The sequence below is a fragment of the Nycticebus coucang genome, chromosome 2, assembly GCF_027406575.1.
Source record: "Nycticebus coucang isolate mNycCou1 chromosome 2, mNycCou1.pri, whole genome shotgun sequence".
Taxonomy (NCBI): domain Eukaryota; kingdom Metazoa; phylum Chordata; class Mammalia; order Primates; family Lorisidae; genus Nycticebus; species Nycticebus coucang.
The window spans coordinates 67,086,434-67,230,612 of NC_069781.1; positions in this window are offsets into that span (position 1 = coordinate 67,086,434).

The window sequence follows — 144,179 nt, forward strand, 5'->3', positions numbered from 1 at the left end:
ATGTGATACACACCATGACCCGCCATCTTCTCCTTCCTTGCCTTTCTCTGCTCTCCCCTTTCCCCAACCCCCACCATGTACTAGGTTATTAATTGTCCTCATATCAGAATTGAGTACATGAGATTCTTGCTTCTCCATTCTTGTGATGCTTTAGTAAGAATTATGTGTTCCACTTCCATCCAGGTTAATACAAACGATATAAAGTTTCAATCTTTTTTAGTGGTTAAATAATATTCCATGGTATACATATACCACAGCTTGTTAATCCATTCCTGGGTTGGTGTGAATTTAGGCTATTATTACATTTTGGTGATTGTAAATTGAGCTGCGATAAACAGTCTAGTGCAAGTGTCCTTATGGTAAAAGATTTTTTTTCCTTTGGGGTATATGCCCAGTAATGAGATTGCAGGATCAAAAGGGAGGTCTAGTTTGAGTTCTTTGAGGATTCTCTATACTTCCTTCCAAAAAGATTGTATTAGTTTGAAGTCCCACCAGTAGTGTCCTACTTTTTCACCAGTAGTGTAAAAGTCCCACCTCCCTTCTTTCCACATCCACATCAATATTTGCCATTTAGAGATTTTGTGATGTGGTCTATTCTTGTTGGGGTTAGATAATATCTCAGAGTGGTTTTGATTTGTATTTCTCTAATAATTAGGGATTATGAGCACTTTTTCATGTGTTTGTCATTTTTCTGTCATCTTCTTTTTTTTTTATTGTTGGGGATTCACTGAGGGTACAATAAACCAGGTTACATTGATTGCAATTGTTAGGCAAAGTCCATCTTGCAATCATGTCTTGCCCCCATAAAGTGTGACACACACCAAAGCCCCACCCCACTCCCTCCATCCCTCTTTCTGCTTTTCCTCCCCCCCCATAACCTTAATTGTCATGAATTGTCCTCATATCAAAATTGAGTACATAGGATTCATGCTTCTCCATTCTTATGATGCTTTACTAAGAATAATGTCTTCCACTTCCATCCAGGTTAATACAAAGGATGTAAAGTATCCATTTTTTTTAATAGCTGAATAGTATTCCATGGTATACATATACCACAGCTTGTTAATCCATTCCTGGGTTGGTGGGCATTTAGGCTGTTTCCACATTTTGGCGATTGTAAATTGAGCTGCAATAAACAGTCTAGTACAAGTGTCCTTATGATAAAAGGATTTTTTTCCTTCTGGGTAGATGCCCAGTAATGGGATTGCAGGATCAAATGGGAGGTCTAGCTTGAGTGCTTTGAGGTTTCTCCATACTTCCTTCCAGAAAGGTTGTACTAGTTTGCAGTCCCACCAGCAGTGTAAAAGTGTTCCCTTCTCTCCACATCCACGCCAGCATCTGCAGTTTTGAGATTTTGTGATGTGGGCCATTCTCACTGGGGTTAGATGATATCTCAGGGTTGTTTTGATTTGCATTTCTCTAATATATAGAGATGATGAACATTTTTTCATGTGTTTGTTAGCCATTCGTCTGTCATCTTTAGAGAAAGTTCTATTCATGTCTCTTGCCCATTGATATATGGGATTGTTGGCTTTTTTCATGTGGATTAATTTGAGTTCTCTGTAGATCCTATTTATCAAGCTTTTGTCTGATTGAAAATATGCAAATATCCTTTCCCATTGTGTAGGTTGTCTCTTTGCTTTGGTTATTGTCTCCTTAGCTGTACAGAAGCTTTTCAGTTTAATGAAGTCCCATTTGTTTATTTTTGTTGTTATTGCAATTGCCAGACTCTCTTCACATCTCTTGCCCATTGACACAAGGGATTATTGGCTTTTTTCAGATGGTTCATTTGAGTTCTCTGTAGATTCTAGTTATCAAACTTTTGTCTGATTCCAATATGCCTATATCTTTTTCCACTGCGTAGGTTGTTCATTTGCTTTGGTTGTTGTCTCTTAGCTGTACAAAAGCTTTTCAGTTAAATTAAGTCCCATTTGTTTATCATTGTTGTTGCAATTGCCACTGAGGTCTTCTTCATAAAGTCTTTCTCCAGGCTGATATCGTCAAGTGTTTTTACCATGCTTTCTTTGAGGGTTTTTATCATTTCGTGCCTTAAATTTAGGCCTTTAAGTCATGTTGAATCAATTTTTGTGAGTGGAGAAAGGTGTGGGTCCAGTTTAAGTCTTTTATATGTGGATATCCAGTTCTCCCATCACCATGAATTGAATGGGATTCTTTACCCTGGTGTATGTTCATGTTTGGTTTATCAAAGTTTAGGTGGTTATAAGATGTTAGTTTCATTTCCTGGTTTTCTATTCTACTCCAGTTGTCTATGTCTCTATTCTTATGCCAGTACTGTGCTACTTTGACCACTATGGCTTTGTAGTATAGCCTAAAGTCTGATAGAGTGATACCCCCAGCATTTTTGTTATTACTAAGAACTGCCTTAGCTATATGAGTTTGTTTTTGGTTCCATACAAAATGAAGATTTAATTTTTCCATGTCTTGAAAGTATGATGTTGGTATTTTAATAGGGATTGCGTTGAATCTGTAGATTACTTTCAGATAGGTAAAGAGGCAGGATAAAAAATAGGAAAGCAAAATATTCACTGGCAGAATTGTGGGACTCCATGTCTTTAAACATATGAGTTTCAAAAACAACAGATGTCCCAGACAAGGAAGAAGAATGCCCCAGAGGAATAGAAGCCATACTAGAGAATATCATATATGAAAATTTCTCAAATATTACCAAAGATTCTGACACCCTCCTTTCAGAGGGATATTGGTCTCCAGGTCTCCTCAACTCAAGCAGAGCTTCTCCAAGACACATTGTAATGAACCTGTCTGAAGTCAAGACAAAAGAAAAGATTCTTCAAGCCACAAGCAATAAGTACCACCTGACCTACTTGGGCAAATTCATAAAGGTGACTGTAGACTTCTCAAATGAAACTTTTCAAGCCAGAAGACAATAGTCATCTACCTTTAAACCACTTAAACAAAACAATTTCTAGCCAAGAATTCTATATCATGCTAAGGTATGCTTTACAATTGATGGATAAATCAAAAAGTTTACTGATATGCAAACATTGAGGAAATTTGCCACAACAAGACCAACTCTACAGATAATACTTCAACCTATCCTACATACTGACCATCACAATGGACCACCAGCAAGTAAGCACCCAGAAAATAAAGGACAAAACCTAGCTTCCACAATGATGCAAAGGATAAAACTAAGCAATGGACTTTCACAGAATAAGATGAATGGAACACCACCACACATATAAATTATCTCAATAAATATTAATGGCTTGCATTCCCCACTGAAGAGGAATAGACTGGCTGACTGGTTTAAAAAAAAAAAAATACACAAGGCATCCATTTGCAGTCTGTAGGAAACACAACTAGCCTCAGGAAAAATTAAAACTCAGAGTTAAGGGATGGAAGACAATTTTTCAGACAAATAGAATTCAGAAGAAAAGAGAGTTTGCAATATTATTTTTCAGATAAAAGTAGATTTAAAGCAAGAAAAGTAAAAAAAAAAAAAACAAAGATGACATGTCATACTGGTCAAGGGAACAATACAATGAGAGGACATTTCAATTCTAAATATTTATGCACCCTACTTAAATACTCCCAGATTCCTGAAATAGACCTTAATTAGTTTGAGCAGTATGGTATACCATAACACCATAATAACAGGGGACTTTAGCACTCCTCTTACAGAGCTAAACAGATCCTCTAAACAGAAACTAAACAAAGATACAAGGGATGTAAATATGACCCTAGAACAATTGTGCTTGATATATATATATATAGAATACTCCATCTCAGAGCTAACAAATATACGTTCTTCTCATGAGCCCATGGAACATTCTCCAAAATTAATCATGTACTAGGACACAAAACAAAACTCAACAGAATCAAAAGAATTGAAAATTTACTTTGTATCTTCTCAGACCACAAGGCATTAAAAATGGAACTCAACTCCAACAAAAATGTTCAATGCCACACAAAGGCATGCCACACAAAGGCTGAATGACAGTTGGGTGCAGAAAGAGATAAAAGAGGAAATCATTAACTTCCTTGAGCATAACAACAATGAAGATACAAGCTACCAAAACCTGTCGGATAGAGTAAAAGCAATCCAGAGAGGAAAATTTATCACTTTCGATTACTCCATCTGAGAAACAGAAAGAGAATGCATCAAGAAACTCACAAGCCATCTTATAGAATTGGAAAAAGAAGAGCAATCTAAGTCTAAACCCAGCAGAAGAAAAGAAATACCCAAAATTAAATCAGAGATTAATAAAATTGAAAATAAAAGAATCATTCAGAAAAGTAATGAAATAGAAGTTGGCTTTTTAAAAAAATGAATGAAATAGATAAACATTGGCCAGACTAACTAGAAATGAAAAAGCAAAATCTCTAGTAGTCTCAATCAGAAATGATAAAGGGGAAATAACAACTGATGCCACAGAGATACAAGAGATTATCTCTGAATACTACCAGAAACTCTATGCCTAGAAATTTCACAATGTGAAGGAAATGGATCAATATTTGGAATCACACCCTCTCCCTTGACTTAGCCAGGAAGAAATAGAGCTCCTGAACAGACCAATTTCAAGCACTGAGATCAAAGAAAGAATAAAAAATCTCCCCCCCAAAAAATGCCTTGGTCCAGATGGCTTTACACCAGAATTCTATCAAACCTTTAATGAAGAGCTTATTTCTGTACTGCAGAAATTATTTCAAAAAATTGAGGAGGAAGAAATCTTCCCCAAAAGCTTCTACAAAGCAAACATCATCCTGATACCAAAACCAGGAAAAGACCCAACAAAAAGGAGAACTTCAGACCAATTTCACTAATGAATATAAATGCAAAAATTCTCAACAAAATCCTAGCCAATCGACTACAGCTTCTCATCAAAAAAGCCATGCATCATGATCAAGTAGGTTTCATCCCTGGGATGCAAGGTTGGTTTAACATATGTAAGTCCATAAACGTAATTCACCAAGTCAACAGAAATAAAAACACAGACCATATGATCCTCTCAATAGATGCAGAAAAAGCATTCAATAAAATCCAGCATCCTTTTCTAATTAGAACACTGAAGAGTATAGGCACAGGTGGTGCATTTCTTAAACTGATTGAAGCTATCTATGACAAACCCACAGCTAATATTTTACTGAATGGAGTAAAACTGAAAGCTTTTCCTCTTAGAACTGGAACCAGTCAAGTTTGTCCTCTATCACCACTACTATTGAGCATAATCCTGGAAGTTCTAGCCAACACAATCAGACAAGAAAAGGAAATAATGGGCATCCAAATAGGAGCAAAAGAGGTCAAACTCTCCCTGTTTGCTAATGATATGATCTTATACTTAGAGAACTCCAAAGACTCAACCATAGGACTCCTGGAAGTGATTTAAAAATATAGTAAAGTCTCAGGATATAAAAGCAATGTCCACAGGCAGTAGCCTTTGTATACACCAAGGACAACCAAGATGAGAAGCTAATTAAGGACATAATCCCCTTTACAATAGCTTCAAAGAAAATGTAATACCTAGCTCTACCTTTTTTTTTAATTTTTAAGAAATTTCCATACTACTTTTCATAATGGCTGTACTAGTTTATTTCCAAGAATATATCCAATTTTCCTTTCCTCCATGTTCTCACCAACACTTGTTACCTTTCATCTTTTTGATAAAAGTTATGCTAACAGGTGTGAAATTATATCTCACTGTGATTTTCTCAGTTCTTCAATCCAACAAAATCTGTCAGCTTTATTCCCAGGTCTTATTCCACAGATGTAGTCTTGTCTATGGATAGTTTCTAGTTGGTTTCCTGTTATTGGGAGTGGAGCTGAACAACTGCTACCTTGCCATCTGGTGACATCACTCCACAATCCATTTATAATTATAAGTCAGGTTGAGAAGTGTGAAGATGCATATTAGCATAACACAGCTAATCTTGTGCTGAACAATAGAAAGATTTTGGATTCTGGCACAGGCTGACACTTTTGGAAATAATTTGGTTGGAAGTAGGTTAGGTTAGCCCGTATCATTTGAGAAGGGAAGAAGGTGTGAGTGCTATCCATGTTCTAGACATTGTGTGGGAAATAAAAGAGCAACTAGTTCATTATGTAAAAAGAAACAGACAATAAGAATGGAATCCAGAGTTAATAGTCAGAAAAAAGAAACAAGAAAGATAGAACAAGCCAGAATCCCAGCTCAGAAATAAGCATACCAGGAAGAAAAGAAGAACTGCCAAAACAAACAAACAAACAAACAAACTTAAACAGGGCTGTAAACTACCTTGACCATTTTCCATTATTATTTGTATGGCTTTCAAAACAGATTTAAAATTTTAGTTAGAAATATAAGTTAGGGGTAGAGAGAAAAGTCCTGAAATAAAGGTATGATTTTGAGAAACATCAGCATGTTGAGTGTCTTTTCTCATTTAAGTAGTAATTTTCTTGTTTCTTGGCATGTTGATGATTTCCATATGTACCCTGGACATTTCGTATGTCAGTAGGTGTGGGGTCCTGTTTAAATATTTTATTTTAGCTGCCAGTCTAGTCTCCTTGTTTAAGGTTAGTGCGTGGGACTTGTCTTGCTATCAGTGTGGTCTTGTTGGCTCATCTTATGCCACAGGGTTCCCATTAGTCCTTCCTTGCTGGTGCTGCCTTAAGAGGTAGACAGGTTCCTTCATAGATGCCTATTATACCTCAATTTATAAACTATAGTGGAATCTCTTCTTTCACCAACCACCATTCTTCCAGAATGTCTGTGAGCTAGAAGGGGAGTATTGTCCTACAGAGAAAAAGACTTCTCAATCAGACCATTAACTATGACTGCATTCTGGCTGGCTGTCTTCTGTAGAAGAAGGAAACCTGGGAGGTGACTGAAAAGACTTTCTGGACCATACTGTTTTCTGTACTTGTGACTCTTCTGTCACTTTTGCTTATTAAAGACCATATTTCTCAGTGCCATTGTCTCTTGCATAATTATCAAGTTTATTGTTTTGGTTAGCAGAGAGGAACATAGAGATAGAGGCCATCTTGTTTAGATAGAGAATATCATTTTAAATTTCCTAATCATCAGAGATAGAAGCCAGACGGTGTACAATATAACAATTACAATTAATTTTCTTTCTATGCATTTTAGAATTATTATTATCATTTGTTTTATTGAGAATAAATATTCAGATAAAATAAATGCACCACTTAAACATTTCTTAATATGTACCAATTCTCTTCCCCCAATGTTTTACTTAAGCTTTTTCATATTAGAAAACTCTAGTTACAATTTTGCATAAATGACATATTACAATAGGATTCCTGTAAGGATTAAATGTGTTAAGCTGTGCAAAAGCCTGGAATTTTACTTGGCAAAGATCACATTTGTTTTTAATTACAGCTTAAATCCATTGGAAATGAGTTCCTAACAGTGGTCAGATTTGTGAATTGAGGAAGGACATTCATTTTTACAAAGGATAAGTCTTTGGAGATAGACCTGGTTTTAAATTATGGGTTTCAGTTATTCAAAAATATTCTTGACAACTTACTATGTTCCAATCATTATATTGAATACTAGATACAAAGATGAAAAATAGGCAAATTTCATTCCCTTATAACTCACAGTTTATTTGGAAGGGGGAAGATAATTTAAAAAATAATTTTATAAAGCATGTAATTTCCATGACGGTAACACAAAATCAAAGAAAGAACACTTAGACATAGTTAAATCTAATTGCACAAGTTCATTTTGGAAAGTACAGATAAGAGAGAATGTATGTCATTAGAGTAGAGGATGGAAAACAACATACTTTGCAAAGTGGAATGGGGAGCAATTAATGATTGAGAGATTTTCCACCTATACTTGTATAATTTTAAATAATTTAACTCTTCTTAGTGTCAATATCCTACTCTGGTGAAAGTAAAAAGTAATGTTTATGCATTCTCCAAGAGACAGAATTTGCTAAGATAATATTTATAATGCACTTAACACATTAGTGCAGAAAGAATACATATTTGCTAAATATTTAGCGACATGGAATTATCTAACATTACAAAGGAGCTCCCATAAAATTACTTTAAAAACCAAGTACATATTCTTTTAAAAAACTAAAAATTATGTACAGTAATATGATATAAGAAAGAAAAAATGAAAATTATAGAACTTAATAGATACAATAACATCATAAAAAATACTCATGGGATGGGCTGAAGTGCAGATGACAGAGGATAGTATCAGGGAATTTGAGGAATAAAACAATAGAATTCACCCAATCTGAAAACAGACAGAAAATAGACTGAAAAAAAAAAAATGACTAAGGTCTCTGAAAACAGAGTCTCAGAAAGAAAGGACCAAAATAATGGTGCTGAAAGAACATTTGAAAAAATAATGGCTGGAAACATTCCAAATTTGGCAAAAGATACAAACATACAGATCCAAGAAACTATTTCTTGAACCCAATATGATACTCCTAAAAAAATGAAAATAAATATACTGCAATACAAATCATAAATAAACTTTTGAAAAAAATTGAAAGCAGCTGGAGAAAAATGATGTATTACCTACAATGGCTATGCCAATTTGAATAACAACAGATTTATTTTTGTTATCAAAGCAATTGATGAAACCAAGAAGACTAAGGAATAGTGCAAAGAAGACAACTGGCAATAGTGAATCCTATACCTTATAAAACTATCCTTTGCAAGTAAAGCAAAAATAAACACTGTCTCAGATGCAGAAAGGTTAATATGGATCTTTGCCATGTAGTTTTGACAGCAAGGTTGTAATTTGGAACTGAAATAAAATAAATATTGCAATATTTAATATTTTAAAAATATTTTTCTTTTAAAGCTTCTTTTCTTTCCATTACATTTTATTTTTTATTTGAAAATATTAAGGAGGCACAAATGTTTTTGTTACACTGATTCTATAATGCTTGATTCAGGGCTATAAATGTGCCCATCACCCAAATAATGTTCAATGTACCCATTAGCTAGGATTTAGCCCCTCCCTTCTCCTCCTGCCTGCTTGATTATCAATGCGTTTTATTTCACCCTGTGCATGTGTGCCTATCGTTTAGTTCTAAATTATTAAAGAAAACGTGGTGTATGTTTTCTATTCTTGAGATACTTCATTTAGGATAATGGACTCCATTTCCTTTTCCAAGATGCTGCCAAAGACATTATTTCATTCCTTTTTATGGCTGATTTGTACCCTACAGTATACCTGTACCACATTTTTGTAGCCACTCATGAACTGATGGGCACTTGGGTTGATTTCACATCTTTGAATTGTAAGTTGTGCTGCAATAAACATTAGAGTGGGGGTGTATTTTTGAGAAAATTACTTCTTTTCTTTTGGGTTAATATTATGTAGTGATATTGCTGGATCTGATTGTAGGTCTACTTCCAAATCTTTGACAAATTTCTATAGTGTTTTCCATAGAAGTTGTACTTATTTGCAGTACAATCAACAGCATATAAATGTTTTCTCTCTCATCCGCGCAAGCAGTTATTGTTTTGGAATTTCTTAATAAAAGTCATTCTAAAAGGAGTAAGGTGATCTCTCACAGTGGTTTTAATTTGATTTCCTGGATGCTAGTGATGTTGATAATTTTTTCACGTGTTTATTGGCCATTTGTCCATCTTCTTTCGAAAAACTTCTGTTCATGTGTTTAGTCCATTTTTCAATGAGGTTGTTTTATTCTTGTTGATTTGTTTGATTGATTTTGTTTGTTTGTATACAGTGAAAATGGCTCTTAACAGATGTAGAGTTTGTGAATATTTTTTCCCATTCTGTAGGTTGCCTGTTCACTTTGGTGATTATTTCCTTAGTTGCTTTGAAGGCATTTAATTTGAATAAGACCCATTTATTTATTTTTGTTGCTGGTGTCACAGGGGTTTTAATCATACATTATTTGCAAAGGCTGATATTTAGAATAGTTTTTACAGCCACATCTAAAATTTTTATTTCATTCCTTACATTTAAGTTTTTATCCATGTTGAATTCATTTCTGGAATGGAGAGAGAGATGTGGTGGTCTTGTGTCATTCTTCTGAAGGTGGCTATCCAATTTTTCCAGCACCATTTATTCAATAGGGCTTCTTTTTCCCAGAGAATGTTATTGTCCACTTTGTTAAAGATCGGTTGGCTGTAGGTAAGGGGTTTTACATCTGAGTTCTCTTTTGTGTTGCATTGGCCTACATCTCTATTTTTGTACTAATTACCATGTTGTTTGGTTAAAATGACCTTGTTATATAGTTTGATGTCTGGCAATGTGATTCTCAAGATTTGTTCTTTTGCTTAAAATTGATTTAGCTAGTTTGGATTTTTTCTGATTCCAAACAAAGCATAGAGTTATTTTTTTTTTTTTTCCCTAGATTTGTGAGCTGTGACATTGGTACTTCAGTGGTGATTGCACTGAATCTGAAAATTTTAGGTATTATGGAAATTTTATCACTGTTGAATGTATAAACATAATATATTTTCATCTTTGTGTATCTGTGATTTCTTTCCCCAGTGAAAGGTCTCGCTTGGTTAAGTATATTTCTAGGTATTTTGTTTCCTTTGTAGCTATTGTGAATAGCATTGAGTCTTTGATTTGACTCTCAGCTTAACTTTTACTGGTACATAGAAATGCTACTAATATATTTTTCTGTGATTGCTCAGCCATTTTTATTCTCCTCTCTTCCCCTTTGACTGGCTTAGCTTAAAAGTTCTACCTCTAAGCTCTGAGATTATTTCTTCTCCTTGGTTTAGTCTGTGGCTGAGGCTTTATGCTGTGTTTGGAGATCTCCTGCATGACTCTTTCTTATATTTAATTTCTATTATATCCTTTCTTATGTTGTCTAGCTCTTTAGTAATTTGTCATTAATTTGCTGAAATAGTTTTTGAATCCTTTTTGTTGGTTTTCAACTTCCTTTTTAATTCTAATCATCTTATTTGTCATCCATATTCTGAATCCATTTCTGTCATTTCAGCAATTTCCTATGGTTACAGTTCACTCTAGTAGCTCCAATGTGATTCCTTGGGGGTGTCCAACTGTTTTGTTTTTTCATGTTGCCAGGGTTCTTTTTCTAGTTTCTTCTCTTCTGTGACCTGTTTGTAGCTCAGGGCTAACCGGTTTTCAGTGCACTTGTTCTTTGCCGGCAACTCTCCACCTTCATTAGAAGGGGAGGTCCCTAGACAGTGCTTTTTTTTCCTACTCTGGAATGTGGACACAGCAGTGGGGGTACATGTGCATTTAAAGCCTCTTATGCAGCTGCCGTGGTTTGCTTGGTTCAACTGTGATTGCCACAGTTAAGGCCTGTGCTGGATAATCTTTTGCTGGGTTTTGGGTTGTTCCCCAGATCACTCAAGGACGTTCAAGTTGGGAGCTGGATGAAACTCTCTCCATGGAAACTGGTGTTATGAGGACTTCCCTGCCTATGGCCTCTCCACAGCAGTGACAGTCGCAGTGGGGTGAGGCTATTTAGGATTCCTGGGCTGTGGGTGTTTGCTCAAACCAGGTCCCAGAACAGCTGACAAAAGGCTGAGGGGTTTCCAGGTGGGGCACTGGATGGAGGGATCGTTCCACCATCCCGGTGGCAGTGATAGAAACTCAGGAATGTGGTGCTGGGGTCCAATTGCAGTGCTAGAATCTCTTTGGTGGTGGCGGTGTCCTGGGCCTAGCAGGAACTCTGGAGCCACAAGTGTGGAGTGGGGAGGATCCAGAAACAAGGCTTTTGAGCAGGGACTCAGGGGTGGAAGCAGGGCCCTGTGGGTGGTGGGAAAGGCAGTCAGTGCTGAGCAGGCAGTGGGCGGTTTGGACCTGGCGCAGGGAGCTGGCTGGTTGACCTGCAGGGTGCAGGCAGGGACAAGCAGGCAGCTGGCTCCTCCAACCTGGGGCATGGAGACAGGTCTACAGAGGTGGCAGGCTGTCCTTTTGGCTTGGAGATTGATCGTAGATGCTAATTTGTGCAGATGTAAGTCAGTTCCAGCCATCCAGGGGCCATGGAGTTCTCTCTCCCAGGTCCTGCTGAAGCCATACCAGAGCTCCCAGGTTAGCGGCAGTAGCACCTAACAAATCAATTCTGCTGTTCAGATCCTGCTGTGCTGGACTGAAGGGGTGCTTGGCTTCCCGTCACAGCATGTGGCTCACAGAAGCATCTGGTCAGTTCTCAGCTGGGGAGTGATGTGAAGGTTATTGCTGCAAAGCTGAGTCCCACGCAGACCTGGCACCATGCAACTAGCAGCACATGACGGATGGATGGCGTCAGTGGCAGAAAGCTGAGATCAGCTGTGCCAGATCCTTACTGCGACTGTTGTCCAGTGCAACAACTCTACACATACTCCAGGCAGCTCCCCTGACTGGCCAGACAGAGGCCGCATCTCTGAAGGGAGCGCTCTCACGACTTGGACACAGAGCCTGCTGGGTGAGCAGGGCACCCCAGTACTCTACCCTCCTAATCTCCCCTGCGTGTAGATATCATCTCAGAGAGCCCATCTATCTTGTCGACTTTAATGCCCTGGCGTTTTCTTTTTCACACTGAGAGTCCCCCAGCTGGTTCTCTGTGGTTTCACAACGTTCCTTCGGAGAAGGGCTACAGGTAGGTAGGGGTTTGCATGCAATTTACACTCCTTTCCTTGAGAGCACAGTGCTTGTGGGCCGCTTTCTAGTTCGCCGTCTTTCCATATAACTTTAAATAAGAGTGGAAAATTCATAACTTTTTTATGGCCATCATATCATTTAATCTTCTCAGTTTATATAAACTTTATACTTTCCACTATTTTGTGGAAGATTTAAGTACATAGTCACATATATGAAATTACTTGAAGGTGAATGAAAATTAAAAGTGAAAGATATTTTCTTATAATGAATGTAAACTTACATTCAAATTAACACACTTTTTAGAGAAACAAAAAACCTAAATAAATTCTAAATATATGCCTTACATTTTTGATGATAATAGAACTTACAGATTTTTTCTTAGTCATTGATGAATCCTCACATAATGATGTGGAGGGCCCCACGTCTTCAGAAGAAGCAGGATAATATAATACTAAATGTCTGAATCTGATGTTAGCCAGGTAACTCTCTTCTAAAACTTAAGTCTAATGCTTGCTAGCCAAATAATGTTAGAGGATGTATTTAACTTCCATTTTATGATTTGTTAATTTGCAAAGGAGAAATATTTATCCACATTGCTGATTAGAATATTACATGAGATATTTCATATTAAGATATGCCCCGAACATAGTACCTGGTATATTTCAGACATTTAAAATGGTTCCATAAAAAATAAACAAATGAGGATATATGTTCTAAAAGAGTTTATCTGATTTGTTCAATAATCAGAACAGAAAATGGCATAAGTTATACCAAGAAAAAGTCCCAAAAGTTATCTTTATTATTATAAAGACTATTATAGCTCTTGTTTTCCATTCTAAGAAAAAGGGAAATTATTGTTGTTTTTTGAATAACTTGAAAAATCCTTCAAAACCAGGGTAAAGAGCAACTAACCTGGGTTAACCGTCTTTGAACAACCTTGGAGAGTTCCTGAAAGAAAGGACTTGCTTGAGGACATGTGTGTGTGAACAAATGAATGTTATTACTTTTCCTTTGTTGGGCATATACAGTTCCAGTTATTTTCCATTAAACATCTTATAGCAAAAGCAAATATCTGTGTCTTTATCATAAATTACTTGAAAGGGAGAATAATAAAATTCAGTATTCACATTGAACAAAATTAACATGTAATTCTCTACAATTTTCATATCATATTTAGTTAATCATAAATGCAGAGAAGTACACTGTCTTTTATGATCTTTGAAATTACTTACTAATTTTTGCACAATATCTTTGCGTCTTCCAAGAATATTCAGAGCTTATTGGACAATGTAGATTTTCTACTTTCAAAGTGAACTCATATAGTGCAGCATATAAATTGGTTCATGCATCATTTTTCATGTTCCCTTTAGGATTAAATTTCTCTACATGGTGCCTTAACAAATATTGCCAACTTTGCTTCATGGTTATAGGGTAGATTAGAATTCTGCACGAGTAGTTGAAAAATAGATAAAATGTAAAGATTTCCAGCTGGTGGTCTATTAGGGCTCATCTGAAACATATACTGAGTCAGCCATGACCAATGTGTAAAAATTAAAAAACACTTACATCCAGGGTGATGTAAGGAGTTAATCCTAGAAGTCTGAATATCTATAAGATGCAATAAAGTTATATGATACAGGATGTTGGTTGAATAAACCAAAGATAATCCAGCATAAAAACAGTTCAGCAAATATCTAGAAGTCAAGAGAATCATAAAGTCTAATTCTCCATTTATATACATAATAACCAATAAATGGAACATGGAGAGATTTAATAAAAATTCAGGATAATTAATATTATTTTCCTATTATTTTAGATTAGTTTGGAATAGGAATTCAGTTCTTCAACATAAATTCAGTGTTTGTATAGGGGATAGGGATACAGACTCTTAATTTTTTTCTTTCTTGCAGGATGACCTACATAGTAATGCAAAATATCTCACAACATAATCATTGATAATGGTTGGCCTCCTCTTTTCTAGATATGTGGATGAGTAGAACAGGCCCCGTTCAACTCAGCTTCATCTTATGATGTGTTCTTCCCTTGTCTTTTCTAACACTGTTTTTTCCAGGATTCTAACTATAGTGGAAAGGACTTAGAAACTAGCCATTTACATAAGCATTTTATAAAATAAATTTATTATCATTTTTAATGTTCATAATACAGTTGTTCTTGAAAAAGATATATATATATATATATAAAGGTATCTTTCATCAGAAACTTTCTTCTTTGTATTTTATTGTATTTTATTATATTTATAATCCCAAAAGATGAAAAATTGGCAAAAGGAAAGGAAAAGAATATTTATAATAATTCTTTGGATTTGGAGTGAATGATAAACCTATCATAGGATAAAATAAAACATGGGATTGGTCTTTTCAAGATATATAAATATCAGGAAGAACATTATTACAATATATTCATCATCATAGTAATAAAGATGGTTGATAAGAACAAACTTGTCTGTGAATTATGTTCTACCATTCAAGATAGTGAGAGTTTTGTATTTGAAATGTTACATACACCTTTTCAAACCAATTATAAAACACAAAATGTGATAGAGATTATAGTAACCAGTGTGTTATAAAAGCATACATAAGAGAAATGTTCTTCAAGGTTGAGATTAGTCAGTCAACCACAGGGCAAATAGAGAAGTAATTATAGAGTGAGTTAGAGTTAAGCTGGACATTGAAGGACAGATAAAATTAAGAAGCTAAGAGCTTTTTATAATAAAACAATAGTATAATTAATTGCAAAGAGAAAATAAAGTGAATCAGAAAGATAAATAAATATATAGGTAGGAATGGACATATTGTTAGACAAACACATAGTGATATATGTTTTATTTTTATTTAGATGGTATAAAGAGCATATAAATAGTTTCCACAGACATATGAAGGAGAAAATATGTCTACTACCTCACCAATTTAATGGTCCTTGTGTAGGTTTAAATAAAAAAATAACCTAAAGAAATAGCTTCTGTGTAACTTAAAATTGTGTTGAAAAACAATCAAATCAAACATTGAATAAAATACCTTTCTTGCATTATAAGATCATTAGTTTTCTTAACTGTGAAAAGATTTTGCAAAAGATTTTGTTTGGAGGTTTTTTTCCTAGGAAAACTAATTTATGAAATACAGAGCTAAAAGAAATAAAACGATGTTCTTTATGACATTGTTATGAAATCTTTATTATTTTCAAGTACTTCAGAATATGAATATGCATTGTAAATATTCCCAAATAGGATAGTTTGTAGCACGTTTAAATTTGTTTGATCATTTGCTTCATTTATTTTTTATATTAAGTTTTGTTTATTTATTCATTTATTTATGAATTTTACTCAATTACTATTAAGAACTTACATTTGTTGGAATTCAGCTTTGGCAATGTTCTAGTTCACCATGAAAATAGTATATAAGGTATAACTTGGAAGACACATTTCCGGCCCTACAACTGCAGTGTGCTGTAAATTCTTAATGACTTTTACTACAAGCCTTTTTCAAGATGTTCATATCTGTACACAAAATAACGTTAGTGGTTAGAAAACCATGTCTTGTATTGAGACAATCTATAAGGAGCATGTCAGTAAAAATAGTTAGGGTTTTAGCAATCAGTTTAGCTAAGTAAGACACCCCTGAATTGTGATATTACGGAGACTCTGGAGGCCACAGATCAAAAAAGATAATATTTGTTTCCTCATGGGATAAGTTTATTGATAAAAATCTAATGACTCAGTTAAAATTGAAGCACTAATTTATGTTTAAGGCAGTTATATGCCGTTTGATAAACCATGAAGATGAGCAGTCATAAGGAGCTGTCATTATGATCACAATGTATACGACAGTCCTGATGAGTTCAGACAAAAGGGAAAAAAAGAAACAAACCGAAATAAAAAAACCCTTCTCGTACAGTTTTAGTAATAGTTTTAGAAAGACACGATAGAATAGAGAACCTAGATGAAACCAGCCACATATCTCCATCTGATATTTGATAAACAAAACAAAAGCATGAACTGGGGAAAAGATTCCCTGTTTAATCCATGGAGCTGAGAGAAGGGGTTGGACACATGTAGAAACTAAAAAGTGTACTCGTATTTCTCTCCATGGACAAAAATTGACTCTCGCTGAATAAAAGATTTAACTTTAAGACACAGAAAAATAAAACAATGAAGATTCTAGAGGACAGTGTATGGAAAAAGCTTGACAAAAATTGGCCTGTGGAAAGATTTTATGAGGAAGAACCCCTTGGCAATTTTAGCAACAACGAATATAAATAAATGAGACATGATCAAGCTTAAAAAGCTTCTGCACAACTAAGGGTACCACAACTAAAGCATATAGCCAGCCTTCAGAATGGGAGAAGATATTTACCTGCTATGAAACTGACAAAGAGCTGATAACTAGAATCTACAGAGAACTTAACCTAATTGACAAGTGCTAACAATCCCATTTACAAGGGAGAAAAAGAAATCTATGAAGAAGACAGATAAATGTCCAACAACAATATGAAAAAATTCTCACTTTCCCTAACCATCAGAGAAATGCAAATCAAAACCACCCTGAGATATCATCTAACCCCAGTAAGAATAGCTCACATCACCAGGTCTTAAAGCTGCAGATAGCGGATGTGGAGAGAAGGGAACACTCTTACACTGCTGGTGGGACTGAGAAAAAATATAGCCACCTATGAAATGATGTATGGAGAATACTCAGGGAGATAAAAGTAGACCTCCCATTTGATCTTATAGTCCCATTACTAGGTATCTACCTGGAAGAAAAAAAAATACCATAAGACATATTTACACTAGACTGTTCATAGCAGCTCAATTCACAGTCACTAAGTCATTGAATGAACTCAAGTGCTCATCAACATATGAATAGATTAATAAATCTGTGGAATATGTATACCATGGGGCATTAGTCAGTGATAAAAAGATTGAGACTCTACATCTTTTGTATTTACCTGGGTATAGTAGAAGAACATTCTTAGTAAAGCAAAAGTGGAAAAGCAAGTATTCAAGGTACTTAATATTAATATGAAACATATATATATATATATATATATAAACAACTACATTCCCACATGAGAAAAGAAAAACACAATTAAATTCAAGTGAGGGGAGGCGAGGAAAGGAAGAGAACAGGGATGAGGGAGGAGATTGATTAACTCTCACCTAACGGGCACAATGTAAGGGTGTACAACACTCCCTCTGCGTGAAAGTCTCAAGTACAATTTGAATTTTATCTAACAAATGCAAACAATGTAATCCAATCATTTGTACCCTCATAATAATTTGAAATAAAATAGAGAGATAATGAATATTGAATAGCCATCCACTTCAAACATAGAATTCTTTTTGTATATAAGAGCAATAATGAAAAAATTAAGTATAATAGAAACAAAATTCTTTATTCCAGAAAAGAGAGTGGTTTCAGGTGCAAAACCTAAATCCACAATCTCATGCCATAGAAATCTGGGAACACTAGGAATGGAAGCTATAGGAAGAGATGTCAGGTCAGTACCTGACAAGTTCATGCCATAAAAGTGTCTGTACATTAAGAAATACAGACTGGAAAAAATCTGCAATTTCCATAAAGAAGCAACACAAACTCTCATCTGATTAATGTTTTGAAAAGGAAAAAATAAAATTTGTTGTGTGAATATAGATTAGAGTTACATTATTCATCACTTGCATTATGTGAAAATCTTCCAACATTTTTGTACTCATAAAATTCTGGGGACACTTAGAAAAATACATAGAAAAAAATCACTTTTTAGCCAAACATCCAGGGGAAATGGAAGGCCTCATTCATGGCCATTACACTTGTGCATGCATACACATTATATCAGTGGTCTCACAATACAACCTACCACCTACACTTGAAAATAAACATCATATAGAAAAGAATAAAATACAACAAACAGGAGAATCAGCATTTACAGTTGATTATAATTAATAGACTAATTTGAAAAAAATATAAAATTATATTTAAAATAATTAAATGAAATATGGAGAAATAAAAGAAGATAAATATGAAATGAAAACAATTTGAACTAATTCAAAATTAACTACCTTTTTTATAAAGATACACTTACTTTTATAACATGACTGTGAATCTACGAAGATCAAGAAATGGCACCTATGTCCCCCCTTTTTTTTATTATTCTCTTGACTCTCTTTGACCTATAAAATGTGACAGAAAAAAGGCACCAATCTTAAGTCAAGATCCCAGGAAGTTTTTCAGTTTCTGCTCTTGCTCTTGAGACCCTGATACAGACATATGGACAGGCCTGACTAGTTGGCTAACTAATGAGAAACCTCTTGGGGTAGATAAAAACTACTGTACAGAAGCCCCATAGACAAGACAGGAAGCCAAACCATCACCTGATATATGCCAAGCAGAGATCACAAAACTATCTGAGTCAAACTTGTATTTGAAACTCAAAGAATTATAAGAAACATACATGAATATTGTTGTAGGCTAGTATTTTGGGATAGTTTGTTTATAGAAAATAGCTAACTGATACATACACAAATAAAAACTTTACCAAAGTAGAAATTAGGTTTTACAAAAGATGAATAATCTGAACTGGGAAAGGAGATGCACACTGTATATCAGAGGATAAAGATATTTTACACTTTAGAGGCTGAGGACCAGGCCATTTTATGTACAGACTTCAACCAAAAAGCTATTTCTTTGGTTCTTAAATCAGTTGAGATCCAGCTTCCAGAGAGGGACTTCTCAGAACAGGAAAGGAATCCTCTAGGAGAGCTGACTTACTAAACTAATTGAACTATTGCATGCATAAAGAGGGTAGAGGTAATGGATCACTTTCTAGAGAAAAGCCCAAGAAACACAGATATTTTCAAGGATGATGTTTGTTGTCGCTGATAGTCAAAGATCATGCACTTTTGAGAACAGTATTTGTGAGAGCCAGATTCAAGACAAGTGCTGAAGTATTACAATTTAAATTCTGACTTTGTCTTCCTTCTAATAAAAGTATTAGGAAGAATAGCACTCAGAAGAAGGTGAAAATCTTTGAAGAGTCTGCTTTTTTTTTTTTGAGACAGAGCCTCAAGCTGTTGCCCTGGGTAGAGCGCAGTGGCATCATAGCTCACAGCAACCTCAATCTCCTGGGCTCAAGCGAGTCTCCTGTCTCTGCCTCCCAAGTAGCTGGGACTACAGGCGCCTGCCACAACACCCGGCTATTTTTTGGTTGCAGCCGTCATTGTTGTTTGGCGGGCCTGGGCTGGATTCGAACCCACCAGCTCAGGTGTATGTGGCTGGCGCCTTAGCCGCTTGAGCCACAGGCGCCGAGCCTGAAGAATCTGCTTTTAAAAATTGGGTCATGAGTTTAGGAAAAGATGCTATGACGAACCCAAGTTTTCTCTCACACCCTGGGATTGATAACATGTCAAAAAGATTATCAGTTATTTACAGGAGAAAACCAATTTGAATGAAAGCATATTTTTTTCATCTAAAACAATAGAGACCAGAAATAAGTTCCATATTATTTAAAAGTTCTGAAAGATAATAATAGTACATTCTAAATTCTACATCTAGTGAAAATATCCTTCAGAAATGAAGGAGAAATAAAGACATTCTTAGGCAAACGATAGTGAAGAGAAGTTGTCACTGCCAAAATTGCCTAATAAAATGGATAAAATGCTTCTAATTAAAAAATAACAAAATATCAAAGGAATACATAGAGAAAATAATAGAACAATAAATACATAGAAATTAAGAAAAATGTATTAGATTACCTCCAGCTATAAGATTTTGAAATAATATTTGATGACCAGAACAAAAATTATAATATGATGTGCTTAAGAAAAAATGCACAGAAAGTGTGAATAAGAAAAATAGATCTAGATGGAAGTAAGATTTCTATACTTTACCTGAAATTATAAAATGTGAGTATCAGTGGACTGTGATAAGTTATATACATATGTGTGGTATGATACCAAAGAAACCATTGAGAAGCCCATGCAAAGTGATCCGCTTATAAATATTGTTAATACATCAGTGTACAATCCTAAAAATAAACCTGCAAATAAACAGACATGCAAGAAAGGAGAAACAGAAGAATGAGAAGCAGAAAAACAAATAATATTAATACACTCACTAACTTAAGTCCTAAAATGTATTTTAAAAACTTAATTATAAATATCTAAAAACTCCAGTTAAAAGACAAAGATCTTTAGAGTGTAATAAAAAAACTCATGTGTGTGTAGAAGAAACACCCTTGAAATACAATGGCATATATATGAAGAAAGTAAAAGGATAGAAAAAAGTAAAGCATAAAAACTGTTAATACAAAGCCTGAATGGCTACATTAATAATTGATAATGCATTTTTAAATAAACACAAGTACTACAGAAGAAGAGGGATATTCTACAACAATCAAAGGATCAATTCATCCAGAAACTATAAAAATAAGCAACAAAAACTCAAAGTCTTAAAATAAGTAAACAAAACTAAAAATACCAAATAAGCAAAAGATGACCCCACGATTTTAGTTAGGGAATTAAACATCTTTCTTTCAGCAACTGACAAAACTCCCCACAGAAAATCACGAAGGAGTCTGAAGAACTCAACAAAACCATTAGCCAAAAAGATCTCCTAGAGATCTTTGGGTATCATGTTCTCTAATAGACATGGCACTTTTATATTCTCTAATAGAGAACATGAAAGCATTGCTATGTACAACAAAAGCATAACTTTTTTTAAGTGCTCATGCAACTCTAACCAATATGGATGATATCTTGGGCTGTGAAGAAAATCTAGACACATTTAAAACAACTAAAAACACACAGAAAAGATTCTCTGGCCATAATAGAATTCAACCAGAAATCAACAACAGAAAGGATACAGGAACATTCCTTAAACACATGGAAATTAAACCATATACTAATAAATAATAAAATGAATACATAGATGTAAATGAGGGCAAAATCAAAACATATCAAAATCTATGAAATGCAACTAAATAATGCTGAGAGCACTAAATATTTAACAATAGGAATGACTAAAGGTCTCAAAGTAGTAACCTAAGTTCATAAATCTAAATATTAAGAAAAAAGAATAAAATAACCAAAGCAGCAGCAGAAGAAAGGAAATGTAAAGATGTGAGCATAAATAAATGAAATTGAAATTAGGAACAAACAAAAAAATTCAATGAAACCAGAAATTGGGTCTTTAAGACAACTGGAGTAATTTATAAAACTGTATCAAGACCAAAAAAAAAATAAAGAGAGAAAAAGCACAAATTACCGACTTAGAAACAGTAAGTATTACAGATTCAGAAGTCATTGAAAGGATAATAATTGATTATTCAATTATTTGACACTCATATTATTGAACAGTCAATTATGTGACACTCATATTTGATTAATTAGTGAAAAAAGACCAATTATCCAAACCACAAACTATTAAAACTCAATCAATACAGAATATAGGAACAATTATATAATAATTAAAGTTTATTTTTTAATTTAAAATTTTTTAAAAAAATAAATTTCCATGTTCAGATGGTTTCATTTGCTTATGCTACCAAACATTTAAGTAAGAACTAACACTAATTATACAGTCTCTTTCATATAATAGAATATGATAGAATAAAAATCCATTCAAAATCATGCTATGAGGCCTGTATTAACCTGATTTATAAATAAAACAAACAACATAGACATACAGAAAAAGCAGACACACTTTACAGAAAATAAAATTCAAGGCAAACACGTCTCCAGAAGGTATGATAAAAAATATTCAACAAATTAAATCTATCAATACTTATGAGTAATTATAAAAGACCACACTGAATTTATCTGAAATATACAAGGCCAGTACAATGTGCCAAAATCAATGAATAGAACTCACACCATACTACCTGACTAACGAAAAAAAAAAAAGTATGTGTAGTTGTGAAAGAAATGAAAATTGGACAAATGCAATAATCATTCCTTATAAAAAGTCTCAGAAAGTTAAGAATAGAAAGGAACTTTCTCAACTTGATGAAGAACATTTACAAAACACCTGCAGATAGCATTACATTTAATGAAAATCTGAACATGTTTCTTCATGTTTAAAATTAGGGACAAAAGGAAATATGTCCACTTTTATGACTACTAAAGCATTCCATTTGGAAATAAAGGAATATACTTGTCTCTATTTGAAGATAATAGAAGTGACTATATAGAAAATTCAAAGAAAGTTACCAAAAAAAAAAAAAAATCCTTCAAAATTATTGAATTCGGAGATTTTTCAGGATCCATGATTAGCATACAAAAATCAGCGGATTTCTTATATGGACAATGAACAGATGGAAACCAGAATTAAGACACAATATCATTTCTAATTACTTCAGAAATAATACCAAAAAAAAAAAAGAAGGAAAACTGAATAAATTCAGAAGCATATGTACTCATGGCTTAGAAGATTTAACATAGCTAAGATGTCATTTGTCCTCTTATTTATAGATGTAATGAAATTTTAATGAACATATAAGCAAGACTTTTTTGTAGACATAATCTTAAGTTTTTAATATTGAATTTTCTTATTTTATCCTGTATACACATAAATATTTGTGATCAAAGCTCATTTCTTATTATTTACCTTACAGCAAATAACATTTCCTTATTCTGAGTTCTTACACTCATGTTAAAACAGTGGGAACCAGGCAAAGTTTGTCCTGTAAGCAAGGAAAAGAGAAAATGATTTTCTGTACATAAAAAAATAGGCAACTATGTCACTCTACCCTTCTAAGAGTTTTCTTGGAAATTACTCCCCTATTACACTGGAAGATAAATAATTTTTTCCTCAGGAAACAAGACCACTTTCTCAAAATTTTTTTTTTTTTTTATTAAATTATAGCTGTGTACATTGATATGATCATGGGGCATCATTCACTAGCTTCACAGACCGTTTACCAAGTTTCACATATACCCTTGTAAGATGCACCGCTGGTGTAATCCCACCAATCCCCTTCCCTCTACCCACCTGCCCCCTCCCTCCCCTCCCTTTCCCCTTTCCCCCTATTCTTAGGTTGTAACTGGGTTATAGCTTTCATGTGAAAACCCTAAATTAGTCTCATAGTAGGGCTGAGTACATTGGGTACTTTTTCTTCCATTCTTGAGATACTTTACTAAGAAGAATATGTTCCAGCTCCATCCATGTAAACATGAAAGAGGTAAAGTCTCCATCTTTCTTTAAGGCTGCATAATATTCCATGGTGTACATATACCAAATTTATTAATCCATTCGTGGATCGATGGGCACCTGGGCTTCTTCCATGACTTAGCAATTATGAATTGGGCTGCAATAAACATTCTGGTACAAATATCTTTGTTATGACGTGGTTTTTGGTCTTCTGGGTATATGCCCAGTAGAGGAATTACAGGATTGAATGGCAGATCTATTTTTAGATCTCTAAGTGTTCTCCATATCTCTTTCCAAAAGGAATGTATTAATTTGCATTCCCACCAGCAGTGCAAAAGTGTTCCCTTTTCTCCGCATCCACGCCAACATCTCTGGTCTTGGGATTTTGTGATATAGGCTAGTCTCACTGGAGTTAGATGGTATCTCAAAGTAGTTTTGATTTGCATTTCTCTGATGATTAAAGATGATGAGCATTTTTTCATATGTCTGAAGGCCGCATGCCTGTCTTCTTCAGAGAAGTTTCTCTTCAAATCCCTTGCCCAGCCTGTGATGGCTCCCTTGTTCTATTCTTGCTAATGCGTTTGAGTTCTCTGTGGATTCTGGTTATTAAACCTTTGTCGGAGACATAACCTGCAAATATCTTCTCCCATTCTGAGGGCTGTTTGCTTGCTTTACTTACTGTGTTCTTGGCTGTGCCACTTTACCAAACTTTAAAGCCAGTGATGAATTACTCTCCTTTCAAATTTGAAAATATACTTCTGTAAAATGTTCCTTGACCTGTGTGACACAACGTGATTGCATCGTAACTCATTGTAAAGGCAAAAAGAGGTATATCCAACCGTATTAAGTCAAGGACCATCTGTAATTAGGTAAATCTTTGTGGAATATTCAATATTTATAGAGATGTAAGTTAACATCTTTCAATTACTCTTTTACAACAGGTTCTAAATTTCAGTAAAACTTCTTCCGAAAGACTTAATATACACAAACCTAACAACATTTTTTTCTACAATGCCACACTGTTTCACAGCAATAGATAACAAATATGTCTCCCCAAAAAAGCCCAGACCCAGATGGCTTTATAGTTGATTTTTAACAAATACACAAGAAACTATTAATTCACATAATGTATGTTCGTTCTAAAGTCAAATTATCAATTTAGTGCCCCCCAAACTCTAAGTAAAATATTAGCTAACCTAATTTAGTACTATAGTTGACTTTCAGACAAACAGTTGATTTGGTTGATTTTTTTTTTTTTGACAAAATGTGGATCAAAAATTCAGCATTCCTGGGATTCACAACCCATGTGAAGGGAGATTAAAATAATAATAATATATCACTGTAAAGTAGAATTTAATACACAAATTAAAACGTAGTTCAATAGTAATAGATCAGTATAATTAAACATGTTTCATAAATTATAGGATTTAACAGAATACAAGTATGGTCATCTCAACTAATACAGATGATGCATTTCAAATCCTACTAATCACTTTAAAACATTTTGGTAAGCAAAATAGAGGAGGCTGAGTTGGTAAGACAGTACTCAGATGAGAACATTCAGAGGCAGTTTTTCTCTGATTAGAAAAATAAGAATTCTGTCTTTTCATGGCAGTGTTATAAAAATGTGGCCATCAAACTTTCTTAAATAACTTTAGGCACCAACAGGAAAAAATGAGGACAATATTTAAGAATTCATATGACCATTTAATACAGGGGTCCTCAAACTGTGGTCCGTGGGCCACATGAGGCGGTGTGAATGTATTTGTTCCCGTTTTGTTTTTTTTACTTCAAAATAAGATATGTGCAGTGTGCTTAGGAATTTGTTCATAGTTGTTTTTTTTAACAACTATAGTCCAGCCCTCCAGAGGTCTGAGGGACAGTGAATTGGCCCCCTATTTAAAAAGTTTGAGGACGTCTGATTTAATGTATAGGATGTCCATAAAGTTCATATGTAATTTAAGATAGTGTAATATTTTAAATTGCACATGAACTTTATGGACACCCTGTATGTAACCTTATGAAAATGCAAAAAGATTATTTTCTCCTGGGTCTGGAAAAAATATTATAAACTAAGATAACAACTGTCCATCTATGTCCTAGGGTCATAAATAAAAATAAGTTATTCATCAAAAAAGTAGAAAAGTTAAGGGACTCATTTTCTTAAAGATACAGTCATTTACTGAGAGAAGCCGAGAAATACGTACAGAAACTTGTATAAGTTACATTGAGTATACAAAATTGACTTACAGAAGTCTATACCTTTAATAAGCAAGCAAAATATGTAATAAAAGAAAATACTACTCATACTAGCAAGATTCATAAAAACTTAAAAACTACATTAATAAAGATAGAAAGTTATTTAAATAAATGAAGAGACATTTCATGTCCTTGATGGGAAAACAGAATTTCTAAAATTCTCCTCTTTTCTCTATGAATAAAACTCACATTGAATTTTTAAGGGATGCAATAATCTTAATTGAAATCTTTATGAAGTTTTGAATGAAAAGAAAGTAAAACATAACAAGTTAAAGAACAGAGCCTTGTCCTACCAAGTAATGCAATTTGCAATACTAAATAGTATACTATTGTGCACGTTTATATGATAAATCTATGACTAAGAGAGAGCAGAGACAGACTGATATCAGGACACTTACTTTGTTCACGGTGTATATAATGAACAATGTTTACAAGCACTTGACAGTTTCAGAGAAGCCATCTTTAATATCTAAAACTGAAATAGGAATGAGGTCTAGGATTAAAAGGAGACTCTTATAATTCATTTTTACAAGACCAAGATGAATCAGCAACCTACATTAAAAAAATAAAAAAAGAATAGTGTTTGATAGTTTACAATAGAGGAAACGAGTTAGTGTGAATATATGCCCAATCTCACTTCCAGTGGGTCAAGCACAACAAAACAAAAGATTTTCTACTTTATCTCCATGTGATAAAAATTGAAATGTTGGATTGTCGGGAAAGATGTCAGGAATGTGGGGACATGAGAATTCTAAATCATTGCTGGTGGGAGTATATACTGCCACAAGCCTTGTGGAGAACAATCTTAGTTAAATTAGAGATACAAAGCATATGCCTTGATAACATTGTTACTCTGTTGTACGCATCGCCTGTTATCCAAAATATCTTTCTCTGTATTTATTTTTGTTTTTCTCTTTATCCTTTACACACATGCACATTGCTGATTTGACAGCGATGGTTTTGAACAATTTTGTCGTAGTGAATCTTGTAACAGTGCTGTTACACTGTTTTTTTCAAGAATATTGTCCATCAACTTAACCCACTGAATGATATTAGGAAAGTAGCTTCTTTTCAGAGGAAGCTCCTTGATAACAAATCATTAGTAATTGAGAATTATTTTTGTAGAAACCAAGCTCAATATATTATGCTTATTTTTACCTGTCACACTTCTTTCTAGAAAGAGAATCTTCTAATTTTGTCCGACATGTTTACCGTTTAGTTTTCTCTACATATTCATTATAATCTTTGGGCACTTCGAAAATAGTAAAGCACGACTCAAACATACAGTAAAATTTTAACTCTCTGTGCAAATACACAATGAAATTGTGTCACTGTCCAAAAATAAAACCTCAAGTGAAGTTCTTAGTGCCTCATTTTCTTTTATACTGAGAGAAGCAAATCGCCTTAATTGAGCTCAAAGAAAGAGTTCTTAAGACATTCCATTTACAGTTTTTGCTCCATCTAGGCTGTCTACGCAATGATTCTTTTTTTATTTGTCTGTGTTTTTCATCTGTAAGCATATATTAGAAAACACGAGTATTTATTTAAAGGATTTTTCAGAGAGTAAACAGCTGTCCGTTAGTCTAAGAAATTTAACAATTTAAAAAATAACATTTGTATAATTTATTAGAGGACAGTGTGAAGAAAAGAAAACAAGTTTGCCTTCTGATTGATAAGAATGGAGAGAACACAGTCTTTACATTATGTCTAAGATGGTACATTAATCTTCTCTAACCTAATTTTATCAAGTGGTAGACATGACAACAGCGAACAATTACAGAGGTATAATTCCTGTCATCTGAAGTTATTATTATTGGTTTATTGAATTAGCTTCATCTAAGTATGCAATTGATTCTAATTTTTATTTAAAGCTGCATTCATTGAAACCTATTTTACACCTGTGCATGGGTATGTGAGTATGTCAGAGCTGGGTGTTTTGCTCTTATAGGACAACTTCATTAAAAATGACAACAGCAACGTTTTAGCTGACTGGAGAGATTTTTATTCTTAGCATATGGATCAGTCATTTGACTTCTGAGATTGGTTTCAGAAGTCTTGCAGCAAAATGACTTTGACAAGATGTCACACTGTGAAATGTGGGTGACATCATGGATCACAGTGAATAGTGCAAAGAAAAATGACTTAAATTAATTTCAAAATAACAACTCGATTCTGCTGATAGAGGGAAAAGAACATTGATTGTATCAGAACCATCAAGGATAGTTCTGAAGTTTAACAAATACAGAAATAACCAGTGGAAGAGCATTTCAGATTTCAGTTTTCATAGACAGCACAGTTGAAATAATGAGGAGGAATGCTTCAGAAAGATGCAGGCAGAAATGTTCATTCAGATTATGACTGGAGGGTTTGAATTCTCTTAAGAACCCATCAATCTCCTGGGAGGTGAGAAACAAGTTGGAACTCCTTGAGACTGTCAGTGTAGTTTCCTTCTGATGTGGTTACAGGAGTGTTCAACTTTGCAAGTATTCATTACATTATACTTACATGAAGTGGACACTTTTCAAATGTATGCTGTGCTACATTTCACATTTTAAAAATCCATTTATTTTTCAGATTGCTCTTCGGTGCCAGACAAGCAGTAAGCCTTCCTTCAAATTTTCCTGCTACAAACCTAACTCCAGTATCTCAACAACTAAGAAAATTAAATAATTGCATTTCACCACTGATTCTGTTTACCTGTTCAAAAGAAAGAGAAAACAATAGGTAGGTCAATTGACTGCTTTCCTGGCACATTTAATCTTAATATCCTTCTAAAGGCCTGATTTCAACTGACTAATGTTTCCACAGTTTCAGATGCAAGGGGACACATGAAATATGTTATACTTCAAGATTATGTCATAGAAGAGGTCAGGAATATTCAGCAAAGCTTTTTCGAATGCCCTGCTCCAAATAACTTTTGGTTCTGAAGTTGTTTTCTGGAAATGTCTCAAAAAATCTCAAGCAGGATCCAATATTTTCCAGTTCTTTAGAGACAGCCCATATAATAGCACACAAGGTCATTGTTTAAAATTAAGCCTTTATTAGGTGCAAGTCACTGGGCTAGACGCTCTAGGAGGGACATGTAAAAGTGGGGTCTTCTTACCGAGTAATATAGGTTAACACAAGTTAAAATTATGGACATTAAAATCCAAGAGCCAGTAGTTCACAGCCCTGAGTTGAAAATTCAACTCCCCTGACCATGGTCAAATGATCTGCATTCTCTAATAAGAACCCAATGATAATGACATCCTCATAGAGATCAAATGGTCTTCTCAGCATTGACCAAGAGGGACTTCACATTTCCCTCAGCGTGACTAAATTTGAAAGGCTTCTTCCTGACTCTAGGTCCCTGACTGTTCTTTTTTCTTAAAGCACTTAATTTAGAAAACTTGTGATTATAATTTTTTCTTTGACCCTCTGTAAATCTGTTAAAAAAATTTGTGCCTATGTGCTTGCCTAGGACTGTCTTTTTCAAGCCCATGAAAGCCATCCTTTTGAAATTAACTGTTGAAGAACATAGCTCCTGTCTTCCAATCTCTGTGGAAAGGTTAGAACATAACTCAGATGGGCTTTTTGCTCCATGATCTCCCATGATATTGGCATAAGGACACTGACTGTTCTCTTTGGTAAGGCCAATTAGTAAACATGGATGGCCTAAGTCTTGCCCTCTCCGTAGTTATTTAAATGTTTCAAATGAATTGTGTCAGTGGAGCTGAGTTCAGACTATATTCTGTTCTCTCTTTCCTAATTTCAATAGCCTTGATTATGGTCTTCCTCACCTATTAAACTTTGTCATGTACAATTTTGTCTTCCCTCACTTATACAAATGTAGTATACAAATTCATTTAATACTCATAATAATTCAGTCAGATAGTTGCTTCATATGATTATCATTCCTAAGATTTTGATTAAATGATAAGTCATCACATAATTTCTTATATAAAGACTTCAGATGCTAATACAGGCAGTGAAACTCTAGTTTTGGTCTTTAATGAATATATCATAATATCATTTATCTTCATTTTCTTCATCTGAAAATAGTACTTACATAACCAGGTTTCTGTAGGAATTAGAAAAAAATACTGTGAAGTGCTGGTCAAGAAGAATGTCCTCTGTAAGTATCATTATTAGTTATATTTTCATTAGTATTATTTAAAATCACTGATACTTTAATAATGATAAATTTTAACTTAATTGTATGCAATATGTTCAAAAGCTTCTTTCCCTAGCAATCCCAAAGAATTACTCTAAGATAATCGTTTCCTGGACTAAGTCAAGGACAGGAGTTAAGTGACTGGATATGCCAATATTTTTTGAAAAGTATTAAGAATTAAGCTTGATCCTTAGTATTAACAAAGTCTCAACCCATCTGATCCTTTATTTATAAAAATTAAAATTCCATAATTATCTAATTTGCTTGAAGACTGAGAATAATTTCCTATTGATTCATGTATTTGGTGGAAAGAAAAGCAATTCTTTTAGATATTTAAATAATAGACTCTGCAAACAACAATACAGATACATCTCTGAAGATGTTATTTATGCATTATATCAACTAAATCTTTTTTACAGAAAAAAAAACTTGTACTACAATGATTGTCAAGCCATGCCTATAAACAATATTCAGCTCTCTAAGAAAGGGGCACACAGACTCTTCAAACAGCTCCACACTTTTTCTTTGAGTGATTTATTATTAAAAACTGTTTTTTGTGTGAACCTATATGTGTTTGTGCTCATATGTTCTGGGGTTGATAAAGGAAACTTACCCTTTACCCCAGAAGGTTCACTGAAAGATTGACTCATAATTAAGGCAGATTAATAAAAGGAAGAAGTTTATTTACTATGCATGCTGAGAGAATCACAGAGGTATCTCAATGGGGTCCAAAGTTTGTATACCCTCATTTTAAAGGCAATGGACTGATGGGGAATACAGGTAATTTTGTAAGGGCAATAATAAAAATTTCCCTGGTTACTAGAGAGGATGAATTAATAAGAGGAAACACATTGACTTGTAAATGCTTCTCTTAGCAAATAAAATCAACTTGAGAGACAGGCATTATGGTTAAAATGATTTAGGTCAGGTCTGGATGAATTCTTTTTTTTTTTTTTTTTTTTGTAGAGACAGAGTCTCACTGTACGGCCCTCGGGTAGAGTGCCGTGGCATCACACGGCTCACAGCAACCTCCAGCTCTTGGGCTTATGTGATTTTCTTGCTTCAGCCTCCCGAGCAGCTGGGACTACAGGCGCCCGCCACAACGCCCAGCTATTTTTTGGTTGCAGTTTGGCCGGGGCTGGGTTTGAACCCGCCACCCTCGGCATATGGGGCCGGCGCCCTACTCACTGAGCCACAGGCGCCGCCCTGGATGAATTCTTGATCTTCTTTCCAGTAACATCTGAGGTAACAGAGACGAGAAGGAAAATTACTACTTTGGTGGGTCTGGAGGAAAAGCTCTGTCCAATGCCTATTCACTTCTAAGGTTCTTTAATTCAAAATAGTCTTTATACCAAGGGGTCATATTTTGGGGTGAAATTTCCTGAACTCCTTCAGTGTATGAAGTTGAAAAGGGAAGGCAGATTGTGGTAAAAGCAAAAATATAAAGAATATTTCTTACATGGTGAGAGGAATGATATAGCCAGAAAGTCCTAGGAGCACTGTGAGGCTGGGTGCCCATATTTGTTGTCTTTGTCCTAATTTTTTTTTTTTTAATTTTTTTATTAAATCATAACTGTATACAATGATATGATTATGGGGCATCATACACTCACTTCATAAACCATTTGACACATTTTTATCACAGTGGTTAACATAGCCTTTCCGGCGTTATCTCAGTTACTGTGCCAAAACATTTATATTCTACATTTACCAAGTTTCGCAAATACCCCTGTAATATGCACCACAGGTGTGATCCCACCGATTCCCCTCCCTCTACCCACCCCCCCTTTCCCACTTCCCCTTATTGTTAAGTTGTAGCTGGGTTATAGCTTTCATGTGAGAGTCCCAAATTAGTTTCATAGTAGGGCTGTGTACATTGGGTATTTTTTCTTCCATTCTTGGGATACTTTACTAAGAAGAATATGTTCCAGCTCCATCCATGTAAACATGAAAGAGGTAAAGTCTCCATCTTTCTTTAAGGCTGCATAGTATTCCATGGTATACATATACCACAATTTATTAATCCATTCGTGGATCGATGGGCACTTCGGCTTTTTCCATGACTTAGCAATTATGAATTGGGCTGCAATAAACATTCTGGTACAAATATCTTTGTTATGTTGTGATTTTTGGTCTTCTGGGTATATGCCCAGCAGAGGAATTACAGGATTGAATGGCAGATCTATTTTTAGATCTCTGAGTGTTCTCCATATATCTTTCCAAAAGGAATGTATTAATTTGCATTCCCACCAGCAGTGCAGCAGTGTTCCCTTTTCTCCGCATCCACGCCAACATCTCTGGTCTTGAGATTTTGTGATATAGGCTAGTCTCATTGGAGTTAGATGATATCTCAAAGTAGTTTTGATTTGCATTTCTCTGATGATTAAAGATGATGAGCATTTTTTCATATGTCTGAAGGCCGTGCGCCTGTCTTCTTCAGAGAAGTTTCTCTTCAAATCCCTTGCCCAGCCTGCGATGGGATCCCTTGTTTTTTTCTTGCTGATGCGTTTGAGTTCTCTGTGGATTCTGGTTATTAAACCTTTGTCAGAGTTATACCCTGCAAATATCTTCTCCCATTCTGAGGGCTGTCTGCTTGCTCTGCTTACTGTGTTCTTAGCTGTGCAGAAGCTTTTTAGTTTGATCAAGTCCCAGTAGTGTATTTTTGAAGCTGCTTCAATTGCCCGGGGGGTTCTCCTCATGAAATACTCACCCAGACCAATTTCTTCAAGGGTTTTCCCTGCATTCTCCTCTAGTATTTTTATAGTTTCATGTCTTAAGTTTAAATCTTTAATCCAATGAGAGTCTATCTTAGTTAATGGTGAAAAGTGTGGGTCCAATTTCAGTCTTCTGCAGGTTGCCAGCCAGTTCACCCAGCACCATTTGTTAAATAGGGAATCTTTTCCCCACTGAATGTTTTTAATTGGCTTGTCAAAAATCAAATAGCGGTAAGTAGCTGGATTCATCTCTTGGTTCTCTATTCTGTTCCAGATATCTACTTCTCTGTTTTTGTGCCAATACCATGCTGTTTTGATCACTATCGATTTGTAGTAAAGTCTGAGGTCTGGTAGTGTGATTCCTCCTGTTTTGTTTTTATTTCTGAGTAATGTCTTGGCTATTCGAGGTTTTTTCTGATTCCATATAAAACGAAGTAATGTTTTTTCAAGATCTTTAAAATATGACAGTGGAGCTTTAATAGGGAGTGCGTTGAAAGTATATATTGCTTTGGGTAGTATGGACATTTTGATAATGTTGATTCTTCCTAGCCATGAGCATGGTATGTTTTTCCATTTGTTAACATTTTCAGCTATTTCTTTTCTTAGAGTTTCATAGTTCTCTTTATAGAGATCTTTCACGTCTTTTGTTAGGTAAATTCCCAAATATTTCATCTTCTTTGGCACTACTGTGAATGGGATAGAGTCCTTAACTGCTTTTTCAATTTGACTGTTGTTGGTGTATATAAAGGCTACCGATTTATGAATGTTGATTTTGTAACCTGAGACGCTGCTGTATTCCTTGATCACTTCTAGGAGTTTTGTAGTAGAGTCCCTAGTGTTTTCCAGATACACAATCATATCATCTGCGAAGAGCGAGAGTTTGATCTCTTCTGACCCTATATGGATACCCTTGATCGCCTTTTCTTCCCTAATTGCGGTGGCTAAAACTTCCATTACAATGTTGAAAAGCAATGGAGACAATGGGCAGCCTTGTCTGGTTCCTGATCTGAGTGGAAATGATTCCAATTTAACTCCATTCAATATGATATTGGCTGTGGGTTTGCTGTAGATAGCCTCTATCAGTTTAAGAAAAGTCCCTTCTAGACCAATTTTCTTGAGTGTTCTGATCATGAAGGGACGCTGGATATTATCAAAAGCTTTTTCTGCATCAATTGAGAGAATCATATGGTCTTTGTTTTTTAATTTGTTTATGTGCTGAATTACGTTTATAGATTTACGTATATTGAACCAGCCTTGAGACCCTGGGATAAAACCAACTTGGTCATGATGTATAATTTGTTTGATGTGTTGCTGGATTCTGTTTGTTAGGATCTGGTTGAATATTTTTGCATCTATATTCATTAGTGATATTGGTCTATAATTTTCTTTTCTTGTTGGGTCTTTTCCTGGTTTGGGGATCAGGGTGATATTTGCTTCATAGAACGTGTTGGGTAGTCTTCCTTCTTTTTCTACATTTTGGAACAGGTTGAGTAATATAGGTACTAATTCCTCTTTAAAGGTTTGGTAGAATTCTGACGTGAAACCATCTGGTCCTGGGCTTTTCTTTTTAGGGAGGTTTTGTATAGTTGATGCTATTTCTGAACTTGATATGGGTCTGTTCAACATTTCCACTTGATTCTGGTTAAGTCTTGGAAGGTGGCGTGCTTCCAAGTATCGGTCTATTTCCTTCAGATTTTCATATTTCTGAGAATAAAGTTTCTTGTAATATTCATTAAGGATTTTTTGGATTTCTGATGAGTCTGTGGTTATTTTGTCTTTGTTGTTTCTGATTGATGATATTAGAGATTTTACTCTTTTTTTCCTGATTAGGTTTGCCAGAGGTTTATCTATTTTATTGACCTTTTCAAAAAACCAGCTTTTTGATTTATTGATCTGTTGTATTATTCTTTTGTTTTCAATTTCATTTAATTCTGCTCTAATTTTGGTTATTTCTTTTCTTCTACTGGGTTTGGGGTTGGAATGTTCTTCCTTTTCCAGTTGCGTGAGATGTCCCATTAAGTTGTTAACTTCCTCTCTTTCCGTTCTCTTGAGGAAGGCTTGCAGTGCTATAAATTTCCCTCTTAGAACTGCCTTTGCAGTGTCCCAGAGGTTCTGATAGCTTGTGTCTTCATTGTCATTTTGTTCCAAAAAATTGGTGATTTCTTTCTTAATCTCATCTCTGACCCAGCTATCATTCAGCATAAGGTTATTTAACTTCCATGTTTTTGTATGGGTATGCAGATTCCTGTTGTTACTCAATTCAAGTTTTATTCCATGATGGTCCGAGAAGATGCATGGAATAATTTCTATTCCTTTAAATTTACTGAGGTTAGACTTGTGACCTAAAATGTGATCAATTTTGGAGTAAGTTCTGTGGGCTGATGAGAAGTATGTGTATTCAGTTTTGTTGGGATGAAATGTTCTGTAGATGTCTGCTAAATCTAAATATTGGATGGTTAGGTTTAAATCTAAGATTTCTTTGCTCAGCTTCTTTCTGGAGGATCGATCCAACACTGCCAAGGGAGTGTTGAAATCTCCAACGATTATGGAGCTGGAGGAAATCAAGTTACTCATGTCTGTTAGAGTTTCTCTTATAAATTGAGGTGCATTCTGGTTGGGTGCATAGATATTAATAATTGAGATCTCGTCATATTGAGTATTACCCTTAACAAATATGAAGTGACCATTCTTGTCCTTCCTTACTTTTGATGGTTTAAAGCCTACTGTATCTGCAAATAAAATTGCAACACCTGCTTTTTTCTGATTACCATTTGCCTGAAATATGGATGACCATCCTTTCACCCTGAGTCTGTATTTGTCTTTTAAGTTGAGATGTGACTCTTGTATGCAACAAATATCTGGCTTGAGTTTTTGTATCCAGTCAGCTAACCTATGCCTCTTTAGAGGACAGTTTAAGCCATTCACATTGATGGAGAGTAAGGATAAGTCTGGTGGAATTTTGGGTATCGAGTTTTTCAAAGGTCCAGTGGACATTTTTAATCCTTTCGCCAGTGTGGAAGTTGGAGTTTGATCCGAAGTTTCTGAGTGAGTTTACTTTTGTGGTATAGGATTGGGTTGGTCATTGTGGAGGATAGGTCTGAGAACATCCTGAAGAGCTGGTTTACTTATGGCAAATTTTTTCAACATATGAATGTCATTGAAGTATTTAATTTCTCCATCATAGATGAAACTCAGTTTAGCTGGATACAAGATCCTGGGTTGAAAGTTTTTTTGCTTTAGGAGATTAAAAGTTGATGACCAGCCTCTTCTTGCTTGAAAAGTTTCAGCAGAGAGATCTGCAGTTATTCTAATATTCTTACCTTTGTACGTTATAGTTTTCTTTCGCCGGGCTGCTTTGAGAATCTTCTCTTTCATGTTAACTTTAGTGAAGCTAATTATGATATGTCTGGGAGATGGCTTATTGGGGTTGAATCGTGCTGGGGTTCTGAAGCTGTCTGCTATCTGAATTTCAGATTCTCTAGGCATGTCTGGAAAATTTTCTTTCATAATTTCATGTAGAAGGGCCTCTGTGCCCTTGGCTGCCACTTCATCAGTCTCCGAAATTCCTATAACCCTTATGTTATTTTTTTTCGAATTATCTGAGAGCTCTCTGAGTGAGTGATCCGTTTTTGCTCTCCATTTCTCTTCCTCTTTGAGAGATTGGGAGCGTTCGAAGACTTTATCTTCAATGTCAGAAATCCTTTCTTCTGCTTGCTCCATTCTGTTACTGAGGGATTCTACTGTATTTTTCATATCTTTGAGGGCTGTAAGTTCTTGTTTCAGTGTGTCTAAGTCTTTGGTGGTTTTGTCTTTAAATTCGTTAAATTCTTGAGACAGTTTTTGAATTTCTCCTCGAATTCCTAATTCCATTTTATTAATCTTGTCTGCAAACCAAATTCTGAATTCGACTTCTGACATCTCAGCCAGTTGTTTATGAATGGGATATTCAATCACATCTGCCGTATCTTTTCTTGGGGGGGTTGATCTATTCTGGTTATTCATGTTACCAGAGTTTTTCCGCTGATTCCGCCCCATGGTTTACTCCCTTTGGTTTTTCCCCTGGGGTTTTATCGAGGGCCCGTACAGTGTTGTGGCCTGAGAAACTGGGGCCCTGTCTGGTGTGGTGGAGCAAAGTGGTTCTGTCTTGTTTTCAGCTGGTTTCTGTTCGATCCTATTGCAACTTCTACTCTGGCTTGAAGTCTCAGCTGTGTGGAAAAATCAGCAATTAAGTCACCCCGCCTGCCCACCTCTGGCCCCAGTTGGAAAAGGAGAATCAAACCTTCCTACAATCGCACACCCAGGGCACCACCTGAAAAGTCCTCAGTCTATTAGCCCAGTTCAAAAGGTCCGAATCAACTGTCTCAATCGGCACTTGTCTCGGGTGGAAGGGTTCAAGAGGTCTCTGGGAACTGGATCACAGGGGCCTGGTGACTCCTCTAAGACAGCTCACCCCAGTGCAGCGTGTAGTCAGGAGGAGCCACCCCGCAAACAGAGCAGTCTGGGAAGGTTGACGTCTCCTTCCCCACTTTGCCCCTCCGTCGGACCCAGTCACTGGTATCTCTGCAGATGGCTAACCCAGTTGCCTGCAGTGAACAGACACTCCAGGGGTTTGCACCTGCCTGAATCGCGAGGAAGTCTGCCAGGCCCCCGCAGACTGCCGCTATCTAGCAGGAGGAGATGGGGCCTGACATCTTTGAGTGTTTGATGCAGGTGATGGGAAGGAGGTGTTCACTCAGGCTTAGCCCCGTCCCTGATGGATGCTGCTAACAGAACAGAACAGAACAGACAACTTTGTGAGGTTCTGTCTCTGTTCCTGTCGTCGCCTACAGGAGACGGGCTGTTTTTTGTTCAAACGTCTTTGCTGCTGGAGAATTGCGTCTGAACACCTCTCTGGGTCGGCCCCGCCCTGGAGGCTTCTGGGTTTGTGAGCCGTGTCACCAGTGGCCTCCTCTGGTTGCCCAGGGAGACAGGGGGTGTGGCCTCAGAATATCCAGAAGTGAGCGTTCTGCCATTAAAGAAAAAACGGCTGTTGATCTACCTCCAGGGAACTGCTGCTCTGGTGCGGGCACTCAGGCGACCCTTTTCTCCTCTGTCCCGCGCCCCAGAGTCAGCACTGAGCGGCCGCAGTTTGTGCTGGGTCCACACCCCTTAAGAGATCCCCCAAGAATCAGAACTCTTGGGGGATGGGCCCCCAGACCCGGATTGGGAGTGGGGCGGGGGGAAGCTAGAGTTTCATTCAGTTTCACGCAATACTAAGGTCCGGGGAGGGCTCCTGCACTGCACCGCAGGGAAGTGCCGCCAAGGCTTGATTTCCCCTCAGCGGAGTGCCCTCTCCTCACTCACGTGTCCCAGAGTCAGCGCTGACCTGACGCAGCTCAGGCACTGTGCACTCCCCTCGAGAAATCACCCAAGGAGCCGAACTCCTGGGGGATAGGCCCTCAGACCCCGAGTGAGAGTAGGGGTTCTCAGCTCTCAGCGGGGAGGCCAGAGTCTGATTCAGTCTTGGGCCCCGTATGCCTGGGGAGGGTTGCTGCACTGCACCGCAGGGAAGTGCCGCGAGGCGTGACTCAGCCCGGTGCCCTCTCCTCACTTGCGCGCCTCAGAGTCAATGCTGACCAGTCGCAACTCGGGGACTGTCCACTCCCCTTGAGAAATCACCCAAGGATCCGAAGTCCTGGGGGACAGGCCTCCAGACCTCAGTGGGCGGGAGGGGAGCGCTGGGGATTCAGGGTTGCTGGCAAAGGATTCCCAAAGTTTTATTCAGCCCTATGTCCGGCAGGAGAACGCCACGGCACCCCAGTAGGGGAGGTAGGTCCAGTTTTTAGAAGGTCTCTCCCGTGTAGTGTAGTGGGAGGGCCTTTAATTTCTGCCCGCTTGTTCAATTGTGGGGCTCCAGAGCCGGTCTCATGGGGGAGGGGGACTCCCGTCCGCTTGGTGGTGGATTTTGTACCTTTTGTTTGTGTCCTTGTGATCACAACTTGCCTCAGCGGTGTTGATGTGCGTTCTTCAGCCTTCTCTCTTGGTGAGGCTCAAGTCCACCAGGATACTTACTAAATTCCTGTCCCTTAACTCTCCTTCTGGACGGGAGCCTTTGTTGAAAGCTGGCTTCAGTCCGCCATCTTGTCTCCCCTCCCTGTCCTAATTTTGTAGCTCACTGAGTTTCCCTGTGCCAGCACCAAGATGATGGGAAATCCTTAGAGGGTGCCCCCCCAAAAAATGTACACACAATTTTAAAAAGGATAAAAATGTGACTTGTAATACATAAGTCACATTTGGCTTCCACAATATAATAAGTCCTCAACATGACTTGTATTATTTGATGGTTAGAGAGCCCAATTCCTGAACTCAGTTGGCCTGGTTCCATTACTCAGTAGAAATGAAAAGATCAATTGAGGCATAGCATGAATAGAAAGCAAAAGTAAAACTGGATCAGCACAGGCAACATGAATAGAAAGTGACAGCACCTACACTGGCTTTAGGGTAGCAAAGAGAAATTTTATTTATAAACAAAGAGAAAACTTAGAGAGTTGGAAGTGGGTCCCATACACACAAGGTAGTGTAAAGGCATAAATATCTCCCTCTGTGAAATTGTAACTCTTTCATTAGTCTCTCCATGCCTCCATTCATCTTTATTCTTTTCTATTGGTTACTGATTACCTAGTTTCCTTGAGACCCCCATTCTTTTCTCCTTTTTGGTGATAATTGCTGAGAGCTGGTCACAGGGTTCCCACGATGTTTCCATGGCCCCTCCTCATTCCTTATCAGCAGGCCAGGCTTTTCACCCATCCTCCTTGAATACCCCCCCCTTTTTTTTTACCTTCTCAGTATTTTGTTGGTATATGTTGAGTATCATAATTTTAGTATAGTTTTTTTTTCTTTATTAAAATGTGCATACATTTTTTGGCACCTTGTGTGTGTGTGAATGTGAATGGGTGTATGTGTAGCTGTGTGTACGTGTGTATATGTGTGTGCATGTGTGTGTGTAGATAGACAAGATATTCCATACATGAAATTTCTATCTAAGGAAAGGCAAACACGTTATCCATGGTCATAAGGAAGTGACCCACCTGTGTGAAATAAAAGTGCAGCTAATACTTTCACAAAATAGTACAATGAGAGAATGAATTCTCGGACTAAACTGTGGCTTGTGCTCTTTAGTGAGAAATGTAATAGATTTGCCTGGGAAGTACATCTCCAATGAAACAATGTTTTCTCCTGTGGAGATTTGAAATGGAGTGATTCTTTTCTACAGTAGTCACAGATGATTTATTTTTCTACCTATTCCAGAAGCTATTTTTTGATAATGTTGAATTTTACCTCAGTCCTGCAAACAGTAACATTAAGCACTGCTTAATGTTAGTTAAGGCAGGAACACCCCTCCTCCAAATGACTTACACAAAATTGACAAATACTCCCCTTGTTCACCTATGATGAACAGGCCAGACAAACACCACGGAAAGTCCTCATTTTTTTCTTCATACAGACTGGCCAACCTGTTTCCCTTGTTGATCAATGGGAAAAAGGACATCTGAATGGATTGACCAACTTATATTTCTTTCCTTCCTTGAACTCTTGAATTTTGACCTGCCCTTAGCCTGAGCCAGCATAAATTCACCCCATAAGTATGTCTCCTGAGAATCAGCTGATCTCAAGGAAAGACATTCTCTGATCAACTATTTGTTCATGCTACTCTCACATCCTATTAGTTACTTAAGATTTTGGCTCTCCTGGGGAAGGGGAACAGAGGAACGGGTCCCTGGGCTTCCATCTTGTTGCCACCCACCTTAATTTTGTCCTAAGTGATTGCTCACACTTGAGCGGGAGGGAGAAGGAATGTCCTATCAATCTACTAATCAGAACTTAGCGTGACAATTTCAAAAGCATGCAGAAGACTTTTTAGCCTAAGAACAGGTGCTATGCAGTCTATTTTTTTCTTTTTCTTTTGGAGAAAGGTCTCACTTTGTCACCTTCTATAGAATGCTATAGTGTCTGAACTCACAGCAACCTCAAAGTCTTGGGCTCAAAAATCCTCTTACCTCTGCCTTCCAAATATCTGGTACAACAGGCACATGCCAGAATGCCCAGCTATTTTTAGAGACAGGGTAGTGCTATTGCTCCAGTTGATCACCAGCTCCTGAGTTCAAGATCACCTTGGCCTTCCTGAGTGCTAGGATTATAGGAGTAAGCCACAAGCCCAGCCCTGAAGCTGAGTCTTCAGGGTCACCTAGAATAGCCTTAAGACTAATTATCATGTCATTAACTTAAATCTACATTGGGGTTCACATCCCCCTGTTGGGGACCAGTCCCAAACTATACCCTGAGTTCTTTCCCAGTGACTCAGGGGTGAGAGGATGAGGGAAAAATAAAGAGCCAAAAATGCCAAAATAATGTTTTGAAAGCTGGGTCAGGGGACATTCCACCACTAAAGGTGGTGAGGACAGGCAGAAAGCCCCTAACTCTGAGCTAGCTCCATTTTTATCATACACATCACTCTTTTAATTATCAGTCTAATGGAGGAAGGCTAAACCCTTATGTCATAGTTCTTGCTGGGTTTACATTTTCTAGTCAATAAATAGTTAAATTCATTAATTCAACTGATTTACCTCTTACTTTTATTACTCTAAATTATTTGTGGTCTTAACACAAACAGAGCACGGACAGGGAACACAGTCCAGGAGCAGGATGTCAAAGCAGACCCCAATCGCACTACACACACAAACCTCAGGAGTGGTGATTAAGCCCCCAGGAAGACTTGTGGGCAGATGAGCTGGTGCTACTACCAATACCAAGAAAACAGAAGAAAGGATGCATTTTCCTCCTTATCTCTTTTAGAGGCCTTTTCTATTGTAAGGAAGCTTAGGTGCCCACCCTGTCTTCAGCAATTTCTGCACTCTCTCACTATATCCCTAACTCCCCAAATGCACTCACTGTCCCTGAGAGGGCAATGAGACTTGTCTCTTAGTGCTCAGTGACCTCTGAGCCAAGTCCCAATGAGGGAGGGGTAAAGCTCTGGCAAGACAGTTTCTCTATGTGAAAAGGCCAGGCTTCAGGCTCTCACACTTTGCAACAGAACTGAGATTTCTTCTATAGCCAGAATGCATACATACCTTTCTCTAATCCACTTCTCCCTTATCTCTGTTCCCTTTTGCCCATCATCTGCAATCATTTTCTTAATTCAATTCCTACCTTACTTATAATAAATAATTGAAAATTGGTTTTAAGCTTATTAAATCATTATTTCTAGCAATGCAAATACATCGAGATATGACTCTTCCCTTAAGTACCCACATGTCCACCTCCCACTCTTACCCTGGTGGGCTTTCAGAGAAGCTCATGGGAGACCTACATGTGCAGTAAAACCCTGGTTCCAAGGTGACATCTAAATCATGATGTAGGCCCAAACCAAGCAATATAGAAAAGAACCCCTGGACATATTCATGGCCTCTGCCTATTGCTCATGGCGTATAGTCTGTTTGCTGTCCATGGTGAATACATCTTGCTTTGTAAACTTTCTTATTCTGTAAACCCATCTTTTACAACTTCAATAAACTTTAACACTTGCCTTACTTTGGGATGTCTGATCATTTTTTGACTAAGAGCACTCCATAAAGTGAGGACCCAGGCAGCTGCCTGGAACCCTGACAGTTGGGGACTTAGCTGCCTTGAAACACAGCAATTCCACTCTCTCACATCCTATTGTTTTTACTCTTGATTACCCCTCAATATAAAACAAAAGCCCTTTCTACATAAACGTTGAGGTGCTTATTGCTCTCTAACATAATTGTCTCCCTCCCCCATTACCATCATTTCTCATTTCTTTTTGCAATAATCCTTTCCAATAAAGTTTCTCCTTAGCTAAGACTGGATTTGTTACTTGACACTTTGCATATGCAATTTTTTAATTGAAATTTAGAATCATTGAATGCCAGAGCTTAAAGACTGGGCTTAAAGGAGCCTTACAACTAATGCCATCTGAGTTTTTCATATTGAATGCGCACAAGGATTACATAGGAGCCTATTAGAATTGGGTGACAGATCAGTCTGATTCCTGCAAGGGAACATGGTACAGCAGAACTGGGACATATATCTTAGGTAATATAAATATTTTAGATTAGTTGTTCATCAAGCACAGATTGAGAATTACTGAATCTCAATTTTGACCTCTTTTGCAGAAGAGAAGTAAAGATTACATGATTTAACCTAAGAACATGCTGCTTATCAGTGAGCTGGACTTCTAACATGACACTTTGATTCTCAAAACATTATGTGTCCCATTGAACAATACTATTTCTGTAAGGAAAAAGTCAGAGCACCATTATTTTTCTAATGGAAGCATAACACAATGTCCATATGACAGGCATTTTCTTGGAGGGTATGGAAATACAGAGCCCTCTGGACATGTTGGTACATTGGCATTAATTATTCAGTGCTAATTAGTAGCATCACACATTGAATACTGTAGTGAATTGTCCTCAAACTGATTATCAAAAACATTATTAAGCTTTAATTTGCATTCTTGGGAAACATTAAGATATCAGCTGTCTTATATTTACTGACAAAAATATACTGGCATTGTACTAACGATTACCATAGAATTCATTTAAAAACAATCTAATATTTGAAATAATACACAAAGCAAAACTTCTTGAATTTTTAAAAATACACTTTAAAATAGAAATAAGATTCTGTCTGTTCTTTATTGAAGAACAAAAGTAATAAGTCCCTAGGGTCCAATTAAATGCATATAATAACATTAAAAGACAGAGGGCACTCCAGTAGTGTGAAATAATGAATAAAGTTTCCCCTTAACGCAAATTCTTTTTGTCTGATTTTGCTTTTCTTTTCACATTTATCTTTGCTACTTCTTAAATATCAGCAGGTAATACATTGGTGCTCTCAAGTTTACAGAAAAAGATATAGTAATTTGAGAGTAATTTGTAAAGAATTGTTTTGCAAATTAGTCTTGGACATTCATTTTGCTGTTGCTATAGCTGTTCAAAGATAGAACAAAACAATGACATAAGAAAAGTGTGGGAAAAAATAGATAGTGTTTCAGGGAATAATTCTTTACACTTTCTATTTAATGCTTACATATAAATAAGATGTAATAAAATCCTATATATCGAAAACAATCCTCCCTAATAGCACTTTGCATCATTTCTATGAATAACAAGTGACTTCTGTGAGTTGACCATAGAAAGGTCCAGCTCTTTCCTACAAGTTAGCTTACTTTGTAACTAACCAAGCATGGAGAAGAACTTCTATGAAACTGTGCATGGCTGAAAATTCAACCTATCACTGTATTGCATTCTTATAAATTGCAATTGGACTATATTGCTTCTATTCTGTTTATATGAGTCTATGTTTTATACATTACCATGCAGTGTTGAATTTCCCCTTGTCTTATTTGTGAAATTCTATTCCATTTTTCAATTTATTCTTGGGTACTTGTGGATAAATATATGTATCTATATCTGAATAGCTAATGAAATGTCAAGTTTAAACAAGCTGTTTGTTGTCTCATTTGGTTGTTATCTATGAAGGATGGTTTTCTGGCAGGGTTATCAGCATAAAAACACTTAAAAGAAATCTGAATAGTATCAAGGGGAGAACAATAAGTCAGAGGCTTTTATCTGCCATTCAGATACACTTAGCATGAGAAATATAAAAAAAAAAATAGGAAAGTAGGGAACGTAGAAACATTTTCAAATGAAAAATGTGTTTATGGGAGGGTTTCTAGACAGATCACTAATGCTTGAAACAAGACAAAACTCATTCTAAGATTATGTCATTTAAGGGACGAACTGTAAGACTGGGGACTGTTACACACATTACAGCATTACTGATGATCCCATTTTTAGATATTTTTTTTATATATCACTTGAGGCTATTGCTGATATTTTTAATGACATATTAATGACATTTCACGGTAAATATAATTCTGTAATAACGTTCAGATGCTAGATAAAGAAATGTAATAATCAACTCGTTCATTTAAGTGAGAATTTCGAAGCTCTCATTATATCCAATCTTTTCACTTTTCCTATTGTGAAAATAACTCTTGGGGGAAAAAAAGGTCATGGATTTTGATTGTCAAAAATCAAAGTTATGTTTGCATCTCTGTCAAATATTGCTAGTGAGAATTTGAACACATTTTTCCTCTCTTGGAGCTATAATGTCTTCATCTATAAAATCAAACTTTTGTCACTTTATAGAGAACTGAGCACAATAGCCTATGTGAGTAGATGTGTGTTGAGCTATTTCATCTCGGAATAGCCTATTCTCTGCTATTCAATCCTATCACAGGTGATGGTGCTTTTAAGATCTATAAAATTGCACAAATTTACTCCAGGAAAATAATTGTTACGTTTTTAACACCTACAACCCAAATTGTAATTTAATTTTCTATGCCTGAAAGATGTTTCTTCTATTTTCTGCTGTTTGGCTATCTTTAGTCAATCACTTTTCTTTTACTTATGGTTCTTCATTTATCAATTTAGAGAACTAAAAGGAATAAAATTTTAGCACATAGGTCATCTCCATAGTTTCATCCGAGTCTGAGATTTTTAGGTTCTTTGGCAGAATAAAAGGTACAGGTGCTTGCTCTAAATTTGACAAAATAATCTAAATAAAGAAAAAAATGATGTTTTGGAATGATTTTAAGAAGGAAGTATAAAATAAAGAATATATTAAGAATATTTGATACTTGTTAGAATTTGGTAAACGGTCTGTAAATGGTCTGTGAAGCTAGTGAATGATGCCCCATGATTATATCAATGTACACAGCTATGATTTAATAATAAATAAATAAATATTTACAAAAGAAAAAAGAATTTATAGATAAAATTGATAACTATTTTATAACTAAGGCAGATGTTAATGTGTGATGCTTTTTATAAATTATGATGTTATAGTCTCTTACAAATACCAAGGTAAGAGAATAAGAAAATTAGGCTTTGTAGTTACAACTATGTGATACAACTGAAATAAATTTATTAACAGTAAAGTTAGAAAAATTATTTGATTTCTTAATAGGAGAGAGAGAGAGAAGTATTGAGAGAGAAAGAAATTGAGAAATACTTACGTGTACCCATATTGATCCCATCATCAAACTTAAATGTATAAGGTCAGACAATGTTAATACTATCACTATATTGCCAAGGGAGTACTTCAAAGGTTATATTAGTGACATTCAACAATGAGATAGGTAGAATTTTCTCTAGAATGAGTTTGCAAACACAATTGTCCAGGTTTGTACATTCCTATGAATATGTTTGACAATTTTTATCTGAAAACTTAACAGTGGTTTTTACTTATCATAATGCCTACCCTCTCACAGAGCACAAAATTGAATTATAAAATATTTAATTTTACCTCCTGAAGATGTTCTTCTTTATAAGGGCCAAGGCCACCTGGTGTGGGTATGAGAACTTTCACAGGTCTCTTAATCATACACTTTCCTTTAATTAAACTCTTTTCTATAACATCGTGTCTGTTGTGTCTTGTCAGACTGGAGTGCCATCTTTACATGAAGGTTCATTCTTACATGAATCTGCACAGAAAACTCAGGGTTTTCTTTTTAAACAAAGCCCATTCATGGGGAAATTAGGAACCATGTATGGCTTCAAATAATGGCAGTATATTAGTATTTCACTATTACTACTACAACCACTCTCTCCTCAGCTTCCAAAGAGGAAAAGACTGTAGCAAATAAGAGGAAATCTATGTGATTGAGATCGTGCCAGATGTAAGGTAACCCCAAAACCCTGTGACCTAGAAGCCATGGGTAAACCTTCAGAAAGACTGAAAGCCACCCAGTGTACGGCTTGTGCTTTCCCCTAGCAACATAGTTGTATTAATTTTGTCTTAGTTAATATATTAAAAACCAAATCTGGTAATTAGAAATTATTTAAGTGGTCAAGGTAAAATGTGTGAAAAATCTTGGCTTTATAATGAGTCTTCAGAACAGCTGTGTTTCTGAGGACCATGCCAGTCCTCTCCTCATAGTGGTGTAATTATTTTCTTTTGAATTCTACCTTTGGGACTGTGTGGTTTTGGATTTAGAATAGCCTAAATGATGTTTTCTATACATTCTCTTTTCTGAAATGTATTATTTTTCATCTTTTGTTGTATCATGTCTGGAATAATGTATGCTCCAAATTTTGTTTATTTCTTTTTCTTTTTCTTTTTTTTTTTTTTTGTTGAGACAGGGTCCCACCCTATGCCCCTGAGCAGAGTGTAGTGGGCGTGGTAGCTCACCACAACCTCAGACTCGGGCTGCGGGCACCCCGCTGCCTCAGCCTCCGGAAGCCGCTGGGAATACAGGTGCTCGCCGTGGCGCCCCGCTGGGTTTTTCCATTTTCTTCATGAGTCGGGGACTCACTGTCGCTCAGGCGAGTCTCGAACTCCTGAGCTCAAGCGATTCTCCCTCCTCAGCCTCCCACAGTGCTGGGATTACAGGCGTGAGCCACTGCACCCGGCTTTATTTCTTTTTCTTTCATGACATACTAGGGTCTGCAAAAAGGGTAGCCTTCATAAAACTGACTGTGGCCCAATTTGCACTCAAGAAGTGAACTAAACTGTTCCTTTTGTATTATAATCCCATGTTTTTCTCTGCATACATATAGTGTCAGGGTCGAGCCTTTTTTATTTTAGAGTTATCATTTTGGTCATTTTGAGTAATGATGAGCATTACACATTCTTCTTCATTAGATATAAGCATGCCTGGGCTGTGAATAATGATTTAAGTATCTGCCTTTTAGTGAATCTCACACAGCCGATTTCTCACCATCACTTTGTGTGCACACTGCAAATTCCTGAGACAGTGACAGATAGGTGAATTGTGCATAGTGACAATATGCAGTGTCCTGATATTGAAATAAAAAAGAATCACAATAAATATCAGAACCATCATTATTTCTTTATAATCTATTGGAGTTTGTTAATTAATTATGTGTTTCTGGAGACCCAATGTTGTTGGTACAAGGAATTATCTAGAAAAGCAATTGGCAAATACTACTTGGAATAAGAAATTATTTAAAAATGTTCCTAGCTGGGCGGCGCCTGTGGCTCAGTCGGTAAGGCGCCGGCCCCATGTACCGAGGGTGGCGGGTTCAAACCCGGCCCGGGCCAAACTGCAACCAAAAATAGCCGGGCGTTGTGGCGGGCGCCTGTAGTCCCAGCTACTCGGGAGGCTGAGGCAAGAGAATCGCTTAAGCCCAGGAGTTGGAGGTTGCTGTGAGCTGCGTGAGGCCACAGCACTCTACCGAGGGCCATAAAGTGAGACTCTGTCTCTACAAAAAAAAAAAAAAAAAAAAAATGTTCCTAGCTGGCTTTGATATGTCCATTACTCTGAAAACACTAGATATGTCCATATGCTATTCCCATATATAAGTATCTCAACTTTGTTTACAAACTTAACATGCTCCTACCTCTGCTCCTTGATCCCCACCATATACTGAGAAGATGACACCAAAAGAGAGACATATTTTTGTTTGTTTGGTGTTTTAATTGTGACATAAAAGACTTTAATTTGTGTTGAATTGTTCAAATGAAGAAATTAATATTAAGCAATGGATCATGGAAAAAGGATATCCCCTCCCTCACATAGATTAGACACACTGTCCAAAAACACAAAAGAAAAACTAATAATGGTATGTTGATACTACCAAGGAAAATAAGGTGATGGCCTAGAAGTCAAGATTTCAAAATACATTATGACATAGGTCTTGTGAAGTATTGAGTTAATGTGTGACACTGTGATTTAGTAAATGAGGTGAGAGCTATGTTAATTAGTAGGATGTAAGCCCTCCAATTTGTACAAATAATCAACATATTGAATCCCACAAAGGCATAAACGTATTCATGATCAATGTATATATGACTTAATACAAAAAATAAAAAATAAATAAAATGCTTAAATATTCTCCTTTCTTGGAAAGATCCACAATGATTATGAATGATGAATGTCATTTTTTTCCCATAATAACAAAGAAAAGCAGAACTTCTTATTGACACAACTGAATAATATTTTAAACCATATTAAAACATTCATAATTTAAAAATTTTAATTCATGGCCAGGATTACTATTGGAATGAGGTTACACAGAAGTATGACAGAACAAAAATTTATGGCAGTGTTGATCTGTTGCAGTCTAACAGTATTTTTGATATATTAAGGGCAAATCATAATTAGGCCACACTTTGTAATGTTTAGCTTAATGTAGTGTTTATAACCAAATGTGATAAAATTTAATTTCATTAAAAAATTCCCAGAATTAAATATTGTACTCATAGGCAGTTACTGGCTCACGCAATAACCAGAGGTGTGAAATTGTGCTACATGAAAATAGATGTGTATGCATAAGCTTAACACCTTCAGAATAATTTAAAATTATGTGTTTTCAATCCCAAATAAAGAAGTGAGGAGCCATACAAGTTACATTGCAAATTATAGTGGATCATACAAAAATTTATAAAAATTTCTACAAAATAACCTTCTATTATGATTTTGTTTGAGAAGAATGTATTGAAGATCTACCAAGTGTCAAGTATCACAGTAGGCAGCATGCATATAGAAGATCTGCCTACATAGGGAGATAGAACATGGAAATGTCCAATGAGAAATGTCATGATGGGAATGGGTGACACCGAAAGGGAAAGACAATTCAGGAAAACATAGATGTGCAACAACACAGAACTATACAATGTCGAGATATGATTATGCTATAATTAACTTAAATGTGAGTAGTACTGAGAAAAGATGAAAATATGAGATCATGATGAAAAGAAATGAGGCTAAAAAGATATTAAGAACAGTGTTAGGGCTTTGAATTGTTCTAAGTGTTTAATACGTTTCTTGCAGTTAATTGGTATATAGACTTTACATATGAAAACAAAACACATGTATCAGTCAAGAAAGAATTCATAGATTAGTTAGTAGATTAATTAAAGGAGAGGTGGGTGGGTTAGGCCTCCTCCCACCCCTGCCAGGGACTCCACTGGCAACTGCTCAGCCCTGCCAGTCCTCTACATGCCTGCCCCAGCCAGAGACTAAGTCGGCAACCATGTGCCCTCACGCCCCGTGCCCTCCGGGCCTCCGCCTGCCCTGGCCAGGAACTTTGGGAACCTCCTGCAACCTGTGTCCTCCCTCCCATACCCTCTCTTCCTCTGCAATGGCCCAACCTGTCTGGCCAGGGACTCTGGAAGCCATGGGACACTCACCCTCCCTCCAGGCCAGGGACTCTGGAAGCCATGGGACACTCACCCTCCCTCCAGAGCTCTCCCTGCAAAGCCCTCCTCCTGGCCAGAGACTGCTGGAGCCCCGGGCTCTCTGTGCCTGAGTCAACGGGCACCAAGTACTCCCAGAGCCATGTGCACCATCCACCGCCCTGTTGCTGGATCCGGGTGTGCCACACTGCAGAGCTGCTCCAACAGCCAGAACCCCCTGGCTGGGGCAATCCCAGAGGAGCTACACAGGGTCACTCCCTACAAAGATCCAGCAACAATAGAATGATGCTGCTGGGGTATAAACTTGGAGAAACACCTTCCCAACTCTGAGGTTGGCCAGAGGCAACAGTAAAAAACAATAATGGGGCAGAATCAATGGAAAAACTCTGGCAATATGAATAATCAGAGTAGATCAACTCCCCCAAGGAACAACAAAGCAGACACAGCACAAGATCTTATGCATGAACAAATGGCTGAGATGTCATAAATCGAATTCAGAATCTGGATAGCAAATAAGATCGAATTAGAATTTCAAGAAGCAACCCAAAAGATATCTCAAGAATTCAACGAATTCAAAGACAAAATGACCAAAGATTTTGACACATTGAGATAAGAAGTTGCAGCCCTCAAAGATCTGAGAAACACAGTAGAATCCCTCAGTAACAGAATGGAGCAAGCAGAAGAAAGGATTTCTGACATTGAAGACAAAGCTTTTGTACGCTTCCAAACTTTCAAAGAGGAAGAGAAATGGAGGGCAAAAACTGGTCATTCTCTCAGAGAGCTCTGGGATAATTTGAAGAAAACCGATATTCCCCTTATAGGGATCCCCGAAAGTGACGAAGTGGCTTCACAAACACAGAGTCTCTTCTTCATGAGATTATGAAAGAGAACTTTCCATACATGCCAAGAGATTCTGAAATTCAGATAGCAGATAGTTTCAGAACTCCCGCACAACTCAACCCGAATAAGACATCCCCCAGACACATCTTAATCAATTTCACTAAAGTTAATATGAAGGAGAAAATTCTGAAAGCAGCCAGATGTAAGAAAACCATCACCTACAAGGGGAAGAATATTAGAATAACTGCAGCTCTCTCTGCTGAAACCTTTCAAGTCAGAAGACAATGGTCATCGACTTTTAATCTCCTAAAACAAAACAACTTTCAACCCAGGATCCTGTACCCAGCTAAACTGAGTTCCATTTATGATGGAGAAATTAAATACTTTAATAACATTCACATGTTGAAGAAATTTGCTGTAACTAAACCAGCTCTCCAGGATATTCTCAGACCTATTCTTCATAAGGACCAGCGTAATCCTCCACCACAAAAGTAAACCCACCCAGAAAATTTTGATCAAATTCCAACTTCCACAGTTGCAAAAGGATTAAAAATGTCAACCGGACTCTCAAAAGGCTTATCAATATTCTCAATTAATGTTAATGGTTTAAACTGTCCTCTAAAGAAGCATAGGTTTGCTGACTGGATACAAAAACTCAAGCCAGACATCCGCTGCATACAAGAATCACATCTTACACTAAAAGACAAATATAGACTCAAGGTGAAGGGATGATCATCTATACTCCAGGCAAATGGAAAACAGAAAAAAGCAGGTGTTGCAATTCTATTTGCAGATACTATAGCCTTTAAACCAACCAAAATAAGGAAGGATAAGGATGGACACTTCATATTTGTTAAAGGTAATACTCAATATGATGCGATTTCAATTATAAATATTTATGTTCCCAACCAGAATGCTGCCTCAATTTATAAGAGAAACTCTAACAGAAATGAGCAACTTGATTTCCTCCAGTTCCATAGCAGTCAGAGATTTTAACACCCTCTATCCAGTGTTGGATAAATCCTCCAAAAAGAAGCTAAGCAAAGAAATTTTAGATTTAAATTTAACCTTTCAACATCTGGATTTAACAGATATCTACAGAACATTTCATCCCAAGAAAACTGAAAACACATTCTTCTCATCAACCCATGGAACATACTCCAAAATCTATCACATCCTAGGTCACAGGTCTAACTTCAGCAAATTAAAAAAAATAGAAATTATTCCTTGCATCTTCTCGGACCATCATGGAATAGAAGTTGAACTCAATAACAACAGGAATTGCATACTCATACAAAAACATGGAAGCTAAATAATCTTATGCTGAAGGATAGATGGGTCAATAACAAGATTAAGAAGGATATTACCAAATTTTTAGAACAAAAAGACCATGAAGACACAAATTATTAGAACCTCTGGGATACTGCAAAGCCAGTCCTAAGAAGGAAATTTATAGCACTGCAATCCTTCCTCAAGGGAACGGAAAGAGAGAAAGTTAACAACTTAACGGGACATCTCAAGCAACTGGAGAAGGAAGAACATTCCAAACCCAAACCCAGCAGAAGAAAAGAAATAACCAAAATTAGAGCAGAATTAAATGAAATTGAAAACAAAAGAATTATACAACAGGTTAATGAATCAAAAAGTTGGTTTTTTGAAAAGGTCAATAAAATAGATAAACCTTTGGCCAACGTAACCAGGAAAAAAAGAGTAAAATCTCTAATTTCATCAATCACAAATGGGAAAGATGAAATAAAAACTGACCCCTCAGAAATTCAAAAAATCCTTAACAAATATTACAAGAAACTTTACAGTCAGAAATATGAAAATCTGAAGGAAATTGACCAATATTTGGAAGCACACCACCTAGCAAGACTTAGCCAGAATGAAGTGGAAGTGTTGAACAGGCCTATATCAAGTTCTGAAATAGCATCAACTATACAAAAATCTCCCTCAAAAGAAAAGCCTGGGACCAGATGGCTTCACTTTAGAATTCTACCAAACCTTTGAAGAAGAACTAGTGCCTATATTACTAAACCTCTTCCAAAATATAGAAAAAGAAGGAACACATTCTATGAAGCAAACATCACCTTGATCCCTAACCAGGGAAAGACCCAACAAGAAAAGAAAATTATAAACCAATATCACTAATGAATATTGATGCAAAATATTCAATAAGATCCTAACAAACAGAATCCAACAACACATCAAAAAAATTATACACCATGACCAAGTGGCATTTATCCCAGGGTCTCAAGGCTGGTTCAATATACCTAAATCTATAAATGTAATTCAGCACATAAAGAATTTAAAAAATAAAACCATATGATTCTCTCAGTTGACACAGAAAAAGCTTTTGATAATATCCAGCATCCCTTCATGATCAGAACATTTAAGAAAATAGGCATAGAAGAAACATTTCTTAAACTAATAGAGGCCATCTACAGCAAACCCACAGCAAATATTGTATTGAACGGAGTTAAATTGAAATCATTTCCACTTAGATCAGGAACCAGGCAAGGTTGCCCATTGTCTCCATTGATCTTTGACATGGAAATGGAAGTTTTAACCATTGCAATTAAAGAAGAAAAGGCAATCAAGGATTTCCATATAGGGTCAGAAGAGATCAAACTTTCACTCTTCGCAGATGATATGATTGTATATCTGGAAAACAGCAGGGATTCTACTACAAAACTTTTAGGAGTGATCAAGGAATATAGCAATGTCTCAGGCTACAAAATCAACACCCATAAATCTGTAGCCTTTATATATACCAACAATAGCTAAGCCAAAAAAACAGTCAAGGACTCTATTCCATTCATAGTAGTGCTAGAGAGGATGAAATACTTGGGAGTTTACCAAACAAAGGATGTGAAAGATCTCTACAAAGAGAACTATGAAACTTTAAGAAAAGAAATAGCTGAAGATGTTAACAAATGGAAAAACATACCATGCTCATGGCTGGGAAGAATAAACATAGTTAAAATGTCTATACTACCCAAAGCAATATATAATTTTAATGCAATTCCTATTAAAGCTCCATTGTCATATTCTAAAGATTTCAAAAAAATAATACTTCGTTTTATATGGAATCAGAAAAAAACTACGAATAGTGAAGACATTACTCAGAAATAAAAACAAAGCAGGAGGAATCATGCTATCAGACTTGACTGCATTATAAATTGATAGTGACCACAACAGCTTGATACTGGCACAAAAACAGAGAGGTAGATGTCTGAAACAGAATAGAGAACCAAGAGATGAATCCAGCTACTTACCATTATTTGATCTTTGACAAGCCAATTAAAAACATTCAGTAGGGAAAAGACTTGCTATTAAACAAATGGTGCTGGGTGAACTGGCTGGCGACCTGTAGAAGACTGAAACTGGACCCACACCTTTCACCATTAACTAAGATATACTCTCACTGGATAAAATATTTAAACTTAAGACATGAAACTATAAAAATAGTAGAAGAAAGTGCAGGGAAAACTCTTGAAGGAATCTTCCTGGGTAAATATTTTATGAGGAGGACTCCCAGGCAATTCAAGCAGTATTAAAAACATACTACTGGTACCTGATCGAACTGAAAAGCTTGTGCACAGTCAAGAACATAATAAGTATAGCAAGCAGACAGCCCTCAGAATGGGAGAAAATATTTGCAGGTTATACCTCCGACAAAGGTTTAATAACCAGAATCCACCAGAGAATTCAAATGTATTAGCAGGAAAAGTACAAGTGATCCCATCTCAGGATGGGCAAAGGACTTGAAGAGAAACTTCCCTAAAGAAGATAGGCACACGGCCTTCAGACACATGAAAAAAATGCTCATCATCCTTAATCATCAGAGAAATGCAAATCAAAACTACTTTGAGATATCACCTAAATCTAGCAAGATTAGACTACATAACAAAATCGCCAAACCAGAGATATTGGCATGGATGTGGAGAAAGGGAACACTTCTACACTGCTGGTGGGAATGCACACTAATATGTTCCTTTTGGAAGGATGTTTGGAGAATACTCAAAGATCTAAAAATAGACCTGCCATTTGATCCTATAATTCCTTTATTAGGTATATACCCAGAAGACAAAAAATCACAATATAACAAAGACATCTGTACCAGAATGTTTATTGCAGCTCAATTCATAATTGCTAAGTCATGGAGGAAGCCCAAGTGCCCATCAACCCATGAATGGATTAATAAATTGTGGTACATGTATACCATGGAATACTATGCAGCCTTAAAGAAAGATGGAGACTTTACCTCTTTCATGTTTACACGGATGGAGCTGGAACATATTCTTCTTAGCAAAGTATCTCAAGAATGAAAGAAAAAGTATCCAATGTACTCAACCCTACCATGAAGCTAATTTATAGCTTTCATATGAAGGCTATAACCCAACTATAACACAATAATATGGGGAAAGGGCCAAGGGAGGGGAGGGAAGGGCATAGGGTGGGGTGGAGGGAGGGGAATTGGTGGGGCAATTACTCAATGCAGAATACAAATGTCTTCATACAATAACTAAGAAAATGCCATGAATGCTATGTTAAACAGTTTAATGAAAATATTTCAGATTGTATATGAATCCAGCACATTGTACCCCATTGACTGCACTTACATACACAGCTATGATTTAATACTAGTTTTAAAAAAAACAAAAACGGACAGGTGGGTGATAGAAAAGAGATAAAGGTGATTACTAGCTGTTTGACTTCATAGATTCATTAATTAAGGACATCATTAACCAGGCAGAAATTGATTGGATTCAGCATTTAGTAAACTTGAGAAGACAGCTTTAAATGTCTGGTCTTACAATTAAATTTGCAAACTCATCCTAGAAAAAGTGTTGCATACCTCATTGTTGACTATTACTATGGTCACCTTTGAAGTATGCTCCTTTGGAAGCTATGCACCCATGCTAGCACCTAGTCCACATTTCAGAGCATTTTCTAGGACAAGTTCATGAATTTAATTGTCAGGTCTTCTTACAATGACAGGTCTGATGTCCATTCCAGAAAAAAAAAAAATTCAAAATTACAATTGGTTTTTAATTGCAACTGAGTCATCTGTTGTTGGAAATGATTGGGAAAATATAAAATTTAAAAAAAATTGCTGATAAGATTGTTATTAATGTAATTGTTGACTGCTTATTCAACACCCACTTTTGAACATGCAAAACACCTCTATGCACTATTATAAAAAGAGGAAATTACTTCAATAGCCTAGGCTACTTCCACAACTGAACAATTTAGCCAGAGTACTAGGAGAGTGGTTTTTCATTCTACTTTTTACCAAATAGTGATATCTTTAAACAAGTAAATTAATCAAGGTATAAAATATGAAGCTTATAGGTAACTTATTCATCTCCTGGCTGAGTTGTAGTTATGATGTAGATTTTCTGTATCAAAAAACGTTTGAACATGTTGACTTAAGTTTATAGTTTTACATAAAACCAAATTTTCTTCCTCTGTTTTTCTCTCTAACCCATTCTGGTTTCTGTCCAATATTTTCCAAGGAATTCTCACCATGCCTCTAACACAATGTAGAATGATAAAGGACACTTAATGCTGCTTTTAAAGGATTTTCTCATTTTAACGAGGGAAAATTTCTGCTCCTCTTACATTGTATTTTGCTATTAGTTGACTGTTATTTTTATTTACTTTTTTTTATTTCTGTGGAAATTATTGGCTTTCTTATTAGAAGTCTATTTCTCTTAAACTACATTTAATTTTTATTCAACTTATTTAAAACATTGTAAGACCTACTTAGAAATGTAATCCTCATAGGTTTTATTACTACACTCACAATAAAATATGATATTATGGCTTGGTGTCAGGGTAGAAAATTTAATCTTCATTACTAGAACTTTGCTACTGAAAGTATGAAATTTGCCATTCCAAAGTTCAAGGTCAAATGGATTCTCCCAAAGCACCAAAGAGGTTAAATACCTTGTTCAGGATGCACGTCTGACAGTTGATTCCAGAATATGGCAGCTCTGTACTTTCTCTAGCTTCCAGAGCTACCTAAGAACTGATGAAATCTGATGCCAGTTGAATTTATGTTCCTATTTAGGCAAATGGATCTTACTTTCTGAAAACTTTTACTGCTGTGTTTCCAATTTTGTTGTAAGATAATTCTCAAGAATATTTCTAAGTGGAGACATTGGACACTTTTCATTCTGTGTCATTCTTAGGAGACACAGCCTGTGGAGACTATTCCAATGCCAGAGGCTTTTACTAACCTTTAATGTTTATTTCCTTCCCTTTTCTCCTTTTATCTTGTCCTTTTACATATCTTTTTATAGAATGTCTGTTTTTTGCAATATAGGGTATCCTGGATCGATTCCACATGTCACCTGATTCTTCTCTGATTATTCCTATCTTTGCATCTTCTTTTCTCTATGCTTTGAACATTTATTTTGAATTCACTTCCTGGACATTATTTTGATTCTATTCCTGGAAAAAATGTATTTTTTTTAAATTTCTAAGATATCTTTTGAATTTTCTTGGAAGAAGATTTAATACCTTAAAGACCAGATACCAGTTTCGAGCCTCGTTTTCTATTATATATATATGTATATATATATATGTATAATTGTTCTGTGTGTAGAAGTGGATGATTAAGTGATCTAGATCTCTATTTCATATAAAATTCACAAAGGACTTAAACTTATTATTAAACCACAACCTACTCCAATTTAAGGCGTATCGTTTTTAGGTCCTTACCAAGAAAGGCCTGGGTTACCTCAGTACATATTTTAGTCACAATATTCTCTATTTTAGACTACCCTTTTTGTTTTCTATATATCTTCCTCTAAGGTATATTAATATGTGATACTGTCCAATAACTCCATTTCCTTTTTTGTTGCGTTTGTATTTATTCCTCTCTGTACATAATATCATTTCATTATAATATTTTGGAAAAAATAAAATGTAGATACATACAGTCAAATGTTAAATCTTATGCCTGAGAATATTTTATTATAAAGCTTTATTTTCAAATTAATTTGAAAGTTATAAAACTCCATGGCCTCTAGTTAAAGAAAATGTTTGATTTTTGAATACTATTAATCCAGCCTCAAAGTTTTAATACTCTTTCTCTGATCTCTTATTTCTGTGAGATCTAGCAAACATATTAGAGCTTGTATTCTAACCTTTTGCAAAGTATCTTTTCTTCCACTCTTTATTTCTACTATAACTGTGAGAAAGTTAATATGTCTTCTCTACTTGTTTTTTGTGACAAATTCACTGTCCTAGAGTTTTCTTTTATGTTTTTTTCATCTTTCATTTCCATGGTAATATATGCTACCTCAAGCACTCTATTAATGGTTTCTATATTCCTTTTTTTATTTTGTTTCCTGTCATTGATATTCTTGTGATTGAAATATTATCATCCACCTCCAGGTTAGTCAAGAACAGTAACAGTTCTCATTCATCTTGAAACTCCAGTAATTGAAGTCCTTTTCTGCTGATATCTTTCAGTTAGACCTAAGATCTTTCTGTTGCAAAAAAATTCCATTTTGTTTTAAGATTACAGATAGGTGCTGAAACATATGCTACATTTAATAATGAGCTCTCTTCCCAAGATTTTAAAAATTTCTTTCTCACCTGTTGACAAGTATGCCCTTCAGATTATCACAGGTAAGTAATCACAAGTAATTGATCTAGTCTGCCCCTTGAAAAATGGATTATTACGAAAATTTAACTGAATTTTTTAAAATATTCTCAAAAGTTAAAAAATCAGTGTAAATTCTAAAAATAAAAAGTGGGAATGAGAAATCACTAGAGTCACTTTATTTATCAAGACTATTTTTTATCACTGTGACCCTGGAGAAATTCCCAAGCTGTATTTGTTTTCTGCCTGTGTTTCTCATTCTGTAAATTGTTTTTGCAGCTATCCTTTCTTTTGCCCTCATTTCTAGAGACAAAGTTTAAAGAATCTCAGATGGAGAATTTGATCTTTGAGGAAACACCTGATTTTTTTTTTTATATATCTTTGAAAAATCATTTGGGTCCATTCATTTTTTCTAAATATTATCAATTATTGAGAATATGATAGCAACAGGAAGAAATGCTTCTAAAGTGAGAATAGTTTGGGTATAGATTTCTTTTCTGAGGAAGGTGTTAAAAATTGATTAATATTGGGTGGCATCTGTGGCTCAAAGGTGCAGGGCACTGGCCCCACATGCCAGAGGTGGCGGGTTCAAACCCAGCCCCAGCCAAAACTGCAAAAAAAAAAAAAATTAATATCCCTTCTCAGAATTAAAATGCTTTGAACAAGAGCTCAAGTTCTTGACAAGAACAAGTTAATTTACCCTGGAGTCCTGTAAGTAAAATTAAAGTGAAATGTTTTCCTCATGGCACCAAGTGAGAACTTCCTAAAAAGTTTATGTAACAAATTATGATTGATCTTTCACAGAGAAATATCTTTTAAGGGATTCTTTAGTGAAATAACAAGCTGTATGATTATGGTCTGCATTATTGAATTTCCTTAAAGATAAACAGGATAGAAATGTACATTCTAGCAGTTGAAAATGGTTATCTGCAATGTCACAGAAATTCAATACACTGACATTTTTTATGGAGATAGTACTCCGCATCCAAGAATATTTACTAGAAAATTAATTTCCACTTTGCTGAGAGTCAGGAGCACTTTTGAATAGATAGATGGAGACTTACAGAAAAACTCTCTCATTCATACTGAAAGTGTGTTTGTGGGAGATGACTACTAATAATTTATTGTGGAGTGTGATGATCTGAAAATAATTGCTTCATTTAACAAACTTTGGGAATTCTTATGATTGGATATCACTGGTTCTTTCAAAAAAGTCAGAGGCTCATTCAAAAGGTCAGAACAATTTAAAAGTTTTAACCACCCCACACACATACGCAAACACATCATATATTTCCTTACATACAGAATCCATAGGTACATGAAAATTGTTGAGAGTTAGAGTAGACTCTTGGGAAGTATACCAGATTTTATTTATATTTATTTAGAAAATGAGAAAAAAATTGAAGTATCGATATCTATTTTTATAAAATGATGGGAGTTATGATACACAGGCCTTTGAAAACTAGAGGCTAAGGGTGCCAACCCCCATACAATTGAATATCTGAATTTTACTTTAGACTCCCCCAAGACTTAACTAATAGTCTACTGTTGACTGGAAGCCTTACAAGTTAGCAGTTGATTAACATGTATGATGAGGTCAGACAAATTGGGGAACTCATCCTAGAAATTGTGCTATATACTGCATTGATGAACATTACCGCAGTCATCAGTGGAGTACTCCCCTTAGGAAGCTACGCACCAATGCCAGTGACTAGTCCAGCATTCATAGTAATTTTGTAACACTTTTTCTAAAATGGTCATCAGAGCTGTCATCAGAAGAGGTCTGACTATAAATTTGGTGAACTCATCCTAGAAAAAGTGCTTTGAGGTCTGCATCACTTTTTCTAGGATAAGGTTGCTAACTTAATTGTCAGACCTCTATGTATGCAGTATGTGTTATACACTGTACTCTGATCAGAAAGTAAATTAGAGAAAAGAAAATTACAAGGACCATAAGGAAGAGAAAGTATATTTACTGTGTGTTAAGTAGAAGTGCATCATCATATATGTTTCCCCTCTTGTGGCCTTCGCATTGAGTAGGCTGAGAGGAAGAAGGAGAGGATTTGGTCTTGCTGTCTCAGGTGGCAGAGGCTGAAGAGGTAGAGGAAGTGAAAGGTGAAACAGGTGAGGCAAGCACACATTGTATAACATTTATTGAAAAAAAATTCCAGCAGTAAGCAGACAAATGTAATTCAAAGTCAAGTTATCCAAAGGTCAAATGTACTTTGACAAAATCTGTTCCACATGCACTATGGAAATTTGATCAACAAGAGTATAATTAAAGTTACCAGAAGTTGGGAGGGGTAATAGGAAGTCAGAGACAAGTACAGTTACAGTGAATAAGATCTAGTATTTGGCAGCACAAAAAAGATACTATAGTTAACAATAGTTTATTATGCACTTAAAAATAATTAAAAGACTGGAATTGGAATGTTTCTGACACAAAGAAATTATAAAAACTTAAGAGGATGAATATCGCGATTACCCTGATTTGATGATTATGCGTTATATGCCTGTATCAAAACATCGCGTGCATTACACAAGTACATATAACTATAGTGTGCCCACAATAATTAAAAGTTAAAAATTAAACATAGAAACATCTTCAGCATGTATTTAGACGACAGTTCTCTATTTTAAAACTAATAAAATAATGGCTTATTTTTCCCGCAGTCCATATCCACTAAAAAATTTGTATCCTATATCTTCTAGGCCACAATCTCTTACAAAAAGGCTGCAGAGAAAGACTAGAACCTTTAATTATGCTTAGAAATATCGAATTCCATTCTCAGCTTCCATGACTGTGTGACCTTAGAAAAATAAATGTAATATTTATCTTAGTTTTCTTGTAATTTAAATAGAAATTAAATTTAAATATATCTTAAAGTTGTTTAAAGAATTGAAGGAGAAAAATCAGGGAAACCCTTATCAATTAACTGGTAGAATCACTCATTATATGTTAATTGTTATTACATATCCATGTGGCGGTAATGAGGAAAATGAATGTTTATAGTTACTAATTTTATTTATTGTGAATTTATATATCATTATTGTTCTATAAAAATGCAGTAAGATTCAAAGGAAAATAGATAGTAGATTTATTGTCAAACTAAGGTTAAAAACAGGAGCAGAGCTTTCAATTATATGATTGGAGAATAATAAACTATTATTTATCACTTTTCATTAGCATATCATATAGTAGTTTTGCACATATCAGAAAACCATATGAATATCCATAGTCAGTAAAAGCATTACAGAAATTCAAGGTGGAGTCATTCAATTTTTTTTTTTTTTTTTGAGACAGAGTCTCACTATGTCACCCTCAGTAGAGTGCCGTGGTATCACTACTCATAGAAACCTCAAATCTTGGGCTTAAGTGATTCTCTTCCCTCAAACTCCCAAGTAGCTGGGAGTACAAGTGCCCAACACAATGCCCTAATCTTTCAATTTTTAATCATAAAATTTATTCTTCAAATTTAATTTTAGTTTAAAAAATTGATTTTATGACTACTTAAAAAAAACCTTTGAACATGGTTTTTGAACAAAGTTCTGTCAGTGCATAATTAGTGTTACGGATTCTATTATTTCTGTGTATTCTTCTTTGTTCATCATAAGGAAGGACAAATTAAAAAGCACTTAATTTATATTTCTTGGTAAATTACCAGCAAATGTTTTGATTTTATGAATGTGTCCTTTTAATATTTATGTAATTATTAGTTTAGACTTGGATTAATAATTTTAAGAACATTGTAAAACTCTGTGTTCTTTTACCTTGAATTTAATTTATCCATGTCCATTTTTTTAGAAAGTTTTCAATGTTCAGTCTCTTTGTTTAAAACTTTGTTCTATTTTCACAGTTTTTTACTTTTACTTTTTGTTTTCTTCCTTTGGAAATAGAAGCCGATGGCTTATGATCCCTTCAATGAGTAAATCATGTTCTCATGACGTGGATAAAGTTGTCATTTTTTTATGCATTGAATGATTTAAGTGTTATTTCAATTCCCTAAAAACTGTAAAGGTGACACTTAGGACTATCTAGTAATTACTTCCAAAAATATAAATCCCATTTAATGGTGACAGTGATTATAACCATAAAGTCATTATGTAGGCTGGTCAGATATAATAACTTTACAAATATTAGTGGAGTTGCTTTAGTGGAAAAAAATGTTCTAGAACCTCATAGTTAGGTCACTTGTTAAGTTGCTTGTCAATACCTTCTTCTGAGTATTATTATAGTAGGAAGAATCCTTAAAAATAAAATTCAAGGAAATCAATGATGACTACCCAAGTAATTCAAGGCAATTTTTCTCCTGTAGAAAACTAAAACTGCTATTAAAATGTATTTATGTATATCCATCTATATATGTGAAAATATATAGTAAATATACATAAAATAGATCTATGTTAAATGTATTAAATAATACATTGAAATATGTATAAGTTGTATTTATGTTGCAGGTTGGAGTTGGGGTTAGATATATATGTGCACATGATGTTTGCATACACACAAATACACACATGTCAAAATCCAGGAGAAGAAAAAAATACAGGGAAGTAAGGCCAATTTTTAGACTTGCTTTTGCATTGAAATAAAGTGTTGAAGAGCAATTTTGAGAGCCTTGGGAAGAAAAGCAAAAGGCTAGATCATACAAGAGTCAGGAATCTGGTAAACAATGCTTTGCTGGTACTTAATTGTACTTAGGTCTACTCTGTATGGTTGCTCCCCAAGAGTAAAGTTAATTCGAATTAAAGTGGCTCTTGCAAGACACTAAATCCTGGCTTCAAGTAATTTTGGTGATTCAGAAAATTTCAACATATGAAATTTTTTCGGGTAATTTTCAACAGTTGGTGCCTTCATTTGACTGTACAAGCAAAACAAAATCCTCTCAAAGAGATTCTAATATTATTCTAGTCTCAAGGTATTTACATACACATTTGCGAAGACAAGTTGCCTACTACACATCCCTGACATTTTAGGCACAAAAAGCAAAATAATGTTCCTGAGAACCCATAGAAATAACTGAAGACAGATTTAGACCTACTGAAATTCCAGGTAATAGAAGAACATCCTTTATTTTGGGAAGAATAGCCACATTTTAAAATTTCATCCCAATTTTTTTCCCACATACCTCTTTTTGGACTCATTACCTTATACCAGCCACAAAAATGCACAAAGTTGAAAAAAATTCACTGTAATCCATTTAGTGTTGCATCAGTCTACATTTTCACAGAAGTACTATCTGAAAATTATCTTCAACATAATACAAAAAGACAAAATTTCTCAGAATTTTTTATCACTAATATTAGATTTTCTTTCTTTAGAAGTTATCAAATTATCATCAATTTACTACTTAATAATTATAAAACAAATTCCTTGCTATATTTTCTCTACCCTCCCACCTTTGCTTTGTAATCCTCAGGGGGATTGTGGGACAGTCTGTGTGTACAAAAACTTCAGTAACTTGGGTGATTTGATTAAGAACATACTGTGAAAAAAATTATTTTTCTGTAATTATTAGAAAAGAAAGGTGTGAGAACAGTCAGAGTGCCTATCGCATAGGGTATCGTTTAATACTACTTGAATTGTGTCCTTTTTCATTAGTCCAGTCAGTGACAAATTACATTAGGAAACAAAGACACTTGACCAAAATATTTAGAATAGTAATGATTATTCTATTCTGGTTGTATATACAGTATATATAATATTAAAATGTACAGTGTGTATACATAAATATTACAAATATATATGCAAACAGAATAAATAGAGTGGACATGAGATAATTAAGTAGCAAGTGCCTCCTCCCAAGGAATGCTGTGGTTACTTTCAAGTGACATGATGTTTGGAATGACATAATAGCAATGATAATGGCTAATAGTTTCACCACATCGAGCACTGTTATAAATGATTGCCGTCTTTTGCTTATTTAATCCTACTATACATGTGATATTTTCATTTTCATTTCACAGAAAAATGAATAAGGAACTCAGAGGTCATGTTATTTGCCCAAAACCACAGTTTGTGTTAGAACCAGGTTGGAACCCCACAGTTATAAAAGAATTAGCTTTTTGAGTAATGGGGAAACAGTCCCAAGCTGTACTCATGGCAACGTATTGATTCCATTGTTTTGCCATAACATAATTTTTTAAATATATCTCAGAGAGTAAAGAAAGAGAAAAAAGAAATTTTAGCTTTCTGTACAGATCATAGACTTCACCTTAGTAAAGTAGTGTGTTCTGCAGTTTCTGTTGCCTCAATTTTTTTTCCCTTATTAACAATTAGGCACAGAAATAACAAGGGCAGTGGAAATACATTTGCTGAACTCAAGGGATTTGAGCCAGAAAGGTTTTCTTAAATTACTGAAGTTTAACAAGTTGTAGACAAAGAAAATGACAGCTCCTCAGTCAGAACATGAGTGCTGATTCTGGCAGAGCCTGGTCCAACATGTTCTAACGCTGGAACCAAACATGAATGAGAGGTGAGATTGACAGAGAAAATGGGAAAAAGAGTGGGGAGTTGAGAAACTAGTGGAGAGGATATATTCATATTGTTTGGGCAGCTGGGACATTAAAACAACAATTCATATATATATATGAATGAAGCCAATATGCATAATTAAATGGAAAATGAAAAACCTCACTAGACTAAGATACTAACCCACAATGCAAAATTCCTAACTCTGATTTAAAAATAAATTAGTTAACACTTAATAGAGTTAATTCTAATCACTTAGGAATATGTGATTCCATATGATTATCTTAACAAAGATAACCACTTGATTGATGATGATTTTTTAAAGTGTTCTGTTATTCATAGATAAGGAAAATAAAGTTTAGGAATATTATTCTGTTTGCTCCAGATTAAATATCTAGTTCCTAATAGGTTTGGAATTAGAATTTTTATCTTTCAACTCAAGTCTTATGGAAGACTCTTTTATCTTTCAACTCAAGTCTTAAGTTTCTACTGGACAGATTTTTTTTTTTTTAAGAAACTTAAACCCAAGTTTCCAAAAGATAAGAATTAGTTCCCTGTTACTTGTTAGATGGATAGATTAGATAGATATTGATTCAGTGAAACCTTATCTAATTACACTGTTATTTCCCGTGACCAGCTGCAATTTACAGATGAACTATTTCAGGAACTGTAACTTTCCTTTGGAAATGTTAGCTCTGAGTTTGAAGAGTGATGTCTTCCTGAAATATACCTGTGCAAATTGTTTGCAGCTTCTTACCTTGGACTGTCAGAATAACTTACACCCCATGTAACACCTATGCTCTTTATTCCATTGGTAATTTCTTACAATTTATCTGAGTGCTATTCCCAAAACTTGCCAAGCTTCTGCTGAAAAGAAGTATAACAGGAGCCAACTCATGGTGCTTTTTTTTGGTGGGGGGCAAGGTTAGACAATCAACTTGGTCTAAGACCAAAAAATCAAACAAATCTGCTTTAGGCCAGAAAAGATAAAATGATAAAATCAAAGTTAATTTTGAGATGACATCGTGTGTAACCTCTAATACAGTAATGATGGGAAAACACTTGTTCTTGGGAATCTTGTACATTATATTAACAATTGCCCCTTCAGTACTGCAGTACATTTTTAAGTTCCCCAGGCAGCCAATTAATACAATCATGCTATTGCTTCTGGCTCTGCTATTTTCAGTGCCACTCCATAAAGCATTTTTCTAGCACTTCTTGGTTAGAATCTCGTATCTGACAGATTTTCCACTGGTACAGGATAGTGAGTCTTCAGCATGTGTGGAGAAAACAAAATGTTCTTTTTAAATTTTTTAAAACCACTGAAGCTGGGCTGTTTTTCTAGGTCAAATTAATCATTTAGTAGGCTATTCTTTAATATAATCCTTTCCTTTATTGCATAACTTACTGTTTTCAAAACAATAATATTTTCAGTCTTCATAATGATCTCACAGGATGAATTTTGACTTACAATAAATTCATCAGTAACCAAATTGTAAGTGAAGAAACATCTGTACCATATAAGCTTCACTTATCAAAGTCAAGCTTATTCATCTTTACTCCCTTCTAGGCATTTACAAGGAGTGTAGAATACTTAACTATTTAATCCAAATTGAAAGCTACTTCAGGTAGGTTGCTAAAGAAGCAGATTCTATGATGAGGATTTATCTCTTTTTGGAGATATATTAAGCAGTGCTTTGAAGGGAAACGGCAAAAAATAAATAAATAAATAAATAAATAAATAAAAATAAAATAATTTTTTTAAAAAATGGGCTAAGGATGTCAAGAAATACTTCAGTATTTTTCCGACCCTTGACAAAGAAGGCAAGTTTTAATGCTCCAGTACCTGGAAGCTTGAAGAAACACAATGAAGCAAAAATATTGTTGGATGTATGCCTCCCCTCAAGGTAAATTCTATTTTCCTATGTTTAAATTCTAATCCTTTCAAAGCTTATCATGTGTTATTGTTAAGAGTTACACAGTCAGTGTTCACTTAGATTTACATAGATACTTTTTAAATTTGTATTGCCCTCCACTGATTTCCTCATCTCTAAACTGCCAAGTAGTTTTCCTTGTTTACTGAAGAAAGGCAGACTTGATGAAGGTGGATCTTATACATGTTCATCTAGAAATGCCTTTTTATCACACTTATTCTTAATCAATACTTTAGACTGAGTTTAGAATTTTTGGTTAGCAAGTATTTTTCATCTACATATTAAAATATCATTTTCCTGCTGTCTGGATTTCATTTTGCTGTTACAAGTCAGCTATGAGTTTAAATGCTGTTCTCTGTTACTAACTTTAATGTAATCTCTTTTAAGATTTCTTTCTATAGGCCAGGCTTGGTGGCTTATGCCTGTAATCCTAGCGCTCTAGGAGGCTGAGGCAGGTAGATTGCCTGAGTGCACGAGTTTGAGACCAGCCTGAGCCAGAGTGAGACCTTGTCTCTAAAAAGAATAACCCAGCCTGTGGCAGATGACTGTAAGTTCCAGTTACTTGTGAGACTGAGTTAAGAGAATCACTTAAGCCCAAGAGTTTGAGGTTTCTGTGAGCTGTGATGCCATGACATTCTACTGGAAGTGACAAAATGGGACTGTGTCTCAAAAGAAAAAAAAAAAAAAAGAAAAGATTCATTTTTGTGCTTGATGTTCGTAACCAGCGTTCTTGTCAAAAATGAAAAATTGCCATTAAGTTGATTTACAGCCAATCCTACCATTGTGAACTGGTGGTGTTAGAACTTGAACTCAAGTCTTCCTTTCCTCTGTATGATTTATTTTCATAATAGTCCTTGAATAACTCATATGTCTTATACTCTACCTCCAGCAGGCTGCTATGATGATGCAAATATTATACTTGATTCGTTGACCCTTTGTGTGATAATGACTCCTAACACACTTGCTGCATCCACAGTCTACTAGATATAGTTTAAATCTGTGGTTCAACTTGTACTAATATTTGCTCATAATTTTATTAGATTATTTTAAATCCCTAACCAATTATTTTAAATTCTGGCTTGGCTGGTACTGCATATATTATTTGGTGATTTCAAGGTTTAAAATAATTCTTTGTTAACTTGTTATATACTTCTAAATTGTGATTATGTATCCTTTGAATAATTAAAGTTATATAAAGACAGAAATTATTAATTAAAAAGCAATTAATACTGAGAATAGAAACTATGCACTAGATCCTGGTTTCTCTTTTCTTTAATGTATTAGAAGGCAGTAAGATTTTGGTTATAAATATAGAAAACTCATTAATCAGATTCCAAATCTGAATTAGTTTCTCTTAGTTAGGAGTCATTATCACACAAAAGGTCAATGAATCAAGTATAATATTTGCATCATCATAGCAGCCTGCTGGAGGTAGAGGATAAGACATATGAGTTATTCAAGGACTATTTTGAAAAAAAAAAGGTTGAAATTATAGAATATTTGAAAAACTAAGTGTACTTTCAATATTCTCTGTTAATGTAGTAGAATTGGAATTAAACTAACAAAGCACTAGTCTTCTGAAGCTGATTAGCTTCAATGAATAGATAAGAATGAGTTGAAATTAGCTCATCAATAGCTGTATATAAATAATTCCAGAGTGCTTAGACTACTGAAAATGGCTCTCATGTTTTTTTAGTCATTTCCATACTGTACGGGCAAGTATTAATCTTCCTACCAAACCCCTTCATTATAGATAAGTAAAAGCTCGGGTCATTTCACTACAGTATAGGTAGAAAATGTCCTAACTGAATTACTGTGAAGTGTGAATTAGTGAAATGCAAATTAATGAAGGTGCACAATCATAACCAATGACAAATATCACCCTAGCTTTACCTCCCCTCCAAATTTATACCATCAGCCTTTAAGACTTTGTGATGTTGTTAAGATCACTTTGCAGGGACTTACAGAAACAATAGTATAATAATAATTTACATAACACCTATTATAAATATTCCTATTACTATGCAAGCTATAATAATATGATTTTCAGAGGAATTTAGAAAATACACAAAAACAATTCTAACGATCTGTGCATACACATCCAGTTGAATACTATACAATGGCCTGGGAACAGGCTTAAAATTCAAGTGACATAGGTTTTAATCCCAAGTTATATTTTCAGCAATTCATCAAATCTTTTTAAAACACTCTTGTTAGTTTGAAAGTTGTCTATTTTGAAAAGAAAATTAGTGGCTTATTGGGATAAGCCCTCTACAAACAGTTCTTGCATTATAATGACTTAAGATTTTTTGATTTTACAAATCATGCAACATGAGATACACATTTGGTAGAAACCCTGTTTTGAAGTGTGAATTTTGACCTTTTCTCAGGCTAGTGACGTGTATAGTATACGACTTTCTCCAGATACGAGGCACCAGCAGCAAGCTGCTTTCCAGTTAGCCACGTGCTCAGAAGAGTAAACAGCCAATACTGTCCAGCGAATTTTGTTCCCAGGTAATTTTGCCACACATGAAGCCAATATACGGGTTCTGAGCATAAAGTAGGGTAGGCTAAGCTATGATGCTTGATGTACTAAATGAATTTTGACTTACAATAAATTCATCAGTAACCAGATTGTAAGTGAAGGAACATCTGCACCATATAAGCTTCACTTATCAAAGTCAAGCTTATTGAAGTTTAACTCCCTTCCAGACATTTACAAGGAATGTAGAATACTTAACTATTTAATGCAAATGGAAAACTACTTCGGGTAGGTTGCTAAAGAAGCAGATCCTAAGATGAGGATCTATCTCTTTTTGGAGATATATTTAAGTAGTGCTTTGAAGGGAAACGGCAAAAAATAAATAAATAAATAAAATAATTTTTTTAAAAAATGGGCTAAGGATGTCAAGAAATACTTCAGTGTTTTTCCGACCCTTGACAAAGAAGGCAAGTTTTAATGCTCCAATACCTGGAAGCTTGAAGAAACACAATGAAGCAAAAATATTGTTGGATGTATGCCTCCCCTCAAGGTAAATTCTATTTTCCTATGTTTAAATTCTAATCCTTTCAAAGCTTATCATGTGTTATTGTTAAGAGTTACACAGTCAGTGTTCACTTAGATTTACATAGATACTTTTTAAATTTGTATTGCCCTCCACTGATTTCCTCATCTCTAAACTGCCAAGTAGTTTTCCTTGTTTACTGAAGAAAGGCAGACTTGATGAAGGTGGATCTTATACATGTTCATCTAGAAATGCCTTTTTATCACACTTATTCTTAATCAATACTTTAGACTGAGTTTAGAATTTTTGGTTAGCAAGTATTTTTCATCTACATATTAAAATATCATTTTCCTGCTGTCTGGATTTCATTTTGCTGTTACAAGTCAGCTATGAGTTTAAATGCTGTTCTCTGTTACTAACTTTAATGTAATCTCTTTTAAGATTTCTTTCTATAGGCCAGGCTTGGTGGCTTATGCCTGTAATCCTAGCACTCTAGGAGGCTGAGGCAGGTAGATTGCCTGAGTGCACGAGTTTGAGACCAGCCTGAGCCAGAGTGAGACCTTGTCTCTAAAAAGAATAACCCAGCCTTGTGGCAGGTGACTGTAGTCCCAGTTACTTGTGAGGCTGAGTTAAGAGAATCACTTAAGCCCAAGAGTTTGAGGTTTCTGTGAGCTGTGATGCCATGACATTCTACTGGAAGTGACAAAATGGGACTGTGTCTCAAAAAAAAAAAAGAAAAGAAAGATTCATTTTTGCGTTTGATGTTCTCCTGGTTCATATTTCACATTTATTATGGATTTATTATTGTTTACCTTTTTATATTCATAGGGCTTCTTCAATCTGTAGAATGCTACCCTTGTGAATAGAGAAAATTCTCATAAATTTTCTTTTAAATATTGTTTCTACCATATATTCTCTCACCTTCTCTCACTCTGGTTAAATACATGTTATATCTTCTTGCCATATTTTTTTTTTATCTCCTTTCTCTTTAGTATTTGCCAATGGTTTTGCTTCTCTGTGCTTCAGTCTGAAATGGTTTTTCTTTTCTAAATTTCTATTATTCCTACCTATTGAGGTGTGGTATTTTGGGTGTGGGATATTTTATACATTGGGTGTGGTCTATTTTATTTCAAAAATGTCTGTTTGATTCTTTTGCAAATCTGCAACAGGATGTTTATTTATTCAGTTTCTTTGCGAAATTAGTATGTTTTTAATATCGGCATATTTGTTATTATCTCATATTACCTTTAGTTCTTGATTCATAATATTATTCTATGTTCCTTGAATAACAGAAATTGTATCATTTCAATACTTTTGCATATACTGAAGCTTTTTATGAGCTAACTTAAAGTCTATCCTGGTGACTGTCATTTCTGCAAAGGAAATGAATGATTATTGTTGTGATTGAACAAAAACATGAGGTGTTAGGTATAGCTGTTTTTTAATGTTCTTCAAATCTTCTGTTTCCTTGAGACTTCTTCCCAAGATGGTCAATCAATTATTTAAATGGGGTACTAAAAACCAGCAATTACTGTGGTCTGCTTTTCCTTTCATTTCTTTGTTCCTTCATGTATCCTAGGGCTCTATGATTAAAATGGTTTATAATTGCTTCCTACCTATGCATTGGCCCATTTATCATCATAAAATTACTTCCTTCGTTCTAGTAATAATTATTGTCTTAATTTTTATTTTGCCTGGCATAGTGTAACATTGTAGCCTTTTTTTGTGCTTAAGATTTACATATTTGTAATTTTTTTATTCTTTGACTTTTATCCTCTGTATTTCTCTGAATAAAAAAAAAAATATTTCCTGAAGATATAGTACAAGGCTGACAGTGAAGTTTGTGGACTCACCCTAGAAAAAGTGCTACCTACCTCATTGCTGAATATCATTACACTAACCTTCAAAGTACTCCCCTTGGGAAGCTATGCACCAACACCAGTGCCTAGTTACCTTTTAAAGCAATTTTGGAACTATGTTCCAGAAAGATCATCAGGGTGTGGTTATATGAAGTTTGACAATTAACTTCACAAAGCTTGCTACTGACTGCTTACATTACAGCACTATATAAATGACTCAGTAAGGTTTCATAACCTTGGTGTATTAGTGTCACACAACTGTGTTTATGTCAATGTGCGGCAGTGTCTTTCTGAATAGTGTTTGTTATTCTTGTTGAAAGGTTTTGGTGCCATATACAACAGTTCTGATGGTCTAGTAGTATATATAGACTTTGTAGTATATACAGATATATATATATGTAAGTTTGTATATAGATAGTATGTATAGATATATAGAGATATATATACATAAAGTATATATATACTATAAAGATATAAATACTATAAAGTATATATATTGCTATGTGTGGCTAGTTAAAATTTTATGGGTCAGCTTAGTGGTCAGCTAATGTTTGGATGTGGATTTCTCCGAATTCCTTAAGCCAAAATGTCCTGCATATTTTGCAGAAGTACATAGTATGAGTAGTGAAGAATACCTCAATATTCCTCCAGTTTACAACTTGGCTACAGCTTTGCATAGCATTCACTTCTTGATTATATAATGTCTCATAATGAGACACAGTTGAGAGATTAGGGTCTTTTTACATATTTCCTGGACATCACATAGCCTTACACGTTTGCTTGCCTTTAAATTTTTAGGAATGTGATTTTCAGGAATATCTTAACCATGAAACTTGTTGTAGAGCTTCAAATTGATTCCCTTTGTCCAGTGCATGCAAAGCTGCTGAGTTTGATGGCTATTATGGTTATGAGGATGCTTATTGTTAAATCTACTGCAGGACTGGAATAAAAAGTAATGTGAATAGGCAAGAAAAAAGGTCACAAAGTCACTAACCACACTGATATTCACGTGTTTCATTAAATAAACACTCCTTTATTTTTGCAAGTCATTGACTAATTTCTAGATTGAAAAATTTGTTTTGGGTGATTTTTGCCAGTGCTCTTGTTGCTTTTATTGCAAATTACATTGTTCATGGTTTTTACTCTGTAATTCTGGAAGTGATCTTTCTATTCACTACGATTTCATATTTTAAAACATAAATATTTATGTATTTCTGTACTTTGTTTGCCAAATGAATGTGTAAAGCAAAGAGCGACATTTACTTATTATTTGATTTCTGGACTAAATTATATCATTAATTTAAAATAATATATTGTCACTCAAAAATAGACTAGTTGAATCCCAAATGATGCTGAGCTTTATATAAAAGTTTCCTATTTTAAGAACTTCTAGCTTTACCCCTACCTATCTTTCCATCTCAATCTTGCATGATCTTCCTGTCAATACCTAATGCCTTATCATGATTAAGATATATGCTATTTATATCTATCTACATACAAATCTATATTCAAATATATTTGTGTGTATATGTATACATATTATACATATATGTGTGTATATATGTGGTATATCTATATCTATATTGATACTTACATACATATATGTTAATATGTGTGTGTTTAAAATAGAATGTTACCTAGTCACAATGACGTGTTAGGTATTTATTGAAAATTTTAATGAATAAGGACTCAAAATTACTTATAAATGAAATAGGGTTGCTAGCATTATTCAATATCTGTCCTATACATAATATTTCTTGTGAGTAAGTAGCTAATACTCTCCTGTGTGTTTACTTTTATTATTTAATGCTAGAACGTTATTCTCCCACCTTAGCAACACATTCCTTCCCAAGCTTGTAGAAATTGTGTCTCTGCTTCTGCATCAAATATTTAATAAATATGTAGGTCTCCACAGATGCGTTACCAGTGTCATCAATTGCAAATGCCCTTTCTGCTATAAGGGTGAGAATGCTAAGTATATATAAAAGACCAACACATATTCATTCTAGAATAATTTATTTGGTCTATTATTCTTTAATATACTTATCCTGACCATCTGTACATTTCTCTACTTCCATTTTGTTCATTTATTCAATATTTGCATCGTTTATCTCTAAGTATAAATTTATACATCCTAGGTTTAAACCACTTTACTTTTTGATTTTTATCTTGTACTGTTCCCTTTTCAAGAATCTGTCTAGTCATATATTCCTATACACTGATACCAAATTTTTTCTGTCTGCTAAGTACTTGGTTTCCCATAACTCTTTAAATCTAGGCACTGGGTTTTACTCAAATTTTAGTTTTAAATATTACATAAATCTTTCTTTACTCAATCATCTTAAACCTTTCTGTGTTAGTTAAAAAAAGAAAGTTACTCATTTGACACCTCTTACAATAAGTAGGTCTTATATTTTCTCCTTTGAATCTAAAAGAGTTAAATGTTGCTTCAACCAGTTTAATGGTGGGGATGATGTTAGTTGTCTTTTGAGGCAGGTCCTCAAATACTATGCAGTCCTCCTGCTTCACGTGTAGCATTTGTTCTGGGGGTGCTCCCTTTCAGATGCCAGCTGCCTCAGACACATACAGAAGCCATGTGTAGGCATGCCGGTGAACAGTCCCAGCTGAGACTGACCTTCCTGTCATAACGAGCTCTGTACTACACATTTAAAAAAAAAAAAAAAGTCCAGATCATTTTAGCCACCAAATGCGCACATCATCCGTAGCTAATTAAATTCTCTCAGCTGAGACCCCAAACATTTGTAGCAAAGATAAACAATGCCATTTTTCCATGTCTAAATTCCAGATCCATCATCACTGTGTACACAATAAATTGGTTGTTATTTTACATCACTAACATGGGGTTGTTTGTTTTCCATCAATAGGACTAGAGCATCTGTTCTCATCCAAGCCCTCCCCACCAGCACATATGCTACTCAATGAAGTTCTAGCAAATGGAGTCTGACAATTAGCATGTTAGTGTTCTAAATAGTTTTGAGAACTGTGTTTCTTAAGCATTCACTGTTATCATAGATTTATCTCTTTCTCTGACCCTTCCTTTGGAGGTAGAATCATGATTTACTGAAGTATATCAAAATGTACTACGTATTATTGGCCCGTGGTTTTTTTGCAGGGACAATGCATAATATGTGTTGAGAAAGGTAGAAATTGCTCTAAAGAAAATTGGAGTTTGATATATCCCTACTATCTCATTACATAATAGTTTTCACTAAAATCAGGGCTCTGACCATTTTGAAAACTTACTGACAATCATTTAAAATGGCTGGTCCATGAAATGGTCATAAAGGTTCAGAAAGAACATTGCTTTTAAATTGAACCTGTCATCTAGATCTATTTGTAGCACTAAAATGTATATTAAAGGAAACTGCCTTCCCATAATAATTTCTATGCCTACCATTACATGTTGTTGTACATATGGTTTATGTACTGATATTTATTTGACTGCAGTTTGGTACATGCCATGGATGGATATCTGCTGCAATAAGTAATGAAAATCCAGTCCAAATCTGTAGACTCTGGTTCTGAGCCACGAGGACAAAATTTATATGATTCTGTACTATATAAATAAAAATGAAACCTATTTGGCCATAAAATTCAGTGGTGGAAATAACCAAGAAGATTAAGAATGATGACATATGAATTTCATGCAAGGTAGGCTTCATAAGATAGTAATTGAGAGAGCATATCTGCTAAATAGAGAAACCCATTCTTGTCTCTTTCAGTATTTTTTTAAATAGTTGAACAAAATCATACCATATATCACATTTTTGGAATATATATATATAACATGATGCTCCTTTTTGTCTCCATATATGAAGTCTGGGAATTGAGTTTGTGGTCTTATCCTAGAAAAATGTATTTACGCACATGATGTGTGAATATCACTACTTCACCTTCACCTTCCCCTTGGGAAATTATGCACTGATGCCCGCCCCTAGTCTACCTTCAAAGCAGTTTTGGGACTCTTTTTCTAGAATGGTCATCAATGCTGTCATTGTCATCAATATGTCTTCAATATTTTCTTTATCTTCGGGTAAAGAATAATGTCATTGGGGGCCAGTTCAGATGAATAGGGAGGGCGTTCCAATACAGTTATTTGCTTACTGCCTAAAAACTCCCTCACAAATAGTGACATGTGAGCTGGTGCCTTGTTTTGTTGCAAAAACCATGAGTTGTTGGCCAAGATTCTTAGTTAAGATTTTCCTGTTTCTCTATCAATGTTTACTTTGTCTGTCATGCTTCTCACCTCAGCCAGTAATATTGGTGCACGATTTTAGCAAATTTTAGCAAATGTTTTCATCATTTCTGCTGGTTATTGACTGCCTAGACTACTCTTCATGAATGACACTTTGTCTTTTCTCAGAAAAACTCCTAATACACTTGTATACTGACACTTTCTGCATGACATTATCCCCATAAACCTGGACTAACATGTCCCTGATTTTACCTCTTGCCAAGTTAAACAACAAATTTAAGAATGTTTGTTGCTCTAATTCAAGCTCTGACATTTTCATGAAAGCACAGAAAAGCACGCAACAGCAATAAAGAACATTATTCAGCAAGACACCATCACACATCAACACGAATCCAAGTGAGACACTGATATGCCAAGGTTATGAAAACTTACCAAGTTGTTTGTACAGTGCTGCTGATGTAAGTGCATGGTGGTAAGTCAATGAACTTAACTGTGAGAACTTCACATACATATGTACAATGGATACTCCCTTGAGAATGTTTGGTAATAAATAGTATATTCAAAAGTAAATTTCATGGTAAATTCTGGCACATTTATAACACAGTAATCATTCAATTAAAATGATTATTTTACTTTTACTTTTCAATTTAGTATGAAAAACTTCTAGGGTTTGTACTTCACCTAAACATACAAATTAGCTGTCTTTTTGCAATCTATGAATCTCTCAACTTGATGCAATATCCTGTTACCACTTGCCTATGTACTTGTAAATTAAAAATTTATTTTCATGTCTTGAAAACAAAGGAATTTTCTTACTTATGACTTTCAACAAAGTTAAAGTTATATTTATGAGGCTAAACATTGAACCGTTATTTTTGCAAACATGTCCAGAAAATATGTGAGGTTGTACATTGATGATTTCTTCCTTTTTAATTTTTATTTTAATATCAGAATACTACAAGAGTAAAAGTGTTTTGGTTACATAAGTTGCTTTTATACCATTTGAGTCCAAGTTGTAAGTGTGCCCATTACCGAGATAATGTGCATTATACCAATTAGATGTGAATTTTCCCAACTCCTCTTCCTCCCTCCCACTTGTTTGATTTTTGATGAGTATCATTTCTTTTTTTCTTTTTTTTTGCATTTTGAAAGGAAAGCACTCCTATACATATATATATATTTTGTTGTTGTTGTTGTTGTTGTTGTTGTTGGGGATTCATTGAGGGTACAATAAGGCAGGTTACACTGTTTGCATTTGGTAGGTAAAGTCCCTCTTGCAAGCATGTCTTGCCCCCAGAAGGTGTGGCATGCAACAAGGCCCCGCCCCCCTCCCTCCTTCCCTCTCTCTGCTTATTTCTATATGTACACATAAGTGTTGATTGGTTAGTTCCAATTTAATAGAGAGTACCTGTGGTGTTTTGTTTCGTTTTTTCCCCCAGTTCTTATGATACCTCATTTAGAAAAATTGTCTCCTCTTTCACCCACTCGTGTATTGATGGGTATTTGGGTTGTTTCCACATCTTTGCAATTTTGAATTATGCTGCTAAAAACATTTGAGTACAGGTGAATTTTATGTAAAATGTCTTTTTTCTCCTCCTTTGGGTAAATACCTAGTTGTGGGATTGCTGAATGAAATGGTAGGTCTACTTTTAGTTCTTTGCTGTATCTCCATACTACATTCCATACACATTGTACCAGTTTGCAGTTCCACCAATAGCGTATAAGTATTCCTTTCCTGCACGTCCATCTCAGCATTTGTTGTTTTGGGACATTTTGATAAAAGACATTCTCAGCAAAGTTAAATGATCTCTCATTGTATTTCTGATTTGAATTTTTTTGATGATTAACTAACTGAGCATTTTTTCACGTTTGTTGGCTATTCATCTATCTTCATATATAAAATTTCTATTTATGTCTTTTGTTCACTTTTTAATCAGCTTGCTTCATTTTTGTCTTGGTAATTTGATTAAATTGTTTGCAAATTCTGGATACCAGCCATTTATCAGATGTACAAAATGCAAATATCTTTTTCAATTATATAGGTTGTCTATTTGCTCTATTGATTATTTCCATGACTATGCAGAAACTTTTAATTTGATCAGGTCCCATTTGTTTACTTTTTTTGCTTCTGTGATTGCTTTGGGATAGTATTCATAAATTCTTTACTGTGGCTGATGTCTATGTGAGTTCTTCAACATTTTAGTCTAGAATTATTTTATTTTCATGCCTGTTAAGTCTATTTAAATCTGTTATCTAGCATGAATTAATTTGTGTAAGTGATAAGAAGTGCAGATCCTTTTTCAGTCTTCTAATATGGCCATCCAGTTTTCCAAGCACCATTTATTGAATGGGGATGCTTTGCCCAGATTTTGTTTTTATCTGCTTTGTCAAAGATCAGATGGCAAAACAGATGGAAGATCAGATGGTTTTATATCTGGGTTTTATTTTCTGGCCCATTGGTCTATGTCTCTGTTCCTGTGCCAGTACCATGCTGCTTTGGTTACTTGTAGTATAACTTGAAGTCTGATTTAGTGATGCCTCCCAATTTGTTCTTTTTGCTGAGGTTGTTTTGGCCATATAGGGTCTTTTCTGGTTCCATACGAAGCATAGAATTATTTTTCCAAAATAAGCAAAAAAATGATGTTGGTATTTTCATTGGGATTGTATTGAATCTGTAAATCACTTTGGGTAATATCAACATATTTAATGCTGATTCATCTAATATGTATGCAAGATATATTTTTCCATTTACTTACATCATCTGAGATTTCCTTCCTCAGAGTTTTGTAGTTTTCCCTGTACAGTTATTTTAACTTCTTAGCTAAATATATTCCTAAGTACCTTTCATAATAGGAATATGATAATTTCCACAGCCAGTGATATAGTAAAAGGAAATATCAATTTAGAAAATAGATAATAGCAAAACTTAAAGTGTTATTTTTCTTTGGTTTAACAAGAAAAAACATTTAAATTTATTATCGTTTTTTTCTTTAGAAAAATATTATAAACATTTTTATGAAATAGTACTATTAACATTAATTTCTAAATAAATAGTTTAAACATTCAGGCATATTTCCCCCTTGAAGTTACATGTAGTTGAAGAAACAAATCACCCACAATACAAATGAATGTATCTTATTAGAGACAATCATAAGATTTATTGAGCATCTATTCTACATAGGGAATCCTAAGAAATGTAAAAGAAAAAAAAATAAATCTTAGAAAATGAAAGACCTATGAATAAAAACATTATAAGTATAAAGTGAAAAAAATTAATTTATCTTGATAATAAAAATGAAGTACTTTATAATCTATTTTCCTTAATAATTCACTAAAATATCACACAATAGGTTGTAAAAACTATATTTATAATTGTAGGGAATTAGACCAAACAATAAAACATTTTACAAAAGGAAAAGTAAAGAAGTCAACTGAATATGAGGATAATTTTAGGGAAATTTCAATAATGCACTGATGAAGCACTCATAGGTGACACAAAAATGTGCAATAGGTTATTTGTTTAAAAATTCCAACAAAAGCTGTCCTCTTAATTTCAGCCTTGCCCAGATTCAAGCATGACACAGCTTCCTAACAATAGAATCAGTTTAAAAGAGAATTTCTTTTATATAGATACCATTACAAAATCTTCATTTTTAAAAAATAAATGCAGAGACACTCCATGTTCATTTATTGGAAGTATTAATTTCATTAAAATGTCCACATAACCCAAAGTTATCTACAGATTCAACACCATCTTACCAAATTCCCAAATGGCATTTTTATATAAATAGAAAAAACATTCTAAAATTCATATGAATTCATCTGGACCACAAAATTGTTCAAACTATCTTAAGAAAGAAGAACAAATTTAGAGGCATCACATTTCCTGATTTCAAGTATATTACAAAAGTATAGAAGCTAAAATACTATTTTACTGACACACAAAAAGCAGGTGCAGATGTATGAAACATAATAGAGAAACAGAAACATACCCACACATTTATGGTCAACTGGTCTTGAACAGGAATGCCAACAACTTACAATGGGGAAAAGATAGTTCAAGAAACTATATTAGAAAAACTGAATACACACACACACACACACAAAAAAAAAAAAAACAGTTGGCTTCTCATAATATACCATACACTAAAATCATTCAAAAATGAAGTAAATTCCTAGAAGGAAACATAGACAAAAAGTTGCATGATGTTGATCTTGATAATAATTTCTTGGAAAGGATACCAAGAGCACAAGCAACAAAAGGAAACAAAAATAGACAAATGGGTCTACACCATTGGAGAGTTTCTTAACATCAAAGAGAAAAAAAATCAACAAAGAGCTAATATACAAAATAGGAAAGAATATTTTAAACACTACATTTGATGGGGGTAAATATAGAAAACATAATGAACCCCTTTAACTCAAGAGCAAATAAAAACAAAAACAAACAAAAACTCCCAAATAACCATGTTAAAAAATGGGCAAAGAACATGAATAGACATTTTCCTAAAGAAGACATCCTAATGAACCCAGATGTATGAAAAGACACCCAACCTGGTAAGTCTGTGCAGATGTTCCCTGGCCCCCATTTCCTAGTGTCCAGATGAGTACTGGTACCAAGTTGAGCTGATGATGGAGTGATCACAGACACAGAACAGTCCTACATGGTTTATTACAGGAAAAAGAAAGAAACTAGATGCAGTGAAAGTGAAGAAGGAAGCCACACAAAGTAGCACGAAGTGAAAATTCATTCCAGAGATAAGAATGCATCAGGCTCCAGGAGTGGATAAAGACCCACAGTCTGAGCACATGCTGGCTTTTACATGATCACCGGTTTGTCTCATCTTTTGCCATTTCCCACCTTTTGGGGGTGACTGAAAGGTTGGGTTTATGAACAGATTAGATAACAGGTTACATAACAAGTTGGTTATATAAGTTTCCCTTTCTACTCATATGTCTTCCCCAGAATCCTTCACAAAGCTCTGCCCATGCTATGCTCGAGTTCTAGGTCAGTAAAAGGTCACTAGGGACTCCTCACTATGTATGTTCTCACGGGGGAACACTGCCTCGCCACAGTTTGGTTTCTAACTACAGTTGCTTTCCAACTCTTTATTCTCAGACACTGGTTTGCCACCACTTGCAGCTACTTTCTATTCATAAGCATCAATCAATATATATATAGGCTATTTAAAATTTCTAATTGTTAACAGACTTTATTCTAGAATTGTAGTTTTAAGCAGGTTTATCTTTCAATGTTCATCACTACTCTCATTTTGGAGAAGAATATATATATTTTTAATTCAGTCATATATAACTTTCTTTTCATTAAAATTTCTCCACCTTTTGTTTCTAAAAGCCTGTAATGTATGAGTCATGGATTTTAGATGTGATAAAATTTCACCTAAGTCAGCTCCTAGTACCTGAACTGATGTTATCAAGTAAGACTTTTTTTTTTTTTGCTCTTGAAGAAGTGTAATTATATTGATAACCTCAAATCAAAAATAAAGGCATTAAAATTATTTTTGATGTTCTATCCCTCATATCCTTGCCCATGCCTTTCTAGACATTCTTCTGGAACTCTTGATCTTGTCAACATTTCCCAGCAAGAAATCATTTTGTCTCTCTTCCTGGCAATTACAGCTCTGGGGTTTGAAGTTTTTTTTTCCATATCCTGTGTTGCATTCCTGAATACTGTTTAGAATACATCTTTATTCTTCTCAACAGTGTTCCTACAACACATGGGTGATCAAATCATTGTACATTTGGCCAAATTTGGCCCATGGTCTGTTTAAAAAAAATTTTTTTTTTTTTATTATCCAGAACTATTAGTGGTTTTTACTTTTGTAAAGTGTTACACAAAAGAAGACTGTATGACAAACTATGTGTCTGGATCAAAAACCCCTAAAATATTTATATTCATAATTGTTGCTAACATTGCTTTAAAGAAAAAGTGTGCCGACCTTGGCTGTGCCATTAACCCAAATATATAGGCTTCAAGTCTGGATTTGTACTTAGTGTCCACTGCAAATATGTACCACATAAGGATTCTTGGGAGCTCTAGGGAAGCCTCATCATAGACTATTAATCTCTGTAAATTCAAGCACCCTCAGTATTCTCTTAGTTTCATTTCAGTCTTATGGGGATAGGGTTAATGTACAAAATATTTAAAATAATGCTGATTACCATCCAATTGACTGTAGTTGAGCTATAGTTCAGATAATGTCAGCTGTTTTCTTAAACTTTATGACTTTTAATCTAAGAATATTGTTGTTAAAAGTTAACAACTGTTTAGCTCTTCTCTGTGGCAAATAATGACTTGCATAAATACGAATTTAAAATATTTATATTTGTTTCAAAAGATATATTCACACCATGAATTAAATCAATGCTTGCCTCACTAGGTACACATAGATAAATAACTTAAGAATTAGAACCTTACTCTTTATATGATAATTTGTGCATAGGCCTATTTTAAAAAATAGTAAGATTCAAATGAAGAAAATGATTTTGATTTCAACCACTTCTGTCTTCTGAACCAGACTCTTTTGAAGCAAAGATTGAGTTTTTTTTCATTCAGGAATATCACACAGTTTGTTAATAAAATTGCATTGAAAATAGTTTGAAAGTACATTTTTTTCAAGAAAGGATTTGTTTTCCTTGAAAGAGTGGGTGACTGTTTCTGTGCTCAGACAGTAGGGGAGCTTCCATTATTTCAAAGGTTACATTATACCTCTGCTGAGAGAGGGAAATAAACAGTCAATTCCCTGAGAATGAAAGCAAGAGGAAGGAAGTTGTGTTCTTTCAAAACCAGAACACTTATAGAAAGCATTTATCTCCAGGTGAAATATAAGGTACTGTTTAAGAGTGTGCATTATCTAATCAGCGATTGGCCCTAGAAACAAAGCAAAAAGGAGGATGAAAAAAAAAAAAAACTTAGGAAACCTCTCTTTCTCTCTCTCTCTCCATTTAGTATACAAGAAATAATGAGCTTGCCTCTCTGTTGTTCCCAGAAGATGATTAACAGGGTGAAACCAACAATGCAAAAATTAAATGTTTTACTCATACACTCCTCCCATATTCAGTGGTATAGCCAACAGAATTGCTGAACAATGACACACCTGCCTTTTTCCAAATATACATGCAGACATTTATCATTCCAGGGTTGGTTTATTTCCCTAGTAAGGATGCACTAAACCCCATCTCAGCCAGGTAGTCAAAGAAGCAGATGCCCCTTCATGACCATCTCCTTTTCATTTTCTCTTGTTCCTTGCAACCTTTACTTATCACTCCACGGGAAACTGGTATCCTCCACCTCAGAATTCTAATAATCATTAATTTGGCTACTACCACTAGGGCTGTCTATGACACACCTAATCCTTCTCTTTCATCTTAGGTCTTTTCCTTACACACCTTTTCTTTACCTGTTACCTATCTGGTGTTTTTTATTTTATTTCTCTGAAGGAATTGAAGCTACAAATTGTAATTACCATTGATAAAATCAGAAATAAGGTACATGCTCTCTGAAGTGACCTCCATCAAATTAATTTTATAGATAAATTAATGGCTTTGTAAAACCTATTGACTAAGGCATATACTAGTAGATTAGTGTACTACACTTGTACTTGTTTGCTTATCAACAGTTTATTGAGTTTGTATTCTAAACTATGTGTAATATTTTACTTTATTTCATAGTTCAGTTAAACCTTAGGTATAGCAATATTATATTAATATAATAAATGATTATTTTAAAGAATTTACTGAATATCTTAGATATGGTAGATATTATGAGGAAAGCCTCCAATTTAATGAACACATGAGAATAATTTTTTCTTCAGCAATACTGTTTAACATTTTTTTCTAAAAAGTTAAAGCCATGTAATGATATGTGAAAGTAGATTGAGAAAAAAACTATGCAGTGCAAAATCAGTTCATACATTCCTTATAAGAAACAACTGAGAAAGAATTACATTCATCCAAGATACATGCCAAGAATCATAGTGAGCACCTACAACAAAGAAGGTGGTATTTTCTAATTCCCAGGGTTTGATTACAGAAAAGTCACATATTATAAAACTTTTAATATCAAAAATAAATTGCTACTTGCAATGTGACACACACACATCAATCTCAATGGACTTTAAAATACTCCAGGAATATTTTTTAAATAGGATTTTTTACTTTCAATATATTTAAAGAAAACTGAATTGTACTTTCAAATTCATATTATTTTAAACTTAAAGAATGGAAAATTTTGGCCAGATATATCATCTTTAAACCACCTCATGATACAAGTGGATGTGATGAATAAAAGTCTTTGAGTTCCAATTTTGGAAAAAAATATGGCAGATCAGAATATAAGTCTTACAGAATTACTAAGAGTAGCAACATCAAATATACAGCCCATGATGCAGGATTCCAAACTAACAAATTTCTAAGTCTAATTTACTAAATCTTGAAGAAATAATGGCTTGAATTTAAAGGAAATCATGAAAACTAACTGAAAATTTGACAAAATAAAGATGACATAAAACAAAGGATGATATACATTTTAAAAATTGTATATCTTATGATAACATTATTGTTCTTTGATAAAGTAGGTATATCTACATACGGAAAGAATAAAATAGGCAGGTAAGAAATACTTATGTGAGAGGCAAATCTTCTCATGGTGTCTATAATTTTATATAATAATTTGTCTTAATAAGCAATGGATAACTGGGCAAAAGAATGGAAAACTTATGCTTTGAAAATATTATTTCTTAACCTAATCAAATTACTGGTTTTATTTTTAAAACAACCTTTTAATATTTTTGTTAGGATGATGCATTTATGATGCTTTAGAGTGGTTTCACAGATTTTTTCAAATTATTACTAACCACATGTGCCATAATAATTGATAAAACAGAATAATCATCATCAGATCCACAATGTTAATAAAATTATCAAAAATACAATCTTTTGGAAGCCACCATTGCTATAGCCTTTCTTTTTTAAAAGTTGTGAATAATAATTTCTGGTGCTTCTTCTTATGTTCTAGAAAATGAGTATCTAGTTTTTGATCCAGAGTAACACCATATAACCATTCACAGCTTTGGCCAGTTGATCACCACTGGTTCCTTTCATAAACTCTTCAAACCTATCATTCCAACACTTGCTTGAAATCTCCACTTACATCAATGATTGTAAAATTCTACACACGCAGATTAAAATTGTTCTTTCTCTCCCCACATGGATTTTTTCTTTTATGAATTTTATCTAGTTATCATTTATTTGAATCTAAAACTTCAAAATCACAATGGATTACTCCATTGGGCTACCTCTTCTCCTTCCAATAACAAAATTTTCATCCATCTATTATCTATAAGGTGTTGCTTTTCACATCACTTCTCTAGTAATATCCTTTATTACTAAATTTATGAACTGTAGCAATAAATTACTACATTCTAGTGTTATAAAAAGTGTATGCTTTTTTCCTTAAAATTTATTTGATGAGCCCCTACTAAAACTGTACAAATTGAAATTTTAACTATTATTTATCCTGTAACGATTTTTTTATATACCAAATTTTCAGTAACATTTCTCATTCTTCCAATACTTGCTATTCTTTACATTAAAAATCCTCCTTCAGTCTCATGTTGCTGATATAATTGTGATGTATTTTACTCACTAGTAATTCTTTTTGGAAAAACATATACATACTTGAATTTCAGGACAGATCACACATCGTTTTAATAAAGCCGTCATTGATCTATTCATTGATGTTGTGGCACCTTCTCAGGGTAGAAATTTTTGCAATTGCAGTGGATTTTAATTGTGAAAATAAGATGAGTTATTTATCACCGAGGACACAGATAAAACAGAAAAAAATTGAGACATCATTTAATGAGATTAAAAAATGGGTCATTACTGTACATGAGTGGGGTTAAATTGGTCAGAAATACTTGCATTTTCTGAGTTTATTAAACTACATATTCTGATAGATGTACAGGTCAAAAACACATTAAAAAGAAATCATAACAAGATAAGGAAAATATGTAAATGATAGTGAGAAAATGAAGGTTAAATTTGCTTTGTTAATCAGAAAAAAGCAAAAAATAAGAAAAAAGGGTGAAAAAACAAGATGTTACAAATGGAAATCAGGTCATAAAATGACAAAATGAAATCACTATATGTCGATAATTACATTAAAAGTGAGACAAATAAACACTTCATTTATAAAGTGTTTATATTTAGATATGTTATACAAATGGATTATATTTATATAAATGTATGTTATACAAATGGATTAAAGAAAACTTATATCATTCTTGCAGATACCTTAAATACATGTATGCATAAAAGGAAAGATTATGTTATCAAAAAGGGGAATATTTGTACAGATATAATTACTGTATATCTGATAAGGTAAGCCAACAATACCACCCAGAATAGATGTATTTGAAAATAATAAGAAAGTTACTTCAATTGGCATATTTATCTTTTAGAAAATATTAATTCTATGATATTATTGTGCACTGAACAACAACATATAAGTGAGATTTTACAGAATTTGTAAACACAGAAGCAAATATTCTTACAACTTACCCATTAATCAATAGAACAAACAAATATATATTAGAAATATACAGGTTTTAAAAGAAAAAAATTAATAAAGTTTAATTAATTAATATTTATTACTTTACATTCAGGAAGTGCAAATTATACATTCTTTTCAAGTGCACATGAACAACTAACCAAAATTAATAATACGTTGCACCACAATGCAAATTAACTCCATTGAGTTAAAATCTTACGGAAAAAAAAAATACCATCTTGGCATAATACATTTGACGTTTAAATTAATAAGCAATTGTAAAAACAATCTTGGTCTGTTGCCCTGGGTAGTGTGCAGTGGCCTCATAAGAGCTCTCTGTAAACTCAGAGGCCCTGGTTCAAGTGATTCTCCTGCCTTAGCCTCCAGAGTAGTTAAGACTACAGGCCTCCAACATCACGCTCAACCAATCTTTTCTCTACTTTTGGTAGAGATGAATTCTCCCTCCTGCTCAGGCTGGTCTCAAACTCTTGAGCTCAAGTGATTTTCCCACGTCAGCCTCCCATAATGACAGGATTACAGGAGTGAACCACCACACCTGGCCACAAAACTCTTAAGAATATGAAAATTACACAATAGATTCTCAATCACCCATAGACAAATTAAGTTATCAAGGAAGAATTTATAAAAGTTAACTAAACGATAGTCAAAATAAATTAAATTTTGTGGTATGAGTTTCACTTAATAACACAAACTAACAGAACTATCAATAACATACATTTTTTTTCTGCCATTTCCTGAAGGTTTAATACTTATGTGGTAAATATTGGGAAAATACCCAGTCTGGCCTCACATTCTCCACATTTTATATAATTTTCATAAGATTTAAAAATTTTGGTGTCAATACCGACATGTCATTATACATTAGTTTTTGCCATACTATCATTATATTTCTAATATCAAATATGTTAAACAAATTAAATAGAATGCAATGAAACATTTGGGGCAGGCTATATGGTTTTACTGATTCTAGTTCAAATCCAAATGACACTTTATTCAAAGAAGGGCCACTAAAAATGTTTTTCTCATGTTTTATGCAGTAACAAAAGAGTAGAGTGTGTGGAACTGGAGAAGGTTAAATCATTGATTGAAATCCATGTCCTGGAAGACTGCCTGAAAGAGATAATCAATGCAATGCTGTGTGTTCAGAAGCACACACTTACAAGTTGAATTTTTAGGTAGTATGACAGAAAATAGTAATATGTTTTCCTGAGCTTCCTGTTTGGATAGATGGTAGACTTCATTATGATTTGGGCACATTTTTGGTCAAATATGTTTGGCTAAGACACTTATTCACTGAATTTGCGCATGAAACTATATAAGGAGGTTGGGTGGGGGAGTGGAGATGTTGCTTAGTTACAGCTTTCTCTGTAGTCAATACTTTATAAGAAAAAATTCTGCAAAGTATATCACTTTAAAAAAATTTCTTATGAGACAATTTTTTTTGTGTGTGAATAATCTGACTTTTACTTGCTCTTCTCCCACACACAAGAGCTGATTCTAACAGGTACAAATTCTGATTTTTTGTACATAGCAAAGGAAGTTAAGAAACCAATTTTACTAGTTTATTTGAAAAAATGATGTGATATGAAGAATTATCAGTAATTAGAAATAGTCCACTTCTTTGCCTCCAATGCATTAATATGTTATACATATTATATAATATGTATTTAATATAATATAATATATAATATGAATTTATTTGTGTGCATTTTAATATGTTACTTGTGCTCCCTTTTATTGTACCAAAATAATACTGATAATGTTTTCTTTTGCTTTATATTCCAGGATTTCTCTCTTTCAAACCTAGTCACAACATATATACATAGACACACACAACCCATTCACACACATGCACACATACATATGCTACACATAGACAATATCACAATGTTTCTCCCCACGTGTATATATGTGTGCGAATATATGCACATCTTATAAAACTTGTAGGCATATATTCTTTCCCGTAACAATGGAAAGACATCTTTTTACATAAACCAATGATAGAATTGTTGCTTTACTAGTATCAATCTGCAGCTTCAGATTAACCTCAGCAGCACCAGAAATTAAAAATGTTAATGTTAGTCATCTTTGCAACAGGATTTATAACTTTTATATTTATTCCACATTTATGCTGTTTAATATTTGTAGTAGTGGTAAAAGCTAAGTTTTTTTATTAATATTAGTTTAATTGGAAAATCATAATTATATATATTTATGAGGCACAATGTTACTATGCTTTGATATAGATGACATACCATAAGGAATGATTAAATCAAAATAATTAATATATCCATGTACTCATCATTTCACGTTTGACACAGGAAATTTACTCTCAAAAATTTTGAAATATACAATACATTATTGTTACCTATATACCTATTGTATATTATTGAAATATACAATACATTATTGTTACCCTGCCTGTGAAATAGTTCTCAAAAACTTGTTTCTCCTGACTGACTGAAACTTTATGACCTTTGACGACCTTTTCTCCATTCTTTCTCCTCTCCAGCTATTAATAAAAATATTATACTCTCTACTTTTACACTTTCAACTTTTCTTGATGTGTAAGTGAGATCTTGCGGTGTTTATCTTTCTGTGCCTGTCGGATTTCATTTAATATTCTCCATCTCTGTTCATGTTGCTGTTAATGACAGAACTTCCTTCGATTTTAGGTCTGAGTATTGATGCATTATGTATAAATCACACTTTTTCTTTGTTCAACCATCAGTTGATGATGGTTGAACCATCGGGGATTCGGTGAATTAGGCTGCAATGAGTATGGAAGTGCAGATAGCGGGGAGCCAAAAGTGTCCATTTTTATATATTGGTGTTGCCACTTAACTGTGTAATTTTAAGCAATTTATTTTATTCTTTGATTTTAATTTCTCACCAGTAAACTAAAGCTACTGAAACCCCTATAACTTATGCAACTTTAGAACACAATTTTGAGAAGTATATCAAATATTCATTCCTGCTATTTGTTGTCCATGTAATCCTTTTCCCCATAGAACGTAGACCACATCCATGTAATTATTTGTATATTTTCAATAGTTCTGGTCAGTCTCTAAGCACATTCCTCTAGGACAGGTAATTCTCTATTTTTATTCATTTCTATGTCCTCTGGTAGGCAATTAAAACTTATTAAGAGTTTTACCTAACTAATCATCTTATTAAACTACCTATATTCAAAGCGCTACTTCGAAGAATGCATCAATTTAATTTCACCTGTATGTGATTGGTGAATTTAAATCATTTTTCTCAAGTCTGCTAATCTTGAAAGTTTTTAAACATCCAAAGTATATTTTTTTGTAAAATTCATAATCAACTTACTGAAAATAGAACTTCTTAAAAAATAAGTTATGTATGTAAAATTTTAATACCAATAAATAACCAATGATTTTTTCCAAATATGATACCATAATTATTTTTTCAACTTATTCATTTTGTAAAATTTCAGATTAATTTAAAATTATGAATAACTATGTTACAATGTGACACTACTATTATTGAAGATAAGTGGTGGATTATGTAATGCACCACATAGATGCCCCCGTTGATGAAAGATTTGTGATAATCTTAAATGTGATGATGGCATATAGCCTTCAGATCTCAGGTATTTTCAGAGATATCCTCAGCCTGGCTCAAGGTCATGATGTTTCCTGACTGGCACACTTTAAATAACTTCTAATTAGAAGTATAAAATCCTGACTAAAACAAACCAAACTCAGGGAAACTCTAACGAACATTCTTACTCAAAAGATCCCAGCAAGATTATCACAGCTCAGTTTCTGTCCTATTCTGTTTCCTTCCTTACAATTCCATAGATATCACATCTTCTTTAATAAGTTACCTGCATATTCAACTCTATTTTAGAGTCATCTTCTTGGGGAACACAGCCTACAGCGCTTGTTTGATAAAGCAAACACTAAGACTTTGTGTTTTGAACCTTGATCTTGGCTATTGGCTGTCATTGGAAACCCCATCACTGATGGCAGGTGAGCTCACACAGCACCTGGTGTAAGGTAGCAAACTAACTGCTAATTTTCTGAATGGTTTTGCATTAAGATAACGAGGGGATAAAAGTGGCATTGGTTATTAATTTGTTATTCAATGGGGTACGTAAAAGCTTGCTAATTTTGGATGGCATCTATTGTGACTGCCTTGCTCAATCGTGACATTAAAGATTAAAGGCAAGAAAAGCCACTGTAGGAAACAAGAGGCATCACTGACAGAGTTTAGATCCCATGGGTCCAATGACCAGATAAACCGCCAAGACCCCTAGAGGTGCTAGGGAGAGTGAAGGAATCTAAACTTTTGATAGTGATGAGAAACAATGAGAATCAGTTCCCTCCTAGACCAGCTGCTGCACTGGGGAGTGCTAAGAAGTCCTAAATCTTTCCCTTTAAATTTCTAACAAAATGTAAGATCAACCATAATCCTGGGGAAATTTTTCCCAGAGAATACATGAAGTTGATCAAAATGATGTAAAGGACAATCTATGGTGTACACTCTGACCTGTTTCCCAGTTTTACCTTCAAAGAAGGACTTATTGCCCTGGTGCTGAGAGTGCTATCAGAAAACAAGGTATTACAGAGCTTCTCTTCAAGGTATTACAGAGCTATCTGACCCATGACTGTTGGTGGCTTTTTAGTGGCCCAAATTTAGTAATTGATTGAAGTTGGAATATAAAGTTTGGGTGATCTGACCCAATTGTAGGACTAGCCTGAAGGACCTCTTAAGCTCCAGGATTCCAGTGGAGTTAGCAGAGACTGTTGCTGGTCTGCATTATAGTTGACTTTTGTTTCTCCTTCCTGCTCCCTCCCCTTTCTTGTGCAGGTATTTATTTTAAGGGTGCTTCATAATCACTTACTGAAACAAACTCCGTCTCAGTCAAGCACTTAAATGATGACAGTATTCTAGACTAGTAAATCTTCCTAGCTGTGTGAGTCAATTCCGACTAATATTAGGATGTGTGATTATCCAGTCAATTTTATTGTCCAGTTCTTGGTGTCTCGCTATCATGTTTATTTATGATAGCGTATTAGAATTTCTATAAAAGAGTGCTGGGTGTTAGAAGATGGCATAACTAGTAATGTTCAGAAATTAATGTTCAGACCATTTTGAATGTGTAGTTGTTTGACTGTGTGAGCTTTATTTTGATCTGAAACCTCATTTGCTTATTTACATGATAATTCATCACATCACTATTCCCTAGCTAATGATCTTTGTTGAATTGTACCTGTGCATCTCACTGAATCTTTTGGTGTGTTACTTTTGTTCATAAAAACTAGTCATTATCTTTACCCCTTCTGTTTTAGAGATGATGAAACCCAGGCCAAGAGAGAGTAGCTGTCTGTTATGTTAATGACCATGCTTCTATGTTTCAGTTTTCATATTACACTTGAACTTTCATTCCGTGTTTTTCCCATGGGCATTACAGATTAAAACACCTTTCTGAGGCCAGGCATCACACCTGTAATGCTAGCAATCTGGGAGTCTGGATGGGTGGATTGCTTGAGCTCAGGAGTATAAGACCAGCCTGAGAAAGAGCAAGAAAAATAGAAAAATTAGCAGGTGTAGCACCAGGTGCCTGTAGTCCCAGATACTCAGAAGGCTGAGGAAGGAGGATCACTTGACCCCAAGAGTTTGAGGTTTCTGTGAGTTCTGACGCAACAGCACCCTCCTTGGGGTGAGAGAGGGCCACTCAATTTCCAAATATATATATATATATATATTATATACATAAAAAATATATATATAATGTTTTTTCTGTTCTTTATGTGTCATATATTTGTTGTCCAATTGGTTCCAAGTTGCCCAAACATGTCATCTTTGTAATTCATTGTAAAAATAATGCATCCTAAAGCTAGTTAGATAATTGTGACAGTGAAAATAACTAAATATGGGAAAGATGTGCAATAACTTTTTATGTTACAAATAGGAATATATTTTTTCTTAGGATATGAATTGGAGTGAAGAACTCAGAATGCATTGGGTAGATTAGGACAGGATACACAGGGTGAAACTGGAAGTTGTACAGTACTGATTTGTATGTAAACATACTATATAAACTGAACAGAAATCAAAGGTTTTAATATATGCTTTGGTCTTGACAGAAATATTAAGCTGCCATATCATTTTACAATACTGTAAGAAAGTGCAAAACCTGCTATTTTCTCAATACATTTCCATAGTAATATAAGAAAATATTACTGTAACCTTATATTTTTCTCTATCAATTCACTCTGTATTTGCATAAAAATCTGAAATCCCCCTTTTCTCTCTATTGGTCAGAAATAGATCTATCTTGATTATCATTTTTTAAGTTAAGAGAATTAATGTTTTTCTTCTCTTCTTTCTGAAAACAGATAAAATTTATTTCAAATATAAAATATGAGTTTTTATTTGTTATTATACACAAATACATGTAACTTTTTCACTTTGAATTTGAGCATTTTAATATAATAACAGGCATATTTTATCCTCTGATTTTTTTTGTATATGGAATTCATCATTCTGTTCCACTAGCTTTGTTTCAATATTCATATAATTCTTGATTGAAAAGGACAGTCTTCAACTAATTCCAACATGTTTCACAGATATATCAATTATTAAAAGAAATATATTAATATAAATTGTTAAATGGAACACTCAAGATTGTAAAATATTTCCCTGCCTACAAATCAACAAGAAGTTCTAGCTATACACATTTAATAAAATTATGCTGGGAAATCCATTCACCATATGTCTTAGAAATATAACTGAGCAAGACCAAAGAGTCATTTATTTGTGTTAAAATGATTTTGGATGACACATAGGAAGTGATATGAGAGAACTGTATTAAAACTGTGTTAAAACAAGTGTTACTTAGTAAACAGTGATAGTCATGACCTGAACAGAATGTGGACAAGGAAAAAAGATCAAAGAGTTTCAAAAATAGTCATGTTGAGTCTTTGGCTTTTTATTACCTTGTTAGAATAAAATGAATTTGAATGAGCTTTTCCAAATAAGATAAAACTATATTTTAAGACTGAATAGCTAGTTTAAGTATAAAACCATATCACATTTCTAAGTATTAAATGATATATATTGGAAAAGGACAGAGTATACATATGTGAGAAAACAACTTTAGAATATATATTTTTTTATTTTAAGCTAGTAATCTTGAGAAAGGTAAAAAAATGATATGAAAATTTATAAGTAACAAAGGTTAGAAATTGTACAAAGAAAACTTTTATAGGCTCATACAAATGAACTTTATACAAGTCCCAGGGAGAATTTCCAGTCTATTTAAATTATTATTATTTATTGAATCATATTTATTCATTCATTTTTAAACACCTATTAAGTGCAAATACATTAGGCAGTATAATACTGATTATACTGTGATTAAAAAAGAAAACAATACCCAAATCTCAGTAGCTAAATAAAACTAAGACTTGCTTCTCCTTAAAGCTATATCTTCTGAGTTAGAAGAACTTTACTAAAGCATTTAAGCCATTTCCAAATTTGCTATAATTGTGCCTGTGTTAAGAAAACTCTGAAACATATAATAGTACCAATTAAACACAATTTCTCTGGTGAATCAATAAAAGTGATGGTAAGTGGGTCACTCTAATTTCTATTTCTCACTCCCTGGATCCATACAATTTTTCTGCTGGAGAAAGAGTGCATGTGGACATCTTGATTCCGGGTCTATCCTGTATCCAGGAGGATGACACCTTGTTCTTGCCAGCTGCCTCCAAGTTAGAAAATCAGCTTTGCTTTCAGCAGGCCATGACAAGGCTTTCTTTGGAAAGCTGCTTCTGGATAGCACACTATATAAATGTAGATTGCCTGGTCAAATTCCATGTTTAGTATCCCAAAATTGATCTAAGAATTTAGTGCAATTCCAATCAATATCAAAGAAACATATGAGAGAAATAATTGCAGCATGCATATTAGAGAAATACTTCTACTCAGACTATAAAAACTCTTCTAACTCAATATTAAGAAGACAACCCCATTAAGTATGCAAAATGTTTTGGTAGACAACTTAATAAAGAATATCAAAGAATAGTCAATAAAAACATGAAAAGTGTTTCATAATAACATTATAAGTTATTTAAAAAGTACTACCTATATCTGTAGTATGATACTACCACAAACATATCAGAAAAGCTATAATAAAAATTTCAGTAGCAAATGTTGCCCAGGAGGTACAGCAATCAGAATCTTGATGTATTGCCAATGGGAATACAAACTTTGTAGCTTTTTTGAAAAAATAGTTTGGTAATTACTTATAGCCATGACCCAACCATTCCATTCCTTGGTATTCTTTCATGAGAAATAAAAGACATATAAGGTCCAAGAGGCTTCTACAGGAATATTAGAAGTTTTAATTTATAATATGACCATGATCTATTGGAAAAACAACACCAATGTCCATCAATAGGAGAAGGGATAATGAAGTTATGTTAGAATCATACAATGAGAAAGTTTTTCTTTCTCAGCATTCTTCATGAATACTGCAGCATTCTTTATGATATAAAAACACTAATAACAATTCAAACTATCATTTGCTGTATAGCTACATAAAGAAACTCTGTGCAACAATGAAATAAAGAGGAATTTATTGATGAGGATGAAATTTAAAAATCACAAAGTGAATGGGATAAGGTTAATTATAGATGTATATGTACATACACACCTACATACATATAATGCTATTCTGTTTATACAAAGTGAAAATGGCAAAACAAAGTAATTTTTTTCCTTAAAAATTCCTATACTTAAAGTAAAATATTAGACAAATAAGTGGAATATGCAATATATGATTCAATAATTACACTGACGGTGAAAGGAAGAGAAATTTATAAGAAAAATTGTGTGAAGGATTCTTAAATACATAAGTCAACTTTTATTTCTTAAAATGTATGGATATGTAGGACAGAACTAGATTCCAGGCCTGCTCCAGGAGACCTTTGGTTTAGGTTCAGTCTAGCAGACTCTGAATCCAGAGTCTGTGGCAATACCATGTTATTTTGATTAATATGGGCTTGTAGTATAATTTAAATTCTGGCAATGTGATGCCTCCAGATTTGTTCTTTTAACTTAAGTTGGCTTTGGCTATGATACATAATTGTCAATGCAGTTGTTCTTTTTAAGAACAATGCCCTCCAACTTGTAAGATCTCGATTTAGAAGTTTGTGATTAGACTGAAGAGTATTCCATTGTAAGTTATCTGATGTTTTCACCTCACAGCTTGTGGGAGTTCTTCCTTCATGTTGACTTTGGCCAGTGATACGACTATGTGTCTTGGTCATTGTCTCTTTTCAGTGAATTTACCTGTCGTTCACTGACCTTTTTGTATATAGATGTCTAAATCCCTAGCAAGACTAGAGAGTTTTTCCTCAATATTCCCTCAAATAGGTTTTGTTGCTCCTCTGCTTTTTCTCTTTCACACTTGGGAATGCCTATGGGTCATTTTACATAATCCCATGTTTTTTATAAGCTTTCTTTGTCTTTGTTCTTTATTTATGACTGGGTTAATTAAAAAAAGTTGTCTTCAAGCTCTGAAATTCTTTCTTCTGCCTAGTCTGTTCTATTCTTAAAGTTTTCCTCTGTGATTTATATTTCTTTAAATATTTTTTTTCTTTTCTAGACACTCTGTTTTCTTTTTTGTGCCCTTAATATGTCTTTCCTTTCAGGAAAATTTTCACTTATTTTATGAATTATTTCTCTGGTTTCTTTGAGTTGGTTTTTCATTTTCTATTGGATTTCATTGAGTTTCCCTTTAATCAATATTTGAAATTATTTATATCATTTCAATATTTTCATTTGACTTAGATCCATTGCTAGAGAGCTGTTGTGTATGCCCTTTAGGGGTCTCCTTTCACTCTGATCTTTCATGTACCTAGAGTTCTTTCACTGACTCCTTCTCCTCTGGAGCAATTTTTGCTTCTTGTTTTTGGCTTTTGTTTTATTTAGATGGGGCTCTAGCCCTCACATTCTTTTTAAAAATCTTTATTTTATGAGGAGGACCCCCAGGGCAATTGAAGCAGCTTCAAAAATACACTACTGGGACTTGATCAAACTAAAAAGCTTCTGCTCAGCCAAGAACATGGTAAGTAAAGCAAGCAAACAGCCCTCAGAATGAGAGAAGATATTTGCAGGTTATGTCTCCAACAAAGGTTTAATAACCAGAATCCACAGAGAAGTCAAATGTATAAGCAAGAAAAGAACCAGTGATCCCATCGCAGGCTGGGAAAGGGACTTGAAGAGAAACTTCTCTGAAGAAGACAGGCGCATGGCCTATAGACATATGAAAAATGCTCATTATCTTTAATCATCAGAGAAATGCAAATCAAAACTACTTTGAGATATCATCTAACTCCAGTAAGATTAGCCCATATCACAAAATCCCAAGACCAGAGATATTGGCGTGGATGTGGAGAAAAGGGAGCACTTCTACACTGCTGGTTAGAATGCAAATTAATACGTTCCTTTTGGAAAGATGTTTGGAGAACAGTTAGAGATCTAAAAATAGATCTGCCATTCAATCCTATAATTCCTCTACTAGGTATATACCCAGAAGACCAAAAATCACATTATAACAAAGATATTTGTACCAGAATGTTTATTGCTACCCAATTCATAATAGCTAAGTCATGGAAAAAGCCCAAGTGCCCATCGATCCACGAATGGATTAATAAATTGTGGTATATGTACACCATGGAATATTATGCAGCCTTAAGTAAAGATGGAGACTTTACCTCTTTCATGATTACATGGATGGAGCTGGAACATATTCTTCTTAGTAAAGTATCTTAAGAATAGAAGAAAAAGTATCCAATGTACTAAGCCCTACTATGAACTAATTTATGGCTTTCACATGAAAGCTATAACCCAGTTATAACCTAAGAATAGGGGAAGGGGGAGAGGGAGGGTGATTGGTGGGATTACACCTGCGGTGCATCTTACAAGGGTACATGTGAAACTTAGTAAATGTAGAATATAAATGTCTTAACACAATAACTAAGAAAATGCCAGGAAGGCTATGTTAACCAGTGTGATGAAAATGTGTCAAATGGTCTATAAAACCAGTATATGGTGCCCCATGATCGCAATAATGTACACTTGCACTGACTCCTTCTATGATTTAATAATAAAAAAGTATTGATCCAAAAAAAATAAAAAAATAAAAATAAAAATCTTTTTAAGATCTTTTATTTCCACACCTGTAACAACATATTTAATATAAATTTTCAATATTAACATCTCGGGGGGGAGGTTAAAATTTCAGATTAATATGAAGGTACACATATTCAGGTTACATTGTTTTCATTGTAAGGAAAAATTCAAGTTCTGGTTGAGCCCTTCATCCATGGGAGTGTGCTGAACACCCTCAAATTGAGCACAATAGGTGAGATCTTTCCAATCATCCTCCCTCCCCTCTCTCTCTTTTACCTTCCCCTTTCTAGACTTTATTTGTGTTTTTCTTTCATATGGGTGTGTAGTTGTTTATATATTGGTTATTATTGAGTATATTGAATACTTTTTTTTTTCCATTCTTGTGATACTTCGTTATGAAGAATGTGTTTTACTCCCATCCAGGTAAACATAAAGGTTGTGAATTCTCCATCTTTTCCTAAGGCTAGATAGAATTCCACTGTATACATACAGCACAATTGGTTAATCTACTCATTGGTCAATGGGACACACACACACACTTTTCAGGCTGCATCTGTAGTGTATGTTAGGTAAAAATCTTCAGCCTTGCTTGTGAGTCTAATTTCTGGATGTGTTAATTATAGCTACCCTTAGTGTGGTAATTTTCCCAGTTGCCTGTTGTTTGTAGGCTGTAGCAGTGGTATACTATGTATGTGGGCAGATTCTGTATGTCTGATTGATGAAGGAAAATGGAGGTCTTTGAAATACTTTCTCTTTCCCTAGCCCCATGGCATTTTTAAGAGCATGAATTATATTGATATACATAGTTTAATCTCTTGACAGAGTAGCTGGTACTTATGAGTACAAATCAGCCACTTCCTGCAGGATTGAGTCATTAAATGTTGTAAAGTATTGTTGCAAATTGTCCTTCCTGTCAGTGTAATACATATCACTTTCCAGAAAGAATCAACAGCAGTGTTACTTTTTTGTTGTTGTTTCATTTTGTTATGTTTTGTTTTTGGAACCCGTGACATGCTATAGCCCTCAAGAGCAGCACTCAAATGCTCCAGGAGTTGGACAAGGCCCTGGATCTTCTACGTGGTCCTTATTCTTCACCACAGCAGAGATGAGTGGAAGGGTGAGGCTTGGAGGAGACTGGGTCAAGTGACCCTGCCTTCAGGCTCCACAATGCCCAGAAATAGAATGACCTCAGCAGGAATTGAGGGTCACTCCCAGGCCATGGTAGGAAGTGAAGTGACTCTACTATGTTAGAAAGTCTGCTTGTGGGAGTGGGGCCATCTAAGAGTTACAGTCTTACTGTAAGGAGCTGGCTTTGCTGTTCTCCCCCTTCCTCTTCCCAGTGGACTCTTTCTGGTGTCTGGCCACAGGCAGGGGCTCAAACTAGCTGAGATCACCAGCAATGATGGTGTGCACTGGGACCTTCCCTGTCCAGGATCTCACTGCTGAAAGCATAGCTTTCCTGTTGGGGGTGGGTTGCTCTACAAGTGTGCTGTGTCTGGGCCCCACATTGCACTCTCCTCTCGGTTCTGCCCACACAGGCTCCTTTGCCTCTTGAGATTAATTTACAAATCTTCCCTCTGTGCCCACAAGCAAAACAACCTAGTCTTGGTGGTATAGGATCTGGCTTACAGACCTATCCCTGGATCCTCCCATTTCAATCCCGACTATGCCGGGGAGAAGCATGCTGGTTTAGGTTGCCCATGGAGGGCTCTAGCATGATTAATGCCTCTCTGCTTCAGTGGACCATTTGGACAAGCAGCCCAATAAAGATCTCTCCTTTCAGGGAGATCCCAGATGAGGTACCCCTTGATTCACTGCAAGTCTTTAAGAGGAAAGGTGTGAACACCACTCTCTGTAGAAACTTCAGTGTATTTGGCTCTTCAGTAGGGGAAACAGCTTCTTAGAGTCTAGGCTTTATCACCTTTCTTAGGAGCAGCTGGAGGAGGAGAGGCAGGGGATGGATTGAGAAGAGCACCGTGGTCATCACTGTCCCTCTCCAGCTGGCAGCCTACCCAATATGTCCCTGGAACCCACTGGTCCCTGTGGCTTTTGCAGTCTGGGCCAGAGTAGGAAAATGTTTGTGTGGGAACAAGTGAGACAAAGACTGAAGAGATGAAGCTCCCCGAGATAGACTAGGGCACACAGAAGTTAGAGAAGCAATATGGCATATGCTGTCTCAGCTCGGGTGTAAGGTATTAGGAATCAATGCTGAGAGGGCTGAACCCTAGTGCTTTGTCCTCAAGAACCTCCCAGGTTACTGGTGGCTGCCACCTCTGTTCTTGTGAGGATAGAAAGGGTCTCCAGCAGTTTGGAACCCTGTTGACCACCAGAGGTATGAGGGAAGGAGAAACAAAACTCCCACCTACACTTCTCTCTATGCTCCAAGCCTCTCGGATCTTGATTTCTATTGATATTTAGCTTCTTTTTGCTCTACTCCTTAACTTTTTTTGTGTGGAATCTCTGGTAGGTTTGGGCACTAATCCTTCAGAATTACACTCAATTGTTTTTTCTCCATCTAAAACTTCTTCTTTCTGGGTCAAATTGGAAGCCAGTGTCTCTAGCCAGCCATATTGAACTAAACCCAATAACATATTTAGCTAAACCCACACATCCAAAATATTATCACTTCAATTTTAATTAATATACAAGTATTAATGAGATATTTTACATTATTACTTATGTTAAGTTTCCAAATTTGGTACATATTTTATTTACTTTTATAGCACATCTTGATGTGCATGAAAATTTTTATTGCTAACATTTGATCTATTTAGAGTTGAAAATGATTTACATACCCAACTTATTCCATGTGTTTAAATTATTCATTTTATAATCAAATCATAATAAAGCATAAGTAAATAATTTTGAAAATTTAGATATTTAGCTCACCAACCACACCCCAGGTGCTAAATTCCTACATGTAGTTAATGACTACCACATTTGAATACACACCTTTAACTGCTCTTTTGTCTTGAATTTTCTTCTTTTCTAATTAATTTTCCTAAGGATCTTATTTTCTTGAAATATTGCCCAAACCTCAGCATTTAAATGAATCTGACTGGACTACCTTACATAATTTAGCTCCTTCTTCTATCTTCTCACCACATAGCATTCCCCATCTTTCTTATTCTGCTATGCATTTTTTTAAATTACTTATCAGTTTTCACTTCAAACTATAATATATTGCTAATCAACTTTATAATCATGAGCTACATGACAAGATTTTCATAAACAATGGGTTAAGTATAAGACAGTTGGCCTATAAGTTAATGGAGCAGAAAAATTCCCAGTGCCTAGTGATATAGCTACTGTCATAATGTCATAGTAAAACACTTTAGTCATGTTTGTTCTGAGGCTGCTTTAAACAAACTTACTACACTGCCAGTCATACAAAAGTATAGTACGTATTTATACAATTATGTACAGTACATAATACTTGATAATTAATGACTATGTTATAATTTTATGCATTTATTACACTATACTTTGTATCCTTCCTTTACAGCATACTAATTCTACTTAAAAAAAAAAAAAATGTCAACAGTAACCCAGCCTTAGGAGGAGAATTCCAGAAGAAGGCATTGTTACTATAGGTAATGACTACTCTAAGCATGTTATTGCCTCAAAGTCTTCCAGTGTGATGAGACATGGAAGTGTAAGATAGTGATACTGATGATCCCCCATGTCTCACCCTGTCTAAACCAGGGCTAGTGTGGGTGTTTGCATCTTCATTTTTAACAAAAAAATTTAAAAAGTAAAAAAAAAAAAAAAAACATTAAAATTATAAATATGGAGAAAAAGCTTAAGTAAGTATACCAGGAAATAATTTTTTTGTACGGATGTACAATGTGCTTGTGTTTTAAGCAGTATTTTTACAAATGGTTAAAAAAAGTCAAAAAATCAAAAAGTTGGCTCTGCCCCTATAGCCTCATGTTTAGGGAGCTGGCCACATACACCAAGGATGGCAGGTTCTAACCTGGCCAAGGCCTGCTAAACAATAATGACAACTGCACAAAAAATAGCTGGTGTTGTGGCAGGCATCTGTAGTCCCAGCTACTTGGGAGTCTAAGGCAAGAGAATTGCTTAAGCCCAAGAGTTAGAGGTTGCTGTGAGCTATAATGCCATAGCACTCTACTGAGGGTGACATAGTGAGAATCTGTCTCAATAAATAAATAAATAAATAAATAAATAAATAAATAAATAAAAGTTCATAAAGCAAAAAAATTATAAGCTACAATTAATTCATGATTAATGAGGAAATTATTATATTTGGTGTAGCTTAAGTATACAGTGTTTGAAAAGACTGCGATATGTGCAGTAATGTCCTAGGGCTTCACATTTACTTACTCTCACTCACTGACTCACCCAGAGATGTTTCAGTACTTGGAGCTTTATTCATCGTAAGTGCCCTATACAGTTGTACTTTTTGTTTTTTATCTTTTATACCATACTTCTACTGTACCTTTTCCAGATATGTTTGAATAAACATATACCACACACTTAGTATGGTGTTAAAACTGCCTACACTATTTAGTAAAGAAACATGGTGAACAGGTTTACAGCCTAGGAGAAATAGGCTATGCTATACAGCTTAGGTGTATAGTAGGCAATACCATCTGTGTTTGTGTAAGAACACTCTATGATGTTCATGAGTAAATAAAGTGGTCTAACGATGTATTTCTCAGACCTCGTCCTTATCTTTAAGTCTCACATGACTGCATTATGTTGTTATCGACTTCCTGTTCCCCACTAATATGTAGGCTCTACAACAGTGGTTCTCAACTTCCCTAATGCTGCAACCCTTTAATACAGTTGCTCATGTTGTGCTAACTCCCACAACAAATTATTTTCGTTGCTTCATGAAGTAGCAATGAAAACAATTTTATGGTTGAGGGTCACCACAACATGAGGAACTATATTAAATGTGGCAGCGTTAGGAAGGTTGAGAACCACTGCTCAACGAGAATAGTATTCTTTATTCATTGGTATATTACAAACAGCTAGAACAATGCCTGAAAGGGAATATGTGCTCAATTAAACATTGTTGAATGAAGGGATTTTTCCCAAAATACAAAGTGTTGGCTTACATTATCTGATCTAATCTTTCCAAGCATAATTCTAAAAAATAGTACCCTCATATTAATCTGAAATTTAAAAATATGCATACTAATTTGTAATTTAGTATAAAGCAAAACATGGAATGGTTTGTCTTCTTTTTATTTCTTTATTAATTTTAATTATCTTATTTGTACTGCATTACAATAGGAAGACTGGAAAATCACCAGTCTGGAAGACAGAGAAGTGATGCAATTCTAGGTATGCTTGCCTTGTCCTCCTCTCAATCTTTTTTCCTAGAGTTCTTTGTTAGGGTACAGAAGAGTTTAATAGTTAATGTTGGGCTTAATAGATGTGAGCAGGAAGAGTTGTCTTGCTGAATGTATTGGAAATTCTGGTCAGCTACAATAAGACAGCACCAATTTCCCAACCCCATACATGCAGATGTCCTGGTGCTTTGTTGTTAGTCTTATCTTCCGGCTTAATTAGCATCGTAAATACTACCTTGACATGTTTTCACTTCATGGACTTGGTGTTTTATACTACTTAAAGATTTAGTGAGAAGAAACTTAGGAAGAAAATATCTAGTCTAAATTTGTACAGCAAGCTCCTATAACGAATTAAGATTCCCATTTCTAATTTGAATTGGGAACTCCATGTGTTCACTAGGTTTGCATCGTTAATGAAGACATTACTATGCCAACAGAATCCACAGAAGCCATAAATGAATATTTTTAATTTTTCTAAAAGAAGAACTGATATCTTAATGTCATTTTATATTTTGTATTTCTCATTCTTTCATATTTTTGGAACTTATTAGGCCGTGTTTAAATTGGTTTGGAGAATCTCTCAGAGCCCTCAAACCCAATAGCACTAGAAAACAATTTAGCAGATTTCACTTTTCCTTCATCCGCCTCCAGACTACCAGTAAAATTCTAAATTCACTGTATCAATTTGGATTTTGCTTTGTTCATTCTTACAACATAAATTAAATTCTGTTGTCTATACTCAAGAGCCTTATTTTAACCAAAATTGTGGATTCCTCAGTTTGTTACAGCTCAGTCATAAAGAGATTCAATTAGTTTTTATTTGATTTTGCTTTACTAATTTCCAAAAATATCTATCAATAAATTTTCACAGCAGCTGGAGTATTGAATGTTTAATTGATAGATGTCATAATCTCTGTGTTTGTAGCTTGCAGATGACACCATAGCCTAAATTTGCAAATATTAACCCAACTTTTCAGAAAATTCCCAAGTTTAAAGACCTACAAAATGAGTTTTCTTTGTATTCTGTCACTTGTGTGTACAGTACTTGTCCTCCGACAGTGACAGTTTGGAAAACATGTAAGAGTAGGAGTGGACAAATGGTAACATAAGCTATTATTTACTTTTTAGACTATATAAGCAATAGCTCTTAAATTGATGAAACTGGTCAGACAATTCTCAGTGAAATGAAATCATAAGAAAATTATATTAAAATAAAATAATATTAAGTAATATTTATTTACAATTTATCTATTTAGTTATTTTTTTTATTCATTGAAATAGGGTCTTACTCTGTTGCCCTGGATAGAGTGCTGTAACATCATAGCTCACAGCAACCTCAAATTCTTGAGCTCAGGTGATCCTTCTTGCCTCAGCCTCCCAAGTAGCTGTGACTAAAGGTGCTCATAAAAATGCCCAGCTAATTTTCCCATATTTTTGGTAGAGATAGGATCACTCCTGCTCTGGCTGGTCTTGAACTTCTGAGCTCAAGCTATCTACCTGCCTTCACCTCCAAGCATTCTAGGATTACAGGCATGAATCATTATGACCGGCCAATATTAAATAGTTTAGTATGTTTGCTCCTTACTTTTGGGGAGTCTTCCATCATCTTAATCACTGAAATAGAAATATAATTTTCTATATGAATTAACATGAATTCTTTTAGAACAGTAGTTCTCAGCCTATGGGTTGTGACTCACAGAAACTGAATTAAAGGGCCGTGGCATTAGGAAAGTTGAGAATCACTGTTTTAGAAGATAGATTTCCCTGTCAGAAACTGAAAGTTACTGATTACATCTAGCAAACTTCCAGTCTTCAATTCCTTGACAAAATGCTTTGATTTTCTGTCATCATTCAGACAGTCCACTATAGCTGATGGTCAAAGTTACAGTCCATACAATAATCTTTCCATAAGTGTTAGCTTAGCATCTCATTTTCAGTTGTTAACCATCATAAGTTAAAGTTTAATATTGCAGTTGGGATATTACTTTCTCTCACCTTACGTAATGGGAACCATTTATAGCAGCTCAACATATTCTTTCGTCTCCTTGTAGTGAAAGGAAAAATTTAGTTCACTATAGATGAATTCAAATCAAGAAAAGGACAATACACCAAGTCACTTGTGGAGTCTACACTTGTTAAGATAAATGCTCCTTTCCATTGCAGGAACTTTATCCCCGAGTAGATGGCAATTATAAAACTCCTCAAACTTTTATTTGAGATTATGGTTTTTGGAAGGAAAAAAATCAAAGATTAGATAGCATTAGGAGGCTGGTTTCATTTTTAGGTTTTCTATTCTGCTCCATAGACCTGCGTCACTATATGTATGCTAATCTTGTGCTGTTTTGATCACTACAGACTTGTAGTATAACCTCAAGTCTGATAACATGACGCCTCCAGATTTGTCTTTATTTCTTAGAATTGCATTGACTGTTTGTACTGTTTTCTGGTTCATTCTGAAATGAAAATTTACTTTTTTGAGTTATTTAAAGCATGTTCTTGGTGTTTAGTGGGAATTGCATACATCTGTAGATCACTTTAGGTAGTATAGACATTTTAGTGATGTCAATTCTTCCCAGCCCTGAGCGAGGTATGTTTTACCATTTGTTAACATCTTCTGCCCTTTTTTTCCCCTTGGGGTTTCATTGTTCTCTGTAAGATATTTCATTTTCTTTGAAGTTACTGTGAAGGAAATAGTGTCATTAATTTGATTCTCAGCTTGGCATATATGAAGACTGCTAATTTGTGGACATTGAGTGTATATCCCGAGATGTTACTGTATTACTTGATCACTTCTGGGAGTCTTGCCCCTGGCGTTTTCAATGTATAAGATGTGTATTGCAGCTCATTTCACAATTGCTGAAGTGTGGAAACAACCCAAGTGCCCACCAACCCACAATGAACACTATTTAGCCATAAATAAAGGGGGAGACTTTATCTCTTCTGTATTTACCTAGAAGGATTTGGAGAACATCTTCCTAAGTATCACAAGAATGGAAAAGCAAGCATTCAGTGTACTCAATACTAATATGAAGCTAGTAGATGAACAACTACAGATGAGAAAAAAAAACACAATTAAATTCAAGGTTGGAATGAGGGGTAATGGTAGAGGTAAGCTCTCACTAAAGGGTACAATGTAGAGGTGATACAGGACACCTCCTACCTAAAGGGCCCAGCTACAACTTGGACTTTGCCTAATGAATACAATGTAACCTAATTGCATGTACCCTTATATTAATCTGAAATTAAAAAAAGAAAATATCAAGAGCAGAGTGCAAGCCATAATGGACACTAATGTCATCTAACCCTATAGAGGGCATTTTAATTTTTTCAATACTCTGATTTGTAATTTACTTCTATGTTTAGCCAAGAAAGTGGATTTTTACATGAAGGTATTTTAACAGTTAGAAAAAATAACACCATATTTTCAATACATTAAGCACTTAGAATTGTTTAGTGAGAATAGGTCCAAACATGAAAATAATGTATAAATATTAAGGACTATAAAGTCATGAACAATGTGTTTATTTGAGACAACATAGTTTTTTGATTACCAGATACTGATGTAATAAAGAAGCAGAGTATACCTTTAAAGTTTGAAAGTAGAAATATTTGCACATATCAAGTACTTTGTCAAGTGGATAGTGAAAATATGGAGAGGAGTCACAAAGATATAATTGAAGACAAATGTTTTTTAAACATTGAGTATAAGTAAAATACTGGCTACAGATCTTCAGTGAACTTATGCATGAATTTTAATGGTTACACAATACATCTTTAGACCCTTTATATTATAGAGGGTAGAAGTTAGAAAAAAACTTGAATGACTTAAGTCATCTTTTAAGATATTTTATTTGAAATAAGGAAGATTAGATTCTCTGGATAAGTATTTTCCAGTAGAAATGTACTGTGAGATACATTATTAAATTTGAAATTTGTATTAGACATGCTAAAAAATTTAAAAGGGGAAATTAATTTTAATAATGTTTTATGTGGCAAAACATATCAAGCTATTATTTTAATACATAACTTATACAAGTATTTCCATTAATTTTCATATTAAATATTCCAAAGTTTAAATATGATAAACATATAGTTCATCTCAATTTGACAGCTGTACTTTATTATAAAGAAATATATATGTCTTTAGTTTTCAAAAAAGTTACAGTGGGAAATATAGGCTTAAATATACCAAAGCTTTTCCAAGCAACCAAAAATGTTCCAATTACTGGACCAAACAAAGATCAAAAAAATGTTTTATTTAATATTTGACAACACATTAACATTAGTTTATCTACTTGAGAACGTATTTTACTTTTAAGTAAAAACATATCAGTTTTAAGCATTACATTTATCTCAGTTAAGTATATTGACCATTGAGTAAATACAGCATTCTTAATGTCAAATTCAAAGGTGTGATGCATTCTGGATGGACTGTTCTCAGTCCGTGACCTGACTTTGACTTTAGAGGACAGGAGAGTGGTGAGAGAGTCCTGATGCAAGCACAGGAGTATCTGAAGCCTGGCGGCATGTCCCCAAGCATCTCTGTGTTCTCACGGGGAGGGTCAGGAAACGTTCAAGGAAATGTTTATGTATAGATTAGAAGCCAACAAAGTTGTTGAGAAAAAGATGTTGAGGAAAGAAACTGGGAGCCCTGAGAATTGTAACTTATTGTGAGACCTGTTACTTGTCGAAATTGTAATATTTTCTAATAAAAACCCTGCAGGAGCTGAGGGGCTTGCTCTCTGCAGAGTGACAGTGACCCTCTCTCCTTGCTGCTTATACTAATTATCGGTGTCCTGTGATCCATTTCCTCAGAGAAACTACAGTTTCCACAGAGAAACTGCAACATGCATAAAAGTGGCTCTACATTTACCAATATTGGAACCTTTTCTTAAAATTTTCTCTAAGCTTTTTCAGCCAATTTACATAACATTATAAGATGATAATTAATATCTTCTCAGTATTCATTAATGTATGAAAAAAATCTGCAATCACCATTTTTGATTTGTTTGTGTGTATCAGCACAAATGCTTGTCGGTACCTATCTTACTAATTCAACAAATAAACTTTTTTCTTCTCTATTAGCTCTAAACTGAGCTCCCTCATTTTCCGTACATTATTTATGAGAAAATTTAAATCAAAGGCCATGTTTGGCTTTGGCAAAATAATGTTTTAATCAAGCATTACTTTTATTTTAAAGTGATTTTGAATTTTAATTAATAGTAGTATAAAACTCCTTAAAACACTTCCAATACAACCAAAAAAAGCAATGATACAGAACTAAGTTTATTAAATTAATTGTTATCTAATTCTTAAATCATACTTCATGTTTTTTTATACCTAATTATTTCAATGACTGTATTCATTGCACTTTCCACAGAATCTGTTCAAGAAAACTGAGCACAAATATGTTTCATATTTAGCAGAGTAAAGTAGATTAATAGGGAAAAATCTGTCTATTGTTTTAAGGTTTAAATCGGTACAGCTATTACCTAATACAGCTAGATCACAGTCCATTGTTCTTTCAACTAATGTCTTTGCACACTTAGCTGATATTCTCTTATAAATGTAAATATATTAAAACATGTCTGTGAAGAGTTCAATATTACAGTTGTTGAGCTCAATAAAACACTTATTGGCAAATTTCAAAGTCCTGTGGGACAAAATATACCAAAAGTAGCAATTTTACAGTGTTTGATATTGAAATACTCATCACAGTTTTTCAAAATTTGAATAAATTAATTTTTGATATGATTAGAAAGGTCTTCTATGAATGTTAATATTGTTCAAAAAAATCCTCTGTTCTGTGAACTTTATTTGATGATTTAAATGAAGATATTTTACTGAATGTATAATATTATTTTAAATTTTTCTGAATAATTATCAAACAAAATTTTTATAATGGAAATAATCAACACTCATACATTCTTTGACTATTATATTTTTAAGAGTGAAAGTTAGTTTATAGCCTGCCAGATTTTCAAGCTAAGATTCTGTTAAAAATTGTTTAAACATTTTTGGTAGATATCTACTTTTGACTGTAAGTGATGGATTTTAGATACTGTCTTTGACTATTTAGGGAAAACTTATCAAGTTCATTCTCCATTTAGAAAAAAAGGTCTCTTAATATTGACTGCTTTCTTATATTTAAATCCTTTCTTGCACAACAGTTTTTTACTATTTTACTGAAAATAATTTAGCTCTCTTGAAATTATAAGTATTTCAATTTAATTGCTGATTATGATCTAAATAGATATCACTGTAACTAATTTTATATGTATAACATATTCAAACAAATACATTATATATTACCTTCATATTTAGGAAAATTATTTAAACTAAGTCACTTGAATGATACAGACTAGATGAGAGCTGCATTTATAAGTAATCCTACAAATGATGAAAGCACCCAATAGCAAACTTGAATGAAACAGCATCCTTGACCACAATTCAATGAAGAAAAAGCCAGTATTACAAACATAATAAATATTTGTATCAAAACAATTATAGACTGATTGAACTCTTAAGTTTAAATTGATTAAGTATTATTGGTATTATTTATTGCTTATTTCAGGTTCCTGTGAGAGTACAAACAGCCAGGTCATGATATTTGAATTTGTTAGGTAGAGTCCATCTTGTATTTGTGTCACACGCTAAAAAGAGATGACAGGTGTGCATCATCCAGTTTCAGTCTTTCACATGTGGCTGCCCACTTCTCCAGCACCATTTATTGAATAGGAAATCTTTTCCCCAGTGTATGTTTTTGTGTGGTTTATCAAAAATCATATGGCTATCAGAGATTGGTTTCATCTCTTCATTTTATATTCGGTTCCATATGTATGTCTCTATATTTATGCCAATGCCATGATGTTTTGCTTCCTGAGGACTTGTAGTATAGGCAAAAGCATGGTAGAGTGATGCATCTAGCTTTGTTTTTATTATTAAAATTTGCCTTGGCTTTACTGGTTTTTCTCTGGTTCCAAAGAACGATTTTCCAGTTCTTCAAAATACGATGTTGGTATTTTAATGTGGATTGCATTGAATCTGTAGATTGCTATAGGTAGAATAGACACTTTAATAATGTTGATTATTCCCAGCCAATAGTATGATATTTTCTTCCATTTGTTCATATTTTGTGCTATTTCTTTTTTCAAGGTTTTATAATTATCTTTACAGAGGTCTTATACTTCTTTTGTTAGGGATATTCCTAGATATTTCATTTTCTTTGGAGCTACTATAAAGGTAATTAAGTCTTTGGTGGTTATTGGCATATACAAAGGCCACTGATTTATGGATATTGATTGAATACCCTGAGATGTTACTGTACTAGTTGATCACTTCCAAGATTCTTGTGGTCCAGTCTACGGGGTTCTCTAAGTATAAGATCCTATCATTTGCAAAGAGTGAGAGTTTGACCTTCTCTTCCCCCATTTAGATGCCTTTTATATTCTTCTCTTGCTTGATTGCATTAGCTAGAACTTTCAGCATTATGTTGAATAGTAGTGGCAATAGAAGACATCCTTGTCTGGTTCCAGTTATAAGTGGAAAAGCTTTCATATTTACTCCATTCAATATGATATTAGCTGAAAGTTTGTCATAGATGGCTTCAGTTAGACTGGAAAACACCACCTATGCCTTTATTCTTAAGTGTTCTTTGTAGGAAAGGATGCTAAACTATACCAAATGTTTTTTCTGCATCTATTGAGATCTTATAGACTTTTTTTTGCTTGTATTTATATGATGAATTATATTTATGGATTTGCATATGTTAAACCAGGTTGCATCCTTAGTATAAAACCTACTTAATTATGATATATAATTTTTTTAATGTGTATCTGTACTCTATTGGCTAAATTTTGTTGAGAAATTTTGAATGTATATTCATTAGTGAAAGGGATCTGTAGTTCTCCGTTTTAGTTGGGTCTTTGCCTGGTTTTGGTATTAGGGAGATGTTTGCTCCATAGAATGTGTTGGGGGAAGGTTCCTTCTTTCTCCATGTTTTAGATTAGGTTCTGCAGTATAGGTACCAGCTCTTCTTGGAAGGTTTGACAGAATTCTGGTGTGAAGACATGTGATCCTGGGATTTTTGTTTTTGTTATTGTTGTAAGACTTTTATGGTTTCTTTGATCTCATAGAAGATCTGGTCTGTTCAAGATATCTATTTGTTTTTGGTTAAGTCTAGGGGGAGGATGTGATTCCAGGTATTGTCCATTTCCTCTACACTGTCAAATTTCTGGGCATAGAGTTTCCTGTAGTAGTCAGAAATATAATCTCTTGTATCTCTGTGGTATCAATTGTTATTTCCCCATTTTTGTTTATGATTGACGTTATTAGAGATTTTACCTTCTTGTTTCTATTTATCCTTCTCTCTCTCTTTTTTCTTTTGGTCCAAAAGGTGCATTATGACTCAGCTTTAAAAAAAATAATAACTGCAACCTTTAAGAAAGCTGTCATTAACTTGAAGGATGAAGAGCAGAGAGGGAGAGGAAAAAGAAATCAGAAGTGGGGAGGAGAAATCAAAGAAAGAAAGAAATGGAATTTGAGGGCAACAGTAAGACCTAATTACCATGGTGGTTATACCAGTTGGGCCTAATTGGTAGAAAATAGGTTGGAATGCTAGTAGATTATTTTTGAGATGATTATGTTACCAATGAAAAACTAACAGCACAGCCTGAAGAGTCAGAGTCCTCAGACTTCAATAACTATGAGTAACTGAATTTATTTTCTCAGCAAGTGTGGGGAATCTTAGCAAGCCTGATGCAGATAATTTAACATTTTCATGGACCACTTTGTTCTGTATCTTACATCTTTTCCTTTTACGAATGATTGCTAACAAATTATCTGTAATATATTTTATTTTATTATTATTTTTTTTTTGTAGAGACTTTCTTTTTTTTTGTTTCACTTTATCACCCTTGGTAGAGTGCCATGGCATCACACAACTCACAGCAACCTCCAACTCCTGGGCTTAGGCGATTCTCCTGCCTCAGCCTCCCAAGTAGCTGGTACTACAGGCGCCTGCCACAATGCCCAGCTATTTTTTTGTTGCAGTTTGGCCCGAGCCGGTTTTGAACCCGCCACCCTTGGTATATGGGGCCGGTGCCCTGCTCACTGAGCCACAGGCGCTGCCCATCTGTAATATATTTTATATTTTGATTTCCTGGATTGCACATCTAAACAAGATATTAAAAACATCTGAATACCCTTACTAGATATTTTGCAATATCACACTATTTGTTAGGCTTCTGGCTTCCTTTTCTCTCTCTCAGTTAAGTGGCTAGATCAGAAAATATTCTACAGCTAAAGCCAAATGAAACATGTGGGAAGGCCATATATTTGATCGGTTTGTGCCATAAATTTGAATCACTTTGATAAGCTGAAATATTTTACCAGGATTGGATATCTGAAAGCCTTTATTATGTTATCTCTCACAGGAAACTACAAACATGTTTCTTCTCCTATGGATCAACAAGGAAAGAAATAAGTGTAATATAAGATGTTAGAGTGAATGAAACTACTTTTTATATTGATCACTAGAGAAAATGGGGCCATTAATGATACTAAATAACATATAACTCAAGTAGATGCAAATGTAATTATAATGAAACTCTGATGTTACAAGTGAAGGAATGGGTTTATCATTTGGAAGACCTACATTAAAACTTTATACATAGGGAAGGGAAGATTTATCAAAATTATATATAATATTACATCAATATTTGAAAAAAGTCTTCAAATTTTCTATACTCTTCTATACTCTTCACTGATATGAAAATATATATTACATTTATTTCAGCTCTTCAGAATCAGTTTCCATTTTGATAAACAGGATAAAAGTACTGAAAAACTTGAGAAAAAGAGGACAGAGAAATATACTTATGTACTAGATCAGAGTTAAATATTAATCAATGATATTAACCCAAGCAGAGAGAGGGGATGCATCTTTGAATTTAAAACACTGTAAGAATGTCAAATGTATAAAAAACCTTAATGAAATTCTCTCCATAGAGATACTCCTTTTAAGAAAGTGCCCTTTAGTAGGATATAAAATAAGAAACATTAGAGGGCAAATAAATAAAAGGATACAAAGGAATGAAGTGGTATTTATTTCTCAATATGTTAACATACACGTTATTAAAAGACTATGAGAGAGAGTGAGTTTTCTCTCACATCTTCCTCAATATAAAATATCTCCTGCTTGTTTCTTCTTGGTACATAACTTTTGCAGGTCAGATGTTAAGAAAAAGCTGCTTTGTCATCATTGCTAAATGTTCTCTATAAATATCCATGTAAAATCCCTAGATTGACAATAGGAGTTCTAAGTATCACATTGCTGAATGTACACTTTAGGTTAGGTTTTTCATTTTCCTCTTTTTCAATGCTTACTCCCATTGATTTCAATTTTAAATGATGACTGGATCAAAATGGCTATCTGTAAAGACACTGCCGTAATCTGATTAAATTAGGCTGAAAACCTGAGGAAGAGAAACATTTCTATTTTAAGTCAAACTTTTTCTTTTCTTTTTTTTTAAATTAAATCATAGCTGTGTACATTAATTTGATCACGGGGCAACATACACTGATTTTATAGACTGTTTGACACATTTTCATCACACTGGTTAACATAGCCTTCCTGGCATTTTCTTAGGTATTGTGTTAAGACATTTATATTCTACATTTACTAAGTTTTGCATATACCCTTGTAAGATGCACTGCAGGTGTAATCCCAACAATCACCCTCACTCCGCCCACCTCCCCGCTCTCTACCCCCCTTTCCCCCTTCCCCCTATTCTTGGGTTATAACTGAGTTATAGCTTTCATGTGAAAGCCATAGATTAGTTTCATAGTAGGGCTGAGTACATTGGATACTTTTTCTTCCATTCTTGAGATACTTTACTAAGAAGAATATGTTCCAGCTCCATCCATGTAAACATGAAAGAGGTAAAGTCTCCATCTTTCTTTAAGGCTGCATAATATTCCATGGTGTACATATACCACAATTTATTAATCCATTCATGGATCGATGGGCACTTGGGCTTTTTCCATGACGTAGCAGTTATGAATTGGGCTGCAATAAACATTCTGGTACAAATATCTTTGTTATGATGTGATTTTTGGTCTTCTGGGTATATACGTAGTAGAGGAATTATAGGATTGAATGGCAGATCTATTTTTAGATCTCTAACTGTTCTCCAAACATCTTTCCAAAAGGAATGTATTAATTTGCATTCCAACCAGCAGTGTAGAAGTGTTCCCTTTTCTCCACATCCATGCCAACATCTCTGGTCTTGGGATTTTTTGATATAGGCTAATCTTACTGGAGTTAGATGATATCGCAAAGTAGTTTTGATTTGCATTTCTCTGATGATTAAAGATGATGAGCATTTTCTCATATGCCTGTAGGTCGCATGCCTGTCTTCTTCAGAGAAGTTTCTCTTCAAGTCCGTTGCCAAACCTGCGATGGGATCACTTGTTCTTTTCATGCTTATACGTTTGAGTTCTCTGTGGATTCTGGTTATTAAACCTTTATCGGAGACATAACCTGCAAATATTTTCTCCCATTCTGAGGGCTATTTGCTTGCCACCTGAGTAGATGCCCGATCTCCTCTGGTTTTCCAGGGAGACAGGGGTTGTGTCTTCAGAATATCCGGGAGTGAGCCATATTATTGCTAAAAGACGTCTGCTGCTCTGTGCTTCAAGGCACTGCCGCTCTGGTGTGGTTCCCTCTCAGCCGACCATCCTCCCCTTTCTCCAGTGCCCCAGAGTCAGCACTGAACAGCTGCAGTTTAGGCACTGTCCACACCCCTCGAGAAATCACCCAAGAATCTGGACTGCTGGGGGATAGGCCTCCAGACCTCAGAGTGAGAGCTGAGGGGAGTGCTGGGATCTCAGAGTTTCAGGTAGAGAATATATAGTTTTATGCAGTTTTATGTCTGGCAGGAGAATGCCATGGCACCCTAGTAGGGAAGGTAGGTCCAGTTTTTAGAGGGACACCCATGGAGTGTAGTGGGAGGACCTTTGAACTTTGCTTGTTTGTTTGTGGGGCACTTCAAGCTGTTCTCATGGGGGAGGGGACTCCTGTCCGCTTGGTGATGGAATTTGTACCTTTTGTTTGTATCCTTGTGGTCACAGCTGGCCTCAGCAGGGTTGATGTGCATTCTTCAACATTCTTTCTTGGTGCAGTTCAAAGCCACCAGGTTACATGCTAAATTTCTGTCCTGTAACTCTCCTTCTAGACAGGAGCCTCTTTGGAAAGCTGGCTTCAGTCAGCCATTTTGTCTCTGCCCCTATTTTTATTTTAAAGAATTAGCTCACTTGATTGTGAAGTCTGGCAAATCCAAAATGTTCAGAATAGGCTGACGGGCTGGAGACCCAGGGAAGAGTTCATGTCACACTTCCAACCTTTTTCTTCATGAAAATGTTTTTTTCACATCAAAAGGAACATTTCTCTTCTTGCCAAATATATTCTTACTTCCCTTCATTTAATGTTAATTCTAAAGGACTAAGATATATACCTAAAGCTGAAACACATGTTCATTTTAATAACAGAATATATAAATGCATATGTGTATGTATACACACCTATATACATATATATATTTGCTTATATGTACATATGTATAGCTAACAATCTTGCTTATTCATCCATAAAATATTATCATTAATCATTAAAACTAGCAAGGTTCTTAGTCATAATTTGCATTAGTCCCTCTTTTTCTTATCTATAAAATGTTATATGCTTTGCCATTTAAATATCTTGTAGTCTATTACTTCTTGCTCTGAATAGTACCTCTCCAATTAAACCTTGTAATATCTACTTGACAAGGTATGGAATGGTAAAGATATTTTATAAGTTTTGAAAATAATTTCTATTTTATTCTTTAAATGTATGTGAAAGCATATACTGGTATTGAAATCATAATGACAATGTCACTATGAAATCTAGGTCTAATTAATAAAAGTCTATGAAAATATAGTTCTACAGTTACATTTTTGCTGCACAACCTTCTTGAGTGAAAAGAGTTATATGTTCCATTATTAAGTACATTTAATGCTCATTGTAGGAAAAGTATATTAGATTGATGAAAAAAATGCACTAAAGATATTATCATCATTTGAAAGCACTGAAGAAACAAAGATGAATTCTACAGTCAATAGGCATTTTTCATGGAGTAAGCATAATCCAAAATTGAAAATCTGTAGTAATGTTGTAATATTAATTTATAGCCAAATCCAATCATAACTTGTAATTATAAAGAATTCGAGTGCAAAGAAATTTTTAAATAATTCATATGAGAAGTTTAACAAATTTAGGAATAGCTCATATAAAAGGAGAACTTTTAGTCATTCTGAAATAAAGAATCCTGCCCTTCAATGCATATGCAATTTAAAAAATGAAAGTATGCAAATGAGAGGCAATATATTTATCTTGAGAAAGGTAAAGTTTTAAAATATAATCAAGCTGAAATATTATAAAATGAGTTCTACTGCAACAATATTTTAGGATAATAGTGGAGATGTCAGTTAAGCAATTTGCAAATCGTATATTTCCCTGCTGTGTTTGCAAGATTACCTTGTGAATCAAGATCCATAACTTTAAAGGCTTTTGATTTATATTTGCCTGAAATGCAAGGCCAAAAAGGACATTGCAAATAAGACAAACAACATGATGATCTACTAGCTACAATACCAATAAAAAATAAATAAATAGGTCTCTTCTTCTGAAAGGCTGAATCTGACACTCACTTTTCTTTCACAACCAATAATTCTTGGCAAATATATAGACTCTTTATATAGATTATATTGGAACAGCATTTTTACTGAGGCTTATTCATGTACTTTATATCCAAAGTGATATTTGATGCTAAAGGTAGGATGAGTGGGCTTCTTAATCTCAGATATTCTCTAGAATTTTTATAATTGTCCATTCCCATATTTTTGGCCTAACTCTATTTTCCTTTGCCCCTTTAATCAAATAGTATTTTATTTCCTTTATATCCAAACTCATACTTTCACTGACAATGTCTGTACTACTTTTCTCCTCTACTCTTACACTTTTACCAAGCATGTCTATTTCTTCTGATAAAGGTATATATAAATAATATTTACCTGGTGGTAAATGTGTGTCAGGGACTTTTCTAAATGATTTTAAATGTATTAAACCAATGTTTTAAAAAATAAATCTGGAAGTTTCTTAAAACAAATTAGAAAACCATTTCTGAGAGGACCTTGCTTTCAAGGTCAATTACCTACAGTTAATGGGTCTGAAATTCAAATCCAGTAAGTGTGGCAGCTTTTGGATGTCTGCTCTTATATCCAGCACCTCCCTTTTCTTCCAGAATTTTCCAGGCTCTAGCCACATGATTGCAGATTCTAAGTGCAATCAGGTCACAATTGATCAAACTTGTGTGTATGTCAGCTCAAGCTGATTTCCTTTACTGGTTAATAGAGACTGTGTGTGTATGTAAAGTTATTCATGAAGTAAGTGAGAAAATTACAGAGAGCTGATCTAAACAAAGAAGATACATAAGTAGAACCAGAGATAAGACGAAGAGGAAAAAATAGTACTTACGTATTTAACAGTTCTAGAAACATTGTTGGATATGTCTTATCTCTCTCTATCGCTTTATCTCCTTCCATAGAAGGAGAATAAAGAATTTAACCTGAATCAACTGTATCTGTACTACTGCAAAACTTCAAATTGAAATTTGGGTGATCTAGTTACCTCTGTATGTCTAGAAAACATAATTTTAAGATTTGGGGGTTTCTGTAATCTATTATACAGACCAAGAAGTACAGAAAGTAAGTTTGAAAAGATGGAGAAATGAAGATTAAAAACTCTAGGAGTAGGGAAATATATGAGATACGGAAAACATTGATGGCTTTCTAGTTTTTTTCATACACTTCTTCGTGGGTCAAACACCTGATTACATTTGGGCACTGTTGATATAATTACAGCCAAAAATCTGCTAGTCCTGATTTGTTTTGCTTAACATAGAGTAATTTGGTCATATCCAACAAAAGATATATAAAATTTTCTAATCTTAAAGATAATATAAATAATATTTTCTCAAAGGATTTTATGGAATTAAAAATTAGATAAAGAAATAAAAGGCCTAGCAATAAGTCAGAATTTAAAATATATGTGTTCTATAAATCTGGCTCCATTTACCTTATTATTTCTTACCAATTTTATTTATTCATTATTATGAACTTTTATGACACTATGATCTATACCATAATTTTTTAACTTTTCTATTTTTCTTTCTTAATTTTATACAGAAAAATAATTTTAGACTTACAAAACAGCTCCATAAACAGTAAAAATTTTTCTGTGTTCCCTTCATCCCAAATTTTCCAGATATTAACTCTTACATAATTAGCAAAACAAGGAAAGTAATTTTGCTGTGACACTATTGACTAATCTATAATCTTTACTTAAGTTTCACTAATTATTATAATTATCTCACCAAAGTTCATTCTCTGCTCTACGTCTAATCCAAGATCGTCATATTTTTTCTAATTTTACTCAACATGGGAAATCTGTACCTTTGTCTTCATGACTGACATATTCAAAGATTCAGGACTAGATAATTACTTCATAAAGTTTACTTTAATTTTGATTTGTCTGATTTTTTTCATAATTAGATTCAAATTATAAGCTTTGGTAATATTGATTACCTCAGATATAATCTTACACCTTCTCTGTATATCAACAGGTACATGGCATCTATTTGTCCCATTATTGGTGATGTTAATTTTGATCACTGCAGGCAGAATGGAGACCAAAGACCCCATTCTTGGCAGAGGAAAACACCCCCAGAAAAAGGGAAAATTAAAAAGTAAGCTGAGGGAGTAGGAACAAAGAAAAGTTAGCTAGCTTACCTTTAAGCCAATTATTGCTAAATTTCTTACCTGAACAAGTTTCTGACCTATTGGGGATACAGCTTACAAATACCCCTACTGAGTCTGTGAACACTCTGATGAAAAAACAATGGCCATAGAAGTGGCTATGGCAAGACCTAGAAAAGACACATTATTGAGGTTGTTTCCTGCCCATTAAAGAGACAAAGCAGCTACCATTGTGGAGATTTGCATTTGGCTGGGGCAGGAACCCAAGGGAACAGCTGGAGCCCTAAGATATGGGTAGGAGGGCTTATATCCCTTATAGCAGAGGAAAATCCTCTGTGGGTGGTGATAAGAGGAAAATGCCTCTCTCCCACAGATTCCTCACAGGAGATTGATGCCAGTGGCATTTTACTCCACAGGGAACATGAGGAATTTTACACCTCCCTAGGAATCTGTGTGTGTGACTACAGACAGGAGGCTGCCCCTACACAAGGTTCAAGTTTCAGATTTCTTAAGACTGCTCTGATCTTAAAGTTAATAATAATAACAACAATAGGAGCTGATACACTCACTCATAGAAACTGCTGTCATCTTTGTTCCCTCCCTTGGCTTACCATCTGGGCAAAGAAACTTGAATAAAAGCTGAGTGGAACAGCAACTCGAGGCCCCTGGAGCCCCACAAACAGGCAGTGGCCCCCACCTTTGAAAATTCTATTCTGTGTCTCTTGTCTCTTTCTTTATCATTGTTCCTAATTGTATATTTATTCAATCCATCACAGCACCAGTTCCACAGGTCTTAGCTGACCCTACCCCCAGGGTAGAACAACACCGCCCTCAAGAACTTGTACAACTTAGTTTCCTAAGTCCTTGAAAACTAATGCTTGTGGGCTTGCTTTTGCTTCTCTAAACCCTACACATCCTTTGACACTTTCAATGAGAGGCCATAAGGTAATTCCTTTGTCTGTCTACTTGTAAGTCCAATAAAAGGACAGGGACAGGGTAGATCAGTGAATGTGGCCATTCTGGACTCTCATGTGCAACAGCTGGGCTGGCTGGAATAAAGCCATTTCCACTTCTATTTCTGGTGTTCAGGTGATTCTTTCTCTCCATGAGGTGGAGTTTTCTGCTGCATTACCAGGTCACTCCACCATAAATTTACTACTTTTGCCACTGAATTTAGTAAATATTTCAAGCGAAGATACCTGAAGACTGCAAATATTACATCTTATAAAACTTTATCTTATTAATATATAGTAATAGCATCTACCGTGCTTCCTGCCCATGGATTTTATTACTTTAGTGATTGCCAAAGATGAATTTCTATTTTTTCTACTTTCTTTATTGGAATTATACTGTCCTGAAAAGTCATCTCTTTTACATAATGTATTCATTTGCTAATTGTTAATAATATTGCTATGAAATCATGCATTCTGGTTGTAGAAAATTCTCTCAGCCTCATCTTCTTATCTCTGCTGATCAAAATGTTCTTCCCTTCTGATATAGAAAGGGCATCTTTCACATGGGAGTTTTCTCTCATGGTTTCAGGATAAAAAAGGAAAGTTTCAAGTGCCTAGAGCTCAAAATAATCCTTACACCATTAGTCTATATGTTCATATGTATGTTGAAAACCGTTATTTAATACTGATAATTCAGATGGGTTACTCTATCCTTCCATAATTTCTTATATGCAGTTTGTAGTCTCAGACAGTTATTAACCTGACTCCCAAATCCACAATATATTCACCTTTCTTCTCAATTATAGAACACACATAAATTTCCAACCAATAGTTTTGTGGAAATAAAATTGATAGAGTCCAATATTTGTGCACAATATGTTTTGTCTTTACCTTAAATTATATAAGAATATAATTTTGCCAAAAGTTACTGATTCTTTTCTTTTTCATACCCTCTATTGTGATTAGGTTATTTATGTAACACATGTAGGTTACATAATTTATGGCTACATAAATTATTTGGAGGTTCACCACATATTTAACATGATTTTAATATTTAAAGTATGTAAAATATTGTCATGATAAGAAAAGTCAGAACTATCCAAAAATATAAACAGAAAAATAATCAGAACTATTTAAAAATATAATTAGAAATAATCAAAAATATAAGCTTTCCTCTCCTCAACTCCTGATACTCATTCCCTTTCACCATTTATTATTTCCATATGCGACAGACTTTATTTGATTTATAAAAATGATATATTCAAGGAGGTTTGTGTTCTAAGGTGATTTAAGTTTTATTTTATGCTTGATTTTAATAATCATATAAATTCTGTTCTTTCCTTCCTATTACTTTGGTAGTGTGGAAGTACTAGGGCAATTTGTGTAATTTCTTGGTCATTAACCACTCTTAAAGAGCAAAGTGCAGATTTTTTAGGGCATTTTTTACAGTTTGCCATTTGTTCATTTTGTACTGATTTGAAGATGGTGTATCCTCTAAATATTTTATCTTTCATTTACAAGAACCTAAATTTTTCTCTATTGCTTCTTTTCTCTTCACCACCAATTGCATATACCCCTCCTTTCCTTTCTGCTGTGTTTTCCTCTAGCGATATACTCCAAAACTGCCACACCTATGCACTTTAAAGTCCCTTTCCACTAACAATGCTGATAGATATTAAAAAGTCTCTCATTTCAGTATTTTCAGACTTTAGATATACATTTTATTTGTAGCCGTGATCTTATTTCCTACTTTGAAGTCCTAGAGTTCTTTCTTCTGTCTCCTCTTGCCATGTTCTCTTCACATGGTCCTTCCTGCCCCCACCTCAAACTTGCCATAAAATGTACACCTGCATCATTTTTTGCTACAGTTGACTGTTGATCTTTTCATTACTAACAGATGTTTCCATGCCTGAACATTCCTGTTTACAAACTATGCTGCTGGTGGGGTTTTTATATAGTTCTATCTTTTAATCTTCATTGTTCTTAAGTGATTTCGGAGTAAATTTTAGTAGAAAAGAATCTGAGCAACTACCACTTCTTTGACTAGCAGGAATCTCATATTGTGTATGTTAGAAAATATTTTAGTGTTGGCTTGGCACCCATAGCACAGTGGTTATGGCACAGGCACATACACCCAGGCTGACAGGTTCAAACCCTGCCCAGGCCAGCTGAACAACAATGACAGTTGCAACAAAAATAGCTGGACATTGTGGGGGGTTCTTGTAGTCCCAGCTACCTAGGAGGCTGAGGCAAAAGAATGGCTTAAGCCCAGGAGTCTGAGGTTGCTGTGAGCTGTGACACCACAGCATTCTACCAAGGGTGACATAGTGACATAGTGAGATTCTGTCTTAAAAAAAAAAAAAAGAAAAAATTTGGTAATGTATTTTGTTGACACATATCCATTATTTTAAGATCATAATCAAGACAAATAATCTATCATCTTCAAAGTCATGTTGAACACACGATTTTTGAAACATTTGAAAATATGAAATATTAAAATAATTTTTGAAATTACCAAATGTAATAAAACAGTCCTATGATTGGTACAAATAATTTATGGCTTATGTTAAATTAAACAAAAGGACACAAGTAATCAAACCTATGCTAACATATTTCATCAATTTTAAAGAGCATTTATTTTACATTTTAATATATCAGGAAAAAAATGTCAGTCTTGCAACAATTGTTGGCCAACCACCAATTGTGAAATGGTTGCTATTTCTTAAAAAGCTCTACAAAACTTGGTGAATGTCAATATCTTGGAGAAATGTATCCAAAACCCCAGTGGAGCACTCTTTTTATGAAATGCTAAATCAACAACATTTTTGATGATGCAGAGAGAAATATTGTGTAGAAAATAAGACACTGACAATTTAAAATTGATTCAGACAAGTTGGATTCTGAGCATTAAGGTAATACACAGTAAAGAATGATTGAACTTAATCTGATCCCATATTCCTTCTTGGGCATACATAACATTGATGCGTAGTACAAATCTTGTGGCTAACTTGTTTTATAAGAGCTTTTACTATAAGAAAGATATTAGAAGTATAAGTGGTAAAGTAAATGCACTGTGTGGCAATATTATTTCACTTAGTGGTTCATAAAACAATAGTGTACGTTACAAATAAATGCATTAGGTTCAATAAAAATAACTTGAATAATATACTATTAAATAATATACATTAAATTTAATGTTTTAAAAGTTATCATTTATTACTTCTTTATTACTACTACTACTACTACTAATAGATTTTGCCAGGTAGATTACTAAGCAAAGTTATTTTGTTGCTATATTCTTTATGTTATGTACAGATTTATTCAGGCAGAGATATCAGTAGATACTATAGCTGCAATAAAACTGAAGCAATTAGAGAAAACAAATTCTAACTTGTTTTCAGTGTTATTCTGCAGTGTATAAAGGGTACAATGAATTCTCATTTTACTATTTTAAATGTTATTTTAAAGGCATATTTTAAGAATAATCATCCAAATATATTCCTGGCCCTGTGAATTATTTCTGATTATAAGGGTATTATTTGCCACTTACTTTATATAATCTCAACTTTATTTTGGCACATGTAATTATTAAATTATTTTTCTGTTAAAAGGAGAAGAAATGGGTTGTATAGGATGTACATTTTTGCTTTACAGGCAACTAGTTATTTCCTCTAAAGGAAACTAACTCATCACATCCTCTGACTAATAAAGGCTTGGGGAATATTCATTATAACTAATAATAACCACATTTGATTTTATTGAAGTTTTTCAAGAGTATTTCTCTCCTGAGACTAGAGCTAAGACTTAAATTTAGGCAGCTCTCCCTGCAGTGTTTTTACTTTTTTTTTGGCACACTAATACAATACAAACACATTGAAGTGGGCTTCTATGTTTTAGTAAATTCACACAAAACTATACTTGAATATAAATTGTTAATAATTTGAAATTAATTATGGATTTTCAGAACTGGTTAAAGAGTGGCATTCAGAAATTCTTCATTCTTTGTCCTTCTCTAGTTACTTCTAGGAAATACTGCCTTACATCAATGCACATAAACATATTCAACTCAATTTTCCAATAGCTCTGTAATGTACTGTGAATGATATATATAAAAAAAAAGAATAGTTCTTCATTTATAAGTTAGTTTACATATTAGCTTACATAAATGTACTCCTTCTGGGTGCTTTGAAATTGGGATAAGCCAATGTGAAATACACACTTTGGCAATATTGTCAATTCTGAGTGTTGCCAGAGTTCTTTGTAGAGGACAAGACCAGAATTGGAAGAATGAAAAGCAGAGGGTGAGGAAGAAATGAAGTGGAAAGGGTATACGAATAAATGCAAATAAATGGCATTCTGAAGCACTGTTCTTAGTTCAACTAAATACTACTTGATAAACTTTGAATTTTTGTGCTTTTATGAGAAATAAATCTTATTTTATATCATCACATAAAACCCCTCATTACCTTATTAGCCTATTAACTATCTCTAGAACAAAGATAGAAATGTAAACACTTCCATCAAATGTGGCAGAATTACAAGGTCTTTTCCAGTGACACCTTCAACATCTCCATATGGTAGGAGTTCGGTGTAGCCACTACAGTGGGAATAGTTAGCAGGAAAAATTTTCCAAAACTCTTGTTATACATATATAAAGATTACTTTTTAAATTTACATTTTGCTATATAAATACCTTTATTAATGTTTTACATAATTTAATAAAATGTCAGGTCCATTACAGTAGATATTTATTACTGTTACCTTTAAATGGGACCCAACTATAGCCCCTTTATAATTTCTTCGGTGACTTGTAATTTGTTTCTTGTTACTCTTTTGTTCCTCTGTCAAATGACTTTAGTTTCTAAATATGTTAAAGTTCATTTCCAGGCCTGGTAGTACGTACCGATAGTCCCATCTACAGGGGAGGCTAATGTGAGTTCAGAAGTTTGAATAAAGCCTGGACAACATGGCAAATGTTTCTTCTAAAACAAATAATAAATTAAAATAATCTATTAACTGTTATTAATAATTACTCTTTTTGAAATACCAGTAGGCATTTCTCTCTAAAATTTCAACTAAATTATTTGTAAAATATTTAATATTTATGTATTTATGTATTTATTATTATTTTGAGATAGAGTCTCACTATGTCACCCTTGGTAGACTACTGTGGCATCACAGCTCACAGCAACCTTCAACTCTTGGGCTTAAACGATTCACTAGCCTCAGCCTCCCAAGTAGCTGGGACTACAGGCACTCACCACAATGCCTGGCTATTTTTTGGTTGTAGTTTGTCGTTGTTTGGCAGGCCCATGCTGGGTTCGAACCTGCTAGCGCTGGTGTATGTGGCTGGCGCCATAACTGTCCTATGGGCACTGAGACTCTCTCAGTTTTTTTTAAACAAGAAAAATTTCTTTGTAACTTTCAAAATGACAAAAGTTTATTTCCTATACCATTTATTTCACCCTCTATCACTGAAGCATTTCCACTGTACTTAAGAGGAAACTTGTATCTAATGCTCATCTCCTTTAGAAGAATTAAGTAGTTAAATTTCTATGTCTTTTGTAGCAGAAGTAGCATTTAGCTATGGGCTAAATTCATACTTATAATCTGTATGGTGACTAGTATATTGTGGTGTCTCAATAAAAACCTACTGGATTAATGACTAAAATAATACAAGAGCATTTCCAGACAAGATTTGAGTAAATAACAATACTATTTTAGTTATGACCCTCAAAAGGCTATTTATCATAAAGTTTATATAGTAAGGCTATAACTCATTTGAATTCTAAAATATTTAATAGAGTAACATATATATCTACAGCTAAAATTGTTATCATCAATATTTTGGTCATTCACTGCATGTTAGGAGTGTCCATCACCATTCAGGATTTCCTTCTACCTCACTAAGCTCTGATGACACGCTGAGCTGTAATTTACCCTAAGTGTAAGGAAAATGTTTTAATTTTACTGGCAAAGATGATAAAAACTTGGGAAAAGAAGTAATGTAAATATTTGAATCATTAGTAAACTTTAAAGTTCTCATTTTACCTAATTATTTACTATTATAAGCAATAATTTCATATCTAATGGCAAAAACAGACAATCTATGAATGAAAGGAAAAACACACATATGACTTACAGGATGGCTTATATTCCATATTTGGCTCTTCAACCCTCTCATTTGGGCTAACTCTCTAGTGATTATGAAATAATTAAGGAGGTTTATGTCTGTTTTGAATGTCAGCTATTAGTGGAAAATACCATTAAAAAGCAACTATGCCCATCTGGAAAAGGACAGAAGTTCAGAAGTACAAAATTTACAAATTAATGAAGCAGGAGCAAAGACCCCATAGATGAATGAGTATCCCTTCCAAAGGGTGACAGGTTTCATTGTTAAATATATATTCTTGCAAAAATTATTTTGGAATTATTTGAGCATTTTCTATTGGTTTCAATTGAAGTCTATTATTTATGTTGGGTCAATTTATACAATTTTGATTAAACCTGGGTACTATTACACAGGACAATAAAAATGAGCAAAGAAATATTTAATGCTATTAGTACAACAGATCAAATTTTATTCAGCGCTATATGTATTAGTTGAATAATTCAATTTGATAGAGCATGATGCTGAGACTAAAATAACAAGTAACTTGTCTCGACAATTTATAATGGGAAATGAAAAGGAAAAGTATTACCGATAACCTAAAGAAAGTTAAATTAAATGATTTTAAGTTATCTATTTGGTGTTTCTTAAACTGTAAGGTGAAAATAGAAATCTTATTGAAATGTAATCTTTAATTTTGTAGGCAGAGTTGGCCTCTGAGGTTTATCAAACTTTTATATCAAGGACCTAAGCAATATTGTGAGTATATGGATGAAACAGAAATTAATATAAAGGTAGTCAGAAAAGACTACAAAGATTATACTTAGCTCACCCTGAGGAATAAAATGATTTCAGTAAGTGTTTTATTTTGTGTTGTAATAGAAAAACAACTAATATCAATAAACTTTTTAAATTGTTATAATTCTATCTTTGTTCTGGTGTAAGGAAGATAGCAGAACATTTTGTTGCAATTTTGGTAATTTTTTTTTTCCAGTAGAAGTGTAAATGTACACATAACTTCATGGCCTCTCTTTGTTCAAGGTTTTGATTTTCCAATTTTATTCAGAATGTCATGGAATAAACTCAATATTCCTTAGGCAGTATTTAGGGATTAATGAGCTATCTGAATGGTAAGTAAGTAAACACTCAGAAAATAAAGGACAAAACCTCACTTCAAAAATGATGCAAAACATAAAACTAAGCAATGGACTTTAACAAAATAAGATGAATAGAACTCCACCCCACTTATCAATTATCTCAATAAATGTTAATGGCTTGAATTCCTCACTGAAAAGGCATAGGCCGATGATTAAATTAAAAAAATAAAACAACACAAGCCATACATTTTCTGTCTTCAAGAAACACACCTAGCCTCAAAGGCCAAAGTAAAACTGAAGGCTAAGGGATGGAAAACAACTTTTCAGGTAAATGGAAATCAGAAGAAAAGAGGGTGAAATCTTATTTTTACATACAAGTGGATTTAAAGTAAACAAAGTAAAAAAAAAAGAAACCAAAACCCCACAAACAACCAAAGATGACACTTTGTATTGGTCAAGAGAACATTACAAAAAGAAGACATTTCAGTTCTAAATATGTATGTACCCAACTTAAATGCTCCCAGCTTCTTGGAACAGACTTTAATTAGTCTGATATGATATCCCATAGCACTATATTGGCAGGAGACTTTGATTAAATATACATAATCAAGATTGCCCCATCCTAGCAAAGTATGCATATTTTCTATCATTTTTCTCTATTATATTGGCATTTTGAAAAAAATTAAATACATCTTATTTTTAGAAAAATTTGGATCTAACATTTTATTCCACTTAATTTCACAAAACAATAGATTTGCAGTATTTTTAAGCTGATATATTTTCAGACACCTCAAGAAAATTTTGATAGCTATTTACACTATTCCTTTTTTCTTGTCCTTTTAATGTGTAGGGATTTCATAATGATAATTTCAGAAAGGGAGAAGTGTCACTATTAATGAAAGATATTTCAATATCATGTAGATACTGATTGTTAATTTTTTTTTTTTCAGAGTGTTTGGGACCTTGCTCTTTTTTAGGTTATTCTCCAATGCCATGCGTATCATGCCTAAATCCAGAAAAATAATGCATCGAACCTAGAACATTAGTTTTCCGTTAGTATCTGGTGAGCTTGACTTGACATTCCTGTATGTTGTTACCTGCCTGTCTTTGATAAGAAAGTAATTTTCTTGTTTCTAATACCTTAGAAGTGAGGCAAGTATGGACCTTGGATAATCTCGACAAGTTTCTTTGGCTTTAGAGAGAAGCTGATGAATCTATAGGAAGAGGGACAGTGCCCCTTTTATTTTCACATTTGAGCTTTCATTGGGAACAGATACCCTACACTAAATTTGTCATTAAAAAGACCATTTTTTTCTGGTAATACTGACCTGACCAAAGTGGCAAGAAATAATCTCTTATGAGACCGACTTTGATATTTTATATTTAAGAATTCATTATTGCCCCAAATCTCTGATGATCACCACCAGATTTTCTTTTCTTTTCTGTTTTCTTTCTTTTTTTTAAAGAATTGAACTATTAAATGTTTAGAGACTTACCTATAAAAGTTACCATAAATGAAGCTTAACCAAAGCAGAGACAGAAATCAAAGACAAAGTTAAATCACACTGCTCAATCAGGCTAAATGTATCCCTATCTGAATTCTCTTTTTCTCTCCCACATCACAAAACTCATATGTACACAGCAATACAACTAAGCTTTTTACAGGAGTAAACAATGAATGTAGACTTGAGGAAAAGGCATAGTAAGTTGTGACGCAAACAAAGCTCATGATGACGGATTGAAGGATGATTCCTTAAAATTTATTTACCCATCCTACAACTTACATTTCTGACAGAAACTGTATTTGTATAAAGACTCAAATCATTCTCAAAGTTGAACAGAAATTATCTCCTTAAAGTCTGTCTGTCTCCTGCACCTGTGTTATTCTATGCCTCTTCACTCTATCACTCGGATGACACCTGCACCGTGCAACAACTGTCACCATGGTCCACATTTTATAGCAATACTATCCATTGTGTGATGCCCTCTTTCATAAAATAAATAAACCTGTTCAAGGAAGAGATTTATTATACTATAGGAATGGATTAAGTGTTCTCTAAATTCTCAGAAATGTTGTATATTTTGTCATCACTTAGTTCATAATTCTAGAGAACAAACAGTAAGTATCAACTACTAGCCTTTCTCTCAAAAAATATTCCACTGCTTCAGTCAAGTCTCAGGGATTGAACCTCATTTTTCAAAGGTGAGCAGAGATAAGTGCAGATATCATTTTTATTTTATGTATAACTATACTATAATTTACACAAGAAAGTAAGAGAAATAAATATTTCATCAGAATTCAAAAAAGAAAACTAATCCTTTGAGTATAGATAATGATGTTCTTTTAAAAATAATTTTTCTTCCTCTAATAGTATCTTGAATTTTATTTGCCATTATTAGTTACTTAAAATCATTTCCTAAAGCAGAGTACAATAATCATGTGCAGAATAACTACTTGATGTATAATTAACTTCCCCCTTTAACTTACATTATTCTCATTTCTTACCAATGTTATACTAAACGTTATTTAAATATGTCATGTTACGGAGAGTTATAATGTTAACAGTATCAACATTACTATACTTTTGTGCATTCACATCCTTAAGGAGCTCTGAAACCTTTAAAATTATTTGACTCAGTGATACACGATGTTATTTGGGTCAATTTTTTACCACAAATATCTCCTTCTGTTTGTTACAAAAAACTCCTTCTGTTATAACCTACACTATTTCTTGGTTTGTGTGTGAGTGCATGTGTGTGTGTGGGTTTATAATTAACAAGGGGCTCTTTAAGGATGAAGCTTCTTTGCAAATGTGAAAACAAAATGAAAATGCTTTTGGAAATCTACTGCAGCTTAGTGGCTTTTAAAATAAACTTGCTATCTTCTGGCTCTTAAAAAATGTATGCCAGAAATTCATTCTTCCATAAATTTGAAGTACATTAATTTGAGATTAGTCATGAAAACATTACAAAACTATTTAAATAATGAATCAGAAAAGTAATCGTTAGGCTTCAAAGTCAGAAAACCAAGTGTATGAAACATTTATAATCAAAATTTCTTGGGAAATTCACTCAAAAATTCATCACAATGTAGACCAACATTCTTGCTCTTAACAGATCTAACTAAAACCATTTCTTCCATTAATACTGAAATCAATTTTAATTTTTTGGCTAAGAACCAGGTGAAATAATTTGTATGCTACTTGGGGTAACAAAAATGTAACTTTTCTGGTTGAATAATGCTTAGTTTGAGATAGTTCACAAACATTAAAAACCAATAAAAAGCAACATTATATATAATCAATTGAACTATCATTATGATTATTAGTTTCTTATTCTGGTTTGAATTTTATATTTTGTTAATTTGATAAGCATATACCATTCAACTTTCATGATTCCAGTGTACAAACATGCACCCACATATATATCTATGTTCCAATGATATATATGTGTATATAAACAATATATGTGTGTGTATATACACACACACACACATATATATATATATATATTCCAAACTTCCTTGGAGTGAATATATTTCAGAAGTTGTTATAGTACTTTTTGGTCAGTTGCAATAATTCAATAATAATTTCTCATTTTAGTCCATCTCTCATTGAAGAGAAGTATATGGCAATTTCATAGAGCTTCAAGCATCATTTGTACTAATGTACAACCAGTGGTAAGTTCTAATTTAAAAGAAAGCACTAAATGCCTCTTCTCTCTAGCCAAAGGACCAGAAAAAGAGCTTAAAACAGACAGATTTTCTCATAAAAATAATGAGTCTAGGGCAGCACCTGTGGCTCAAAGGGGTAGGGCACTGGCCCCATATGCCAGAGGTGGTGTGTTCAAACCCAGCCCCAGACAAAAACTGCAAAAATAAATAATAAATAATAAAAATAATGAGTCTACTCCAGCCAAACACCTCCATCACCCCCTCTCCCCCCAACACACTCATGTCCTCACAGGCACATATGCATACAAACCAGGGATCCACTCCAAATGGGCAAGGTTTGATTGAACAACTGGGACTCCCCCTTTGCTAGGTGGTAATCAGTTGCTGTTACTCCTTTTCATTAGAGTAGTAGCAGAGGAGGTGTAGTGGAAACTCAGGACTTTTACCTCTGCCCTGAAGTAATGAGGCAAAACATTTCCCCTTACCATAAGGAGTGAGGGGAGAACAGGTGGAGAAAGTGAGTGGTTGTCTTTTTTAAGCCAGGGAGCAATTTTGAGTAGCCGGAACTCTTAACAGTCACACCAAGCAGTTGCAGGCAGAATGGAGACCAAAGACCCCATTCTTGGCAAGGGAAAACACCCCCCAAAGAAGGGAAAAGTAAAAAAGTAAGCTGAGTGAGGCAGAACAAAGGAAAGTCAGCTAGTTTACCTTTAAACCTGCTGCTGCTAATTTCCTATCTGAGAAAATTTCTTTCTTTTCCTAGAACTCTGACCTATTGGGGATACAGCTTACTAACTCCCCTGCTGGGTCTGTAAACACTCTGAGGAATAGTGGCCACAGAAGATGCTATGACAAGTCCTGGAAAGATACATTAACTAGGCTGTTTCTTGCTCAGTAAACAGACAAAACAAATACCCATTGTGGAAATTTGTATTCGGCAGGGCAGAGATCAAGGGAACAGCCTTAACCCTGAAATATGGGCAGGAGGGCTTCTATCCCTTATCCCAGAGGAAGACCCTCCATGGTGGTGATGAGAGGAAAATTCCTCTCTCTCACTGATTCTTCAGAGGAGATTGATGCCAGTGGCATTTTACTCCACAGTGAACTAACAGAGTTTACCACCTTCCTAGGAATCTATGTGTGTGACCTCAGACAGGAGGCCGCATTCACACAAAGCTCAGGTTGTGGATTTCTCAAGCCTGCTCAGACCCTTAGAGTTACTGTTTATAGAAACAATAGGAGCTGATATGCTCACTCAGAGAAACTGCTGGCGTCTTTGTTCCCTTCCTCAGCTTACCCTTTGGGCTAATGGGCAAATAGCCTGCACTAAAACCTGAGTGGAACTGACACTGGGACCAACGTCAGAACCCCATAAGCAGACGTGGTCCCCTGAGTTCCCACCTTTGAAAATTCTATTCTGGGTGTCTTGTGTCTTTCTTTCTCATTGTTTCTAACCTTATTTTTCTTCATTTGGTCTCTGGCAGATCCACAGGTCTTAACGGACCCTGCCACCAGGGCAGGACCCTGACAAGCAGTTACAAAGGAGAAGCTCTTGGGTGTCAGTTTCAGCCAGTTGGGGATCCTAGACGTCTACTTCCACTCAACACTAAAGAGTCAGTTATTATCCGAGGCCCCCAAAACCTAGAATTATTCTGTGGCTATAAGCAATTTGACCCATAAGCAATCTGACCTAGCTTGTTTGAATATAGGTAATAAGGTCCCTCCCCCCATTTCAGTGAGGGCTCTTCTCCACACGAGAAAAAAAAAACATAATTTTTTCATATGTCTGAAGGCTTTGTGCCTATCTTCTTCAGAGAACGTTCTCTTCAAGTCCTTTGCCCAGCTGGCGATGGGATCACTTGTTGTTTTCTTGCTTAAGCGTTTGAGTTCTCTGTGGATTCTGGTTATTAAGCCTTTGTCGGAGACATAACCTGCAAATATCTTCTCCCATTCTGAGGGCTGTCTGCTTGCTTTACTTACTGTGTTCTTGGCTATGAGAAGCTTTTTAGTTTGATCAGGTCCCTGTAGTGTATTTTTGAAGCTGCTTCAATTGCCTGGTTGGGGGGGGGGTCCTCCTCATAAAAGACTCGCCCAGACCAATTTCTTCAAGAGTTTTCCCTGCCCTCTCTTCTAGTATTCTTATAGTTTCATGTCTTAAGTTTAAATCTTTAATCCAGTGAGAGTCTATCTTGGTTAATGGTGAAAGGCATGGGTCCAGTTTCAGTCTTCTACAGGTTGCCAGCCAGTTCACCCAGCACCATTTGTTAAATAGGGAATCTTTTCCCCACTGAATGTTTTTAATTGTCTTGTCAAAGATCAAATAATGGTAAGTAGCTGGATACATCTTTTGGTTCTGTATTCTGTTCCATACATCTACCTCTCTGTTTTTGTGCCAATACCATGCTGTTTTGATCACTATCAATTTATAGTATAGTCTGAGATCTGGTAGCATGATTCCTCCTGCTTTGTTTTTATTTCTGAGTAATGTCTTGGCTATTCGAGATTTTTTTCTGATTCCATATAAAATGAAGTATTATTTTTTGAAGATCTTTAAAGTATGACAGTGGAGCTTTAATAGGGATTGAATTAAAATTGTATATTGTTTTGCACAGTATGAACATTTTAAAAATGTTGATTCTTCCCAGCCATGAGCATGGTATGTTTTTCCATTTGTTAACATTTTCAGCTATTTCTTTTCTTAGAGTTTCATAGTTTGCTTTATAGAGATCTTTCACATCCTTTGTTAGATAAACTTCCAAATATTTCCTCTTCTTTGGCAGTTCTGTGAATGTAATAGAGTGCTTAACTTTTTTCAGCTTGACTATTGTTGGAATATATAGAGGCTACCAATTTATGAATGTTGATTTTGTAACCTGAGACACTGCTGTATTCCTTGATCATTTCTAAGAGTTTTGTAGTAGAATCCCTGGTGTTTTCCATACATACAATCAATCATCTGCCTAGAGTGAAAGTTTGATCTCTTCCGACCCTATATGGATACCCTTGATCACCTTTTCTTCCCGAATTGCGATGGCTAAAACTTCCATTACAAGGTTAAAGAGCAGTGGAGACAATGGGCAACCTTGCCTGGTTCCTGATCTGAGTGGAAATGATTTCAATTTAACTCCATTCAGTATGATATTTGCTGTTGGTTTGCTGTAGATGGCCTAAATCAGTTTAAGAAATGTCCCTTCTATACCAATTTTCTTAAGTGTTCTGATCATGAAGGGATTCTGGATATTATCAAAAGCTTTTTCTGCATCAATTGAGAGAATCACATGGTCTTTGTTTTTTAATTTGTTTATGTGCTGAATTATATTTATAGATTTACATATATTGAACCAGCCTTGAGACCCTGGGATAAATCCAACTTGGTCATGATGTATAATTTGTTTGATGTGTTGCTGTTTGTTAGGATCTTCTTGAATATTTTTGCATCTATATTCATTAGTGATATCAGTCTATAATTTTCTTTTCTTGTTGGGTCTTTTCCTGGTTTGGGGATCAGGGTGATGTTTGCTTCATAGAACGTGTTGGGTAGTATTCCTTCTTTTTCTATATTTTGGAACAGATTGGGTAATATAGGTATTAGTTCCTCTTTAAAGGTTTGGTAGAATTCTGACTTGAAGCCATTTGGTCCCAGGCTTTTTTTTTTTTTTTTTTTAGGGAGATTTTGTATGGTTGATGCTATTTCAGAACTTGATATAGGCCTATTAAACATTTCTACTTGATTCTGGCTAAGTCTTGGAAGGTGACATGCTTCCAAGTATTGGTCAATTTCCTTCAGATTTTCATATTTCTGAGAATAAAGTTTCTTGTAACATTCATTAATGATTTTTTGAATTTCTGAGGAGTCTGTTCTTATTTCATCTTTGTCATTACTGATTGATGAAATTAGAGATTTTACTCTTTTTTTTCCCGGTTAGGTTAGCTAAAGGTTTGTCTACTTAGTGAACTTTACAAAAACCAACTTTTTGATTTATTGATCTGTTGTATAATTCTTTTATTTTCAATTTAATTTAATTCTGCTCTAATTTTGGTTATTTCTTTTCTTCTCCTGGTTTTGGGGTTGGGATGTTCTTCCTTTTCCCAGTTTCTTGAGATGTCCTATTAAGTTGTTAACTACCTCTTTTTCCATTCTCTTGAGGAAGGATTGCAGTGCTATAAATTTCCCTCTTAGGAATGCCTTTGCTGTATCCCAGAGGTTCTGATAATTCATGTTTTCATTGTTGTTTTGCTTCAAAAATTTGGCAATTTCCTTCTTAATCTCATCTATGACTCAGCTATCATTCAGCATAAGGTTATTTAACTTCCATGTTTTTATATGAGTATGCAGATTCCTGTTGTTACTGAGTTCGACTTTTATTCCATGGTAGTCTTCTGAGAAGATGCAAGGAATAATTTCAATTCCTTTAAATTTTCTGAGGTTAGACTTATGACCTAAGATGTGATCGATTTTGGAGTATGTTCTTTGGGCTGTTGAGAAGTATGTGTATTCAATTTTGGGGGGATGAAATGTTCTGTAGATGTCTATTAAATCCAAATGTTGGATGGTTAGTTTTAAATGTAAAATCTCTTTGCTCAGCTTCTTATTGGAGGATCTTTCCAACACTGCCAAAGGAGTGTTAAAATCTCCAACTATTATGAAGCTAGAGAAAATCTAGTTGCTCATGTCTGTTAGAATTTCTCTTATAAATTGAGGTGCTTTCTGGTTGGGTGCATAAATATTAATAATTGAAATCTCAAAAAAAAATAATTGAAATCTCATCATATTGAGTATTACCCTTAACAAATACGAAGTGACTATTCTTATCCTTCCTTACTTTTGTTGGTTTAAAGCCTATTGTATCTGCAAATAGATTTGCAACACCTGCTTTTTTCTGATTTCCATTTGCCTGAAATATGGACCACCATCCTTTCACCCTGAGTTTATAATTATCTTTTAAGCTACAATGAGATTCTTGTATGCAGCAAATATCTGGCCTGAGTTTTTGTATCCAGTCTGCCAACCTGTGCCTCTTTAGAGGACAGTTTAAGCCATTCACATTAATGGAGAATATTTATAAGTCTGGTAAAATTTGGGGTATCGAGTTTTTCAAAAGTCCAGTGGACATTTTTAATCCTTTCACCACTATAGAAGTTGGAATTTGTTCATAAGTTTCTGAGTGAGTTTACTTTTGTGGTAGAGGATTGGGCTGGTCATTATGGAGGATAGGTCTGAGAATATCCTGAAGAGCTGGTTTGGTTATGGCAAATTTCTTCAACATATGAATGTCATTAAAGTATTTAATTTTTCCATCATAAATGAAACTTGGTTTAGCTGGATACAGGATCCAGGGTTGAAAGTTATTTTGTTTTAGGAGATTAAAGTTTATGACCAGCCTCTTCTGGCTTGAAAGTTTTCAGCAGAGAGATCCGCAGTCATTCTAATATTTTTCCATTTGTAGGTTATGGTTTTCTTACGTCTGGCTGCTTTCAGAATTTTCTCCTTCATATTAACTTTAGTGAAGGTAATTATGATGTGCCTGGAGGATGTCTTATTTGAGTTGAGTCATGCTGGGGTTCTGAAACTGTCTGTTATCTGAATTTCATAATCTCTTGGCATATCTGGAAAATTCTCTTTCATAATTTCATGGAGAAGGGCCTCTGTGCTTTGCATGGCCACTTCATCGCTTTCAGGGATTCCAATCAGGTGGATATTAGCCTTCTTCAAATTATCCCAGAGATCTCTCAGAGAATGATCCATTTTTGCTCTCCATTTCTCTTCCTCTTTTAGAGTTTGAGAGTGTTCAAAAGCTTTGTCTTCAATGTCTGAAATCCTTTCTTCTGCTTGTTCCACTCTGTTACTGAGGGATTCTAGTGTATTTTTCAGATCTTTGAAGGCTGCAAATTTTTGCTTCAATGTGTCAAAATCTTTGGTGGTTTTTTCTTTAAATTCATTGAATTCTTGAGACAACTTTTGAATTGCTCCTCAAATTTCTAATTCCAACTTTTCCTCCATTCTATTAATCTTGTTTGCAATCCAAATTCTGAGTTTGATTTCTGACATCTCGGCCATCTATTTATGAATGGGATCTTCAGTTTAATTCCAGTGATACATAAAAATATTATTCCTACATAGCTCTTTTCCTTCATTTATGTCATTATTGTTATTTATGTTGCATTAATTAAAGTCACAAACCCAACAATACATTGTAATGCTTACTTTATCACTGGTAGCCATTTCCTTGGTCCAATATACATTTTCTCACATAAACTTCTGGTCCTCCTCATAAAAGACTCGCCCAGACCAATTTCTTCAAGAGTTTTCCCTGCCCTCTCTTCTAGTATTCTTATAGTTTCATGTCTTAAGTTTAAATCTTTAATCCAGTGAGAGTCTATCTTGGTTAATGGTGAAAGGCATGGGTCCAGTTTCAGTCTTCTACAGGTTGCCAGCCAGTTCACCCAGCACCATTTGTTAAATAGGGAATCTTTTCCCCACTGAATGTTTTTAATTGTCTTGTCAAAGATCAAATAATGGTAAGTAGCTGGATACATCTTTTGGTTCTGTATTCTGTTCCATACATCTACCTCTCTGTTTTTGTGCCAATACCATGCTGTTTTGATCACTATCAATTTATAGTATAGTCTGAGATCTGGTAGCATGATTCCTCCTGCTTTGTTTTTATTTCTGAGTAATGTCTTGGCTATTCGAGATTTTTTTCTGATTCCATATAAAATGAAGTATTATTTTTTGAAGATCTTTAAAGTATGACAGTGGAGCTTTAATAGGGATTGAATTAAAATTGTATATTGTTTTGCACAGTATGAACATTTTAAAAATGTTGATTCTTCCCAGCCATGAGCATGGTATGTTTTTCCATTTGTTAACATTTTCAGCTATTTCTTTTCTTAGAGTTTCATAGTTTGCTTTATAGAGATCTTTCACATCCTTTGTTAGATAAACTTCCAAATATTTCCTCTTCTTTGGCAGTTCTGTGAATGTAATAGAGTGCTTAACTTTTTTCAGCTTGACTATTGTTGGAATATATAGAGGCTACCAATTTATGAATGTTGATTTTGTAACCTGAGACACTGCTGTATTCCTTGATCATTTCTAAGAGTTTTGTAGTAGAATCCCTGGTGTTTTCCATACATACAATCAATCATCTGCCTAGAGTGAAAGTTTGATCTCTTCCGACCCTATATGGATACCCTTGATCACCTTTTCTTCCCGAATTGCGATGGCTAAAACTTCCATTACAAGGTTAAAGAGCAGTGGAGACAATGGGCAACCTTGCCTGGTTCCTGATCTGAGTGGAAATGATTTCAATTTAACTCCATTCAGTATGATATTTGCTGTTGGTTTGCTGTAGATGGCCTAAATCAGTTTAAGAAATGTCCCTTCTATACCAATTTTCTTAAGTGTTCTGATCATGAAGGGATTCTGGATATTATCAAAAGCTTTTTCTGCATCAATTGAGAGAATCACATGGTCTTTGTTTTTTAATTTGTTTATGTGCTGAATTATATTTATAGATTTACATATATTGAACCAGCCTTGAGACCCTGGGATAAATCCAACTTGGTCATGATGTATAATTTGTTTGATGTGTTGCTGTTTGTTAGGATCTTCTTGAATATTTTTGCATCTATATTCATTAGTGATATCAGTCTATAATTTTCTTTTCTTGTTGGGTCTTTTCCTGGTTTGGGGATCAGGGTGATGTTTGCTTCATAGAACGTGTTGGGTAGTATTCCTTCTTTTTCTATATTTTGGAACAGATTGGGTAATATAGGTATTAGTTCCTCTTTAAAGGTTTGGTAGAATTCTGACTTGAAGCCATTTGGTCCCAGGCTTTTTTTTTTTTTTTTTTTAGGGAGATTTTGTATGGTTGATGCTATTTCAGAACTTGATATAGGCCTATTAAACATTTCTACTTGATTCTGGCTAAGTCTTGGAAGGTGACATGCTTCCAAGTATTGGTCAATTTCCTTCAGATTTTCATATTTCTGAGAATAAAGTTTCTTGTAACATTCATTAATGATTTTTTGAATTTCTGAGGAGTCTGTTCTTATTTCATCTTTGTCATTACTGATTGATGAAATTAGAGATTTTACTCTTTTTTTTCCCGGTTAGGTTAGCTAAAGGTTTGTCTACTTAGTGAACTTTACAAAAACCAACTTTTTGATTTATTGATCTGTTGTATAATTCTTTTATTTTCAATTTAATTTAATTCTGCTCTAATTTTGGTTATTTCTTTTCTTCTCCTGGTTTTGGGGTTGGGATGTTCTTCCTTTTCCCAGTTTCTTGAGATGTCCTATTAAGTTGTTAACTACCTCTTTTTCCATTCTCTTGAGGAAGGATTGCAGTGCTATAAATTTCCCTCTTAGGAATGCCTTTGCTGTATCCCAGAGGTTCTGATAATTCATGTTTTCATTGTTGTTTTGCTTCAAAAATTTGGCAATTTCCTTCTTAATCTCATCTATGACTCAGCTATCATTCAGCATAAGGTTATTTAACTTCCATGTTTTTATATGAGTATGCAGATTCCTGTTGTTACTGAGTTCGACTTTTATTCCATGGTAGTCTTCTGAGAAGATGCAAGGAATAATTTCAATTCCTTTAAATTTTCTGAGGTTAGACTTATGACCTAAGATGTGATCGATTTTGGAGTATGTTCTTTGGGCTGTTGAGAAGTATGTGTATTCAATTTTGGGGGGATGAAATGTTCTGTAGATGTCTATTAAATCCAAATGTTGGATGGTTAGTTTTAAATGTAAAATCTCTTTGCTCAGCTTCTTATTGGAGGATCTTTCCAACACTGCCAAAGGAGTGTTAAAATCTCCAACTATTATGAAGCTAGAGAAAATCTAGTTGCTCATGTCTGTTAGAATTTCTCTTATAAATTGAGGTGCTTTCTGGTTGGGTGCATAAATATTAATAATTGAAATCTCAAAAAAAAATAATTGAAATCTCATCATATTGAGTATTACCCTTAACAAATACGAAGTGACTATTCTTATCCTTCCTTACTTTTGTTGGTTTAAAGCCTATTGTATCTGCAAATAGATTTGCAACACCTGCTTTTTTCTGATTTCCATTTGCCTGAAATATGGACCACCATCCTTTCACCCTGAGTTTATAATTATCTTTTAAGCTACAATGAGATTCTTGTATGCAGCAAATATCTGGCCTGAGTTTTTGTATCCAGTCTGCCAACCTGTGCCTCTTTAGAGGACAGTTTAAGCCATTCACATTAATGGAGAATATTTATAAGTCTGGTAAAATTTGGGGTATCGAGTTTTTCAAAAGTCCAGTGGACATTTTTAATCCTTTCACCACTATAGAAGTTGGAATTTGTTCATAAGTTTCTGAGTGAGTTTACTTTTGTGGTAGAGGATTGGGCTGGTCATTATGGAGGATAGGTCTGAGAATATCCTGAAGAGCTGGTTTGGTTATGGCAAATTTCTTCAACATATGAATGTCATTAAAGTATTTAATTTTTCCATCATAAATGAAACTTGGTTTAGCTGGATACAGGATCCAGGGTTGAAAGTTATTTTGTTTTAGGAGATTAAAGTTTATGACCAGCCTCTTCTGGCTTGAAAGTTTTCAGCAGAGAGATCCGCAGTCATTCTAATATTTTTCCATTTGTAGGTTATGGTTTTCTTACGTCTGGCTGCTTTCAGAATTTTCTCCTTCATATTAACTTTAGTGAAGGTAATTATGATGTGCCTGGAGGATGTCTTATTTGAGTTGAGTCATGCTGGGGTTCTGAAACTGTCTGTTATCTGAATTTCATAATCTCTTGGCATATCTGGAAAATTCTCTTTCATAATTTCATGGAGAAGGGCCTCTGTGCTTTGCATGGCCACTTCATCGCTTTCAGGGATTCCAATCAGGTGGATATTAGCCTTCTTCAAATTATCCCAGAGATCTCTCAGAGAATGATCCATTTTTGCTCTCCATTTCTCTTCCTCTTTTAGAGTTTGAGAGTGTTCAAAAGCTTTGTCTTCAATGTCTGAAATCCTTTCTTCTGCTTGTTCCACTCTGTTACTGAGGGATTCTAGTGTATTTTTCAGATCTTTGAAGGCTGCAAATTTTTGCTTCAATGTGTCAAAATCTTTGGTGGTTTTTTCTTTAAATTCATTGAATTCTTGAGACAACTTTTGAATTGCTCCTCAAATTTCTAATTCCAACTTTTCCTCCATTCTATTAATCTTGTTTGCAATCCAAATTCTGAGTTTGATTTCTGACATCTCGGCCATCTATTTATGAATGGGATCTTCAGTTTAATTCCAGTGATACATAAAAATATTATTCCTACATAGCTCTTTTCCTTCATTTATGTCATTATTGTTATTTATGTTGCATTAATTAAAGTCACAAACCCAACAATACATTGTAATGCTTACTTTATCACTGGTAGCCATTTCCTTGGTCCAATATACATTTTCTCACATAAACTTCTGGTCCTCCTCATAAAAGACTCGCCCAGACCAATTTCTTCAAGAGTTTTCCCTGCCCTCTCTTCTAGTATTCTTATAGTTTCATGTCTTAAGTTTAAATCTTTAATCCAGTGAGAGTCTATCTTGGTTAATGGTGAAAGGCATGGGTCCAGTTTCAGTCTTCTACAGGTTGCCAGCCAGTTCACCCAGCACCATTTGTTAAATAGGGAATCTTTTCCCCACTGAATGTTTTTAATTGTCTTGTCAAAGATCAAATAATGGTAAGTAGCTGGATACATCTTTTGGTTCTGTATTCTGTTCCATACATCTACCTCTCTGTTTTTGTGCCAATACCATGCTGTTTTGATCACTATCAATTTATAGTATAGTCTGAGATCTGGTAGCATGATTCCTCCTGCTTTGTTTTTATTTCTGAGTAATGTCTTGGCTATTCGAGATTTTTTTCTGATTCCATATAAAATGAAGTATTATTTTTTGAAGATCTTTAAAGTATGACAGTGGAGCTTTAATAGGGATTGAATTAAAATTGTATATTGTTTTGCACAGTATGAACATTTTAAAAATGTTGATTCTTCCCAGCCATGAGCATGGTATGTTTTTCCATTTGTTAACATTTTCAGCTATTTCTTTTCTTAGAGTTTCATAGTTTGCTTTATAGAGATCTTTCACATCCTTTGTTAGATAAACTTCCAAATATTTCCTCTTCTTTGGCAGTTCTGTGAATGTAATAGAGTGCTTAACTTTTTTCAGCTTGACTATTGTTGGAATATATAGAGGCTACCAATTTATGAATGTTGATTTTGTAACCTGAGACACTGCTGTATTCCTTGATCATTTCTAAGAGTTTTGTAGTAGAATCCCTGGTGTTTTCCATACATACAATCAATCATCTGCCTAGAGTGAAAGTTTGATCTCTTCCGACCCTATATGGATACCCTTGATCACCTTTTCTTCCCGAATTGCGATGGCTAAAACTTCCATTACAAGGTTAAAGAGCAGTGGAGACAATGGGCAACCTTGCCTGGTTCCTGATCTGAGTGGAAATGATTTCAATTTAACTCCATTCAGTATGATATTTGCTGTTGGTTTGCTGTAGATGGCCTAAATCAGTTTAAGAAATGTCCCTTCTATACCAATTTTCTTAAGTGTTCTGATCATGAAGGGATTCTGGATATTATCAAAAGCTTTTTCTGCATCAATTGAGAGAATCACATGGTCTTTGTTTTTTAATTTGTTTATGTGCTGAATTATATTTATAGATTTACATATATTGAACCAGCCTTGAGACCCTGGGATAAATCCAACTTGGTCATGATGTATAATTTGTTTGATGTGTTGCTGTTTGTTAGGATCTTCTTGAATATTTTTGCATCTATATTCATTAGTGATATCAGTCTATAATTTTCTTTTCTTGTTGGGTCTTTTCCTGGTTTGGGGATCAGGGTGATGTTTGCTTCATAGAACGTGTTGGGTAGTATTCCTTCTTTTTCTATATTTTGGAACAGATTGGGTAATATAGGTATTAGTTCCTCTTTAAAGGTTTGGTAGAATTCTGACTTGAAGCCATTTGGTCCCAGGCTTTTTTTTTTTTTTTTTTTAGGGAGATTTTGTATGGTTGATGCTATTTCAGAACTTGATATAGGCCTATTAAACATTTCTACTTGATTCTGGCTAAGTCTTGGAAGGTGACATGCTTCCAAGTATTGGTCAATTTCCTTCAGATTTTCATATTTCTGAGAATAAAGTTTCTTGTAACATTCATTAATGATTTTTTGAATTTCTGAGGAGTCTGTTCTTATTTCATCTTTGTCATTACTGATTGATGAAATTAGAGATTTTACTCTTTTTTTTCCCGGTTAGGTTAGCTAAAGGTTTGTCTACTTAGTGAACTTTACAAAAACCAACTTTTTGATTTATTGATCTGTTGTATAATTCTTTTATTTTCAATTTAATTTAATTCTGCTCTAATTTTGGTTATTTCTTTTCTTCTCCTGGTTTTGGGGTTGGGATGTTCTTCCTTTTCCCAGTTTCTTGAGATGTCCTATTAAGTTGTTAACTACCTCTTTTTCCATTCTCTTGAGGAAGGATTGCAGTGCTATAAATTTCCCTCTTAGGAATGCCTTTGCTGTATCCCAGAGGTTCTGATAATTCATGTTTTCATTGTTGTTTTGCTTCAAAAATTTGGCAATTTCCTTCTTAATCTCATCTATGACTCAGCTATCATTCAGCATAAGGTTATTTAACTTCCATGTTTTTATATGAGTATGCAGATTCCTGTTGTTACTGAGTTCGACTTTTATTCCATGGTAGTCTTCTGAGAAGATGCAAGGAATAATTTCAATTCCTTTAAATTTTCTGAGGTTAGACTTATGACCTAAGATGTGATCGATTTTGGAGTATGTTCTTTGGGCTGTTGAGAAGTATGTGTATTCAATTTTGGGGGGATGAAATGTTCTGTAGATGTCTATTAAATCCAAATGTTGGATGGTTAGTTTTAAATGTAAAATCTCTTTGCTCAGCTTCTTATTGGAGGATCTTTCCAACACTGCCAAAGGAGTGTTAAAATCTCCAACTATTATGAAGCTAGAGAAAATCTAGTTGCTCATGTCTGTTAGAATTTCTCTTATAAATTGAGGTGCTTTCTGGTTGGGTGCATAAATATTAATAATTGAAATCTCAAAAAAAAATAATTGAAATCTCATCATATTGAGTATTACCCTTAACAAATACGAAGTGACTATTCTTATCCTTCCTTACTTTTGTTGGTTTAAAGCCTATTGTATCTGCAAATAGATTTGCAACACCTGCTTTTTTCTGATTTCCATTTGCCTGAAATATGGACCACCATCCTTTCACCCTGAGTTTATAATTATCTTTTAAGCTACAATGAGATTCTTGTATGCAGCAAATATCTGGCCTGAGTTTTTGTATCCAGTCTGCCAAC